The sequence below is a fragment of the Schistocerca piceifrons genome, chromosome 10, assembly GCF_021461385.2.
Source record: "Schistocerca piceifrons isolate TAMUIC-IGC-003096 chromosome 10, iqSchPice1.1, whole genome shotgun sequence".
Lineage (NCBI taxonomy): Eukaryota > Metazoa > Arthropoda > Insecta > Orthoptera > Acrididae > Schistocerca > Schistocerca piceifrons.
In genome coordinates, this window is record NC_060147.1 from 95,965,907 (window position 1) to 96,110,085 (window position 144,179).

At 41.0% G+C, this 144,179-nt stretch overlaps 2 protein-coding genes and 2 long non-coding RNA genes across 8 annotated transcripts; 3 read left to right on the forward strand and 1 right to left on the reverse strand.

Annotated features, from left to right (window-relative positions):
- The first annotated feature begins 13,725 nt into the window (after positions 1-13,725).
- Positions 13,726-65,954, forward strand: LOC124719038 (protein CREG1). Of its 4 annotated transcripts, none has more exons than XM_047244707.1 (6): positions 13,726-13,881; positions 29,736-29,961; positions 53,081-53,235; positions 54,349-54,468; positions 63,312-63,390; positions 65,347-65,954. In XM_047244707.1, the coding sequence occupies exons 2-6, from the start codon at positions 29,739-29,741 to the stop codon at positions 65,478-65,480; spliced, it is 711 nt and encodes a 236-aa protein (XP_047100663.1). In that variant the 5' UTR covers positions 13,726-13,881; positions 29,736-29,738; the 3' UTR covers positions 65,481-65,954. The 4 variants fall into 4 exon arrangements, with proteins under 4 accessions (XP_047100663.1, XP_047100662.1, XP_047100664.1 ...); XM_047244706.1 differs by lacking the exon at positions 13,726-13,881 and adding an exon at positions 14,033-14,074; XM_047244708.1 differs by lacking the exon at positions 13,726-13,881 and adding an exon at positions 14,765-14,909.
- A 15,122-nt stretch (positions 65,955-81,076) lies between these two features.
- LOC124719009 (NEDD8-activating enzyme E1 catalytic subunit) lies at positions 81,077-104,329 on the reverse strand. The gene is made up of 5 exons (XM_047244678.1): positions 103,472-104,329; positions 102,522-102,665; positions 92,445-92,666; positions 85,704-85,904; positions 81,077-81,486 (listed from the first exon to the last, which is right to left on the reverse strand). The coding sequence occupies exons 1-5, from the start codon at positions 104,156-104,158 to the stop codon at positions 81,400-81,402; spliced, it is 1,341 nt and encodes a 446-aa protein (XP_047100634.1). The 5' UTR covers positions 104,159-104,329; the 3' UTR covers positions 81,077-81,399.
- Positions 104,330-104,413: 84 nt separating this feature from the next.
- LOC124719010 lies at positions 104,414-118,110 on the forward strand. 2 transcript variants are annotated; one of them, XR_007005966.1, is made up of 4 exons: positions 104,414-104,801; positions 117,445-117,634; positions 117,732-117,892; positions 117,980-118,110. It is a non-coding gene; the product is annotated as an uncharacterized LOC124719010 (long non-coding RNA). The 2 variants fall into 2 exon arrangements; XR_007005967.1 differs by lacking the exon at positions 117,445-117,634.
- A 17,832-nt stretch (positions 118,111-135,942) lies between these two features.
- LOC124719011 lies at positions 135,943-136,632 on the forward strand. The gene is made up of 3 exons (XR_007005968.1): positions 135,943-136,233; positions 136,331-136,491; positions 136,581-136,632. It is a non-coding gene; the product is annotated as an uncharacterized LOC124719011 (long non-coding RNA).
- The last annotated feature ends 7,547 nt before the right edge of the window (positions 136,633-144,179 follow it).

Below are 144,179 nucleotides of genomic sequence, written 5' to 3' on the forward strand. Positions count from 1 at the left end.
GCAGCCAATTTACCAGACCGTACAACGTGTTAAGCGTTGTCGGCGTTTTTATTTATACATCTTGCATACCAGGTGTCCAGGTTATCTTGACCGCACCAAACAACCATTCGTCCACAGAAAAAAAAAAAAAAAAAACCTCTGAGATGACAAAAGTCATGAGACAGCCATATGGCCGGCCGAGGTAGCCGAGCGGTTCTAGACGCTTCAGTCTGGAACCGCGCGACTGATACGGTCGCAGGTTCGAATCCTGCTTCGGGCATGGATGTGTGTGATGTCCTTAGGTTAGTTAGGTTTACGTAGTTCTAAGTCTAGGGGACTGATGACCTCAGATGTTAAGTCCCATAGTGCTCAGAGCCATTTGAACCATTTTTGAAGACAGCCATATGCACATTTGCAGACGGCGTTAGTATCGCGTACACAATATATAAAAGGGCAGAGCGTTGGCGAAGCTGAAATTTGTTCTCAGACGATTCATGTGAAAAGACTTCCGACGTGATTGTGGCCACGCTACGGGAATTTTCAGACTTCGAGCCTGGATTGGTGGTTGGAGCTGGACGCTTGGGACATTCCATTTCGGAGATCGTAAGGGAATTCAATATTCTGCGATCCACGGTGCCAAAAGTGTGCCGAAAACCAACTTTCAGGCAGTCCTTCTCGCCGGCGACAACGATCCCTTCACTGATGACAGCAATATTACAGTCACCGAGAAAACAAGAGAACTCCTCGTAGAGAAAGCAAATGAAACTCTCGAGGAAGTTACGATTGGTCAATAAGCAACAAAGTGACATTGAACATTAAGAAAAGTAATGCCATGAATTTCAGTTTGAAGACAACGTCAGATTAAATATAGATGGCATCTCTATAGACTGTGTAACAAATGCAAAATTTCTGGGAATGAATATTGATTCTCAGTTGAAGTGGTGTGAAAACACAAGGTACTTACAAACAGAAGGTCATCAGCAAGTTATGACCTTAGAATCCTATCATCAATGTGTAACATGCAGTGTTTTTAGTTACATAGTATTCATATGTACAGTCGTGCTCAAAAGCATCCGAACGATCTGAATTGCATTTCGCCTAATTCGAATGCAACCCACATAGCGCAGCTGTCTAGCATGTCCTCTGGTCGCCCCTCGGTACAGTCGTTTGACTATTGAAAATGGTTCCAACAAGTCATCACTAGAAAACACTGATCTGTATCGCAATAACTCAAGATGTAAAGTAGTACCAAGGTACTACAAATATCAGGGAACATCTTATCACAGATAAGACGGTTCTTTAGGCTTGTAAGCTCACATTTATTACAATAAATGACATGCATGAAATGTTACCACTCTCATTATTACGTCAGATAGGTAATTCACGTAGTAAGTTCGTCGTATTCATGATTTCCTCTTCAAAATAACATACCGTACTTAATATTTAACACAAAATGACATGAAAAATTTAAGTTATTCACGAGCAGCTAGTTGAGGATATGTATGAACTTCAAATGACACGACGAACCGTCTCGTTCTGCATATGGGTTCAAACCCAGGTCATGCAGACTAAGCAAAGACTTCGTGACTGACGGAAACCAACAGTCATTCCTGACTAGGCATACAGAGAGTGATATAACTCGATTTTAGGCATTATCAGTTAGCAAATATCAACTTTAAATTACATAACGCAAACATTGTTAACGGACGCGAATTCGTACCCAGCATCTATTGTCCTTTTTAACGAACTACGTGAGATGTTAAATATTGCTTCTTCACAAGTAACTTACTTGAAATGCCGTGAGGTAAAGCTTTGTGTTGGACAGTTGGATTGTCATCGAAGCACAATCAACTGTGACATATCGGATTTTCTCGGCAGTAACTAGATGTTGTAACTGAAATGACGAGACGAAACATTATTTTTTTCTTTCCCAGGACTCCAACCTGGCACCTGTCGCTGTTATATTCTAGAGAAAACTAACGTTAAAAATGGGTTTGTTACACCAGCAGCGACATGTGAGCATGTTTGAACTAGAAATAACATGACGAAGAGTTCAGTGCTGACTGGGAATCGAGCCCCACACATATCGTTGTTGACTGCCCACAAAGAGACGTCAGCCACCGAATTTTTCTCCACCAGCAGCTCGGCATAACATCCTTGAATTTACAATGATTTCGCAAACAGTTTTGTGTCTCACTGGGAGACTGTGGAGATGTTGAGGAATCTACAGTTTTGAACAAACAACAAATTGCAGTCGAGCTGTATTGTCACGAAGGGATCAAATTCCGCGTTAAGGGCGGTCTGAGTGGCATTCCCAGATCAGAACCAATTTTATCGACATACAGAAGCTCAAATAAAAGATGGAATAAGTGTCCCGTGACCCTACATAGCGTTTGTTTCGTCACTAGAAATAAATAACTAGTATAAGAAAGGTTACCTTTGATAGAGTTTCAACGTGTCGCGACTCTTGACTTTACTGTGTTTCAACCTAACGTCTACTTTGTAGAGAAGGAAAATCATGTGGGGCTCGATTCCCAGTCAGCACTGAACTCTTCGTCATGTTATTTCTAGTTCAAACATGCTCACATGTCGCTGCTGGTGTAACAAACCCATTTTTAACGTTCGTTTTCTATAGAATATAACAGCGACAGGTGCCAGGTTGGAGTCCTGGGAAAGAAAAAATTAATGTTTCGTCTCGTCATTTCAGTTACAACATCTAGTTACTGCCGAGAAAATCCGATATGTCACAGTTGATTGTGCTTCGATGACAATCCAACTGTCCAACACAAAGCTTTACCTCACGGCATTTCAAGTAAGTTACTTGTGAAGAAGCAATATTTAACATCTCACTTAGTTCGTTAACAAAGACAATAGATGCTGGGTACGAATTCGCGTCCGTTAACAATGTTTGCGTTATGTAATTTAAAGTTGATATTTGCTAACTGATAATGCCTAAAATCGAGGTATATCACTCTCTGTATGCCTAGTCAGGAATGACTGTTGGTTTCCGTCAGTCACGAAGTCTTTGCTTAGTCTGCATGACCTGGGTTTGAATCCATATGCAGAACGAGACGGTTCGTCGTGTCATTTGAAGTTCATACATATTCTCAACTAGCTGCTCGTGAATAACTTAAATTTTTCAGGTCATTTTGTGTTAAATATTAAGTACGGTATGTTATTTTGAAGAGGAAATCATGAATACGACGAACTTACTATGTGAATTACCTATCTGACATAATAATGAGAGTGGTAACATTTCATGTATGTCATTTATTGTAATAAATGTGAGCTTACAAGCCTAAAGAACCGTCTTATCTGTGATAAGATGTTCCCTGATATTTGTAGTACCTTGGTACTACTTTACATCTTGAGTTATTGCGATACAGAGCAGTGTTTTCTAGCGGTGACTTGTTGGAACCATTTTCAATAGTCAAACGACTGTACCGAGGGGCGACTAGAGGGCATGCTAGACAGCTGCGCTATGTGGGTTGCATTCGAATTAGGCGAAATGCAATTCAGATCGTTCGGATACTTTTGTGCACGACTGTACACTCAGTTCTTAGCTATGGCATTCTGTTTTGGGGAACAAATGCACAAATTATGAACACAATTTTCAAACTCCAGAAAAGAGTCATAAGAATAATAAGCAAAAATAGTAGTCGAGCTCATTGTAAAGATATGTTCAAAACACTGGGGATTTTAACTGCACGATGTGAATACATTTACCAGTCGGTTGTACACATCAAAAATAACATTGGTAATTACGGCACAAACAGCTCTGTCCTTGACCATGGAACAAGACCTAGACTCAACTTACATTTGCCAAGAAAAAATAAAAATAAAACCCAAAACAGAATTTTCCACCAAGGAATAAAACTGTACAATAAATTACCAAAAGAAATTTAAAAAATTGCAAAAATACACTTATTTAAAAAGGCATCTATAAGTACCTGTTACGCAATACATTTTATACTTTGAAGGATTACTTAGATAAAAAATGTTATACAACTAAATAATAATAATGATTATAAAACATCCAACATTCCACATAACACCTTCACACTTTATTTTTTCCTTCTTTTTTCCTTTACTATAAATACTCACCCCCAAGCTAAGCATTGCACGATACTAACACCGCTTCCCCTTTCTGAGCTCAACATCTCACTCATTGTAGAGGGATGCTGACTCAGTTTTTCAGTATAGCAAATGGGAAGTTGTGGTACAGAAAATGGCCCAGAGATCACCATTGTGCGTGTGTGTGTGTGTGTGTGTGTGTGTGTGTGTGTGTGTGTGTGTGTGTGTGTGTGTGTAGTGTGTGCAGTGACTGATAGTGAGATATGTGACATTACAATATTTAATAAGTTATTTGTAAAAAAAGGTGTTGTATACCAGGAGTAAATCTAATGATTGCCTCCAACTAGAAGCCTGTAAATGTATGAGTATACGAATTAGCTTATTTTAAATTGGTCTAAACTTGTAAATACATTGACATGTCCTATATCCTTGTAAAAAGAGCTCTACGGATGAATAGAGCTACTACGACTAATGATCGAGAGCAGCGGCGTTTTCATAGAGTTGTCAGCACTAACAGGCAAGTAACACTGCATGAAATAACCACAGAAAAATGTGGAACGTACGACGAATGTATCCTTTAGGACAACGCTGCGAAATTTGGTGATAATGGGCTATGGCAACAGACGACCGACGCGAATGCCTTTGCTATCTGCACGACGAAGCCTGCAGCGTCTCTCTTGGGCTCGCAACCACATCGGCTGGATCCTAGACGACTGCAAAACCGTGGATTGGACAGATGATTCTCGATTTCAGTTGGTAACAGATGGTAGAGAACGAGTGTGGCGCAGAACTCACGCAGCCACGGGGCCAAGTTGTCAACAAAGCACTGTGCAAGCTGGTTATGACTCCATTATGATGTGGGATGGGTTTATATGGAACGGATTGCATCCTCTGGTCCAACTGAACCGGTCATTGACTAGAGATCATTTGCAGCCATTCATGAACTTCATGTTCCCCCCCCCCCACCCAAAAAAAAAAAAATAAATAAAAAAAATAAAAATAAAAATAAAAAAAAGATGTCACGTCACTTGGCCACAATTGTTTGCAATTGATCTGAAGGACATTTTGGACAAATCGAGCGAATGATGTGGCCATCCAGATCGCCCAACATGAATCCCGTCGAACATTTATGGGACATAATCGAGAGGACAGTTCCTGCACAAACACTTTCGAAATTGTGGACAGCTATAGAGACAGCATGGCTCAATATGTCTGCAGCAGACTTCCAACGACTCGTTGACACCACGCCACGTCGCTTTACTGACTATGCCGGGCAAAAGGAAGTCCGACACGATATTAGGACGTATCCCATGACTTTTGTCACCTTAGTGTATGAGTGAAATGACCCGCCAGGGTAGCCGAGAGCGCTAAGGCGCTGCTTCCTGAAGTCGGGTAGGCGCGCCGGTCGTGGATCGAATCCGCCCAGCAGATTAACGACGAGGGCCGGTTTGCCGGTCAGCCTGGATGTGGTTTTTAGGCGGTTTTCCACATTCCACTAGGTGAATAGCGGGCTGGTCCCCATCTTCCACCTCAGTTACACTGCTCACAGACACCTGAAGACATTCACACTCTTCTGTGGTTTCTTCTAGACGCAGACACGTGGGGTACACTACTTCCGTCCCAGGGGGTACAGGCTGCTGACAGGTAGGGCATCCGGCCACCCCTTACGTTAACATACCACATCCGATTAACCACGCCCGACCCTGCATAACCGCAGGATAAGGCTCAAGTAAGAGAGTGAGAGACTCTATCAGTGAAATGTTGTTTAGCTACCATGAGGAATTAATCAGCATTGCTGCCTTTTTTGTAACTTTGTTCGTTGCGAAGATATGAACGGCAATAATTTTTTTTATTTATCTACTTCCTCTTCACAAGAACTCTTCAATAATGCTCCATGTTGTGATGTTGTTGTGATCTTCAGTCTGAAAACTGGTGTGATGCACCTCTCCACGATGCTCTATTCTGTGCAAGTGTCTCATCTACATACATCTAAATGCTGACAACCAGCGTGAAGAGCATGGCAGAGGGTACGTCTTATTGTACTAATTGTTATGGTTTTTCCCCGTTCCATTCACGTTTCGAACGCTGGAAGAGTGGTTGTTTAAATACCCCCGTGCTTGCTGTGAGGAATCTGATCTTGTCGTCAGAGGGAACGATACGTAGGGGGTTGCAGAATATTCCTAAAATCATCATTTACAGCCGATTTTTGAAATTTTGTAAGTAAGCTTTCTTGGTATAGTTTACATCTATCTTCAAGAACCTGGCAGTTCGTATTCTTCAGCATCTCTGTAACACTCTCGCATGGAGCAAACAAATATGTGTCCATTCGTGTTGCCCTTCTCTCTACACGTTCAATATCTCCTGTCTGGTTCAGGTCCAACACACTTACGCAATATTCTACAATATGACGCTTGAGTGATTTGTACGCAATCTGCTTTGTAGACTGATAACACTTCCCCAGTATTCTGCCAGTAAACCGAAGCCTACCACGTGCTTTGTCCACGACTGACGCTATGTGATCATTCCATTTCATATCTCTTCAAAAATGGTTCAAGTGGCTCTAAGCACTATAGGATTTAACATATGAGGTCATCAGTCCCCTAGACTTAGAACTGCTTAAACCTAACTATGGACATCACACACATCCATTTCTGAGGCAGGATTCGAACCTGCGACCGTAGCAGCAGCGCGGCGCCGAACCGAAGCGTCTAGAACCGCTCGGCCACTGCGGCCGGCTATTTCATATCTCCACAGTGTTACACCCAGATATTTATATGAGTTGGCCGATTCCAACAGTAACACACTGATATTGTAGGCATAGGGTACTACGTTTTTTCTTTTTCAACTGAATGCGGTTTACTCAGTGAAAAGTGTGGCATTTTTTTTGTATGTCCATTTGTTTACTTTCAACTCCAGCAAGTGGACGATCTACGTTCCCCCGGGTACCTCTACTGTGTGCTGTTACAGGAGAGTCGAAGTCAGTTTTGTGTTTCCTTTTCAGTAGTGTTATATTTACACGAATGGCTCACTGTGATAAACTTCTGAGCAGATCTTGAGAAGAATAAGTGGATTACTGAATTAAAAATGTTGGGTGCTGTTTAAAAAATTCGTAACGCTGTTCGAATGCGTTGCCGCGCGTGTTTAGCCGAGCGGTTTAAGGCGCTGCAGTCATGGACTGTGCGGCTGGTCCCGGCGGAGGTTCGAGTCCTCCCTCGGGCAGGGCGTGTGTGTTTGTCCCTAGGATAATTTAGATTAAGTAGTGCGTAAGCTTAGGGACTGATGACCTTAGCAGTTAAGTCCAATAAAATTTCACACACATCTGAACATTTTCTTCGAATGCGTTGTTTGGTGGAGACGCCAGGTAGATTATGCGCTCGACGTACGATGATGTCAAACAGAGAAACTGGGATACACTGCCGCTGCACAAGATGCTCCCAAGCCCCATACGCGAGAATTTTTTATTATTTAAATTTTAGAAAGAGACCGCCGTTTTGTTAGTTGCCTTTCAGCTGATATGGCAACAATCGACAGTTTCACGCTAGAATTGCGCGAATCGTGGCCAGCAAAGCCGCCCACCAGTCAAATCACGCCCTGCCATCGCCTGACTTGTGAAACTGCTCACGTCTCTTTTTTTCCGTTCCGAATCGCCGCCTGTATAGAGCTGACACTAAGGCTTAGTTCAGAGGTAGTCAAAAAACGTTTTTGCTAAAGAGCCAATAAAGTTATTTACAGTGTCATATTTGCTGTACGCTGTGTTGTAGTGCAACAGTCTTAATATAATGTCATATTCCTTGCTACAAACAAATGTTACATTTGAAAATAGCCGTCTGTGTAATGCGCATTCACGAATCCATGTTACTTCCGTGTCAAAATAAACCATAACAACTGGAGTTGTAAATCTACTATAGGCTATCGTATACTACCACAAGTAAGACTTGACAGGGGTAGTTTTCCTAGTTTGTTGTGGTCTTCAGTCCTGAGACTGGTTTGATGCAGCTCTCCATGCTACTCTATCCTGTGCAAGCTTCTTCATCTCCCAGTACCTACTGCAACCTACATCCTTCTGAATCTGCTTAGTGTATTCATCTCTTGGTCTCCCTCTACGATTTTTACCCTTCACGCTGCCCTCCAATGCTAAAATTTGTGATCCCTTGATGCCTCAGAAAATGTCCTACCAACCGATCCCTTCTTCTTGTCAAGTTGTGCCACAAACTTCTCTTCTCCCCAATCCTATTCAATACCTCCTCATTAGTTACGTGATCCACCCACTTTATCTTCAGCATTCTTCTGTAGCACCACATTTCGAAAGCTTCTATTCTCTTCTTGTCCAAACTGGTTATCGTCCATGTTTCACTTCCATAGTACCGTTGGCCAAATATGGTCATACCTACGTTACCTGTACGTTAGGTGTGTTGCATACCGATCGTACAGGTAAAGTACGGAACATTTTTGTTCTACATAGGTAGCCTTTTGTTTTATTCCAAAATTGTTAATTTGCGACGTAAAATAGACGGATGTTGTAGTAAAAACAAAGAAAACTAGACATATTTATCATACAGCGCTAGGTAACGCAATTTACGAAAGAAGGTAAAATAAAAAAAACCGAAAACAAAAACTTCGATTCTGTTATTCACAAACAACGTCGCTGATAACCGCGCAGTTGAGTGCCCCACAAACCAAACATCATCAAAAACAACGTTCGCATTTGTCAGTAATAACGGGAAACTCTTGTCTTTAATCATCACGATGAACGTTCTACTGAATACGAAATAACAACAGTAGTCATACATATTTTTATGTTTGTGCATGAAAACTGTACTTGCACCAAAAGTAATTGCTTTGAACACAGAAATGCGCAGAAATTACGTCATCAACTAATTTTTATTATTTATAAAATGCAGTGTATGTTCTGTAAGGATATAATATACACAATCGATTAACACTGAATGATATGCTGTTCCAATTATGTGCGGAAGAAACAGCCAAAAGAAAGAAAAAAGGTCGTCGGTCGTCTGCTCCTATTTTCTCTCTTACATAATCATTCATGTTTATTTCCCTCTACCGGTAATATTGCCATTTACTAAGCCATTTATGTAGTGTACCAAAACTACCGAATGGTAGTTTTGGTAGAGCGCAACCGCTGATCCGTACTGACTTCTGTGAGTTGTCAGTTACGGTAGACAATCAGTGAAACATTTCCTCTCTCAAGTTCGTTAACTGCGCATTAGCTGCACTACTACCCCTTTGCCCGTGAGGTAGTCGGCCAGCTTTACTTAGCTCACGGCCAAGTTCACCAACGTCAGTTAAAATTAAGTACATCTTAAAATATTACTGTCTAAGTATTTTTGTTTCTTACTGAGCAGAAAACTACACTCGTATGAAGTTCTTGCCGTTAACTGTCATTTTTGGATTCGGCTGTTAGTTGCTAAAAGCATACCATTATAAAATGTGACGTAGATTCTCAGAGCACACGATACTTGATTTCGCCCGTATGCGTCGACCACTGGCGTGGTATCTTTCCCTTTGCATTTCTCTTCTCCTTCGTAATGGGTCAGCGGATACTGGAGCTCCACTCTTCGTCCCCCCCCCCCCCCCCCCCATTTCGATTGGGCCCCTCACCTAAACCAACCAACCAATCCATGAGCAAACAAATCTATGTGCTTCCCCTTTTCTGAATCTGAGTACGGTATTTTAATTACAATCCCAAACCACTTTCCAATCCTGATTACTCCTCCAGGTGAGCGTATACTGCCCACCCAAGTGGCGTTATAGTAAATTCTCCTATAATCCCCCTTTCCTCACAGGTGTAAAAATCCATATCATGTCACGCCATAACAACAATCCAGGACATGCATGTAGATTCCTTAGCCTGTAAGCTGTGTGAAAACGTATTTGCCATAAACTGGATTATCAAAAGAATGCTTATCATTCATTATTCACATCAAATTTGAACTATGTGGTACAAGTACAGAGCGCAACAAATCAGACCAACTAATATAAGCACATTATTAACACCACAGAAAGAAGGTATAAGGACTATTTGTGGTGCTAAACCTAGAGAATCAAGTCAGAACTTGTTCTCAAAATTAGATGTATATGTATTAAAAGTAATGCCATATATATGGTGTCTGTTCTTTCGTACATGTGGGAAAGAACAGGCACCACATATAAAATTAAGGCCAGGATAACCTATTGATCAGTTCGGATGCACACCATGCTTGAAGTGTTACAGGAATCTGTGAAATTCCATGAGTAATGAGGATAATGGACACGGGGCACTGCATTAGTAGTGTGTGGATAGGTTGAGAACTTGAGTATGATGGGAAGCATGCTAGGGGAGTCTGTTCAATTGCAATGACCACTGTGTCTGGATGGCGCTGATGCAGTGGCCAAAGCAGGAGATGTGGGTTCACTAATACTCAACTCCCCCTATTGATTTAAATCAGTGCCCACTGGCAGGTAATGTCATTAATTGGTTGGTGTCTTACAAGTAAAACTGCTTGTGTAAGCAATAAATCCAAACTTAAACTGTGTCCAACAACAGCCTACTACAAGACAAAAATTTAGACATCATGTACATAGACACAGAACAGCTTTACATGAAAAAAAAAAAAAAAATGCACTTCATGCTGGGCATTGACCACTTACAGTGGAATAAGTTTGAACATTAAATATACACTTAAGAATAATTTTGACAGTGAAGTTTTTACAATTTATTTCCATATCTTTTAGAAATATCCTTAAGTACTTATGTCAATCATGTTTATTTCAAATATTTTGGCTATCTTGTAAAATGGATGTTTGAGTAACCAATCAAACACCCCAACTTTGAAAATACTGTAGGGCAATGTCTGAGCAGGTATTGGAAGTTTACTAAAAAGATTTAAGCATGTTGTTGTAGCCGTGCGGTTAAAGGCGCTGCAGTCTGGAACCGCAAGACCGCTACGGTCGCAGGTTCGAATCCTGCCTCGGGCATGGATGTTTGTGATGTCCTTAGGTTAGTTAGGTTTAACTAGTTCTAAGTTCTAGGGGACTAATGACCTCAGCAGTTGAGTCCCATAGTGCTCAGAGCCATTTGAACCATGTTGTTGTATGTGAGTTTGCAGTCTTTTTGAGTCTGTGTCTTAGTATAACAAGTGTGTGTCTGAAGTCTTTTTGAGTCTGTGTCTTATATATAAAGATTCAGTTTGCCTTTGGTATTGTGAGGGTGTATCATCTCTCTGATGGTGGATTCAAGTTTGTTGCTTTTGACATAAAGTAATGCTGTGTATATACATAGATTAACAATAGTTTATCTGGAGCTTGATAAAGATGGGATGGAAGTGTTCCTTACTTGTAACTTTGCTTATTATTCTGAGTACTTTTTTGAATTTTTAGAATTTTACTGACATGGCTGCAATGTACCCATAGCAGTATGCCGTAGGATATGTGCGATTGAAATAGGCCAAAATATGCAAGCTCCAGATACTCACCAGCGACTACATCCGTCAATTTCCACATGAGATAGCCTACTCTTGCTATTCTGTTGCAGACATGGCTAATATGTTTCTCCCACTTCAATTTCGAGTCGATGAGAAAGCCCAACAGCTTTACTGATTTACTTTCCCCAGTTGTAGCCAGACCCAGAAATAGTTATTGTGTTTTATCAGCATTGCATATGAGTTTACTGGAAAAAAAAAATTCATTGCTAGTTCTAATTTTCCCTGTGTTGCCAGATGGAGCTCTTTCATGCCATGACGCATGCAGAGCAGTGTTGTGTCATCTGCGTAACACACCATGGAATCTACTCCTACATGGTTAGGCAGATCGTTAACTGCAGTGATGAACAGAAAGGGACCTAGAACAGAGTGCTGTGGCACTCCTGTCCAAACTTCCTTCAAAGAAGATCACCTGTTCTTCACTGATACGAACTGCTTTCTGTTGCTTAGATATGACTTGATTACATCTAAAGATGGTTGTGTATGCCATAATATGCCAGTTTTGTAATTAGGGTGTTAAACAGTATACAGTTGAAAGCTTTGCTGTGTTCACAAAGTACAACTGATACTAGATCCTTATGTTCAAATACAGTTAACACCTGGCTTACAACCACAGTGATAGCAGTAGTGGTATTTTTGCCTGTTGGAATCCAGATGGTCAGTTCCAAAATAGCTATTTAGCTGGTTGTACATTAGATTCTCAGCACTTTTGGAGAAAATTGAGCCAACATAAATTAGTGGGTAGTTTTGGTGCAGATGCTTATCTCCGTTTTTTGCAATTTTGAGTGCATCACGGACAACTGCAGATTCTAAACAGATATTGAAGATGATAGAAAGAGGTGGAAAGATGAGATGTGGTATTTTTGTTATCACATAGTTGGAGAACCAATAACAGTCCATACTTCTGGAGTTTGAGAATCCTGACAAGCTTTTATAATATCCTTGGGTGTGACTGCATTCCAGTGGAAGGCATACCCCATAGGTGGCTCAGCACCAAAAAGATCTAAAGCATAAGTGCCATTTTGTTTAATTTTGTCTTTCAGCTTGCTCACAGAAGTTATAAAGTACCATAATCATTTACTTCCTCATGGTCCAGTGCTGCATCTTGTGTGTGGTTTTGGGACTTTTCTTCTCTGATTATATCCCAAGCTCCTTTACATTTGTTGGAAGCACATTCATGTAATGTTCACATGCTAGTTTTTTTCCTGGGGTCATTTTGTCTTTGTAGTTCGTTTTACATTGTAAATAAGCTCTATATGAGGTGTCATCCAGGTCAGACTCTTGTTTACAAGAATTTTTATATGTTCTGTACAGTCTGAGCATATCTTTCCTAATATGAGCCAGCTCATCTGTATACTATTGAGCTGCTGCTTTTTCTGTTTATACTTAGGTCTAATTTTAATTAATGGTGAACAAGAGTACCATACTTCTGTGATCGTTCTCAACAAATGATCAAACTCTGTATCCCCACCAACCTTACCAGGTTGTTGTCCTGTACAAAGTCCTAGCTAACATCAGCTTTCTGGCCTCTTATCCATGAAGCATTAGGCTTGATTCTGGCTGATGCATCTGACTGCAGATCACAGCAGAATGTTAAAATTAAGGGTTCGTGGTCTACTAGTGCATCACTAACAAGTCTGACATCACACATATCTCTAGTAAAATTAGCTATGCTACTGGCCAAGCACGCATAAATCCATGTGGGAGCTTTGAAAGGACTCATTAACCGATCGAGAATTTTGCTGTCTCATACAACCTTGGGATTCAGACTCACGGTTTACATTTGTTTCTGTCGAGTCACTCCGGTGCAGCCCATTTGTCTCAAGGTAACTCAGCAGTTTCTTAATTGTATGATTCTAAGTAATGTCGGTATATACAATGTGGGAGTGTATATACCGAATCTCGATTGATTCATCCGTCCTATCAAGTTATGAAGCAGCTTCTAAACCTATAGCATGTAAACCTTACACAAATAAATTATGTAGCTTAAGGAACAGAAAAAAAGTCTTTCATCAATGAAGAATAAGACACAAATGTTAAAAGAAAAGGAAACCTGGTGCAGTGGAACTACTTATGACAAACAACAATGGCGTTCTCCAAGTACTCGTGTAGGCTTTACAGTTTCTAATTCAGATCGAGCGCGCAAAAATACAGCAGCAATGGCTGCCAAGGCGAGCCTCCTGAATCAGCTGTTGAGTTTTTTTATTTGCGCCGAGAATGCTGAGATCCCCCACTACTGACGCACTTGGCTAGTGAGCGTCTTTGTTCGAGCTGTTTACGCAGTGTGATAGCATTCCTAGCGCGAGTTTCGGAGAGGAAAGTTGACGGTACTGGAACAGCTCAGTAGAAAGTGAGTACATTTCCCAGGGTCAACGATTGTTGCATTGTTCAAGCAGTGAAATGAAAGCATGATTTGTTGACAAAACCGCGCAAGTGGACATAGCCGATGTCCAACGAATGTGTGACTATACATAAATTACAGATTTTTCGCATTAGTCGTCTTTTAAAAAAATTCCATGTATTTGAGTCGAGTACCGAGAGAAGTAAGAAATCTGTCAATTCAATATTACCTTTACGCAAAAAGTTAACAGAATGATGATCTTGCTGAAACATTTATATTTACGTTTACTTGTGGATAAGGCTCACATGGCATATCATGACAGGCTTGAGAAAAGATTTAACAGATAGGCTATTGAAAAGTTTTGATTATGATATAATGTTTTTGCGCTTCTAAATGCAATTTGGCCGATTTTTTCCCCCTTTCGTTGTATCGCCACTCTGAAAATCTATTGCATCTCATCACGAATATCGAAAACTACCATTTTGTTAAGTAGCCCACGAGCTTAAGACTCATTATAGGTATAACAGTTAAACATTTGGTAAGGGCTACTCTCGGGCTGATCCCATTCACAGAAAGTAGTTTCATCGCACGTCTTTACTTCAAATCGTTAATCGTTCTTTAATACTTTTGAACTGAGGTAAGCCAGTTAGCATGTGTGCAGGCTCCATCTCGCTGCAGTCTGTAGCCTCATTAATTTCATCTTCCAATTACACTAAGCTAGTATCCCAAGTTATGTTTTATAGTCCTGTAAATAATCTGCTCTGCATCTTATCCTCAGTTTCTTAGCTTGACATGGGAATTGGGATCCGCTGCTGGATTTACCAGAAATCAAGCTTATACAGCCATATCACCTTGTAACTGTAAATTGGTGCTCTTCCAGATATCTGCAGTAGAATTCCTTCAGCAACTTGCTAAATGCGTCATCCAAGGCCACTGCATTTTTCTGTTCTGTTTGTACTGACATTCAGTTATCTAACAGTGGCATGATTATTGGTGCAGAAGTCTTAAACTAGATGGGAAGTTCTTGCAGCATCTGAGTGAGTAGAATGTTCAGTCAGCACCAGTGACATGCTGAGGTCTGTCTATTTTAAATCCTTAATGTCATATGGGATATCAATTTGGAGAAAACTAATGTAGGGAAAAGGAATATGTAGGGCTGCAGAAGTTGGTTGTCAGGTGATTAAATGGTGCTAATTCAAACGTATTATGGAAATCTGTACTTATCAACAGAAAAATGCAAAAAAAATATTTAAATATGTGTTTTGAAAAAGTAAGTTTAACAGGCTCCACTGGTTCTGTCAGTCCCATCTTCAAATTTCAGTTTCCCTCTTCTTGGTTTCATGCCAGGTATTTGTATTTGTTATTATTGTTATTAATTATTTTACTCTAAATTTACCAGTATTGTATGAGATTAATTCTTGTGTGAGGTATAGGCCTATACTTACCTCTTGAAGAATACCACAGTTGTCTATAAATCAGGTTCCTTGAACAAATTCTACTCCACTTCTGTAGTCAAACTAGCATTCTCATCTTGCCTGCTTATACCTCAGTTTGAACCATCAACTCATTCTCTGTGATTAAAACTTTCATACTGCAGAGCTAGTGAGTGACTGAGACAGTAAAACACTTTAGAACTTTTTTCCGAAGCTTATTCTAGTTTTTCTGTCAAAAAATGTTTCTCCTGTACTGTTACAGAATGTGTATGTGATACTTCGGTAAACAGTTTTGAAGATCAAAACTGTTTTATCACGTTGAGCTGTTTAAAATTTTTAGAATGGAGGTTTCATTTTATTTCAGTATTCACTTGCAGACTAATAGCTTATTTAAGCATTTTATCACGTTGAGCTGTTTAATATTATTGAAATGAAGTGTCCCTTTTATTTCAACATGCACTTGTGGACTGATAGTTTGTTTCAGGCATGTGGTCATTACCAAATGCTTCAAAGATTAGAGCTCTATCTACACTTCACAGTCATGAGACCAATGTAGGTATAAAGTATGCATCACATACACTGCATCACTCAAAATAAGTTATATATCTTATGGCCTTTGTTTGGTACCAATGTTAGCATTATTCTTTTATGAATTCTCTCTGAATACTGTTTTTGCAAGTCACTCCTAATTTTGTGCTAGTCAAGTTTTAATGTTTGCTGCCTTATGTATTAGCTTTTTGTGGAACATTGCAAAGAAGAATTGGTTTTAAAATATCCAACCTATACAGCATGATATTCACAAGGTATAGTTAGTCCATTTGTGTGAAGTATCAGGGTAGCAATTCAAAAGTTTGATCTCAGATATCTAAGAAAGTGTTTTTTTACATTCTAGAATTTTGACTCTCCCAACCCCTGAAGCTTATATTTCGCGTACAAAAATAATAGCTTCTGAAATAAAACTCGTTTGGGTTTATACCTGTGTCAGTGGCATGCACAAAATGAAGAGCTGAGGTTATTGCCCCATCTCTGCTTTGAGCTAATCTTCATCTCTTTCTGCCTGCCACATCTGACATCATTCTGTTTTGCATATTTCAATCATTTTCTTGCACTACATATTCACTCCTTTTCTGCTGCTCTGTCCAGAGCTAGGTTAGCCATTGGTGGCTAGCAGATGGTCAGTTACCTGGATGCTCCCGTCTTCTGGTATGAGTGTTTTGTAGACTTGTTTCTCTACCCATTCTCTCTATGTCTTCATTTTGATTAATATCTCTATACACAAGTTTTAACACCAATTATTCGATATTAATTTGACAACACCAGTCAATAGCACTCGTACCTTCATGAGAACAGAGAGCTACTTGTGTTTCATAAGAACGATTTTTCATGAATCCGTGCTATTAGTCAATAAATCGTTTTCTTCGAGATAATTCAGTATGTTTGAATACATAATATGTTTCAAAACCTTATTGCAAATCAGCATCAGTGATATGGGTATGTAGTTCAGTGAATTACTCCTGTTTCCTTTCTTGGGTATTGGTGTGACTTTTCAACTTTCTAGTCTTTAGGTACAGATCTTTCCATGAGCAAGCAGTTGTATATCATTACTAGATATGGAGCTATTGTATTAGTGTATTCTGAAAGGGACCTGACTGGTATGCAATCTGTATCAGAAGTGTTTTAGGCTGCTTCACTGCACTAAGGATATCTATGTCCAAGATATTCATGTTGCCAGTTGTTCTAGATTCGAATTCTGGAATATTTACTTTGTCCTCTTTGGTGAACGAGTTTCGGAAAACCGTGCTTAGTAAATATGCTTTGGTGGCATGTCATAATCATTGTTATTGCACAGCAAAGGTATTGGTTGCATCTTGCCACTGGTGTACTTTAAATATGACCAGAATCTCTTTGGGTTTTCTGCCAAATTTTGAGACAGAGATTTTTTCTGGAAACTATTAAAAGCATCTCGCATCAAAGTTTCTGCTCAACTTTGAGTTCCTGTAAAATTTCGCCAATCTTGTGGATTTTGGGTTCCTTTAAATTTGGCATTCTTTTTCGTTTCTTGTGCAAGAGTGTTCTGACCCATTTAGTGTATTCAGTCTTGCTACAACTGCCTTGTGGTCACTAATCCCTGAATCTGTCATATTCCCTCTATTTGTTCAGGATTAGTTGTTGCTAATAGGTGAAGTATGTTTATGAAATCAGTTACACTTTGAGTAGGCTTCGGAACTAATTGTTCGAAATAATTTTCTGTGAAAGCATTCAGTACAATATTGGATGACGTTTTGTGCCTACCGCTAGATTTAACTTGGATTTTGAATAAAAATTGTTAGCAATGGTAGCTGAAGACATCCAGCATAAGAAGTCACACCTCATTCAGCCAGCAGCCTTGTCAAAGAGGACGGAGGAATCGACAGAGGTTGAAGGCACTCTCTTACCCTTGGGGTGGGAAACTGCCCCTAAAGGCAAAAGAATCCGCAATGATCAATGGCATGAGGATGAAGAAAGCAATGAAGACCACTGCATTAAAGGCACATAATGTTCATCCACATGACATGTGGTTCGTAATTGAAAAAGAGTCATGATGGTCTCTCCATTGCCAAAAGGTTCCAGATCTCCAGGAGGGGACTGACAAGGAAGAGGGGACCATGAGAAAAAGATTGAATAGCCAAAAAAAGGATAACATTCTATGCATTAGGGCTTGGAATGCCAGAAGTTTGAACATGGTATGGAAAAAGGAAATGCAAAGGCTCAATCTAGATTTAGTGGGGGCAGTGAGGTGTGCAAGGTAACATCAACAGTGACAGAAAATGATATGGGAGTAGGATTCGTTATGAACAGGAAGATAGGGCAGAAAGTGTGTTACTGTGAACAGTTCAGTGATAGTTGTTCTCATCAGAGTCGATGGCAAACCAGCACCACCTATAGCTCAGGTATACATGCCGACGTCGCAAACTGAAGATGAAGATATAGAAAAGTATATGAGGATATTGAACGGGTAATTCAATTTGTAAACGGAGATGAAAATCTAATAGTCATGGGGGATTGAAATGCGCTTGTAGGGGAAGTAGTAGAAGAAAGGTTTACTGGAGGAGATGGGCTTGGTACCAGGAATGAGAGAGGAGAAAGATTGAGTTCTGCAATAAATTTCACGAAGTAATACCAAATACTCTGTTCAAGAATCACAAGAGGAGGAGGTATATGTGAAAAAGACCAGGAGGTAAGGGAGGATTTAAGTTAGATTACATCATGGTGAGGCAGAGACTGCAAAATCAAGTATTGGATTATAAGGCGTACCCAGGAGCAGATATAGACTCGGATCACAATTTAGTCGTAACGAAGAGTAGGTTGAAGATTTAGAGATTAGTCAGAACGAATTAGTGTGCAAGGAAGTTGGATATGTAATTACTAAGGAATGAAGAAGTACGCCTGAAGTTCTCTGAGGCTATAGATACTGTGATAAGGAATACATCTGTAGGCAGTTCAGTTAAAGAGGAATGGGCATCTCTAGGAAGGGCAGTCACAGAAGTTGGGAAGAAAACCGTAGGAACAAAGAAGGTAATGGTGAAGAAACCATGGGTAACAAAAGTACTTCAGTTGATCTATGAAGGAAAAGTACAAAAATATTTAGGGATGAAATAAATAAAATGTGCAGGGAAGCTAAGCTGAAATGGCTGCATGAAAAAGTGAAGAAATAGAGAACGAAATGATTGTTGGGAGGATTGACCCAGCATATAGGAAACTCAAAACAACCTTCCCTGAAACTAAAAGCAATGGTAATAACATTAAGAGTGCAATGGGAATACCACTATTAAGTGCAGAGGAGCAAGCGGATAGGTGGAAAGAATACACTGAAGGCCTCTGTGAGGGGGAGGACTTATCTGAGGACATGAAAGAAGAGGAAACAGGAGTCGATTTAGAAGAGATAGGGGGTCCACAATTAGAATCAGAGTTTAAAAGAACTCTGGGAGACTTGAAATCAAACAAGGCAGAGGGGATAGATAACATTCCATTAGAATTTCTAAAAATATTAGGAGAAGTAGCAACAAAAAGACTGTTCACATTGGTGTGTAGGATGTAAGAGTGTCTGGCAATATACCATCCACACAATTCACAAGATTGCAGGAGCTGACAAATGCAATGAGTATCGCACTATCAGATTAACAGTTCATTCATCCAAGTTGCTGACAAGAATAATATGCAGAAGAACAGAAAAAAGAGTTGAGGATGTGTTAGATGGTGATCGGTTTGGCTGAAGGAAAGTTAAAGGTACCAGTGAGGCAATTCCGATGTTGTGATTGATGATGGAAGCAAGATCAAAGAAAAATAAAGACATTGACATGGAAAAAATGTTTGAGAATGTCAAATGGAGCAAGATGTTAGAAATTCTGAGGAAAAAAAAGAGGTAAACTATAGGGAAAGACGGTTGATATGCAATATGTACCAATAACTAAGGGGGAATAATAAGAGTGAAAGACCAAGTATTAAGTGCTTGGATTAAAACGAGTGTAAGACAGGGATGTAGTCTTTTGCCCCTACTGTGCAGTCTATACATCAAAGAAGCAATGATGGAAATAAAACGTAGATTCAAGAGTGGAATTAAAATTCAATGTGAAAGGATATAAATGATAAGGTTTGCTGATGACATTGTTATCCTCAGTGAAAATGAAGAAAAATTACTTGATTTGCTGAATGGAATGAACAGTCTAATGAGTACAAAGTATGAATTGAGAGTAAATCTAAGAAAGATGAAAGTAATGAGAAGTAGCAGAAATGAGAACAGTGAGAAATTAAACATCGGGATTGGTGGTCATGAAGTAGACAAGTCAGCAAAATAACCCATGATGGACGGAGCAAGGAGGACATAAAAAAGAGACTAGTACTGGCATTGCTGCCCAAGAGAAGTCTACTAGTATCAAATATAGGCCTTAATTTGAGCAAGAAATTTCTGAAAATGTACATTAGGAGCACAGTGTTGTGAGGCAGTGAAACATGGACTGTGGGAAAAATGGAACAATAGAGACTCGAAGTATTTGAGATATGGTGCTACAGAAGAATATTGAAGATTAGGTGCATTGATAAGTTAAGGAATGATGATGTTCTGCACAGAATTGGTGAGGAAAAGAATATATGGAAAACACTGACAAGCAGAAGGGGCAGGATGGTAGGAAGTCTGTTAAGACATCAGAGAATAACTTCCATGGTGCTAGAGCAAGCTATAGAGGGTAAAAACTGCAGAGGAAAACAGAGATTGGAATGCATCCAGAAAATAATGGAGGACATAGGTTGCAAGTGCTACTCTGAAATGAAGAGACTGGCATAGGAGAGGTATTTGTGGCGGGCTGCATCAAATCTGTCAGAGGACTGATAACTCAAAAAATCCTCTGTTAGTCTTATATGGTACGGGTGCGACACACTTGAGCAGTATTCTAGAACTGGTCACACAAATGATTTGTAAGCAAGCTCCTTTGTAGCCTGACTGCACTTCCACTGTGTTCTACTAAGAAACTGAAGTCTACCACCTGCTTTACTCACTACTGAGACTATGTGAAGCAGTGAAGCTCACATAGTACTAGGTACAGAACTCTCTCTGATAGCAGTGAGATTTCTGGGGAAAATTTCTGTGCATATTGAAGGATAGGCAAATGGAAGATGATGATGGAGTATTTTTCGCAGCAGACAAGAAACTCAAATCTATCAAGATAGAAATTGAAGCTGCATGTGAGATTGTTTCGGCAAGATTCAGTAACAGGGATGGATCCTCCTGCCAACCACCAGACTCATCTCCTAGTGTAACCAAAAATTTTAGAGAGAACCTCAGTTTGATTGTACGCAAGTTCCCCAATCATAATGTAATCATCAGTGGAAACTTTAATCATCCAACAAGCAATTGGGAAAATTATAGTTTGTTTACTGGTGGGTGAAGAAGACAGCCTCTGAAACATTACTAAATACCTTCTTTGAAAAACACCTCGGGCAGTTTGGAACCCCAATCATGATGGAAATATATTGGATCTAATTGCAACAAATAGACCTGATACCTCTGAGGAAGTCCATATCAAAACTGGTACCAGTGATCATGACACAGTCGTGGCAACAATGATTACCAAAGTATAAAGCACAACTAAAATAAGTAGAAAGCTGCATGAATTCAGTAAGCTAGATAAATGTCATATGTGATGAGGAATTTGAAACTTTCAGCACAGTATAGGAGTTTGTAGAGGGGGGGAAAAAAAGTGGTTGACCAAGCACTGAATAATGTGTACCCAGTAGAGCAGTTGGTAATGGGAGGGAACCCCCATGGTAAACAGTAACTGTGATGAAACTTCAACAAAAACCGAAACTTTCGCATAATAGGTGTAAAACAAAGTGTTGAGCTATAAATAGAGAGATATTGAATGAAATGCGCTTGGCTGTCAAGAGAGCAATGCATAATGCCTTCAACTACCGTAGCAGAATATTATTAAATGATACTTCACAAAACCCAAAGAAATTCTGGCTTTCTCTATAGTTTACCTCCTTTTTCCTCAGAATTTCTAACATCTTGCACCATTTGACACTGTCAAATGCTTTTTCCAGGTCGGAACATGTCTTGATTTTTCTTTAGTCTTGCTTCAATTATGAACCACAATGTTGCAATTGCCTGTCTGGTGCCTTTATGTTTCCTAAATCCAAACTGATCGTCATCTAACACATCCTCAATTCTGTTTTCCATTCTTCTGCATATTATTTTTGTCAGCAACTTCAATGCATGAGCTGTTAAGCTGGTTGTGCGATAACTCTTGCATTTGCGAGCTCTTCCAATCTTGTGAATTGTGTGGATGATGTTTTTCCGAAAGTTAGGTGGTATACTTCCAGACTCTTTTACATGTTACACACCACAATGAATAGCCTTTTTGTTTCAGTTTCGTGGTAGAATGTTATCTATCCCTTCTATCTTATTTGATATTAAGTCTTCCAAAGCTCTTTTAAATTCTGATTCTAATGCTGGATCCCCTCTCTTATAAATTGATTCCTGTTTCTTCTTCTTTCACGTCATCAGACAAGTTCTCCCCCTCACAGAGGCTCTTTTCACTTATCTGCTACTTCCTCTGCATTTCACAGTTGGAATTCCTGTTGCACTTTTAATATTACCATCCTTGATTTTAATGTCACTGAAGATTGTTTTGACTTTCATGTATGCTGAGTCAGTCCTTCCAACAACAATTTCTTTTTCGATTTCTTCACATTTTTCATGCAGCTATTTTGCCTTAGCTTACCTGCACTTTCTATTTATTTCATTCCTCAGCGACTTGTGTTTCTGTATTCCTGAATTTCCGTGAACATTTTTGTTCCTCCTCCTTTCATCGATCGACTGAAGTGTTTCTTCTGTTACCCGTGGTTTCTTTACAGTTACATTCTTTGTATCCATGTCTTTTGCCAATTTATGTGATTACCCATTTCAGAGATGTCCATTTCTCTTCAACTAAACTGCCCACTGAGATATTCCTTATTACAGTACGTATAGCCATAGAGAACTTAAAGCGTATCTCTTCATTCCTTAGTACTTCTTTGTATAGTGATTCTTCCTGAATAGTTTCTTAAACTTCAGCCTGCTCTTCATCACTATTAAATTGTGATCTGACTCTATATCTGCTCCTGCTCCTGGAATCCTTACCTGACTATGATGTAATCTGAAATCTTCCCGTATCACCCGGCCTTTTCCAATATAACTCCTCCTGTTGTGATTGTTGAACAGGTTTTTCGCTATTAATTGTTGGAACTTACTACAGAACTCAATTAGGCTAGTCTTTCTCCTCTCTCATTTCTAGTATCAAGCTCATATTCTCCTGTAACCCTTTCTTTTATTCCTTCCCCTATACCACATTCCAGTCACCGTGACTATTAGATTTTCATCTCACATTATGTAATGAGGTACCCGTTCAGTATCTTCAAATACTGTCTCTGTCTCTTCATCTTTGGTTTGCAAAGTCAGCATGTATACCTGAACTATCGTTGTCGGTGTTGGTTTGCTGTCAATTCTGATGAGAACAACCCTATCACTGAAATGTTCACAGTAACATAATCTCTGTTCTAACTCCCTATTCAGAACAAAGCTTTCTCCTGTTACACCATTTTCTGCTGCTGTTGATATTACCCAGTACTCATCTCTTCTTTCCATTTCACTTCACCAACCCCACTGTATTTAGATTAGCCTTTGCATTTCCCTCTTCAGATTTTTAAGCTTCCCTACCACATTCAAACTCCTGACATTCCCTGCCCCGATGTTCGTTATTCAGTCTTTTTCTCATGGTCGCCTCCCCCTTGGCAATCCCCTCTTCAAGATCAGATTTGGGGGCTATTGCGGAATCTTTTGTAATGGAGAGAGCATCATGACACTTTTCCAATTACAGGCCAGATGTCCTGTGGATACACATTATGTGTCTTTAATGCAGTGGTCTTCATTGCCTTCTGCATGCTCATGCCATTGACAATTGCTGATTCTTTTGTCTTTAGGGTCAGTTTCCCAACCCCAGGGCAAGAGAGTGCTTTGAATCTCTGTCCACTCCTCCACCCTTTTTGACAAGGCTGTTGGCAGAATATGTATGACCTTATGCTGGCAGTCTTTGGCCACCTATGCTGATCATTATCCAAAATTTAAGTGGTGGGAGCTTTGAACCCAGGACTGAAGACGTTTAGATTACTGATCAAAGATGTTACTCCTAGACTACAGGTGCATATAATTAATTGTTAATATTATGAGGATAACAAAAGAAGAAAAAAATTGTGGCAGGAGCAGGAATTGACCCAGAGACAGCAAATTGCCAGTCAGTGCACTACATGTGACATACACTTTAAAAGAAAAGTAGTGACTTGGCGGTGCGTGAAACAAAACACTCATAATGCCAGAATGGATGACGTTGCATCAGAGCATTCACAATAAAAAACAGACAGCTGCATCCCTTGTATGATAGTGGTGCGGCTGACCAGCATTCCAGCTGTCGACACTGGATTTTAGTTATCGCAGCGAGAGCTCAACAAAACGTTGTCTTCATCTGTTTTATTTGCATACTAGCAAGCGTTCAAAGAGAATGGCATAATATTAGTGTGATTTCTGGCTTGCATCAAAAGAGAGGTGGCACAAGTTTAGTGCAATGTTTACAGTGTGTTGTAGCACTTTAGCTCAGGCTGCCATTATGTAAGCTGATGAAAGGTCAATAAATGTCACTCCAGTGATCTTTCTCCTTTCAGACCTTCTCTCTCCATGTTGCTTTAGATGAGTTATTTGTGCTATACAGTTTCTTTATAGCCAAGTAAATAATAAGCTACTAATAGCAGCTAAACAACAGCTGTGTAGTAAAATTGAGGCGCCAGCTCATTTTTGTCCAGAATAGCAGATTCTTACTAATTTATTTGATTAAATTTAGGTGGCATTAGTATGAACAGCATTAAGCAGCGTAGTGATAGCTTATTGTTAATACAGTAGACATATTAAGTTTTTATGGTGTCTTTGCGATATTGTAATGTCCACCTTGATTCGTTAGACGCCCCTGAAGGTTTCCATTCTGATGGGATCTGTGAAACAGCAATGAACGAATGAGTGAACAAATGAACAAACAAAAGGGGAGAGGAGGCGGAACCACCTTACAGTGTGTTGCTGCAGATAGCAATGAAGTGTGCTAACAAAGCTGTCTGCATAGAAAAGCAGTTGTTACTATCCAGCATTGCTCATGTATCAAGGAGATTCTGAAGGTGAATCAAATATAAATGTGATTTTATAAAAAAAAAAAAAAAATAATAAAAAAATAAAAAATAAAACATTTAGTGAAAAGTAAAAGGCAAATATAATTTATTTTTCTGCTACTTTACTCCTTTAGAAATATGTTTTTCATAACAAAAAGGAAGGTTCTTTATCCCAACATCATAGAATGGAGATGGTTGTGTCAGGAGCCAATTGTACATGAATCCCTCCTGCCCTATTCATCTTCAAATTGTTGGCATCCCAGAGCTTCTTTAAGTGGCCAAAAGAGACAAAAATTGCAGGTTGATAGGTCTGGGCTGCAGGAAGGTTGATTGAGTTGAGTCCAGTTAATTTCCTATACTTTGGAGAGCTTGGCATTGTTATGGAGGATTATGGCCTCTCAATTGGTTAGTTTTGTCTTTTGTGGCGAAATGCAGCCTTAACCAGGTTCAACAGCATTGATTGTGCATAGCTCATGCAAAAAATCAATGAGCAAAATACCTAGCCAGTTGACAGCCAAGTCTTGGCTTTCACTCCGGCTGTCTTCCCTTTCCTCTTCCACTTCATACTGGCTTGTTTTGATTCAGGAGTGAAGTGGTCAACCAACATTTATCCCAGATGATGACCCAACTCAAAAATGCATCACCTTCCTTTGCAGACTTGCTGTAAGCCTCTGACAGATCTCCAAATGTCTCAACTTCAGATCTCTGATTATAATGCAAGGGACACATCTGGCACAAACTTTACGGGACTTTGGCAGTTGTGATCATCACTCAATAGCTCCCGTAACTTTTTCGGACTTGTTCTGCAGTTGCGGACACACTCGCCCGTCAACCTTCTTCAAATATGTCTCAAACCGTGTAAACGTTCCGTCCATTATACTGGCCTGAGGATGGTAATGGTATTCCTGATTTTCTACTCATTTCATTCTTCATTGAATTCTTTATGCCAGGCAAACACATGAGTCCTTGACAATGTTTTGTCTCTGAACTGTGCAGTCAATCTCTGAAAGATTTCCATCACCTGAACACCTTCACGAGCAAGAAATTTCATAATTATGCATTGTGCAATGAAGGGGTGCATCATGAGCTCTGTTGATGAACAGGTTGGAAGTGTGGAGGGGCTAGCTCTCCCCACTTCTAATGCACCCCTTCAAAGCATACCAGAAACGTGGGCCCACTCCTATCAAATTGTAGACAGTGAGAAAGAAAAATCTTGTTTATATTTGAGATACTGTCATACATTTCATTACCTGCAGATGGTTAGTGGAGTGGCATGCACAGAACAGTTCAAAGTTCGTCTGCCTTTTGAGATGATGCACGCTGTACTCTCCATTGTAGTAGTAGTTGTTGTTGTTGTTGTTGTGGTCTTCAGTCCTGAGACTGGTTTGATGCAGCTCTCCATGCTACTCTATCCTGTGCAAGCTTTTTCATCTCCCAGTACCTACTGCAACCTACATCCTTCTGAATCTGCTTAGTGTATTCATCTCTTGGTCTCCCTCTACGATTTTTACCCTCCACGCTGCCCTCCAATACTAAATTGGTGATCCCTTGATGCCTCAGAACATGTCCTACCAACTGATCCCTTCTTCTGGTCATGTTGTGCCACAAACTTCTCTTCTCCCCAATCCTATTCAATACTTCCTCATTAGTTATGTGATCTACCCATCTAATCTTCAGCATTCTTCTGTAGCACCACATTTCGAAAGCTTCTATTCTCTTCTTGTCCAAACTATTTATCGTCCATGTTTCACTTCCATACATGGCTACACTCCATACGAATACTTTCAGAAATGACTTCCTGACACTTAAATCAATACTCGATGTTAACAAATTTCTCTTCTTCAGAAACGCTTTCCTTGCCATTGCCAGCCTACATTTTATATCCTCTCTACTTCGACCATCATCAGTTATTTTGCACTCCAAATAACAAAACTCCTTTACTACTTTAAGTGTCCCATTTCCTAACCCAATTCCCTCAGCATCACCCGACTTTATTAGACTACATCCCATTATCCTTGTTTTGCTTTTGTTGATGTTCATCTTATATCCTCCTTTCAAGACACTGTCCATTCCATTCAACTGCTCTTCCAAGTCCTTTGCTGTCTCTGACAGAATTACAATGTCATCGGCGAACCTCAAAGTTTTTATTTCTTCTCCATGAATTTTAATACCTACTCCGAATTTTTCTTTTGTTTCCTTTACTGCTTGCTCAATATACAGATTGAATAACATCGGGGAGAGGCTACAACCCTGTCTTACTCCCTTCCCAACCACTGCTTCCCTTTCATGTCCCTCGACTCTTATAACTGCCATCTGGTTTCTGTGCAAATTGTAAATAGCCTTTCGCTCCCTGTATTTTACCCCTGCCACCTTTAGAATTTGAAAGAGAGTATTCCAGTCAACATTGTCAAAAGCTTTCTCTAAGTCTACAAATGCTAGAAACGTAGGTTTGCCTTTCCTTAATCTTTCTTCTAAGATAAGTCGTAAGGTCAGTATTGCCTCACGTGTTCCAGTGTTTCTACGGAATCCAATCTGATCTTCCCCGAGGTTGGCTTCTACTAGTTTTTCCACTCGTCTGTAAAGAATTCGTGTTTGTATTTTGCAGCTGTGACTTATTAAGCTGATAGTTCGGTAATTTTCACATCTGTCAACACCTGCTTTCTTTGGGATTGGAATTATTATATTTTTCTTGAAGTCTGAGGGTATTTCGCCTGTTTCATACATCTTGCTCACCAGATGGTAGAGTTTTGTCAGGACTGGCTCTCCCACGGCCGTCAGTAGTTCCAATGGAATACTGTGTACTCCGGGGGCCTTGTTTCGACCCAGGTCTTTCAGTGCTCTGTCAAACTCTTCACGCAGTATCATATCTCCCATTTCATCTTCATCTACATCCTCTTCCATTTCCATAATATTGTCCTCAAGTACATCACCCTTGTATAGACCCTCTATATACTCCTTCCACCTTTCTGAGCTCTTGATATTCATGCAAGTTGTTCTCTTATCTCCAAAGGTCTCTTTAATTTTCCTGTAGGCGGTATCTACCTTACCCCTAGTGAGATAGGCCTCTACATCCTTACATTTGTCCTCTAGCCATCCCTGCTTAGCCATTTTGCACTTCCTGTCGATCTCATTTTTGAGACGTTTGTATTCCTTTTTGCCTGTTTCACTTACTGCATTTTTATATTTTCTCCTTTCATCAATTAAATTCAATATTTCTTCTGTTACCCAAGGATTTCTACTAGCCCTCGTCTTTTTACCTACTTGATCCTCTGCTGCCTTCACTACTTCATCCCTCAAAGCTACCTATTCTTCTTGTACTGTATTTATTTCCCCCATTCCTGTGAATTGTTCCCTTATGCTGTCCCTTATGGTCTCCCTTAAACTCTGTACAACCTCTGGTTCTTTTAGTTTATCCAGGTCCCATCTCCTTAAATTCCCACCTTTTTGCAGTTTCTTCAGTTTTAATCTACAGGTCATAACCAATAGATTGTGGTCAGAGTCCACATCTGCCCCTGGAAATGTCTTACAATTTAAAATCTGGTTCCTAAATCTCTGTCTTACCATTATATAATCTATCTGAAACCTTTTAGTATCTCCAGGGTTCTTCCATGTATACAACCTTCTTTCATGATTCTTAAACCAAGTGTTAGTTATGATTATGTTGTGCTCTGTGCAAAATTCGACCAGGCGGCTTCCTCTTTCATTTCTGTCCCCCAATCCATATTCACCTACTATGTTTCCTTCTCTCCCTTTTCCTACACTCGAATTCCAGTCACCCATGACTATTAAATTTTCGTCTCCCTTCACAATCTGAATAATTTCTTTTATTTCATCATACATTTCTTCAATTTCTTCGTCATCTGCAGAGCTAGTTGGCATATAAACTTGTACTACTGTAGTAGGCGTGGGCTTCGTATCTATCTTGGCCACAATAATGCATTCACTATGCTGTTTGTAGTAGCTTACCCGCATTCCTATTTTCCTATTCATTATTAAACCTACTCCTGCATTACCCCTATTTGATTTTGTGCTTATAACCCTGTAGTCACCTGACCAGAAGTCTTGTTCCTCCTGCCACCGAACGTCACTAATTCCCACTATATCTAACTTCAACCTATCCATTTCCCTTTTTAAATTTTCTAACCTACCTGCCCGATTAAGGGATCTGACATTCCACGCTCCGATCCGTAGAACGCCAGTTTTCTTTCTCCTGATAACAACATCCTCTTGAGTAGTCCCCGCCCGGAGATCCGAATGGGGGCCTATTTTACCTCCGGAATATTTTACCCAAGAGGACGCCATCATCATATAATCATACAGTAAAGCTGCATGCCCCCGGGAAAAATTACGGCTGTAGTTTCCCCTTGCTTTCAGCCGTTCGCAGTACCAGCACAGCAAGGCCGTTTTGGTTATTGTTACAAGGCCAGATCAGTCAATCATCCAGACTCTTGCCCTTGCAACTACTGAAAAGGCTGCTGCCCCTCTTCAGGAACCACACGTTTGTCTGGCCTCTCAACAGATACCCCTCCGTTGTGGTTGCACCTACGGTACGGCTATCTGTATCGCTGAGGCACGCAAGCCTCCCCACCAATGGCAAGGTCCATGGTTCATGGGGGGGGGGGGGGGGGGGGGGAGTCCATTGTAGTATAGGAATCTAAATTTTTAGCTAAGATATCTGTGCCTCGTTTCATAAGGCGGTTGCTTTTCCAGACAATGGCAGCCCACACGGCATGCTGCCTGCTGATGGCCACCCTGGTGGCGGTGGCTTCTGCAGACAAGTACTACGGCTACCCCGGCAAGCCGTGGGACGGGCATGCGTACGCTGCGGAGAAGTACCAGCAGTACGCTACGCTCTACCAGCAGCAGGTGATGGGCACTGGCCCGCCACCTCACACAGAGGTGGTGCGCATGGCGCGCTACATCGTCCACAATGTAGGTATGTCTGATTCCTACTATCTGCTGACTCCAGTCCATTCCCATTTGTACAGTGCACATTGCTATTTGAAGATTCAAACTTTAATATGGGGCAGTTGTTTACACACATAAAAAAAAAGTTTTGCATCACCTCAATTCCTAGGACTGCTGAAAATAATACGTTGACTGTGGATATTTTATCACAGACGCAGTCTCTTTGACTGTTCAGAGATGTCACTAAACCTGCCCAAGGACGTAAACAACCATGCATGAGCAGCGCCTATTAGACGGAGGGGGTCCGACAGCCGAACCGTTCCAGTCATTCCACCAGGAAGGAGGTACACGGCTCCTGTTGTTGTAGATCAACCATGACTAGATGGTCAATACCGCAGTTCGATCGTGTCCGCATTGTTACATTGTGCCAGGAAGGACTCTCGGCAAGAGAAGTATCCAGGCATCTCAGAGTGAACCAAAGAGATGTTGTACGGACATGGAGGAAAGACAGTGAGACAAGAGCTATTGATGACATGCCTCGCTCATGACACCCAAGGCTACTACTGCAGTGGATGACTGCTACCTTTGGATTATCGTATTATGACTCAAACTGTGTGCAATTGGCAGCTTGATGCACAACTTCACTCCCGACGTCCATGGCGAGGTCCATCTTTGCAACCACGACACCATGCAGCGCGGTACAGATGGGCCCAACAACATACCGAATGGACTGCTCAGGATTGGTGTCACATTCTCTTCACGGATGAGTGTTGCATACATATGCTTTCAACCAGACAATTGTTGGAGACGCGTTTGGAGGCAACCGAGTTGGGCTGGGGTGGCATTATGTGGGGCCGACATACACCGCTGGTGGTCGTGGAAGTGCCGTAATGGGTATATGATATATGAATGCCATCCTCCAACTGATAGTGCGTATGCCACGACGAATACAGGCATGCATCAGTGCAAGAGGATGTGCTACTGGGTATTAGAGGTACCGTTGTGTACAGCAATCTGGACCACAACCTCTGAAGGTCGCACTGTATGGTGGTACAACATGCAATGTATGGTTTTCTGACCAGTGAAAAGGGCTGAAATGATATTTATGTTGATCTCTATTCCAATTTTCTGTACAGGTTCCGGAATATTTGGAATCAAGGTGATGCAAAACCTTTTTGATGTGTGTATTTTCAAATGATACAGAATAAAAACATGTTTCAATGTTTTACTGTCCTTCAGAGTAGTCACCAGGTTTGGGTATAACACATCTGAAGCAACGCATATAACAATCTGAAGCAAATGCTTCAAACTGCTTCCTTCCTTAATAGTAGTATCATGTCAGTCAACAAGGGCTTTAGTTTTGGGGGCTTGGTAAATGCAGCACTTCCTAGCCGCATCGACAAAACAAATTGCCCACAATGTGTGCTGTATGTGCACAAGCATTGTCCTGCAAAATTATGGATGGGTTCTGCAGAAAATATCACCACTGTTTTCTCAAAGCTGGTCAGGGATTGTGTTCCAAAAATAAATAGTAATACAGTGCATCTGTGACTGCTGATGACACTGTAATATACAGAAAAGTATCATTGTTGAGTGGGTGTAGAAATATACAGGATGACTTAGAATTTCTATTTGGTATGATGAGTGGCAGCTTGCTCTAAATGTAGAAAAATGTAAGCTAATGCAGATGAGTAGGAAAAACAATCCTGTAATGTTCTAATGCAGTATTAGTGATGTGCAGCTTGACAAGATCATGTTGATTAAATGTGTAGAGAGAACATTGAAGAGCAGTATGAAATGGAACGGGCACATAAGGATGATGGTAGAGAAGATTAATGTTTGACTTTGGTTTATTGGGAGAATTGTAGGAAGGTGTAGCTCATCTATAAAGGAGATGGCATACAGAACTCTTGTGTGGCCCATTCCTGAGTACTGCTCTAATGGTTTGGGTCCCCACCATGTCAGATTAGAGGATGATATGGATGTGGTTCAGAAGGGTGCTGCTAGAATTGTCATATTACCTCTAGATTCGATCAACACGAGTGGTATGGAGATGCTTCACAAACTCAAATAGGAATCCGTGGAGGGAAGATGATGTTTTTGCGAAGCACTGCTGAAGAAATTTGGAGAACATGCATTTGCAGCTGACAGCAGAATGATGCTCCTGCCGCCAATGTACATTTTGCGTAAGGACTATGAAGATAAGGTAAGAGAAACTAGGGCTCCTACGGAGGCATAAAGACAGTTGTTTTGTTCTCGCTCCATTTGTGAGTGTAATAACAAGGAAATAACTTTTAGTGATATAGGATCTCTCTCTCTTTCTCCCCCCCCCCTTTCCCCCTCCCTGCACTAAACCAAATAGTGGCTTGCAGAATATGGATGTAAATGTCGAGTGACAGGGAATGGTACGTGTTAGGATAACACCATCACAGCCACACATGAGAATCACGGTAACTTTCACATTGCTGCAGTTTTGATGATCTTTTACAAGGTGTACAACTTTGCTTCTGCCATTTTTTCCCCAATATTTGAGGCTTTAATGAAACAAATTGGTTACACATGTATCATTCAAAGTATTTTCCATCACTGGCCACTACTTTCACACATATTTTGGGCAGTGTACGAATCCCGCATTGAAAAAGTTGTTCATCTTTTGTAGCGACCCACAAATCGATCCACTTTGTGTCTTCTTCATGAGACTGGAAGTGTTGGTCAGCCAGGCCATGCGCCATTGATCTAAACTGGTGATAGTCAGAGGGAGCAATGTCTGGAGAATATGGTGGGTGGGGTAGTACTTCCCATTTTAACGTTTTCAAGTACATGTTGACCTCTTTTGCAACATGTGGTCGAGCATTGTGCTGCAAAATCACTTTATCGTGCCTCTCGTTGTGTTGCGGCCATTTGTCTTTTAATGCTCTGCTCAAACACATTAATTGTGTTCGATAACGAGCACCTGTGATCGTTTCACTTGGTTTTAACAACTCGTAGTACATGATGCCAAGCTGGTCCCACCAAATGCTGAGCATGATCTTGGAGCCATGGATATTCGGTTTGGCCATTGACGTGGAAGCACAGCTGGGATATCCTCCTGATTTTTTGCATTTAGGGTTATCATAATGAACCCATTTTTCATCCCCGGTCACAATGCGATGCAGAAATCCCTTCCATTTTTGCTCTGAAGCAACTGTTCACAAACACACAAACACCGTTCAACACCTCTTGATTTCAGCTCACATGGGACCGAAGTTCCATCTTTCTGTATCATGTTCATAGCCTTGAGATGTTATGAAATGGTTTGCTGTGTCACTCCCACTAATCGTGCCAGTTCTTCTTGAGTTTGACGTGAGTCTTCACTCAGCAATGTTTCCAATTCTGCATCTTCGAAAACATTCTCCCTTCCACCACTATGCTGGTCTACGATGTTAAAATCACCATTCTTGAAGTGTTGAAACCACTCACGACATGTTCTTTCACTAATAGAGTCCTTACTGTACGTACTTGAGAGCATTCGATGAGGCTCAGCCACTGTTTTCTTCATATTGAAACAAAACAGTAACACCTCCTGCAAATGATGAGAATTAGGCTCATAAACTGACATTTTCAATCAAGCACATATTTATGATGCAGACACAAATCGACTAATGTTTGAATGAGGTTATATTGACCGAGGTCCAGGCTAACTGCCTAACATCTGTGATCTCTTTCTTTCGACCGCTGGTTACCGTTGTCGCCACCTATCGGCAAACGGCGGAAGCAAAGTTGTACACTTTGTAGTTGTCATAGTGACCCGTAATGACACCATTCATTTGATTGCCATTTCAGAAATGTTATATCATTTGGCTCATGTCTGATTCAGCACAATGATACAGCATAAGAAAGCTTCTCCTTCGCATTCATAGTGTTGCAAATGGGTATGACCATCATCATGTCATAGCTTTTTCTGCCTTTCCATCAAATTGAGCAGAACCATTGTGAAACAGTTTTTCTCCTGGCCTGGCATTCCTCCATATATGAAGCACAGTCATGTGCAGTAATCCTGCCACTTGGACCAGCTCAAAACACATTTGGTGTTGATCCCTGTCCAGTAACATGGTGACAGCAGACACTTCTTTATCACTGACACAGGAATGACCTGACTGACAAATGTGTCTCACATTTTGTTGTGTCTTGTGCATATGTACCTTGTCAACATTCCGCAAGACAATGCAGATGGCATGCAAGTCTCTTCTTGATGTTACTGTTGTGCAGTACATCCTCTGGCAAATTCAATTTTTATTCAACTTCATTGTTCTTGTTTTGAGAACATTGTGACAGCACTACATTAGATCGTCTGCTACATGAAGCTCTGTTGCTCACAACTAAGGCTTCCTTGCAACGTTTTAATTAGTTTTTAAAGTAGTGCAAACACTACTGTGTTCTATTTATAACACAAATATTTTTTTACGTAACCAGTTACCTCCAGGTGAAATAAGCCACTTAAAAGGAACATTCTTTAACTACAACTTACGTTTCAACAAAATTTATGATGTATTTGTGAGACACTTGGGTTGCAACATACATGTGGCACTATTTGAAATGTACTTAAAAATAGAGCAAGAAAGAACACTGTAAGCCACTAACCAAATCTTCTGTAATCTCCGTTGCATCCTCGGTAGCACGTCATATTCCGAATTTGATGATTGCTAAAAATATGTACACATCATCACAATGACTGGGTGTTTGTGTTGTCCTCATTTCATCATCATTCCTGAAAGTGGCAAGATTGGACTGAGTAAAGGTTGGAAATTTGTACGGGTGCTGATATCTGTGCAGTTGAGTGCCCCACAATCCAATCATCATCATCATCTCGAAGAGATTGAACAGAAGACATGTTTGCAGATGGGATGGTGATATGAGGAGGATGAAATGGAAGTGCAAAGGCAGTAAGATATATGGAACCAGGAGAGAGAAAATGTGGGATGAGAGTAAGCATAATGATGAACAGGGAACAGAAAGAAAAAGGGGTAAGATAAAACTGACTGAAAAAAATTTGAAAGTGATCAGAAGTTCCAAGGGCGTAGAAGGTGTCGCCATAAATGATGGCAAGATAGCTGAGGAATATGAAAAAGAAAACAGCTTCCACCAGAGTGTAAGGGGTATTCTGTGGAATAAAGACATTACAAAGAAATAGAACAAATTTCTATATTCAACTTATTGTGAAGCCTTATATCAACAAAATCAATCAATTTTTGAGGATATAATGTAATTGGACTGATAAAAAATCTAATCACCAAGTAACAGCAGGAGAAAATAGATATGAAAGTTCTTTAAATATGCAAGCCTTAGGAGCCAGTGACTCCTTCTCGCAAAAGGGTCCAAGGGAAAGGAAGAGGGATGAAGGAAAAGATCTAGTGAGGTTTAGGAAAGGGAGAGTTATGGAAAAGTCACGCAGACCCCTGGATCGAGGGACACACACCAGACATGATGAGAAGGAAAGACTGATTGTTGGGAACTGCAGAGGACGAATCTGAAATTTTCAAACCTTGTCCAGTGCAATCTCCAACAATCAGGGCAACAAAGCTGTTTGGGATCCATGTGTGTTAAGAGTCCTTTGGCATGGGGTACATGCGAGCTCAAATCTGGGGTTATAACTGGCTGCCACCCCGGTTACTTAAGAAGCCCAGAGTGATTTTAGATTTAGTACAGTAGAGGAGAGATTACACTCCAGCTTCTGTTTTTAATACGCTTTTTTTCCAACATTTTAAATGAGTATGTAGCTATATTCACAGCTGGCTCTAAACTGGGGGGCTCGGTTGGTTGGTCTGTTGTTTCCCCGGATCATGTCCTCAAGATTCGGTTGCCTCCAGTGTTCACTATATTTGTTGCTGAACTATTTGCAATCTTGAAGGTGCTGGAGCAGATGCTGTTCCGACTCCCTGAGTGCCCCTCAGCCTCTGCAATGCTTCTACCCAGCTGCTAAAGTAGTCCAGGATCTTCAGGACACACTCCTCTGGCTACAAAGGCTGGGGAAGGAGGTGTTATTTTGCTGGGTGCCAGGGCATCATGGGTACTGCAGGCTACAAAAGGGCAGGTACAGCAGCAAAGGAAGCGTATTGTGTTCCTAAGTTGCTTCAGTGTGCTACCTCCTTGTATGCTATCAGCTCACTGTTGAGGTGCCGAGTCCTGCATCAGTGGGAAGACTGGCTGGAAGTGACAGACAACAAGCTCCGTCCAATGAAGCCCACGATGCGGGCATGGTGTACCTCCCAGCCACGAAGATGGGTCGAGGTGTACCTTACTCGTCTTCACATACGCCACAGCCCCATGACGCATGGCTCCTTGCTCCGGTGAGAGGACCCTCCAATGTGTGGTGCATATGGTGTACAAATCACTGTGTGCCACGTTTACTAGACTGTGTTTTATTTTCTGACCAGCGGGCAGCGGCAGATTTGCCAACAGATGTGCCCCCTATTTTAAGTAACATTCGAACGAATATGATGAGAGTTTCAAGGTTTTGTGATCTGTCCAACTTGTTTCCAAAAAATTCAGGGAGGAAGTTTTTAATGTGTTAATAGTGTGAGATGCTTACGCATGTTGTTTGTAAGTGGTCAGCCAGTCACTTTTCTGTGTGCCTTTCTTTTAGCTCCTCTGTCTTTATATCTTTTTACTTTTGTTTTAATCCCATGTATAGCACCTTTCACCCTTTCTTCCTTGTCTTAATGCATGTGTGATAGAGTTATTGCGCAGGTCAAAGCGAGGGATGTGAGAGTGCTTGAGTGTTATTTTATAGGTTTTTCTCCTCACTGTGTGATAACTATTTTTGTACTTTTACCCATAATTGTTTCTTTTAATGTGTGTAAGGGTGCTGACAACCTTGCTGTTGAACACCTATAAGCTCAAAAAAATAAAAATAAAAACACCCATAGTATTAGTATCAGTAATTTATTCCCCCAAGGATCATTTTACAATGACACGGGATCTGTCAGCTTAAGAGAAGGAAAATGTGAGTCATATATACTGTAGTGTGTTGGCTTTTCTACATATTTGTGAAGTCTGATCTGCTCGTCACCTTCGAACAAGTTTTTCGCTTATTCCTGACTAATGACACTTTTGTGTGAATCTGATCTTTCCGTCTTGCTGGAGGGCTGGGAAACCATTCTTCCGTCATGTTCTTACATCTATACTCTGCTTATGAGTATACACTGTTGAGGTGCATGGCAGAAGGTATGTACCATTGTACTAATTATCAGCATTTCTCTCTGTTCCATTCACATATGAAGTTGTGCAAATCTATGTGTAAAGAAAATATATACAATATAATTAATGAAACAAGTTGATTTTTTCGTACTGTTATCATTTTGATTCCTTATAGATTTTTAAGCAAATGCTATGTCTTTCACTTTTAACTTACATAGATTCCTGTACTTGCTTTGCTGTTGAGATCAACACAAGTTGGTTAAATGGTTCTCCTTCCGCCATGATTAGTTCTCATTCTTGACCGTGTGTACAATATTGATTCTTAATCGGACTTCCTCTTCTGATGCAGGCAGCTACAGGGACATGACATTGGGATAATGCTCGGAAGAAAAGAAACCTTTCATGGTTTTGCATACAAACGAACTCTCAGACTTCATATTTTCATAAAATTATTATTCAGACAACATACATCTTCTCACCATGAGAACTAATGACAGAGTCTCTCTAATAACTGTCAAAAAAAGTTGAAAAAAGTTTCAATCATTTGTCTTTCCCCTTCCGGCATAGCAAAATATCTTTTTGCCGATGCTTACAGTGGCCACGCTAGTGTTTATTGTCATTGGTAATAACTTTTATCGTAGCGTGTCGTGGCTTTTCCTTATGTACCTATACAAATGCAGGAAGAATAATTGAATATGTGTATGCATTCAGTAATTTGTTCTAATCTTATCCTCATGCAAGTGATACATAGGGGGTTGCAGTGTACCTGTAGAGTAATCATTTTAAAGCTGGTTTTTGAAACTTTCTTAATAGACTTTCTCGGGATAGTTTTTGTCTGTCTTCAAAAGTCTGCCAGTTCAGTTTTTTCAGTATCTCTGTGACACTCTTTTTGTGGCGGTGTTCATAGCGACAAACAGTTCGCTGTAGAAACGGCTTACGAAGTCACCGCCACACTTTTAATAGCGGGCCGACCGGTCCGCTGGAACAGTGAACAGAAAGATGAAAACCCAAACACTCTGATTAAATAAAAGTCGGTACTTATCTTTATTAATGAAGATACAGACAGTAGTGAACTCCGTGTCTACAGAAATCTGTCTAGTTCGAGTCGGAGCGGATAGGTCAGCGACGGCCGACTACAAACAACAACTCTGCTGCGATGAACACACAACTGACTAGCAAGTACACAATTCGGTGGCGAGTATACAACTGAGCGGTGAATACAGAACTGTCCTAGCGCTCGCGACTCCAGCGCTTAAGAAGCCAGAAGCCAGCGGTGGCGCGCGCAGACTTGTGGCGATTTCCTGTCTCGCTGGCGCTGCTTATGCGGACGGCGTCCGGACTTTGATGCTGCCAACCTTTTGGCAGCGGGCTCGGGTGGCATTACTGGCTAGGATATAACACTCCTCCCCCCCCCAAATTGCCGCACCGTCGTTGAATAATGACGTGGCGAGCGTCGACGGCGGGGGAGGGGTCTGGCCGCAGGCGTAGCAGAAGAGACCGGGGCGGAGACTTGTCGGTGGCAGTCCCCGGTCCGCACCCCAGCATTGGCTGCGCGGGGCCTCGGGAAACACCGACTGAAAATCGAGGTCAGGGTGCACGCCTGTGACCACGGGCGCAGCTTCTGGTACTGGACGCGACAGGGCGTCGGGACCCACGAAGAGAGGCAGCGTCTCCTGACGCTGCGTCGACGGCTGCTGAGTGGGCGCCGGACAAGGCGCTGCGGTGTCAGACTCCTTGGGGGTGCCCAAGGAAAGCGGCTGCAGGACAGGCTGCACAGCCACCACTTGGGAAGGCGGCCCGGCTGAGGGGTCGACGTCCATCAGCTCCGAAGGCGATGGCGACTGAAGCTGCGTGGGAGGCATCAACAGGACGGGCTGTCGGCGTGGTAGCGGCGACGGCTGCTGCTGCTGCCCTGGGGGCGGCAGCGAAGTCGGAAGGCGCGGCTGGAACCCGCCGCGGACCAAATCTGTGGACAAAGAACGAGCGGCAGAATCCGGGCGGCCAGCGCGGCGCAACTGGTTCTGATGCCACCTGTGCACCCCAGTAGCACCTTGAACAGTATAAAAACCGCGACCCTGGACACTTATCACGGTACCACGTTCCCAACGACGGCGACCGTGATAAACTCTGAAAAAAACGGCGTCGTTGCGCTGAAAACGCGTGCGATGCTCAGAAGCGGCGGGTCGATCCGGGGGGTGCAACAACCGTAGTAGGGTGCGATCACGACGGCCGTGGAGAAGCTCCGCAGGCGAAGGGGCGTCGCGTGGCGTGGTCCGGTACGACGACAGGAACGTGATGAGGGCCTGCTGACGAGAGTGCGTAGCACGAAGGCGGTCCATATGATCCTTGAATGTGCGTACAAAACGTTCTGCTGCACCATTCGATTGAGGGTGGAACGGCGGAGTAAGAACATGGCGAATGCCATGGGCAGAACAAAAACTTTCAAATTCAGCAGAGGTAAATTGTGGACCATTGTCAGACACTAAAACTTCTGGAAGACCCTCAATACAAAAAATGGAAGTCAACGCCTGTATAGTTCGTGCAGACGTTGTAGACTGCATGGGCACAACAAACGGAAAATTACTAAATGCATCTATCACGATGAGCCAACGAGAATTCCAATATGGACCAGCGAAATCAATATGTACTCGCTGCCAGGGACCGGCAGGGCGTGCCCGCTCAAAATAGCGTTGAGGTGGAGCAGCTTGGTGTTCGGCACACGTCGAACAATCTGTAGACATCTGCGTAATCTGCTTATCAATGCCGATCCACGTACAATGACGGCGGGCAAGCTGCTTGGTGCGGACCACTCCCCAATGACCTTGATGCAACAAGTCGAGGACCTTGGATTGGAGCACTTGGGGAACCACTACACGAAGCTGGTCATTCTCGGTGCGTAACAGCAAAACTCCGTGCGAAACAGACAACAGATGACGTTGCGGATAATAGCGACGAACCACAGGATCCGATATGTCCTTTGCCTTGGACAGCCAACCACGTTGAACAAAACGTAATAGTAAACTCAGATGAGGATCCGTAGCTGTCTCACGTGCCACCTGACGATAATCAATCGGAAAATCCCGGAGGGAATGATGCTCATCGGCGTCAATCTGATGGCAAGAGTCGTCAGAGGAATCGAAGACATCATCCGCAGCAATCGGCAATCTAGAAAGCGCGTCAGCGTTTGCATGCTGAGCTGTAGGGCGATACAGTATCTCATACTGGTATTGTGATAACAAAAGAGCCCAACGTTGTAGTCTCTGAGCTGTCAGCTGAGGAACTGGTTTAGACGGATGAAACAGTGACGTCAGGGGCTTGTGATCTGTTACTAAATAGAATGGTCTACTATAGAGGTAGTGATGGAATTTTGTGACACCGAACACAATAGCCAACGCTTCCTTGTCCAATTGGCTATAATGACACTGAGCTTTGTTGAGCAATTTAGATGCAAACGCAATAGGACGTTCGGTGTTACCGACTCGGTGAGACAACACAGCACCGAGGCCGAAAGAAGAGTCATCACAAGCTAACACCAGAGGCTTGTTAGGGTCGTAATGGACCAGACAACGATCATTCAATAAAGCCTCTTTAAGCTGCTGAAAGGCTGATTGGCAATCAGCTGACCACACAAACGGAACATCCTTACGGCGGAGACGATGCAACGGTGCAGCAATCTGTGATGCATTAGGTATAAACCTAATATAATATGTCAATTTGCCAAGAACTGCTTGCAATTCATGCAGATTGCGAGGGGCAGGCAAATCACGAATAGCTGCTAAATGTGACTGGGAGGGATGAATGCCTTTAGCATTAATAACATGTCCCAGATACTCCAGCTCCGTAAGGAAAAATGAACATTTATCGATGTTGCAACGTAGGCCTGCCTGAGACAACACTTTAAACACACACTCCAAATTACGGAAATGTTCAGCAGGCGTCCGACCGGACACAACAATATCGTCTAAATAGTTGCAACACGATGGCATATTAGCCAGAAGTTGTGACAAAAAACGCTCAAAACCAGCTGGAGCTGATGCACAACCAAAAGGCAAATGCAGAAAACGGAACAACCCCAACGACGTGTTTATGACAAAATACTGTTGTGATTGCTCGTCGAGGGGCAATTGCAAATATGCTTCACGGAGATCAATTTTGGAAAAGAAACGAGCTTCCCCAACTTATCCATCAGCTCGTCCGGTCTAGGCAAAGGAAAAGAATGAATGGCAGTCTGAGGATTAACTGTCGACTTAAAATCAGCACACAAACGTAACTTGCCAGACGGTTTCTTTATAATAACTAAGGGAGAAGCCCACTGGCTCGCTGAAACGGGTTGAATAACACCGTTGTTTTGCCAGCGACGAAGTTCATCTGCTACAGGTGCCCGGAGGGCGTGAGGCACTGGACGAGCACGAAAAAATCGAGGCTGAGCATTATCTTTTAACGTAATATGAGCGGCAAAGTTCGCAGCACAACCTAGTTCGTCTTTAAATATGTCACTGTATTGTTTACACAAAGCGGTTATGCTGTCTTGAGGAACAACAACAGAATTAATTTGCAACACATTGTCTTGGATAGACAGGCCAAACAAGTCAAAACAGTCTAATCCGAAAATGTTTACGCTGTCTGTAGCGCGGAGCACTGTGAAGAAAACTGTTTTTGTATTGCCACGGAATGTGGCTGGAACGCTACATACACCTAACACAGGAATTTGTTCTCCACTATAAGTAGCCAAAGAATGTTTTGCCGCTGAAAGTTTAGGGCGGCCGATAGCCGCATACGTAGCACTATTTATGAGAGTCACAGACGCACCAGTGTCTAATTGAAAATTGAAGGTCTTATCCTGTATGAGTAGCTTCACAAATAGTTTATTACACTGTCTCTGGATCGGTGCAGTGGAGGCGGAAGACACAAAATCAGCGCGTTTAGCGCGTGTTCGCTGCTTACGACAACTCGTGGGTTGGGCGGGTGGAACAACAACTCCTGCTTCACTTGCAGTCTGTACATTACTTTTTACAGCGTTTGAATTACGCTTGGGTCGCATAGCAGAGGGCTGGGTGGGTGGCTTATTGCGAACAAGTTTATTACCCACACGAACCGTGGAAGAGTCTTTAAACGCGACCTTCTGGGCGGGCTGGCTTTGAAGAACATGAATATCCATGGGCTGGGCAGCACTAGAATTGTTCATGCGTTTACGCAAACAAACAGTCTGGATGTGTCCTTTCCTTTGACAAAAGTGACAAACCGCGTTTCTTAACGGGCAACGTTCACGAGGATGAGCAAGAACACACTTAGGGCAAGACTTAACTCTATCATTTTGCACACGTGGCTGACGAATGTGTTTAACATGACGCGGCCGGCTAGTGTTTACAGTCTGACTCTGCCGGTGGGGCCGCGGGCGTGACAGAACTTGCTTAGCACAGGCAATTTGAGAAATACATGGCTGATCTAACTCACACTCAGCATAGTCAAAAGTATCTTGGGCTTCAATGATGTTCATCACAGTCTCTAATGACGGGTCAGGCAACTTTAAGATAGCAGCACGAATACGAGAATCTGCAATGTTTTGAGTAATAGCGTCTCGTAACATGACATTACTGTAGGAAGCTCCACACACACAATTAAATCGGCACTGACGGGTGAGGCCCCGTAAATCTGTTAACCACTGTTTATTAGATTGATGTGGCAGTTTCTTTAATCTGAAGAACTTGAATCTGGCTGCTGCCACATGAACTCGCGACTCGAAATACTCAGCAAGCTTGTTAACAACAACGTCATAGTCTAAAGCTTCTGGCTGGGATTCCGGGAACAACTTACAAAGTAGTCGATAGATTTCCACGCCTGCAGTGGAAATTAAATAAAGCTGCCGCTCAGTACCTGTGATTTTGTAGACTGTCATGTGCGCCTGCAACTGCGCGAAATACTCTCGCCATTCTTCTCTTGATGCATCAAAAGCATGGAAATGTGGTGCTGCTTGTTCCTTTTGTGTTGGAGGATTAGCCGCTTGTTTGGCGATTGCTTCCACCAGACTTTGTATTTGCTGACTCTGTAACAAGATCAACTGTTGTAATTCGGCAGACATAGTGAACACAAATTAAACCAGCCCCCAAAATTTTATCGCTATAATTAGTATAACAAGAACAAGTTGAACCAGCCCTGCACACGAGTTCGGAAGACCTCGTCGCCAGTTTTGTGGCGGTGTTCGTGGCGACAAACAATTCGCTGTAGAAACGGCTTACGAAGTCACCGCCACACTTTCAATAGTGGGCCGACCGGTCCGCTGGAACAGTGAACAGAAAGATGAAAACCCAAACACTCTGATTAAATAAAAGTTGGTACTTATCTTTATTAATGAAGATACAGACAGTAGTGAACTCTGTGTCTACAGAAATCTGTCTAGTTCGAGTCGGAGCGGATAGGTCAGTGACGGCTGACTACAAACAACTACTCTGCTGCGATGAACACACAACTGACTAGCAAGTACACAATTCGGTGGCGAGTATACAACTGAGCGGCGAATACAGAACTGTCCTAGCGCTCGCGACTCCAGCGCTTAAGAAGCCAGAAGCCAGCGGTGGCGCGCGCAGACTTGCGGCGATTTCCTGTCTCGCTGGCGCTGCTTATGCGGACGGCGTCCGGACTTTGATGCTGCCAACCTTTTGGCGGCGGGCTCGGGTGGCATTACTGGCTAGGATATAACAACTCTCCATTGGGTTAAACAAACCTGTGACCATTCATGCTGCCCTTCTCTGTATATATTCAATATCCACTGTTAGTCCTATCTGGTACAGGTGCCACACACTTGATCAACATTTTAGAACTGGTTGCTTGAGTGATTTGTAAGCAATTGTGGACTGATTCCACTTCACCATTTTTCTACCGATAAACCAAAACCTACCACCTGCTTTGCCCATGACTGAACCTATGTGATCATTCCATTTCATATTCCTGCAAAATGTTACACCCAAGTATCTGTATGAGTTGGCCGATTCCAGCAGTGCTCATTGATATTTTACTCATAGGCTACAATGTTTTAATTTTGTGAAGTGCAGAATTTTACATTTCTGAACATTTATAGCAAGTTGCCAATCTCTGCACCATGTTGAAATCTTATCAAGATCTGACAGAATATTTATGCAGCTTCTCTCAGATAATAATTCATTATAGATAACTGCATCATCTACAAAAAGCCTGATTTTATTATTAACATTGTCTTCAAGGTTATTAATATACAACATGAACAGCAGTGGTTCCAGCGCACTTCCCTGGGCCATACCTGAAGTTACTTCTACATCTGATGATGACTCTTCATCCAAGATAATGTGCTGTGTCCTCCCTACAAAAAAGTGCTCAATCCTGTCACAGATTTCACTCGATACCCCGTATGATTTTACTTTTGACAATAAGCATAGGTGCGGTACTCAAATGCTTTTCAGAAATCAAGAAACGCTGCACCTTCCTGGTTGCCATGATCCAAAGCCTTCAGTATGTCATGTCAGAAAAGTGCAAGTTGGGTTTCACATGATCGATGTTTTCGAAATCCACGGTGGCTGACACTGAGGAGGTCATTCTGTTCAAGAAACCTCACTTTGTTTGAGCTCAAAATATGTTCTAAGGTTCTGCAGCAATTCTATGTCAAGGATATTGGATGGGAGTCCTGTGGATCACTCCCACTACCCTTCTTGTATATGGGTGTGACCTGTGCCTGTTTCCAAGAACTGGGCTCGGTTTTTCGTATTTTCAGCTGTTTCTCAACATCACTGACACTAACACTTATTTCATTCATCTTTTCAGTGGTACAAGGCTTACACTGGGGCAATTTTCCTGTGTTTTCCTTTGTAAAGGAACTTTTGAAAATGGGGTTAAGCATTTTAGCTTTTGCTTTGGTACACTGTTTCAGTTCCTATCTCATTCAGTAGGGACTGGACACTAACTTTGGTGCCACCAACAGGCTTTACATACAACCAGAATTTCTTTGGGTTCTGTGAAAGATCACTTCACAGTATTCTGCTACAGCTTTCTATACCTAGTATTATGTGAGCTTTTGCTGCTTTTCGCGAGTGCTTTAAACTCTAGCACTTTGTTGTGAGTGTTTTGGCAGTTTACCATTAGGATTTTAATACTCTCACACCTGTGGGAGGCATTTCTTTTGATCTTACACTAATACTTCACGGTTCCCTACAGCTATCATTTTCTTGATTGGACAGAGAGTTGCCTAATCTTTTTAAAACAATAATAATGAAAAAACCCTTGTGTTCACTGCTCACACCTGAGTAACAGCCTGTGATGTGTAGTCCAATGGACACATCATCGGAGGCTAAAGGACTAAGATGGCAGTTCTGAATTGAAACAAGTTCAGCAAACTGAAATGTTTGTACATATTAGTGCACAGGTTGGGCTGGGCTGGGTCAGCTCAGAATCATGCCAATGTGTCTTTCAGAACATGTAGTGAGGAGGAGTTGATGCTGTTTACTTTATTTAGCACTAAGGCCGACAAATTGCAAGGATATGTGTAAACTGTTTGGCTCACTGAGCTTGTTTAAGTTTTAAATTGCTATCTGAGTCTTTGTAGACCATGATGATGTCTCCAGCATCAGCATACAAAAAGTTAAGCACAGAAATGAGTTGTGCCACAGCCTAATGTTCATACAGCTAAATTTACCCAGAATGCTAATTGTGGCTGTGAAAGCTTGAATTGAATGATCGAACTTTCTTCATTTGGTTATGACGGCAAAGCTGCTCCCCATTCAGGTGTTTCATATTTGAAAGACTGTCGTGGAGGCCAGGAACAAGTCAGCAAGGTGCCAACTGTAGCATAGCACTCTTTTATTAACTACAGGTATGCCCACACATACTGCAAGCACAACCTCTGGGTCACATGAAGTGAAACGATGGTGGCATGTCGGTCACGGCAAGCAGCCCAAGGACCTGACCTGTGCGACAACAGCACTCGGCTAGTGGCGTCTGATACGTGATAAAACTCTGTTGGATGCAACTGACGCTGACTCGGCTTCAGCAGCTGTCACAACTTTTCTGCTTGGCTCCTGTATCGACTTGCAGAGTGTGACATAGTACTGGGGCAGCACAAGTGACTCCAGATGTCAGCATACAAGCAGCAGTTGATGAACAAGCAATAGCTGCTGAGCAGATAAATAGGTGGATGTTCTGGTTGCCAAATGGCTCAAGTGAATGATCCCTATGATGGACCCCTGGGCCACACGACTCTGTCCAGTGCTGGATACCCCCGGTGGTTGGGTGGGTGCATATAAATAATGTCTCAGGTCTGCTTATTTTACTGCACTGGAGGTGGAATTATGAAGCGAGGTTGACACACTGCTGACTTGGCGTCCCATATGTTAAGAGTGCTGTGAGGCTGTTGTATTAGTCGACCACAATGTTATTGCTCCTGGACTTTAGGGCACTTCAGTCAGCTCTTGTGTTTACCTGTGTGCTTGAAGCAGGTAAGAATGTGTTCTGCTATTTTAACAACCAGCCAACTTGCTCATGAAGGTGTTAGGAGTTCTATAATGTGTACGATAGTTGAAAAAGTTGATGGAGATTTTGTTTACTGTAATGTCATCAAGTGTTTTCTATAATGGCCGTGGAAGACCAAGTGCAGTATCATCGTAGTTGGGTAGTAAAATGGACAACAGTTCATGTTTCAGTGTTGTTGTCATCTGTGAGGAAACTGCAGCAATAGGCACTGAAAGTACGCCATACTTGTGTACTGCAACATGAAGATTCATGAATCCGCACATGTGTTCAATAAGGAGAAGACAGTAACAGGGTTACCAGTATTTTGAAGAGGAATGGCCAGTCTTAGCTTGGGAAATCTGTCTTCTGTATGCAAGGCTGTGAATCTGCCATGAAATTTCAAGATAAGCCAATGCCAGTTCTGTTAACTCCTCACAGACTCAAAGATGTCAGAGTCCTCTGGAGGTAAAAAGAAAAAGTACATAGTCTCGCAAAAAAGCAATGAGTTAGGACTGCTCCTGATTATTTACAGCTACCGATGGTAGTGAACATTAGAAAGTGATGTAGAGATTGCAGTACATAAAATTGAGAGATAAGATTTAATATCACATGGTCTCTGCAAAGTGCTGGTGTATATCCATACTTGCTTAGAAAAAATTACTGGCTCTTAATTTTATGAATAATTAAATTTGTTGATACAGCAGTAATATTTTTTTCCTCTTTTTGTATAGATCCTATTCCATTTACTCAAAAAATGGAACTTTATATCTGTTCCATCTCGAATCTAGGGACACACATGTCATAACAAACTTAAGGTATTGCTTTGTTGCTGTAGCTATCTGTCTGTCTCTTGCTGTCCACAGCATTTGGTTGTAATTTTTGCAGTTCATTCAGTTGAATGCATTGAGCTATTAGACATGTAAATTACATGAAATTTCCAATAACTCCCCCACCCCACCCCTCCCCTTTTAAATTTCTTTCTTTGGCAAGTGCATGTATAGTTTATCTCCCATATCGAGTGATTTATGCGCATGTTTCCTTGGCAGAGCCTTGGGCATTATTATGTGGTGTTAACTTATTGCAGTCAGTTGATGGAACGATGTAAGATAATGCACTCTATGCCAAGTTAACGTCTTCCAAATGAACAGCTTTGTTTCTGTGCCAAAGCCATAAAATGAAATCTTGCACCTGAAAATAACCTTACATTTTGTTTAGGAGCCAAGTTAATTAAAGCTGTGAGCTTTGTGTGTTTCTAGCACAATGACTCCAAAAATTGCTGCCAACCAGATTCTTGGGCAATTGCATGACAGTATTGGCAAGTTCTCTCTCTCTCTCTCTCTCTCTCTCTCTCTCTCTCTCTCTCTCAAGAGAATTTATGAACAGATTGTGAAACATTAAAGCAGTGCAGGTTATACATTTTCATTTTGTGTACAGTATTCCCTCATCATATAATTTTTTTAACAGAGCTCTTGTATTTCTGTGGCTATGTATGTTTTCTGCCCCTGACTTTTCACATTCACTCACAGAATATATTTATATAAAGTTTAACATAGGCCAGGCATTGCAAGTGTAATGTAATTTAATGGATTGGCCACTGTCAGTAGTGACTATTACTCAGTAGCTGAAAGGTCTTGTAAAGTTTTATTAAGTAGTTTATCTATTGATCTGCCATTTTGACTGAAAAAGGATGCAATTAGCATACATTAATATTATCTTATTGAAACACACACACACACACACACACACACACACACACACACACACACCTTATTTGGCGGCTTTAAGCACCTTGAAGATTTGAAGATACTCCCATCACATTTGTTGAAATTTAATGCAAAACTCATTAGGAACTCACTGTTATTATCTCAGTGACCATACACGATTCTTTTTGCATAAAACCAGAATTAATTTTGTAATCTTTGTACACATTATGTTATAGTTATTCACCTGCCTCAGCCAGATATTTGGCTGTTTTTTCATTGAGTATTGGTTATATGTAATTGTCTTTTTAAAAAAGAAATCATATAAGTTGTTATTCAAAGTGAAAAACATGAGCGTAAAGTATTTATTTCACGAAAGTGAGCAGTGAATACAGTATGTGGTGCCCTCCCCATCATTTTGTAGGAAGCTCTTCAGAGGCTCATGCATTTTAACCCTCTCCTCACAATATGTATATTCACTAATGAAATTCTTTAGAAACTATCCTTCACAATCTTGAGCTACAACACTATAAAGCAAGAAACAACCTTTATTACTCATTACCAAATCTAGAGTGGCTCAGAAAGAGGTTCAATATGCAGCTTCAGAAATATTTGATCATTTGCCCATTAATCAATATGTCTGACAATGTTTAAATCTGGCCTAAAATAATATCTTCAGGACAACTCCTTCTATTCCATAGATGCTAAAAAAACTAAATTTATCTCCAGTTACATGGCTAGTGTTGAAGACTAATAGTTTCGTTGTCATTTTTGTTTCCCCCTTAATCTGCACCAGTCTGGGTTGGGACGTTGTGGTACCTCTGCATAATTTTTTTGCTACAGTCCAGAATTCTTCTTAAACTGATCTTCATAGAGTCAGTCCATATTGATCTAGATCTCCCTCTTGTCCTCAGAATTGGCCTCCATCATTCACTTTGGTATTCCTCCATCTTTCATTCTCTTCACATGTCCAAAGCAATTCAACATACTTTCCTCAATCCTGTCATTCAGTCATCCAACTTCTCGCTGCCAGTTACTTCCTAATGTTCTCTCTCTCTCTCTCTCTCTCTCTCTCTCTCTCTCTCTCTCTCTCTCTCTCTCCCTCCCCCCTCCCCCCCCCCCTCCCCCCCCCCCCCTGTGTGTGTGTGTGTGTGTGTTTTTTTTTTTTCCCATGACGTACTACTGAGGTATTTAATTTCACTGGTTTTGATTCTACTTTTCTATCTTCTTGACATTGTTCAAGTCTCTAATGCGTATGCCAACATGGTTGCAAAGTACACCCCTTATAGGATCTCTCTTCGCTAGACTAAGCCCCTGACACACTAGTAAACTGAATTGCTTTGTTGTAACTTTCTGCTTCCATCCGTGTATTCTAATTAAATTCAGTCCTGCATACTACTTAGTTGCCTATAGCATATGGCTCATAGCCAGACTACAAACGTGTTAACTGTATGTTCCCTTATATGAGGAGCATTCAATAAGTAAGTTTCCATTATTTTAGAATTAAAAAAAATGCACAATTTATCATGCTGAAATAATTTTATTGCCATTGTACAGTGCTTCTGTTACATTTCTTCATAATCACCATGTTTATCCAAGCATTTTTGGTGTGACTCAAATCCTGTGCTCTTAACCAGCTGTTCACTGTTGATGTGACATCATCAGTGTTGAAGTGCTTACCTCGAAGATGACCTTGGAGTTCCCATCTGACATATGTGGATGGTTATTTTACCTTGACGTCAAACATAGGCAGTGGTCACTTTAATGGGGCTATACTGCGAATAATAAACATTACACACCATTTATCCAGTTGAAATAATTGACAATGTACAGTGCTTCTGCCACTTTTCTACATTGTCACCTTGTTTTTCCCAGTATTTTTGGTGATGTGACCAGTTTTTGCAAACCAGTAGCACTTGGGGAAAGGTCTGGTGAATATGGAGGATGTGGAAACACTTCCCAGTTGAATCTTGAGAGCTCCACCTGGGTCATTGGATTTCTATAAGACCGAACATTGTCATGAAGGAAGAGAACTTTGTGAAACAAAAGTTCGGATGTTTTCTTTTGAGAGCAGCTAGCATTTTCCTCAGGACATTACACTACTTTTTTGCATTCATTTTGGTGCTGTGAGGCAGGTTGTGAATGAGTAACACCTGCTGACAGTCCCAAAAGGTGGCTGTCATAACGTTTGCTGTTGAATGAGTGACCTTTGCCTTTTTTTGGGTCACTTTTGCCAGGTTTCTTCAACACAGTGCTCTTGATGTTTTCTCTCAAGGGTTGAATGATTGCCCCAGGTTTCATGCCCAGTGACAACCCAGTTGAAGAGCAGATCTCCCTTTGTCTGATGCATTTCCATAAACATTCTGGCCAAATTCATCCATTACTGCTTGTGGACATCACTCAGCAAACATGGCACCCACCTTGCACAAACACTGCTGTAGTGATAGTATTCCATCAGGGTCTTTGTGATGGGGTCCAATTGCGACTCAAGGAGGGAGCCGTCTTAAGATGATGTCAGTCATAACACTGTGACTGTCTCCAGAACACTGCAGATTGCAAAAAGGGCATCATCACATGTCACTATAGTGGTTCCCTATAGTTAAAGGTTGACTCCCAACAGATATTGACAGCAGATAGTTGTTTTTCTGCAAAACACAAATGAAAGAGTGCAGTTCACAAGCAGACACTGTAGTGGTAACTCCATGTTAACTAACAGAATACTGGCAAGATACTGTAGAATGCTTTGTAAGACAGTGTGAACGTTGTCAGTGCATACCATTCAGACTCTCCAGCCTTAGAAGATAGGTGTGTACCATCTCCAATATGTCATGCCTGGTAAAGAACTACAATGTTCAAACCCTCCTTGGGAATGCGCACAGCTTTTTTCTTTAGTGTGTTTAAACAAGTAAATTATGGAAGTAGTTATTCAAAATGAGAAATGTGAGTGGGATGACTTTGATACTCTGGTACAGGAAACTGGTAGGCATTAGGGAGGGAATTGAAAATGCCCATATGTTAAAAACAGTGAAAGAGCACCTTATCAATTACTGCTTCTACAATTTATCAGAATATTTGGACTCTGATACATAAATTCTGTTTTATCTTTGATTTAGGTCTTGACAGCTGATAGTGATGCTCTTAAAATTACATAAATGCTTAGCTCAAAGCATTAGATAGAAAGACATAAATGCTTAGCTTGAAGCATTAGATAGAAACAGCAGCTGAGTGATTTAAGAGGAGGAGCACTGGCCTTTTTACAAGTAGCTGTTTTTTCATATAAATAAAAATAACAACAATAATAACTGTTCTTCCCTGAGGATAGAACTAAAAGTTCTGAAAGCTAGGGTGGTTTTTGTACTTTTCTGTGTATATGTGTCTGTTGGCACTGCTAAATATTTCACCTCCTGAAGTGGTGAGATAGATAAAAGTGTGTAATATAAGTAGCAACATTCATTTTATTATGTGAAGTGTTCAAGGTATTGAGATGTGATTTTCAGCGAATGATAGTAAGCAGAGGGGTACCTAATTTTGTTGAATGTTTAATCTTCCTAACTGCATACAGCTCGTGGTCTGGTAGCTAGTGCTGCTGCCTCTAGACCACAGGGACCCTTGTTTGGTTCCTGAGTTGGGAATTTAATTAGCTTAGGAGCGCGCGCGCGTGTGTGTGTGTGTGTGTGTGTGTGTGTGTGTGTGTGTGTGTTTTTTCATCACTCCTCTTATCTTCATCACATGCAGAAGTTGCCATAGTGTTGTCTAATAGAAAGACTTGTACTTCTCGGCGAAACCATTCTAGATGGCATCTCCTGGCTAATAAAGCCATACCATCATGTCGTTCTTTCTCTTGACTCTTCAGCTAAGATATTGAAACAAATGAAGTTTTTAAACTGGAACGATATACTTAATTCAAAAGCTCATGTACGAAACAGGTATAGTAATATGATGATTGTTGGTGTTGGTGTTGAAACTTTCCTCAAGTTGAGTTGCCCAGAATTGGTTACTGTGGTGTGAATAATGCCAAGTGTGGTTCTCATCCTTTTCAAGTGTTTACTTTTTTTCCATAAAAGCTGTTTTATTTAAAAATGGTTAGGTTCACACCTTTGAAATAGTTTCCTAAGCCCTTCTTATTTGCTAGAAATTAATATATAGGTCAATTTGCAGCAATTGCAGCTGATCCTCTGTCTATGTCACATAAAGTAGGGCTAGGAAGAAACATGTTTTATTTTAGCAGTGTAGCCTATCTTTTTGCAACATGTAATACCTTGGCTACATGCAACAACAGCCAATTGTGGCCACCTTGTCTTTCTGTTTTAGCACATTTCTCAGATACTTTTGCAATATGTTTCAGTGCCAAATTAACAAGTGTAATGTCACTGTTCTCATCTTTTCACGAGTTGTGGAATGATGTTAAAAAAAGTTCATTATGCCATCTGAAAAACTGTACCTACTTCAATGTACAGTTGATACAGGAGTTAAGAGAATTAAACATGTAACAGTATCATCTGCTGCTCTGGGTATCATCAATTTACAAAAACCTTATTTCGATACGTCAGACCATTCATGAAATAAAATGCGTATTACTTCTTCCTTTACTCACCCTGTATACATAAAGTAATCTAGAAGTTAATTCCTGTACTTGTCAGCTTGAGTTGAGCAATACTAACCAGTGCTGTTCCTGGCTATTAACAACTCTGCACCCATGAAGTCTCTCCTCCATGATGGAATTTACAGAACATAATGTGCAAGTGACTGAGTGATCAGCTGTCCACTAAGATCTTTGTTAACTTTTTTTCCCTTTTCTAGATTGGGCAGCCATGTCAACCATCTCCTCCATGCCCGGTTCGTGGAGCTACCCGTTCAACAACATCGTGTCTGTGAGCGACGGTCCAGTGGACAGCAGTTCGGGGATACCTTACATGTATCTCACCCCACAGGACATGAGCGTCCAGGACCTGATGGTAAGTACACAAGTTGTCTAATCTCCTGTCCTGAAACAGATCAGAAGGGAGCTGTTCAATTCACATTTGTGTGCAAGTCTAACACAGTAATTGTAGATGAGGATTTTGGTGAAAACAGTGCAGGTTTAGCATCCTTATTAGAATATCATGGGATTTATTAAGGTAAAAATGATTAAGAACATACATTTAAAATGTAAAACTCTTACTAAAGTTTTATTCACTCCCTCTTAGTCTTTTTTTACAGCCACACACAACCATAACAGCTGGCAAACCCGGTACTGCCTGGGTATTATTTTGCTAATTTTCTATTAGAATCATGAACAAACAATGAACTGTGTAACTGTGTTTGTAGTGTAACATCCTGGAAAATTTCTGTACACTGGGCACAGCCCGTTCAAGAGTCTCTACATGATGTTGTAAACATTTCTCCGACAAAGCATTTTGAGGTCTTACATATTGTAAATAGCTTCATTATTGTTTAAAATTAGCAGTCCTCATACCATAATACATTAACAAGGGCTGATTATACCTTTTTGTAGATGTAGATTTGTAGCAAACTGAAACTCAAATCTGACAGCTAACTACATCCAGCAAACAAAAAGTAGAGTAATCCTGTGATCCAGCTGAAAATAAGTGTGTAAGCCCTCAAAACGTGTCTTGGGAGAAAATAGAAACTGACTGACACAGACAACTGTTTTAATTTATCTTACACTCTTATAATCTGCATAACTGCCAGCCACTTGCACCTGATTACTTGTAGTGACACCTTCATCTCCCTCTCAACTTGTTACGGCCACACTTCCTTCAACAGCCAAATTAACTATTCCATGCTGCTTCAGAATAAATAATTTCAACCCATCCCTCTTACTCAAATTGTTCCATACGTTTTTCTCCCTGACTCCATTCACTACATTTTCATTTATTATCTGATCTGATATTGAAGTATCTTTAGTTCATATAGCATGTTCAATGTGAGATGTCAATTTCGATACATGAAAAATGTGGCTTCTTCAATTGTTTCTTTCCCCACTTTATCAGTTTTGTGCAAATAACATTACAGATTTTTCCAAATGTGTAGCACTTGTAAGTAACTTTCTGTTGTGTGTTATTTAGAGAGACTACCGAAGCAGTTTGGTGATGAGCTTGGCTCAGTCTGACTACTGCAAGAAGCAAAAGTATGATGCTGAGGATCCCAGATGTGCTAAAGTCATTCTCACTGGCAAGATTAAGAGGGTAAGTATGTATGGTTTTGAGCATAAACATGACGTAATTAAAGCACAAGAAATAACAAGATACCAGACAGAAACAGATGAATTTACACATAGATAAGTTATTAAACACTGTACTGTAATACCCTGGACGTACACGACAGGTGGGACGAAGTGATAGCCGTGCAAGTCAAATTCGCAAAACTCGGGGTTAATCTTGCAGATAGACAAACAAATTACACTGAAGTGCCAAAGAAACTGTTATAGGCATATGTATTCAAATACGGAGATATGTAAACAGGCAGAATACAGTGCTGCGGTCAGCAACGCCAATATAAGACAAAAAGCATCTGGCACAGTTGTTAGATTGGTTACTGCTGCTACAATGGCAGGTTATCAAGATTTAAGTGAGTTTGAATGTTGTGTTATAGTCGGCGCACGAGTAATGGGACATAGCATCTCCAAGGCAGCGATAAAGGGGTGATTTTGCCTTGTGACTATTTCACGAATGTACTGTGAATATCAGGAGTCCGGTAAAACATCAAATCTCCAATATCGCTGTGGCCGGAAAAAGATCCTGCAAGAACAGGACCAATGATGACTGAAGAGAATCATTCAGTGTGACAGAAGTGCAACCCTTCTGCAAATTGCTGCAGATTTCAGTACTGGGCTATCAGTAAGTGTCAGCATGTGAATCATTCAACAAAAAGTCATTAATATGGGTTCACGGAGCCAAAGGCCCACTCGTGTACCCTTGATCATGGCATGACACGAACCTTTACACTTCGCCCATCAACACCGACATTGGACTGTTGATGACTGGAAAATTGTCTCATTTCAAATTGTATTGAGTGGATGGACATGTACAGTTATGGAGACAAGCTCATGAATCCATGGACCTTTCATGTCAGCAGTGGACTGTGTGGAGCGTGTGCAGTTGAAGTGATGTGGGATCCCTGATATGTCTAGATACGACTCTGACAGGTGACACGTACATAAGCATCCTGTCTGATCACGTGCATCCATTCATGTCCATTGTGCATTCTGACGGACTTGGGCAATTCCAACAGGACAATGGGACATCCCACATATCCAGCATTGCTACAAAGTGGCTCCAGAAACACTCTTCTGAGTTTAAACACTTCTGCTGGCCACCAAACTCCCCAGAAATGAACAATATATCCGGGATGCATTGCAACGTGCTGTTCAGAAGACATTTCCACCCCGTCACACTATTATGGATTTATGGGCAGCCCTGCAGGATTCATTGTGTCAGTTCCCTCCAGCACTACTTCAGACATTAGTCGAGCCCATGCCACGTTGTGTTGCAGCACTTCTGCGCGCTTGCAGGGCCCCTACATGATGTTAGGCAGGTGTACCAGTTTCTTTGGCTCTTCAGTGTATGTTCAGTTAGGATCAGAGATTAAGGAAAACAAAGTAATTTTCAATGAAAATGTTTAATAAAATGCTCAACAATACAACATATTACACTATATGATCAAAAGTATCTGAGCACCCGCAAAAACGTTTTTCATATTAGGTGCATTGTGTTGCCACCTACAGTCAGGTACTCCATATCAGTGACCTCAGTAGTCATTGGACATCGTGCGAGAGCAGAATGGGGCACTTCACGGATCTCACGGACTTCAAATGTGGTCAGGTGATTGGGTGTCACTTGTGTCATACGTCTGTATGTGAGATTTCCACATTCCTAAACATCCCTAGGTCCACTGTTTCCGATGTGATAGTGAAGTGGAAACGTGAAGGGGCATGTACAACACAAAAGTGTAAAGGTCGACCTTGTCTGTTGACTGACAGAGACAGCCGACAGTTGAAGAGGGTCGTAATGTGTAATAGGCAGACATCTACCTAGACCATCACACAGGAATTCCAAACTGTATCAGGATCCACTGCAAGTACTATGACAGTTAGGCAGGAGGTGAGAAAACTTGGATTTCATGGTCGAACGGCTGCTCGTAAGCCACACATCACGCCGGTAAATGCCAAACGACGCCTCACTCGGTGTAAGGAGCATAAACATTGGACGCTTGAACAGTGGAAAAACGTTGTGGGGAGTGACGAATCACAGTACACAATATGGTGATCTGTTGGCAGAGTGTGGGTATGGCAAATGCCTGGTGTACATCATCTGCCAGCATGTGTAGTTCCAACAGTAAAATTTGGAGGTGGTGGTGTTATGGTGTGGTCGTGTTTTTCATGGAGAGGGCTTGTGCCCCTTGTTGTTCTGCATGGCACTATCACAGCACAGGCCGACACTGATGTTTAAGCACGTTCTTGCTTCCCACTGTTGAAGAGCAATTCTGGGATGGCAATTGCATCTTTCAACATGATGGAGCACCTGTTCGTAATGCACGGCCTGTGGCAGAGTGGTTACATGACAATAACATCACTGTAATGGACTGGCCTGCACAGAGTCCTGACCTGAGTCCTATAGAAAATATTTGGGATGTTTTGGAACGCCGACTTCGTGCCAGGTCTCACCGACCGTCAGTTCAGCGCTCAGTGACGTATAGGCTGCCATTCCCCAAGAAACCTTGCAGCACCTGATTGAACATATGCCTGCGAGAGTGGAAGCTGTGACAAAGGCTAAGGGTTGGCCAATACCATATTAAATTCCAGCATTACCGATGGAGGGCACCACGAACTTGTAAGTCATTTTCAGCCAGGTGTCCAGATACTTTTTATCACACAGTGTATCTTTACAGTACACTATTACACATTGCAACAATGTAAACTGTAGTTATTGTGATGCAGAAGGCTTCAGAAAATGTTATAATGTCATCTGAAGAGTCAATTTCCTTTCTTATCATGCAGAATCTCCTCGTAGCATGTCAATACTGATATGTCTGCGTAAGCAGAAGAAAACAACGATCAAAGCCTGAAAACAATTTATTGGACTGTTCAATTAACCTAAACAAATTCTTCAAGTATAACACCAACACAAAACAGTGATCCGTCTTCGAATCACAACTACATACAAGAATAATATAGAAAACAACTGAAATAATTTCCTACTAGTCTCTGCCAGAGACTTCTCCGATATACCAAGCCTAATCCAGAGATCAGCGAGAAGATCCAAGCCGGGCTGCCGGGGCGGTAGCTACCCGCGTCTGCTGGTGGTCAATGAACTGCCGATGTGCGGCCGAGCGCTGGCCTTTATAGCGCTTCGGCGGATGAGTACCTCGGAACTATTTTCCATCACGTGGTTTGGCGTGTGAAGATAGTTCCGGGATCTGCAGCGACCTCTTCCTTATGTCTATGTGGGCCGGTAGCCCCTGGTGGCCGCTGGTGTCTTTGCTGTGGTGTTGTTGTTGTTGTGGCCGTTCATCAATATTGCCTGTCGGTAGTGTAGTGCTTCGGTGTGCCTGCGAAGCAGGCAACCCGCGGCTGCAGGCTGTCAGTTTGGTTGCTGATACTCTAGGCGCCGTGATGTCTGGTGGAGAAGGCCACAGCAAATACATTTATTGTTCCCTGTTTTGTAACAGAAATGCACGTTTAGTTGGTGTTCATTTTTTTTCTAAAATTTATAACCCTCTTTAAATTGAACTGAGGTCTTCTGTCAAGTTTGCAACTGTCATTTGATCTCCTGAGTGAAGTGGGTGTAAAGAATCAGGTTATCCAATGTTTTGCTGTTGCTCACGCATTTCTGAAGGTCATAAATTGTCAGCTTCTGATTATGTCAATTCAGCAGTTCTTGAACATGATCAGAAACCACCTCAAAATCGACCAGTTCTTCAGTCACTTTATCAGTTTGATTGGGATCTGGGTGCTGATCCCCTGGGTTTCAGTGGGGCGGGAGTGGGGGGGGGAATGGACTTAGGTTTTTTTTTTTTTTTTTTTTTTTTTTTTTTTTTTTTTTTTTTTTTTTTTTTTTGCCTGGTGCTATTTAAAGCTTTTTGTGAAATTTCATTCCAAGACTGTCCAACAATTCTCACAGCACACAAAACATTGAATTGCTTCCAAAAGCCTTTAATAAAGGGCTTATTGTTGCAGGAGGATGATGTGGTCCATTGTTGATTAATAGCATCACATAAAATGAAATTTTTAGTAAAGGGCAATAACCTCAACTTCGTGTATGAAGTGATGACTAAACTGATTCACAAGAAGGGAAGCTGTCACCCAATCTGTAGCATTTGACTTTCAAATCACAGGCAACCCATATGTAGACGTATTTTTTTTAAACTCGTGGTTTTTCTGAGCTATAAATTAAGAAAGATTTTAATTTACAATCACCAGCTGTATTCCTGCCACCACCACTTTTGTGCATTCGTGCCAGCCATCACTGTCAATCGATCTTCAGCAGCTTTGAAGTTTGGAAAGTTGTTTGCTTCATGCACGAGAAAAGTTCTTTTAGGAATCTTATTCCAGAACAGACCAGTTTCATCTATGTTGAATGTGGTTTGGTTAGGACGGTCATTGCCTGTCATTCCCTCGAATTTCTGTGGATACAGCGACACAGTCTTTATCATCTCTTGCCACCTTCCCACTTTCTGTGATGCTGTGTGCTGATTATAACAACTTTTGAATTGGCTTAACCAACTTGAGTGATAATATCATTATGTTTATGAATGATAATTGAATTCAAAGAATGGGCACTTTCACAGCTTTGAGGTTTTTTTCTGTATCTTTTATAACTGTACTAATTTATGATTCCAGTAGATCAAACTTCTTTGCCAATTAACACATTTTAATTTTTGCATTTAAGTCTTTGATAATATTAACTTTACATTCCAAAGATATAATAATTTTCTTTTCTTGTTTGATGCCAATGAATCAGTTCTGCTTCTTCTCGGTGACATAGCTAGAATGTATCAGTGAGGCCAGCAGTTTTTGTCAATCAAGCCAGCTCGTGGATATATCAAGTCTGCACAAAGCACGTCCGAACCTGTCATAAACCGAACACAATGTGGACAGTGTGTGGGGAATAGAGTTCCACAGTACTGAGACAGACAAATTGTGTAACTTTGGATTTGCATAAAAGTAGCATAAGTTGGGGTATTACTCTAATTGTTATGACCTGGGTTGTTGTCATTTGATAAAAAAAAAGATCAAGAGGTCACATAAAATAGATTTTGGTTACATGGAGAAATCATCCAGGACACTGGGTTAAGGCACATTCAGCAGGAGACAATGTGTGGAAGTTTACAATGTGAAGCCAACCATGGACAATATTTGAAAACTGACAAGTTAGCAATTTCACTGATAACAATCTACAAATCACAAATAAAGGAGGTAGTCTCCAAATTTCAATACAGTTGACACACATAGGCAATAAAGGGAAGAATAAATAAATGAATAGAATGGCAAGAAGAAGATAAACTGATGGATAGGGAAAGATGGTGGGGTAGAAAAAGTATATCAACAGTGCGGGACAAGACACAAAAAAAAAGTTGAAGAGGGTAGGTGGAGGGGGGTGGAAGAGGGGGGGGGGGATTGCAGAAGATAAGAAAGATTGATGAAGGTGTATTGAACAAAAATGCTCAGTGCTTTTAGGCTGCTGTCACATTAGCACTGATGTTTGTGGATTCCGCTGATGAACAAAATTGGCTAAACTTTTCAGATCAGTAAGCGTGTATGTGAGCAGTCTCAGGCAGCCAACCTCATTACCTAACATACAACTTAAGTCAACAACAGGTGAAACTAAAATCAGTTTGTTTTCCTTGGTCATACCACACAATGCTCCCACACACAAAACATGAATTGTGAGAACATTTTAGTACAAGAAAGATCCAAATTTGTGGCATCCTGGTGATGAGAAGAGCAATAACAGGGGTGTGGCTTGAAATCTATGGTGTGAAATCGTTACTTTATTGGAAACAACACATTTTGAACTACTTAAAAAATTAATAATAATTAATTGAACATTTTCTTACATTACAATGCACATATTCTATGGCATTTCATTTTCATGTCTTTGTCTGCAGCTCGTGGTCGCATTCTCGCTTCCCGAGCACGGGGTCCCAGGTTCGATTCCAGGCGGGGTCATGGATTTTCCCCTGCCTTGAAATGACTGGGTGTTTGTGTTGTCCTCATCATTCTTGAAAGTGGCGAGACTGGACTGAGCAAAGGTTGGGAATTTGTACGGGCGCTGATGAATGCGCAGTTCAGCACCCCAAAAACCAGACATCATCATCTTCATTTTTATGTCTATACTTAAAATGTAGCATGTCGTGCAGATAGTCTCCATTCGAAAATTTAGCCCTAGATTATAGCATCAAAATATCATATGTCAAAGTGACAAAAGTGATGTATGTAAATTTTGAAGAATTGTGTTACTGCGGTGGATCTTTTTTTGAGCTGTGTTAGGTTGATGTTAGCTGTCTAAAAATTAGCATCACTACTTACTGTTGTTTGCATTCTAGTAGGATGGTGATTCTGTTATATGAGGCTGTTTGTAAATGTGGTGTATGTGTTTCCACTTTTCAGTGCATTAGGTGTTCAGAGTATCTTATTCTGAAATTTGTGTTTGTCTTTCATACATATGCTGAATGATGATCATTGAAGGTTAGTCGACGTGTCTGTTTTGCTGAAGTTGTGCAGAGTGTTTGTAATCTTGCTTTTCAATGCCACAACGAATCATCTCAGATATGTAATTGAACATTTTCTCTTTATTTCATATATTCATAAAAATTGTCTTGTTATTACAGTAACTAAGGAAAGGGTGTACAGCACTTGCCACATTATTTTTTAGATGTATTTAGATTAGACTGGATTCCTAGGCCACATGGTTCTGACCAGTACTAACAGAGAGGAGAGGATACACTGATGTTACTGAGCGACCTCTAGTGGCAGCATCTGACATAATACTTATTCTGTAGGGCCTAGTGGAAATTGTTTACTTATTCCTAGCACTGACCTGTTATTTGTCAGATGTGTGTCCAAGACGTGATCAAAAAGTAATGGGAATTTTTGTTTCTCTTAAAGAATCGTTATTTGTTTGTCGCCATTAACTTTGTCTCCTCAAACATAACACACTTGTATCAGTGCTATTAACAGTCTGGGGAGCACTTCCGGAACACACTTCTCATTGTGGTGTTCAGCTCCTTGAGCAATTTTTTCTTATATCATCAGTGGTGGCAAAGCAATGCCCTTTCATGGTTCTTTTCAGCCTGAGGAGTAGAGAGAAGTGTCAAGAAGCTGTGTCCGGCAGATACTGTGGCTGAAGAAACTTTATGGTTTTTGGTGGCTCCATAATAGTGTGGTCTGTGTTTACATGAATGAGCACTGATGCACGAGCAGGAACATTATCGTAATTCAATTTCTATGAGTGGTTTTGCCACAATTCTGGTTGTTTCCTTTGGATTCCTTCATGCAAATGGTGCATAGCTTCCAAATAGTATTTGTTATTGACTGTACAACCGTAAGGCAGGAACTAATGATGTGCTATCCCACTGTAATTGAAGAATACAGTGAGAAGAACCTTCACACATGATCGATCTTGTCGAACTTTTTTCGGTTTTGGCTCTACATGCAATTTCCATTGCAAAGAGTGGGCCTTGGTTTTGATCTCGTACACATGTTTTGCCACTTGTTAAAACCTTCTTCAGAAGTTCTGGATTGTTGTTGACTTCTTGATTTAGCAATTCCAGAGCAATGTGTGTGTGATCCCGTTTCTGGTTGAAGTCCAACGATTTTGGAACAAACTTTGCTGCTCCACATTTCATGCCCAAAACATATGAAAAAATTGCTTGGCATGAGCTGAATGATATGCCAATGCCATCAGCAACTTCTCTTATTGATGATTTTACAGAACTGTTTTCTTTACTTCTTCCACATTGTCATGGATAATTGATATTCTAGGGCATCAGGGGTGGTCATCATGTTCAGTATCTTCTCGACCCTCTTTGAAATGTTTGTACCACTCATAAATTCGTGTCTTGCTCGTAGTAGATTTACCGAAAGCTACAGTCAACATTTAGAATGGTGTGCTGCACTTAATTCCTCCATCTTTTTGGAAAGTAAAATTTTGCCGAGCACTTGAAAACACATATAACCTTTTCAGTTATCAGCAATAAAGTAAATATTCCAAACAGATGAAAATGCAAACATACCTCAAAAACGTGTGTACCAACAGACAAAAGAACTTTAAAATTCAGATGTGTAAAGCATGTGAAATCAAAAATTCTCGTTACTTTTTGATCACACCTCGTATCTGTGTAGTCTGGATGACTGAATTCTCTCTTCCTTTTGGTAGAGAAAAGAATAGATTGGGCAAGGTTAAAAACGGCAGACAAGGTACTCGGACAAGTGTTCCTTGTCCTTCCAACATATAGCTTCCTCTAAGCCTAGGATTTGAAGGCCATGCTCTCCCCAGTGTAGGTTATTTGCTTTTATATGTGTCTTATCAGCAGTACCGTCATTCCTTTTCAAGTACTGGCCTGCAATTCTGTCTCTCAATTTCATAGTTTTCTTGGAAGAATTTTCATTTTTGATTCCACTGACTGTTGTTGCTGGTGTGTTATGGAATGAAAGGGACAGGGTGAAACTCAGTTTTGGCACTTGGCCTTATGGAAGAAAGAACCTAAATTTTCTGCCTTCTCAAAGGACTTCTGTAGATTTCAGAATGAATCTTTCACTGTGCAGTGAAGTGTTTGAAACTTCTCAGCAGATTAAAACTATGTAATGTACTGGGGCCTTGCCTTCGACATTCAATAACTTTTGGAGGCAAGATCTGGATTTGGGTTTCAGTCTGGCACACAGTTTTAATCTGTGTTCTGTAGATATCCATTTACCTATAGCCACCTAATAGATTAGTTTGTCTTCATTTGATTTTAGTGTCATCCCTAACCTACCTGTGTACATGTTCACATATAAAGTACTTTCTCAAAAAATATGCTTCTTCCACAGGTGAAGGACCCAGCTGAGTTGGCCTTTGCTCAGAATGCTCTTTTCAGCAGACACCCTGTAATGAAGACTTGGCCTCCAGGTAACACTCAAACTGATATCTATGTAAATAAAAATATAAATATAATAGAGGGAAATATATCTAAAAACAAAGATGATGTGACTTACCAAACGAAAGCGCTGGCACGTCGATAGACACACAAACAAACACAAACATACGCACAAAATTCTAGCTTTCGCAACCAACGGTTGCCTCGTCAGGAAAGAGGGAAGGAGAGGGAAAGACGAAAGGATTTGGGTTTTAAGGGAGAGGGTAAGGAGTCATTCCAATTCCGGGAGCGGAAAGACTTACCTTAGAGGGAAAAAGGGACGGGTATACACTCACACACACACACACACACACATATCCATCCACACATATACAGACACAAGCAGACATATACAGAGGCAAAGAGTTTGGGCCATCTTAGAAACATGTGCTTTGTCTTGTCTTTCTTTTCCATTTTACCAGACTGAGCCACAGCCATGAGTGGCTGGATGCACTAAGTTCAGTACAGTTACACCAGTTACACTAAATAATGTGAAAACATAACATAACAGTATTTCAGGACAGGAAATACTGTAACATGTAGATATTGGGACACATCATAGGATGAATTTGGCTCACCTCAACTTTATTTGCTCTCCAAGAATACTATTAACAATAAGGCATTTTAGCACTTAATCAGAACAGTTTGCTATTGTTTCTTTGGAAGAAGTGCGCAACTTTCAGGTTTTCATGCTTTGTCTCGAAGGCAGCAAACAAAGAAAACCTGTGCGACAGTGTTTTGCTTGCTCACTGAGAACATACTTAACTGGAAAAATATTGCAACATTATTTGTGAGTTTAAAGAGGAAGATTACTGTTCCTCTCAACAACAATGAACGTTACACACAAGGAATATTGTCTGGTAGCAAAGTTAAATTTTTTGCTATAATGTTACCATCCTTGAACTAATCAGTGTTCAGACTCACTGCAACTCTATTCATCATGTGTTCTTCAGTTCTGAGAATATAGTTACTGTCCACTGTTTTGACTATTGTTTCTATCCTGAAGTTTAACAGTGACTCCAGCTCATTATAACAACAAAGTAGCCTGCACAGCTCATTTTTATGATGTGGGGGAGATCAACACATTTTGAAAAAAAGAACTTCTATCTGGAGTGTAATTATGGTAGAATGTTAATACAGGGTGTATAAAAAAGAATCAATCTATTTTTAAAAAATCGTAACTATTATTTTATTTGAGATATGTGCGTGGACAGTGTACTTTTAGAAAGAGCAAACTCTTGAGTTTTACATGGTTCCCACTAGGTAGCAACAGAAAACATTTTGGGTTCTACGTTTTGCGCAGTGCAGGTCAATAATAACTGTTCAGCATGACTTTCGTACTATGTATGGTGCAGATCCTCCTACAGCACATTGTGTTAGACGATGGCTTGAACAATTCCGAGAAACAGGTTGTTTGTATAAAGGCAAATCACCGGGCCGTTCCCGAGAGTCTGACACAGACAGAAAACTGGTGGAGGAAGCACATATCTCAATATGCTTGAGAACTTTATTTTCCCACAGTTGGAGACTGATTCGAACGACTTCATTTACCAACAGGATGGGGGCACTGTCCCACTGGCACCAGCAAGTGTGGAAATTTTTAAATTAAAGGATTACTGAATGACCATATGATTCAGCCTTACATTACTGGCCTCCAAGGTTATCGGACCTGACTGTATGTGATTATTTCTTGTGGAGGTTTATAAAGACTCTACTTATGTGCCTCCGTTACCAACAAAAATCAATAATTATGCAGTCAGTCTAAAGTTTATCTTAGACTGCAGATGATCATAATACTTTGCAAAAATTTCAACTTTGTCACCTCCTGAAGTTTATTTTATCAGATTCATTTGTTTACAGGTATTTCAGTTGTGTTTGAACCAAACAAGCTGCATGTTTTATTGCATATTTTGCCACCAAGGCTTCATGGCTGGACTGTTTTGTTGCAGATCATCACTTCTATGTTGCAAAGATGAAGATTGAGCAAATTGTGGTTCTCGATTACTTTGGTGGACCAAAATTTGTTGATGTGAAGACATACCTGCATACTCCTCCAGCAGCTGGACCCCTGCCGGGAATGTAGAATAGTATACTCCCTAGGACAAAATGAATCTCGTGCAGATTTATATGTGCTGTACCATAACTGTTAGTCCTGTGAGGAACTGATCATTGACATAAAGTGCCATACAATTTTTGCAGTTCTTTAACACACGTAAACTGGAGTTAAGTGTTAAAAATTATGATACATGTACGCTATTTTGAGTATGAGCTGATTCTCTTGAACTTCCTGCAGTTTTATTACAGTTTTCGGGAAAATGTTATATTTTACTGTGGAAGAGTGTAAATGTTTTTGTTTTGATAGTGAATGATTGGAGGCAACAGTAAATATGTGATTTTACTATAAACAATGTGTTCTCCAAACATATTGTGCTGGGCTGTGCAAATACTATGTTGTAATTATTGTGCTTTGATAAACATTTCCATATAAATTACAAATGTAATGTTGGAATTGTAATTAAGTTTATATTTTGTGATTAAAGTCTATTCTTGTTACCAAGTTGTTTTGTTGATTTCAATAAAAAAAATGGCTCTGAGCACTATGGGACTTAACTTCTGAGGTCATCAGTCCCCTAGAACTTAGAACTACTTAAACCTAACTAACCTAAGGACGTCACACACATCCATGCCCGAGGCAGGATTCAAACCTCCGACCGTAGCGGTCACGCGGTTCCAGACTGTAGCGCCTAGAACTGCTCGGCCACCCCGGCTGGCTTGATTTCAATCAGTCTTGTGCTAAACAAATTGAAATAACAGAAATGAGATCTGCTGATGTATCAGAGTCTTAACAGAATTTCAACGTACCTTCCAATGCTCTACACATACTATCTTCAGAAGAAATCTTTTTGTTCGGAAAGTAGCAACCGGTACATGTGATTTGGAATTAATGTATTTTTATAAATCATTCCATCAGATAGTAAGAGCTTTGCTTGTGAAAGGTAAAGATCTGTCATGTGCTTTCAAGGTACTGCAACATCTGGTTCCCATAACCCTCCTGGCCTCTGCATTCTTTAGTCACTGTCCTTCACCCACCTATCCTCTTCTCTGTTTCCACTCCAGCACTACACAGCCCTTAATTCCACCACACTACCGTATTTACTCGAATCTAAGCCGCACTTTGTTTCCGGTTTTTGTAATCCAAAAAACCGCCTGCGGCTTAGAATCGAGTGCAAAGTAAGTGGAAGTTCTGAAAAATGTTGGTAGGTGTCGCCACAACTAACTTCTGCCGTCAAATATATGTCGCGCTACACAGGGATGCTTTGCAGGCACAAAGATAAATAATGGCGCCAAAGCTCTGCGCCGGTAAATAAATTGAAAGGTAGAAGAATGTAAACATTATTCCATGTATTCTTTCGTGTTTGCTGCTATTTCATTTAAATCCTGTCTGCCTAATAAACTACGAAACTAGAACAGCAAACGCGGAAGAATATACATATCATGTCATGTTTGTATTCGTATTATTCTTATACTGAATAGTGATACAGTCAGAAACTAAGCACGGCAACTGACTAGATTTTTAAATCTAAGATGACCCTAATTTCTGTGCAGAATGTAATGTACTAAAGAGTCGTCTGCAAAGATTTTCAAACGGAGATAAATTTTCGCTAATCTCTCGTTCAGAACATCTTTATCATACGCAGTCTATTATTTGGTTCTTGTTGATCATTATCAAAGAAAGCAGCAGTTTAAGTAACAACAAATAGCAGACTCGCGCCATTGTTTCGCTTATTAGACAATTCCTCTCTTTTTTTTTTTTTTTTTTTTTTTTTTTTTTTTTTTTTTTTTTTTTTTTAATTGTAAGCTGCGGTAGCGCGCACAAAAGCAAGCCATGCCGCGAGCGGCAACAGGTTGTAAACACGCATTATCACAATGTAACCAACAATGCATGATACAGTACAATAATGCATTTTCAGCTTAGAGTGACATAAATACCTATAACAAAGAGAACGGCACTTATCAGATCAAAGCAATATAAGCAATCAATTCAAACCAGACGAAGCATGCGAAAAAGGAAGGGTACCCGTATAAATACGGATGAAGCGCCTCACACATAGCAATGGCTACCCGGTAAAGCTTAACTGTTAAGCTTACGACTCGAACCAAACTACTGTAGCTGTATCTTCATCCATTCAAGCTCAATTGTGTTTCACGTCAATTTGGACCAACTGTTTTCCGATTTGGAGGGGCAGTCTAAAACTTTTCTCTCGTCTTGAATTTCGAGTCTCAAATTTCAGGAGCGTCTTAGATTCGGGAAAATTTTTTTTCCTTGATTTCGAGTCTCATTTTTCGGGTGCAGCTTAGATTCGAGTGCGGCGTAGATTCGAGTAAATACGGTATACTCTCACCAGCTCATCCATATATGCTCCCTCAAGCAGCACTCACTGTCCCTCACCTTACCCTGATATCTCTCCCCCTTCCTGCCGCAGCCTCCACCTTACCCCCAACAACCAGACTGCTTCTCCTATCATGCGCTGTTGCTCACAGTCTGGCCTCAGCAGCTAAAGACTGTGTGTGTTGTCTAAGCTTTTGGCCAAAAGCTTACTTGCTTAGCAGTCTTTTTATTGTGCATTTCTGTGACTCAACATCTCCACTATATGGTGAGTAGCAATCTATCCTTTTCATAATATTGTCATTATTTTATTGAAACAGAAAAGTGATTACATTGCAGCACTTGTCTAATACTGTCATGTCGTGACAAAGTTTAGAGGAAGTATACAACATCTAAAGGGGTTCAGGTTAGTATACTGTTTTTGAGTTATGAGGTGTAACTGCAGAAAGACCAACTTCCAGTGACGGAAGTGACTGATCGGTGCCAAACACTGTTGTAGGGCACCTAACGGATGTGCAGATTTTGGGACGTGATAAGGGTACTTGTAGGAGAATCAAGGAACTCTAGAGTCTGAATAACACTTCTTTATTGCATGCAGACTAAACTGCTACACTGAAGGTTATTTCTACATGTGAGATAAAACAAACGGCTCAACTGTTGTTACAACAGAAGTCAGTGTCGAAGTGCCAGGTTGAGAGCTACCAGAAGCAGCAATCACTAAAGTGCACGTCATTTATGACGGCAGCCGTGTTTAGGTTCGTTCTGATGTCACAAAACACAGTCAGCCAATGAACAGAGAACGACGTTGCCAGAGCTCGACTGCAGTGCAGAGCACGGACGAGTGTCTTCAGTTTTAGAAACGCTCAGTCAAAAATAATCGAACAAAAGCAATGTCTTGATAGCAGACTTTCTTTTATAGAAAGTTTGGAAAAAGCATTCTTTATACCAATTGCTTCACATTCTATTAATTAATTAAACCAAACAAGCAATAAGCCTCCTAATTCAGGCGATGGCAAGGAAGGGTGTTTGTATCATTCTCACTAACCGCTTTTTCGCAATAAAGAACAGCGGTAATTGTTTATTTCCTATTGTACTTCGACGAAACGTGAGTAATTCATAGTCATACCAACAGTGTTTGTCAGTATTTTGTGTTTTATTTTAAAGTCCTCTGGGTGATTTTTTGAACAACAAGCAGCGGTAGCGTAGTGGTTATAGTGTTTGGCTGCTAAGCGAAAGGTTCTGAGTTCTAATCTTGCTCGGTGCTTAATATTTTCTTTGTTTAAAAACAATATCGAAGTGTCTTACTTCATGAATTTTATTCGTTTGAATGTAATTTTTTTGAAATTTCTAGTGGCAACTAAAATCGACCATATGGAAAGTATATGCTATGGACTTTCACCTCTGCAAACTCTTCAAAATTTCGTGCAATGGTTTACTACATCTAATGGTGCACAATAACTGCGTTGAACTTCAAACCAAAATTGAGCCATTTATGGGGGGAAGGTATCAGTCAAGAAGATGTGTAAAAATCAAATTTTTGGGCCAATTAGTTTAGGTGAAATCGAATGATAAACTGTGTCAAAACAGTCGAAACACCATGTGTCTGCACAGGCGAGCAGTACAATGATGACAAAATCGCGGAATGCGGGGAGCACGTCTCTGTAGCTGCGAAAGGGTTAATGCGGCCCTGGTGGCTTTACTTCATAAACTGTGCGCTCTCCCCTAAACGTAAGTTTGCGAACTATACTATGGCGCTGCTTCTCTTGGCGCGTACAACTGGCAACGCAGCAATCTCCCGCGTCTGGGCGGGCATGCACAAACAGCCAAGATAAAAGAATTGAACTATAGCAGTGTCTTAAAATGCAAACATTACAAGCCTCACTCCAAGCGAGAAAATGGGCGCAACTCGGATCCTATTTGAGGCTAGTGTTGAACAACACGGAGTTGGAGTTCTGATTGAAGACCACCTTGACAAAAGAAATCTAGGTTTTTAAAGAGCGCTGATGGCACTACGCTTCTCTTCGCCTTCCTTACATCTAGGCCCTGTCGACCTTCCATTCACGGACGTCACTAAATTCTTGGGTCTTATGTTTGACAGAAAACTGTGCTGGTCCTCCCACAATTCCTATCTCTCGGATCGCTGTCTGCGAACCCTCAACACCCTCCGTGTCCTGAATGGTACCTCCTGTGGAGCGGAACGGGTGGTCCTTCTCCGCCTCTATCGCGCCTTAGTGCGCTCGAAATTGGACTATGGAAGCATAGTTTACTCATCTGCTCGGCCATCTATTCTTCGGCATCTCGACTCTGTCCACCACCGTGGATTACGTTTAGTGTCTGGAGCTTTTTACACCAGCCCTGTGGAAAGCCTTTATGCCGAGATTGCTGAACCTCCACTGTCCAATCGGCGAGCTGTCCATCTGAGTCGTTATGCTAGCCATCTGTCTTCTATGCCTGCTAATCTGGCCCATGACATTTTTTTCGATGCCTCCTTGGATTTAGGGTATGCAGGCCGCCCATCCTCCCTACTACCACCGGGAGTCCGCTTCCATCAACTGCTACATTCTCTTTCCTTCCACTTTCCTAAGAATTTCTTGACAACTTGGGGTACAGCATCGCCTTGGCTCCAGCCACGGACCTGCCTGCTCCCTGACCTTTGTCGGTTTCCCAAGGGCGGTACCCCTTCTCTTGTTTATCGTTGGGCATTTTCTGCTCTATGCGCACAAATGAAGGATGCCACATTTATTTACACTGATCGCTCAAAAATTTCGTTTGGTGTTGGGAGTACCTATATTGTTGGTGACACCCCAAATCGATTTTGGCTTCTAGACGAGTGTTCGCACTTGCTACACTTGGGGGGGCGTCTCTGTGACATTCCTCTGGATCCCAGGACACGGTGTCTGTGGAAATGAGGTGGCCGATATAGCGGCCAAGACTGCAGTCTCTTCTCCAGCCTGCCATTTGCATGATTCCCTTCGCCAATCTACGGAGTGTTTTATGTCATCGTGTTGCTCTTTTATGGCAAGCACATTGGTCGACACTTCCCAATAATAAATTGCGGGACGTGAAAGCTCTTCCCTGTGCTTGGACCTCTTCCTCCCAAACTAGTCGTCGGGAGGAGGTAATTTTTACTAGACTCCGGATAGGGCACTGTCTTTTTAGCCATCGACATCTTTAAAGTGGCAATCCTCCCCCACTCTGTCACCACTGCTCACAACTGTGGACGGTGAGACATCTTTTACTTGAGAGCCCCTATTTTACTCTGTTACACGCCCGTCTGCAGCTGTCGCCTGATATATCTTCCATTTTAGCAGATGACATGTCCTCAGCCGATCGTGTTCTCCAGTTTATTAGTGCGAGTGAGATGACGTCAGTCATTTGACGCTCATTTTGGGGACAAACAACCCCTCTTCTGTAGTGGTTTTTTAAGCTTTCCTTCTGTTTTTAGTTTCCCCACTTTTTGAATTTCGCTCCCATTGCTGCCGGTTTCGAGTTTCGTTTTTTTACCTTTTCCTAAGTCACAGTCTGGGCACTAATGACCGTAGCAGTTTTGCGCCCTAAAACAACAACAAAACAAAAACTATGCTTCTCCCAGTCTGCAGTGGGCCTGCCAACTCTGCTGTTACTTTAGTCATCAATTAATTTGACATAAGGTTTGCACCTCCATAGTGCCTCCAGCAAACCACATTGGGGTCCTTCCCATTCCCTAGATGCTACTCTGTAGATGGGTGTTCCTGGCCTTTACACTAACAAACTCCTTGCTTGACAGCAGCAGCATCCAGCTAAAAGCTAAAACATCACTGGCCTTCCTTGTAAGTCTAACAACAACAGTGACTTGTGTCTCTTTGCATTGCCTGGAAGGTGGAGACTTCTCTCTTGCGAGTTGGGGCCACTATAATAGAAATTTTATCTATTTCCCATCTCAGTCTAACTTTTATCAATCCACTGACATTGCAGTTCTCAGGAGCAAGGACCATGGTTGCTGCATACGAGGGTGAGATATGGATTGTTCCTGCTGCATTGGCCACGCTAACAGGTGGCAGCAACAGGTAGGGTATAAGCCAACCCTTAAATTAATGATATTGGATCAGGTCATAAACATAACAACCCTGCACTGATGTGGGACAAAGCCACAAGAAAAAAAAAAGATTTGTAATGTCGTTAAGTAGCAGTAAGTTTCTTATGGTAACTACAAAAACATGTTCAGTTTATTTTTTACTTAACTAGTGAGCATGTTTGATGCCTCTACAGACCGAGCACTGCTGAGTACCCAGCTACTAACTGCAGATGACCCAAAGGCCATCACTCCTCAGAGAAGTGCCCACATCTTGGGATGTTTCATTTGTTGTAAAACTTATGATGGTGATTTTTCTATTAGAGTTGACAGACACTGTAAGGTTTTCTGATGTTCTAAAGTAGTTGTGGAGGAATGATCAGATCTACGTCAGAGTGAATAAAACCCAATGTCAGCTGCCAACTCACAATTTTTATTTCTGTGAAGTTAGAGAAAAACTCAGCTGAAGATTATCATAGATCCATTAATAGTATGAAAGTTAGTTCCACTTACTGCTTAAAAGCTCCCAACCACCATGGAACCACCTGGAAACATCAATCACATGAAACCCAAATTGATTTTTCCCACATCACATACTGAAAGCTTCGGATCAAGGCAGTCAGGTAGGTGCAGTATTCCTCGATTTCTGAAAAGCGTTCAGTTCAGTACCACACCTAGGCTTATTGTTAAAAATATGATCATATGAAGTACCAAGTACAATTTGTGACTGTACTGAAGAGTTTTTGATACGGAGGACACAGCATGTTATCTTGGATAGTGTATCATAAGATGTAGAAGTAACATTGGATGTGCCCCCGGGAAGTGTGTTGGGTCCCTTGCTGTTTGTGTTGTATATTAATGACCTTGCAGACAATATTAATAGCAACCTCATGCATTTTGCAGATGATGCTGTTATCTATAATGAAGTAGTGTCTAAAAGAAGCTTTTGATAAGATTTCAAAATGGTGCAAAGATTGGCAACTTGCTTTAAATGTCAAAAATATAAAACAGTGCAATTCACAAAATGGAAAAAAATGTATCCTAGGACTATAAATCATTGAGTCATTGTTAGAATAGGCCAACCCATACAAATACCTGGTTGTACAACTTTGTGGGATATGAAATGGAATGTTCACATTGGCCGAGTTGTGGGTGAAACAGGTGGTAGACTTCGGTTCATTGGTAGAATACTGGGGAAGTGCAATCAGTACTTACCAAGGAGATTGCTTAAAAATCACTTGTGTAACAGGTTCTAGAATATTGCTCATGTATGTGGGACATGTACCAAACAGGATTAACATAAATATTGAATGTAGAAGGCAGCACAAATGGTCACAGGTCTGTTTGAACCTAGGAAAGTGTCACAGAGATACTGAAGAAACTAAACTGGCAGACTCTCGAAGATAGATGTACGAGGTCAGTTCAAAACATTCTGGAACACACGTGATTTTGCACCAATGGTGTGTTGGACGGAATGCAGTTGGCATCCCTGCACACGCTTGTGTTTAATGTACAACTTCCAGAAGTTTCATTGTTGTATTTCTGTTACCAATTATTCTGTGCTTTATTGAGTAGAACATTGTGTTGCACAGTTTGAGAATTTTGAGACAGGAGAGTTAGAGAAACAATGCGTCTGCATTAAATTTTCCATGAAACTCAAGAAAATCTTTACAGAGACACACACCAAGTGATGCAAGAAGCCTGCGGTGATAAGTGCTTAAGCTGTACTCAGTGCATACCAATCGAAGACAAACCGTCCGAGAGATTGCAGAAGAATGTAACATTTCAGTTGGATCATGTCACGAAATCCTGAAACAGCATCTTGGAATGTATTGTGTTGCCGCCAAGTTCGTCCGATTACTCATGAGTCAAGACCAGAAATACCTTCACCTTGCAATCTGTGAAGAGCCTTGGGATTTCGCAAATAAGAACTAGATGTAGCTTAAGAGAATCGTAAGTGGTGGTGAGACATGGTCTACGGTTATGATGAGACCAAGGTTCATTCTTCACAATGTGTCGGGAAAGGTCCATCAAGACCAAAACAAGCTCATCAGGTCAGGTCAAATGTCAAAGCTATGTTGACAGTTTTCTTTGACTTTGAAGGATTAGTTCATTATGAATTTGTGCCAGGGGGCAAACTATTAATAAATGGTACTATCGGAACGTTGCTAGACAGTTCATGCCTCTTGCATCACGAGAACACACCCGTACATTCATCCCTGTTGGTGCATAACTTTTGCACAAAAAACGAAATCAGTGAGCTGCCTCTTCATCTATACTTTCCAGACCTAGCCCCGGCAGACTGTTTTTTATTTCCAAAGTTGGAAACCCTGTTGAAAGGATGTTCATTTGCAATGATAGACAAGATAAAAGAACATTTGCAGATAGCGCTTCACTCGACTCAGCAACAGAAGTACCAATACTGCTTCCAGAATGGAAACGGCACTGGGAGCAGTGTATCGATTGTTTAGGAGAGCATTTCAAAGGAGACCATGCACAAGTAAAAGAAAAATTTTGTGGACAAACTTCTGGAATTTTTTGAACAGACCTTGTAAACTAACCTGAGGAAGTCTACTAATAAACCTTCAAGAACTGGCTTTAAATGATGACTATGAATACACTACAACCCCCTATGTATCACTCACATAGGGATCGTGATAAGATTGCAGTAATTACTGCATGCAGAGGGGCATTGAAACAATCATTCATCCTGCATTCCATATGGAAATGTAAGAAAAATCAGCCATAATAACTGGTACAATGGGATGTACTCTGCCATACACTTTGTGGTGGTTTGCAGAGTGTAGTTGCAGAGAAGACTTTGGAATATTTTGGCAGGAAGGGGAGAATATTTTGAAGTGAGGAATGTATTATGTTACCATGAATTTATGAAAGATTTTAACATATATACATTCTGTACTGATCTAAACTAGGTATTTGATTTAATTGGCAGTAGAGAAAGTTGAAGCATTTGATTTTTTTCATCATCCTTGCTTTTATTTCTACCATTTATTTTTCCTCTGACATAGATAAATGAAACTGCAACACAATTTTGAAATTAAATTCAACAAGTAGTTCACTGTTACCAGTCACTGTTTATTTATCTCCTCAATGCATTTCAAAGGTTTAAACCACCATCAGGTGGATTTACATTTGCTAGTATCACGTGTGTGTGTGTGTGTGTGTGTGTGTGTGTGTGTGTGTGTGTGGTGTTGTGTTAAAATTTTTTGGAGGAACTTGTGGCACTGTCTAGTGGAGAAACAAAACACTATTTCAGAGCATGGTTTTGGGTTTCTTTTGACAAAAAATTACAAGTGTATCTAATGGTAAAAATAAAATAAGTAAAATAAAGTACCTCCACTGGTCACAGGTTCCTTTCACTGACGTAACAGATCACATGTATACTGTCATGTCTTGTAAACAAATATGGCACTGGAAACCTAAAATGTTTGCATTTAAATTTTGAAATTTATTTCCAAACCAGAGAAGTGAGATTGGACAGAAATAGAAATTACATAGAATTAAATTATTGAGCTTATGCGATGACAAAAACTGTTTTATTGGGTTTATAGTCAGATAAATAATTAAAAATAAAATTTTAACACTGCAATCTACAGGCTGAAGAATGATCGCTGGTATGTGTATGAGCAAGCTCTGTTGTCAGTGAAACTTCATCTTGACAGTCTCTATGTAAGCAATATGCAGGAGGCAGAAGATTTTTAGGTTCTGAAATGGACATTGGTCCTTGGAATTTTCTAAGTAGTTTTTGAAGAAGTTTTACAGATGTGTGCTACTTGAGATATGTCAATACATCAGCTGCACTTTCTTGTGACACAAACAGTCTTGCCACTGTTGTGGTCTTCAGTCCCTAGACTGGTTTTATGCAGCTCTCCATGCTACTCTGTACTGAAATGAAATGTCGTGTGGCTAGGGCCTCCTGTCGGGTAGACCATTCACCTGGTGCAAGTCTTTCGATTTGACGCTACTTCGGCGACTTGCACGTCGATGGGTATGAAATGATGATTAGGACAACACAACACCCAGTCCCTGAGCGGAGAAAATCTCCGACCCAGCCGGGAATCGAACACGGGCCTTTAGGATTGACAGTCCGTCACACTGACCATTCAGCTACCGGGGGCGGACCGTGAAAGCTTCATTATCTCCGAATAAATTCTACAATCTACATCCTCCTGAATCTGCTTACTGCTTTGTCTCTCGGTCTCCCTCTACATTTGCTACTCCCACACTTCCCTCCAATATTAAATTGCTGATCCCGTAATGTCTCAAATGTGTCCCATCAATCAGTTCTTTATTTAGTCAAGTTGTGCTACAAATTTCTTGTCTACCCAGTTCCATTTAGTATATACCCATTAGTCACATGATTTACACATCTAATCTTCAGCATTCTCCTGTAGCACCATATTTCAAAAGCTTCTATTCTCTCCTTATCTAAGCTGTTTATTGTTCATGTTTCACTTCCATACACAGCTACAATCCAAACAAATATCTTCATAAAACACTTAGTCTATATTCGTTGTTAATAAATTACTCTTCTTCAGAAACACTTTCCTTGACATTAACAGTCTACATTTTATATCCTCCCCCTTCAGTCATGATCAGTTATTTAGCTGCCCAAATAGCAAAACCTATGTACTACTTAAGTGTCTCGTTTCCTAATCTAATTCCCTAAGCATTACCTGATTTAATTCATTTGCATTCCATTACTATTGTTTTGCTTTTGTCGATGAACATCTCATGTTGTCCTTTCAAGACACTGTCCATTCCATTCAACTACTCTTTTCTTTTGCTGTCCCTGACAGAATTACACTTTCATTGGCAAACCCCAAGGCTTTTATTTCTCCTCCTTGAGCTTTAATTCCTACTCCAAAATTTCTTTGAGTTTCCTCTATTGCTTGCTCACTGTACAGATTGAAAAACATCGGGGATACACTACAAAAAAATGGCTCTGAGCACTATGGGACTTAACATCTGTGATCATCAGTCCCCTAGAACTTAGAACTACTTAAACCTAACTAACCTAAGGACATCACACACATCCATGGCCGAGGCAGGATTCGAACCTGCGACCGTAGCAGGATACACTACAACTCTGACTCCCTCCCTTCTCAACCACTGCTTCATTTTCATGCCCCTCGTCTCTTTATAACTGCTGTCTGGTTTCTGCACAAGTTGTAAATAGCCTATTGCTCCCTGTACTTTACCCCTGCTACCTTCAGAATTTCAAAGGGAGTTTTCCAGTCAACTTTGTCCAAAAAGTCTACAAATGCTATAAATGTAGGTTTGCCTTTCCTTAACCTATCTTCTGAGAGAAGTTGTTGTGTCAGTATTGCCTTGCATGTTCCTCAGCCAATAAAACATAATCTGTCATTTGTTTAACTAGAACTGAGCCCATGTGATTGTTTTACTTTATTTACTGGTTGGTTAGTCGATTGTTGGAGTTAAAGGGACCAAGCTCCGAGATCATCAGTCCTTTCATCCTTTATGTATCAAACTAGGAACAACCCTGAGAAGAAAGATACAAAAGACAAATCCTGGGAAGCCTGACTGTAAGCAAGACAGTGATAGATATAAAATCAAGGAGAAGTAGGAGGGGAGTGAGAGGGGATAAGGTGGTGAAATATTCTGCCCAAAATGCAGTTGGGTGCCCCAGATCATCTGCATTCCACCAGCACCACCTCACTGACTGTTACACCGAGGAAATGAGCAACACGGTCAAGGCAATAAAAGTTTGGGGAAGATAAAACATTAAAAATGGCAAACATAAAATAACAAGGATAATAAAAGATGGGAAGGCCAGGGGCCAGGCCAGACTGCCGAGCAAGAACCACCATGGGACCAGTGCCCCTCCAATCCTTCAGGCACTCAATGAGGCCGAAGTGCTCCTTCCCACAGAGACAAGTAGAAAGCACCTTCTTGGGTGAAATGTAAAACCAGGTCAGCCACTTTGGCTTTGTCTGCTAGCACCAAAGGGTGTGTCAGGAAGCTGTAAGATATTGCGACAAAGCAGCCAAATTTGGGTTGTCTAGCAGGATGCAGGCACCACATCGGCAGTAAGGTGGGTCCTCACATTGGAGAATGTGGCTGTGGGTCAGCCAAGTGTGGCAAATGTGTATCCAACAAAGGACAGTGGATTCCCTGCGAGAAGCACAAAGGGAAGACTGCCATGTGATCGTAGTCTCCTTGATTGCCCTCAGATTGGCGAGTCCAAGGCAGATCATTCAGAGGTCCAGCCATCCTACAACTGATGGCGTAGAGTCGACCAAATATCATTTCCAAAATCATCTTGGTGGCCAACTTTGCCAAGAGTTGGCATGTTCATTCCCTATGATCCGAACATCTCCAGGGGCAACAATGAACATGGATAAGGGCTTGATTGATGGTCACAAATTCAGCAGTGAAGACACTGCATCCATTCGGAAAGGAGTGTGGTTCACTGCATCTTTAACGTATGTATCCTAAACCAGTACATCTGTAACTGTTGAGCTGTCAGTGTACACCACACTTCCAAACCTGGAAATGCTTTGAGGACAGCCAGGTCTACTCAATCATCCAGTCCAGAGGATAACTCGAGACAGATCCAAGGTTGGGGTACATCCCATGGATGCGTACAATTGCTCTCTGACAAGATCCAACAGCAGGGGAAGTTGGAGTTCGGAGCAGACACACTGTAGTCAAACTGCAATTGTGACCCCAGTCCTTGGTCTCTACTGTTGTAGGTGGTCCTACCACTAAGAAAATGGGCATGGTAGTTTGGATGGTCAGAAGAGCAGCGAACATTGTATGTATAGCATAATTCTGTAGCTGTTGGTGCCTGTTCCATAGTGGAGGGACCCCAGCCTCCATGAGTAGGCTGTCCACACGGCCAGTTCAAAAGGCTCGTGTTGCAAGTTGGACCCAACAGTGGTGTATCAGGTCCAGTGACTGTATGCTGAGGGCGATGCTGAACCATATGCCAGACTCCCATAACCGAGACGGGACAGGATCAGTGCTTTCTAAAGCTGTAGGAGGGTAGTGAGACCTGCACCCCAGTTGGTGTTACTGAGACAGCAAAGTATCAAGTTGTAGACAGCACCTTTGCTTAAGTTGGCGAGGATGGGAAGCCATTTAAACTGGGCATCAAAGACCAGTCCAAAAAAGTGATAATTCTCCACCACACTGAGTAATTGATAGTCGAGGGAAACTTCTGACTGGAGATGAACAGTATTTAGCGGCAGAAGTGCACAATGTGGGTCTTGGCGACGGAAAACTGAAAGCCATGGGTGAAGGACCATGACAGCACCTTTCGAATGGCACCCTGCAGTCAGCGTTCAACAACACCCATATCAGAGAAGCAAAAATTGTAAGCAGACAAGGAGAGTGATACTGAAGATCCCACACTTGCTGCTACACCATTGATGGCCACTAGATAGAGGACACTTAATACACAGGCCTGTGGGGGGCCAATTTCTTGGATATATGGGGAGTACTGTGGGAAGCGCCAACTCTGACACAGAAAGTACAGTGCAATGAGAAGATCTGGACAAAAAAATGGAAGTGGGACCCGGAGACCACACTTATTTAAGGTAGCAAGGATGTGATGTCACCACGTGATGTCATATGTCTTTTGTATGTCAAAGAAGACAAGAATATGGTCTCAACGTTGGTCAAAAGCTGTCCAGATGGCAGACTCCATGCAAACCAAATTATCAGCAGTACAATGGCATTTGTGATAACCATCCTCTGAGGAGCCAGAAGGCCCTGAGACTCAAGTCAACACAGCCACTGGCTCACCAAAAATTTGAGCTCCTTACAACAAACACTGGTGGGATTTACGGGGTGATAGCCACCCATCTCCAGGGGATGCTCACCCAGTTTCAGTACTGGTACTATGAGCTCTCCCACCATTGAGATGGGAACTCTCACTCGCTCCAGATACTATTGAAGATGGTAAGGAGATGATGCTGACAATCTGCTGGCAGCTGTTTGAGCATTTGGCTATGGATGCCTTCTGGTCCCATGGCTGTATCAGGGCAAAGGGTTAGGGCACTGAAGAATTACCACTCACTGTTTGGTGTGTTATAGGGCTCCAGGTGGTGTGTAGTGACGTAAGTCCAACTGCTCAGTTTGCTGTTTGAGGGCATGAAAGGCAGGTTGGTACCTCTCAGACACAGAGACTCTACCATAACACAGAGCAAAATGTTTGGCTACAGTGTCTGGGTCCGTGAAGACAGCCTACTTCAAGGAAATACCAAGTATACATGCAGAAGACTGGTATCCATAGATGCAGTTGATCTTCGCAACGAGCAACAAAATCTGTTCATACACATGCGGCTGAACTTGGAGACTTTTTGAACATTTATTGTGAATGTATTGTGAAACTGTATGAACATTGTACAACTTCCTTAGCAGTGAGCTTTGTTTTTTTTCTGGTTTAATATGAATTCAAGTGCGCTATGGTATTAATCAAAGTAGATTATCTGATACATTCATACAGTTTCAGTTAACGTTATTACCATCATTTTTCCAAAATTAAATTCCCCATAACTTCTGTTGAAAACTTGTGCAATTGTCTGGAATTTAAAAAACAAAGTGGGCCAAGTAGGTAATAAACTAAAAATTTTACGAAATTACATCTTTGCTTCTCTGGATGTTCTGGAAAATTACTGCAGATACACATGTGGGACATGTTTTATTAGATTCACCAGATCAACAACAACAAAAAATGGAAATCGTGCTTTACTTTAACCTTGTACAGTTTTATAATGGCTTTATATTAGCGAAGTTGCTAAATTTTAGGCAAAATCTTACTAGCCGTAACTTCATAACTAAATATTTGCTGACCTATGTTTATATGAACTTTTTCTTTAGTTTTACTTGTAGAACAACATATTAAAAATGGGTATTAAATTTAGGGCATTTTGAGAACACAAGACCTTAGAAAAGCAACTGAGGTGTCAATAAGATCACGCTTTCCAAGCAAAACTTAAAAACTGAAACAAAATCAGTCTGATCGTTATGAAATGATCTGCCTAAAAGAAAGAAATAAAAACAGATTAGAGCAGCGTTTAATGTGCCTTTGAATTATGCAAAAAATAATGCACAGCAAGTCTGCTGTGTCATATGCATGTGTAATCTACTTCATTTCTTACTTTAGACAAATCATTTCATAAAACATTTGACTGATTTTTTAAAATATGCTCCCATCATTTCAACATATTTGCAAAATCATTAATGACCTTAATTTCAATGTTCTCCAGTGTTTTATTATTCATTGGTTATAAAATTTTAGGTGTAACATATATTACAAAATTTCTATTTAGTAAAGAATACAAGACACATTATCAGAAACTCCTTCCAGAAGGGAACAAATAAAAAAAAATTGCACTCTGCTACATACAGCCGACCTGCAGCAACCACAGCTGTTCCCGACTGAATTATACACACAGGCACTGCTGTCATCGTCTTCTTCACGAGAATAATTTAGTTTATACAAAGGCTTCTGCACTATATAACAAAGTTGGTTCACTGATACTTCATAAATAAAACAGATAGGCAGTGAAATGCCTACTTCATCTCCACATCTCCATCTGGTCCATTATATCTCAACCTCAGCACCACAGTAACAGGTGTAGTGGAGTCAGCTACTGCTACCTGCAACAAGGAAATTTTATTTGTAACAATAAAACAGAAACAACAAGGCTTAGCTCTCTTCAACAAACCAGAAATTTGCGATAGGTCAGCATGTCACTAACACAGAACTGAGGACAAAGATACTTTCAATTTTTGTTCAATGTAACTTTAGATTTAGAAACAGCTTTTGACAATATTGACTGAAATATTATCTTTGACATTCTGTAGTTATCGCGGATAAAATACAGAGATCGATAGGTTATCTATGACTTTTACATAAACCAGCCTGTAGTTTCGCAACTCCTCTATATCCCGTGTTATTCAATCTGCATAATGAGCAAACACTAAAGGAAATGAAGGAGAAATTTAGAAAGATAATTCGATTTCAGGAGGAATACATTAAAGCTGAGGTTTGCCCGTGCTATTATAATCCTGTTGGAGACACCAAAGGACATGGAAGAGTAGTTTAATCGAATGGATAGTGTCTAAACGAGTTTTGCTATTTAGGTAGAATATTAACTGAGAATTGTGGAGGTTATAAAATACAGGCTGACAAATGCAGCAAAGCTTTTATGAAAAACAGAAACACAGTTAACATTGACAATAAATGTAATTCTTAAGATGTCTTTCTGTCTAGTATATTGCCTTTCAAGGCAGTATGGAAATGAAGAGAACAGAATCATCTGAAATATGGTTCCACAGAAGAAATCTGGAGATCCAGTTGGTACATTGAATAACTGATAAGAGAGATTTTGAATCTAATCATGGAAAAAAGAAATTAAGGCACAGCTTGACTAAAAGATGGTATAGGTTGATACAGTACACCTTAAGACATTAGGGAATAGCAAATTTAGTAATGTGTGTGTGTGTGTGTGTGTGTGTGTGTGTGTGTGTGTGTGTGTGTGTGAGGGGGGGGGGGGGGGGGTGGAAACTGTAGAGAGACCAAGACTTAGCTACAGCAACCAGGTTCAAATGGAAGTGTATTACAATAGTTAACACACGAGACAAGGCTTGCACACGATAAACTAGTAAGTAGATCTGCATAATGCACTGCCCCCATTATAATGTTGAAGTAACTACATATCAATACTGCAAAAATGTAGTCTCATGGCAGTGACACTGAATAAAATGTTCTTGGGCTTCCAGCAGTGTCAAGTGTTATGATACTTCAGAATTACAACCAAGTACTCATTGGCCATTTGTCATGTGACATTATTGCAGGTGAGATGCACATATGGCCTTATATACTCTATCTGGCAGCTGTGATGTCACCGGTGCTTACGGAATTGCCCTATATGGCGATACATTGATTCTGTTTTCTATGTGCCCCTTCAACCCCACGATCACTGGACCCACGTTGTGATAATGTGCTGAGATGCAGGCCACTATCACTGTTCAGGCTGTTGGTAACCTTTATTATGATGGCTTCTTTAATTACACAATCCCAGAAGCTGCTAGTTTGAGCTGTGGCAGAAGTCATATCTGATCTGGTGACTGTTTTTTTAGAACATTTTCAGCTACAGCAGATTTTCAGGGTAGCATAGGCAATAAAGCCTCTCGTGCTCCTTCCTGTGTTGTTCTTCAATGCGCACCATTCATCCAATAAAAGATTGGTCATATTCACAAGGTATCTTGTAGGCCCCAGGTGCCTCAGAACACCTGGCATCTACAAGACATTGCAAGTGTGGCCAATCTTAAGTCGGAAAAACAATGCAAACTGGAGAACACAGAAATTAGCAAAAGACATACCAGGGCACACTTTACAAAACTGTCACCAGACCAAATTTTACAATACCTCTCCCATGGCTCTCACTTGTGGCTTCTGGGACTGTGTAATTAAACAAGTCATCAAAATAAAGGTCACAAAAACAGCTTTAACAGAGTCAGTGGCCTGTAGCTAAGTACTGCACTGGATCCAGTGAGTTTGCAAGGATGTACCTGCAGCCCACCAGCAATCATTTCACATGACAGTTGCCAAAGAGTACTCATCAGGTTACCTTCCATTAGGAATGTGGGTGCACTCAATGATGATGACACTTTCAAAATGATGGAGCACAGCAGTCATACTTTTCTTTCAGGTTTTATTAAACAAATCTACAATTTCAGCTAGTGCTTAGTCATTATCAATGCACTATTTCATAGTATCAATGCATGTCCTAGTATGCCGGTCCCTTGTTGTTTGGATTTCTGTCACAGTTCATTCAAGACTTGAGTCTTGACGTACTAGGACATGCATTGATACTATGAAATAATGTATTGATAATGGCTAGGCACTAGCCGAACTCTATATTTGCTTAATAAAACCTAGAAGGAAAGGACAACTGATTGCTATGCTCTATGTTTTAACCACTTTATGTGGCTGGAAGCTTGTAAACACTTTATTCACTATTTAGTACAGGCTTGCAAAATACTTCCCAGTAAACAGCACATTGAATTACCAAACATATTTAATAAGTAAAATCTGGTTCTCTCTAAAATGTATGATGGGAAGGTGAACAGATCTTTATGCTAGCACAAAGATGATGCCAAATTAGTTTTCTTTATGTCAGTGCAATAAATGAAGTGCCACTTGAGTCCTAGGAATAATTTTGTTTCTACACTTTTTTTGACGTATCACTCATCCCAAATATCTTTACCAGAACAAAATAATTGCACAGGTTGTCAGTGGGGTGGGGAGTAGAGGAATCACTTGATTCCATTAGTGACAGGTATAGTTTGTGCTGCAGCTATTGTTCATGCACACTGCTGAATGCCTACATAGCTCTAATTTCTGCCTACTTCTGAGCTGGAGGTGAATTTCTGAAAACATTTCAGATTTAAATTTTTTGTCACACGCTACAAAACCCGCTCGCTCGCTCACTCTCCACAATTAATAGAAAGTACAACAACAATCTAGTAATATTAACCCTTCATTTGGCAGTGTTGCTCTCAAGCAACATCAGATTTACATTGGCCTTATGGGACAACAAATACTTCCCAGTGTCTGTTACTGACATTGTTGCCTCCAGGCAACGTTCCTTTACACATTGCAAATGCCAGTTGTTGTAATAGTACAAGGTTTTCCACACGAGATGGCAGTTTGTGCAGTGGTGTTACAGAGATCTCATGTGAGCAACAGGGGTGTCTTATTTTGGTTCTGAAAGAGTGGATTTCAATAAATTGGCAGTAATCTTAGCAGATTTTCTTCAAGAAATACCCAGAGGTGAGTTTACAGCAGAAATATTTCAATCTAATATTGTCTTGAATTACGTAAATAGTATAAAACTTTTATGTTGCCTGTGAGCAACATTGCCCATAGTTGGGACATATGCCATTAGTATATTACATATGCTTGCAGCGGATATTCAAAACAATAAAACCGTGACACTTGCAAGCTCATTTTGTGGTGTCCAATCACTTTCAGCAGTAAAATGATGGGACAGCAATGAAAAAAGAAGAATTGAAGTGTCCTGTCCCAGTATTGTACATCAGTACAAGCAGCATATGGGAGGAGTTTATCTTGCTGGTATGCTGATAGAGCTCTACAGAGTACCAATCTGAGTGTTGTAAATGCCTGGCTGATATTTCGAAAAGAACCTCTGGACAAGAAGACCTCACTGAAGTCATTCAGGGCAGATATTGCCAATGGTTTGATGTTTTCAGGGAAAGGGAAAGTAGGAAGGCCCTCAACAGACATAACACCACCACAAAAGAAGAGGAGGAAGCCAACAGCTCCGACTGTTACACAAGATGTCCGATTTGATAATATGGAGCATTGGCCTGTATACGGTCCCAAGGCCGTTGTCGTTATTGCGCTTCGTTCCAAAGAGAAACTGTTTCCAAAAATTCCATTGCAAGAAGAACTAGAAGGGAAAATGAAACAGTTCTATTACACAGCAGGAATGCATAAATGTGTTTATAAATTAAATTATTCACGTACAGGAAACCTTTTGCTTGAGGTTATTGGCAAACACTTTTTTTCTATAATATGTATAAATGTGGTCTATTGCTGGCAATGTTGCTTATAAGCAACATTTCATAATTTTTGTCAAAAATTTCTAAAACTGACTGAATTGTATTTCTTTAAGCATAACAAATAAATATAAGCACTGAAAAATTTTTTTTGTTTTTATTTTCACCATTTGCCAAATAAAGGGTTAAAGAATACGATATACGAAACTTAAAATAGTTTATTGAGACAGGTTTGCCTTATTACACTGAAAGCAGGATCTGCATTTATGAGAGACAGTGTAACTCACCTCATGACCGTTCTCCAAACCAAGTTCCCCAAGTGTCTTTGTAAGGTTCACTCGTGTCTTCTCCTCGATGCTGGCGACAGTTGGCATGTACAGTGTTCGATTCTTCCCGTCGACCATAGCTGTCAGGCCAGGATTTTTCATCTGTAAGGCTGGGTCGTCGCGGAGTATTGTAATGAGGCCTTCCAGTTTTACGTCTGGACCCTGAAATACAACATATAAAGTAAAATGATACTGTGTTTCACAATGGGTGGCATCAAATGTACTACACTGCAGAAAATCTAAAGCAGCTGTCCAGCACAGTCACCGACAGGTAATGTAGCAATACTGGACTTGACTCATACAGTTGCTGAAGGCACAGTTAAGGTTCACCTCAATCAACTGGATGCCAAAATATGTGGCATGGTAACATTGCCAACAAGCAGACCTAATCACTTGATTCATTTCAAATAATTGAAGTTGCAACTGTTTCTCTAACAAGCAGTCCATACGAGCAAAGCAACCGCAACTTTACCTGCCGTTTCTTGTACTTTAGATAACTGCGCTATGCACAGATCTGTTTAAAAAGATTAGCTCAATAACTTTGTAGGGTTGAGCCACACAGGTCTGCTTTCGTGCACAGCAGCTAACTTTCTCCAAACAATACCCAGTAGCCATAATCCTTCAGTAAAGATGCCTATGTAGTGGCGGGAAATGCGAATTAATGAAATACACAGAAATAATAAATAATATATAATAAATAATTAATAAAAGGGTTGTGTTCTAATGTCTGTAATTGATGTAGAAGACAGAATTGTGATGAATAAGATTTATTGAAGAAAGTTAGTCTCAGGTACACAGAAAGTGGTCCTGTGATATCTCATTAAAATAAAGACAGAAAATAACCTTATTAAAGGGAGTAAAGTTGTGTTGAGGGCGTTAGGGTGTTACAAGAATGGTACCAGAATCCCCAAGCAAAGTGGTCGTCCAAGGCTAACAAAAACTCCATCTAGATCAACATACATAATCCGCAAGCCACTGTACAGTGTGTCATGGTGTGTACTCTGTACCACTACTAATCATTTTCTTTCCCGTTCTACTCACAGATCGAGAGAGGAAAAAATGACTGTCTATATGCCTCCTTATAAGCCCTAATTTCTTTTATCTTCTCTTTGTGGTCCCTATGCAAAATGTATGCTAGTGGCAGTAGGATCGTTCTACAGTCCGTTCCAAATAAATTAAGCCCATTCGTGATCACAACACACATCTTAAAGTAATGTAGCGGACGTTCACCACAAAGAATCTATTGCCAACTCGACTGAAAATCACTATATCAGTGGCAGGTCTGCCTTCTTCAGTAAAAGCTTTTTCATGATAACATTTAAGATTAGGCATAACTAAGACTGTTTTGAATATCAAATAACTGTACCCAGTCACTTCTACAGATTTTTTGACTATGTGTTTCAGATGGTTATCTGCAATTATAAGGGCAATCCAAAATCAAAGATCCATTTTTTTTTAGGTATGCAGAGGAACTGTTAATGCAATTGTTGGCAATGGTGTTGCAATTTGTGCTTCCCCTCTCAGACGAACATGCACACACCTCTCTGCCATGCTCTGTTTCGGCTTGTCATTTGTCGAGAATGGAGTCCCTGTCGAACACTCCTGCCAACTGCAATGTTTGTGCAGTCATTAAATTTTTGAACAAAAAGGCATTAATCCCATTGAAATTCATTGCCAGTTCATGAAAATGTGTAGGGGCAGTCGTGCACGGATTTCAAAAATATTTGCAAGTGGTGTAGAGAGTTCACAGCTGAGCGTACTACGCTTCACAACACAGAAAGGAGCTCTAGGCTCCTAATTTCCAATGAGGCAGTTGCACAGGTTCAGGAAATTTTCATAAGGATTGAAGGATCACTCTAGAAGCTCTCAACCTTTTGGTTCCTGAGGATTCCCGAAACATAATCCACACTATTTTAACGGAAAAGCTGCAATATCTGAAGGTATATGAAAGACTGGTACTGCATACGCTGGCAAAAGACCATGAACAGCAAGAGGTTGATACTTTCTGTGAATTTCTTCATTGTTATGCAGATGAAAAGAACAACTTCTTAGACTACTATTACAAATGACTAAACCTGGGCATTCCATTTAACACCCGAGACAAATCAACAGTCATGCGAGTGGCGATATCCCTCTTAACCTGCGCCTCAAAAATTTGAACAATGCATCTGCTGGTGAAGTGGTGGCAACCGTGTTTTGGGATCAGAAGGGGGCCATCACTGTTTGGCTTTCTGCCTTCTGAGACAATAAACATTGACTAGCACTGTGAAACACTGAAAAAACTCAGGACAATTCAGAGCTAGAGAAGAGAAATGTTGAACAAAGGTGTAAGCATTCTCCGCAACGAATTCCCTTACACCATTCATCAAACTGTTGATCTCTTGCAAAACTTTGGTTGGAATTTCATCACCCGTCCATTGTACAGTCCGGAGATGGCACTGAGTGACTACTGCCTGTTCCCCAAGTTGAACGAACATTTCTTGTTTCAAAATTTCATTGACAGGGAACAGCAGCTTTATTTAAATTCCCTACAGCGTTTATTAATGGTTCTGTCAACAGCTGCAGTTATTTAGTAGGGGACTAGTTTTGAAACCTTATAGGTTCATTTTCAAGCCTGGTCCATTGAGGTTACAGTATGTAGTTATCAGTGAACAGTAAATACAAAATGGTATTACAAAAAAAAGCTCAAATGCGAGTGCTAACATGTGCTCTATAAATGTTAGCAGGATGAATGCCATAATCCAAAATGCCTGTTACCAAGCCAAAATCAAACCAGAGGTCAACATACCCAATAGCACCAGCAAACTTTTGATGGCACAAGTGTCGCACCTCACGTACAAGTGCATCCCCAGCCAATGGGAGTGTCGTGCTTTAAAATGGGGATGGGTCTAAGCACCTTTATTAAAGCCGACATCAATACAGTGAATGACAGCAACAAATGTACAGGCATTACACAAATACAAATACCAGAGTGATGTATACCTGTCACGTAGTTCAACAGAAGACAAGCATTTCATGTTCAAGAGTGCATCAACAGCCAACAGACACATCAAATTAAAATATGGGACATTGCAGCACCTTTATTTACCAGTCACATGTAATATTTGCTCCACTGCAACTTCTGTATTGTACATACAGACAGTTGCCTTCCAAAAGCCTACATACATATAGTTTACATACATAAAACATTTAAAAACATTACAATTGTTTGACTAATAAGTTTTGTAAAACACAGTTAAATAATCCTAATAAAATTGTCTCATAGCGCTGAATAGTTACAGCACCACGTCATGCATGACTACTTTGAAATCGCCTTGTTGTGTACTCACAGTGCCTACCTATTCATGCGAGCTCTGTAGTGAATTACAGAGGACAAGTACTAAAATACAGACACTAAAGCGTTTTACATTATTCCAAACAATTTTGCATCATTGGTCACGCATGTTGCACGAACAATGTTTTCCGTATAGTGCCTCTATGATCATGCCACACTTCAGATACACACATCATAACCTGAGATAATTTACTAACTCGACATGCCAATTCAATTACAGATGCACTTAAATGCTCTCCTATGAAACATTGTTTCACATTTAAACATCCTGATCCAACAAGTTTACTGGCTCAATACGCGTCTAATTACAGATTACAAATGATACAATATCCACTAAAAAGCACTCATGTGAAACACTGTGCTATGCATCACACAGTGTGCAGTACTTTGCTGTTTATTCGCTGTGAGGTAAAAATAAAATGTCCACATGTTGGTACATACACGAGTAGGACGTGAAGTGCTTACATTACAGTGACCTTGTCAATGTGCATGGTATGAAGCAGCTCAAGAAATCACAAAAACAGAAGTCACTAAAAGTAAATTATGTCAGCTCATAGGTGGTGTGATCATAGAGACACTGTATGGAAAAGGCTGTTCATGCAGCATGCATGACCAGCAACGAAAAATTGCGTGGAATTGTGTAAAAGACTGAGTGAGGTGGCGCAGTGGTTAGCACACTGAACTCGCATTTGGGAGGACAACGGCTCAATCCTGCATCCGGCCATCCTGATTTAGGTTTTCCGTGATATCCCTAAATCGCTCCAGGCAAATGCCAGGACGGTTCCCTTGAAAGGGCACAGTCGACTTCCTTCCCCGTCCTTCCCTATTCCAATGAGACCGATGATCTCACTGTTTGGTCTCTTCCCCCAAACAACCCGACCCAATTATGTAAAATACTTGAGTATCCATATTTCAGTACTCATCCTCTGTAATTCGAAACAGGACTTGCATGAACAGATGGACCTGTGTGTACAGTACAACGCAATTTCAAGGTGGTTGCACATGATGTGATGCAGTAATAATTCGGTGCTATGAGACAATGTTTTAGTAGGGCTGCATAACTGTCTTTCACAAAACGTTTTAGTCAAACGATTGTATTGTTTTGAAACTTTTTATGTATGTAAACTATATGTATGTAGGCATTTGGAACACAACCACCTGGAACACAACCACCTATATGTACAATGTAAATTTGTAATTGAGCAACAAGTAAGATTTGTTTCATTGTACTTTATATTACATGTGACTGGTTAATAAAGGCACTGTGATGCCCCCATTTTAATTTGGTGTGTCTATTGGATGTACACTTTAACATGAAATGCTTGCCTTGTGTTCAAAAATGTGACGGGTATGTGTCACTCTAGTAGCTGTGTAGTACCTGTACATTTGTTATTGTTATTCACTATACTAATGTCAGGTTTAATAAAGGTGTTTAGATGCAACCCCATTTTAAAATGCGACACACCCACTGGCTGGGGGAATTCGCTTTTACATGAGGCGTGATGCTAGCACCATTGTAAGTTTCCAGGTGCTGTTTGCTATGTTAACCTATGGTTTAATTTTGACTGTAACAGGCACTGTGGATTGTGGCATTCATTCTGCCAACATTTATAGAGGATGGGTTTCCACGCAATGTTTATGATTAAGATCAGGCACTGTCATTGCAGGTATGTTTGCATTCCAATAATCAATTTGTTACATTTGGACTTTTTATTGTAATAGGCCTACCATTTTTGTATTCACTGTTTTTGTGGCCACATTGAGCCAGGTTTGAAAATGAACCTGTAAGGGTTCGAAATTTTTCACCTTATAGATAACTGCAACTGTTGACAGAATGCTTTAAGGAATTAACATTGTCTGGATGGAGGTTGTGCACCAATAAAAGATGAGGTCTAAAACATCCTGCAGTGTATGACAGCGATCTGGTAATACATGAGAATTGTAAAAGCTGCCACAGTGTTTACAAAAGACGCATCGACTGAAATAGGAATTTTGCAGAAAGATAAAGTGTTCTTCAACCCTTACAGTGCTTTAACTATTATAGAAAATAATCTAAAAATATAGGAGACCTTACTTTTGGGATTGCCCTTGTAACAAAACTTAACCGACCTGTATGTACAATTTTTCCTAGGCAACCTGTGGCACAGGCTAAGTTTCAGTTTAGAAAAAGTGAAGAGCATAATGTAACAGTTTGGGAACCCAGCCTGTGACCACTAAAAGAGTGTCACTCATATAGCCTTGCCACCCATGGACAGCTAATCTATCAGTGACAACAATTCCCCTACCCAGTATGCTGAAGGTCTCACAAAAGGCCTTCCCAGCCAGCCACTACATTCCGAAACTAGGCAACAAGAAGATTTCCCATGCCATATCCTCACATACCCCATATCTCTCCACAACCTCCATAAATCAGCTGGAAAGGAGTACCTCCAGGTCACTCAGTATCACACCAGACTTGGGCAACTGAACCTTCTAGACTATCATTGTGCCCAGAAATGAGGGACATCCTGTTAATGATCCTTCCCACTCTTCCTTAAGTGGTATTCCACTACCCATCAACCTAAATAACATTCTGGTCCACCCCTATGCCATCCTCAACCCCTTACCACAGGGGTCGTATCACTAAGGAAGACCCAGGTGCAAGACCTACCCCAGCCACCCACCTAGCACTTCTTACTCCAGTCCTGCTACAGGATTATCCAATCCCATTAGAGGCCAGGCCACCTGTGAAAGCAGCTACACCATATGCCAACTATGCTGCAACCACTGCACAGTTTTTCATGTCGGTATGACAGACAACTGGCTGTCCATCAGAATGTGTGGTCGCCATCACACTGTGGCCAAGAACAAAGTTGGCCACATGCAGCTCACCACATCATGCTGCTTCACAAACCGGGCCATCAGGATCCTCCCATGCGTCTCCAGCTTTTCTGAATTACACACATGTGAGTTATCCTTGGAATACATCATTCACACCTGTAACCCTTCTGACCTCAATCTTCACTAACCTAGTGTCCCCACAGCCTCCATGACAACTCTTACCCCACCCTAGTCCACCTACGAAAATACAATCTCTGCATTGTGTATTCACCCAGAACAATATAGAGGCACAGGCATGTGTGTATTTTTGTGCTGTAGCTTGACAGATCTATTCTGAAAGTTAGAATAGTTTTCTTTCTTTTTTGTGCGTGCATCTGTTGACGAATCAACAATTCTGCTATTCAGCGAGTGGTCCTTTACTTCTAAATTACATACATCGAAGTTAAATCTGATTTTTTGTTACCTCAAAGACAAAGAAACTAGCAGTAAAGTAGAAAAGGAGTACAATTACTACGCCAATAAAAATACAGCCCCCCCCCCCCACTCACCTCAATATCAATAACTCTGGGCACTTGACTACAAGCGAGGCAATCTTCTTTCTTCTCCGCCTCATACGTATATGTGTAAATGCCATCGGCATCATTAAACACCATGTAGTTGTCCATGGGAACACAACAGCTCGTAGCCAGCTTGAAGGCTTCTGTGGCACATGCCGCAGCCACCACAGCATTCGTAGATGCCACTGCAGGTATTATGTTCTTCACAACACCCTGTAACAAAGTAAAACTTTACCTTAATGCATCATCAAATTCATGTTATACTTTTGACGACCATACTACAAAAGTTATTACAACGAAAATAATCAATTATTGACTATATAATGTAAATGGATGGACAAAAAAATCTACTCACCAAGCGGCGGCAGGGTAACACACACACACACACACACACACACACACACACACACACACACACACACACAAAAGGATTTAACTTTTACACGCTTTCAGAGCCAGTACCGCCTTCTGTCAGAAGAGTTGAAGGAGAAGGAAGAGGGGTGAAGGAAAAGAACTGGAGAGGCTTAGGGAAAGGGATACAGTTCAGAAAAGTCGCCCAGAACACTGATCAGGGAAGGCTTACCAGGTGGGATGAGGAGGGAAAATTGATTGTTGGGGACTGCACCAGATGAAATTTGAAGATCTGGGAGCTTAGATGTGGAAGACAGGGTAATATGCAAGACAGAGATTACTGCTAAAACTTCATGTACGAGTTAATAAGAGTGAGGAACCTAGTGCATTGTATGTAACAAGGGTGGGAGGGGATGGTGAAAAATAGAAATGTAAAAAAATGAAAGACGTAGAAAACTAAAATGGAGTGAAAAAAGTACCGTATTTACTTTTTTCCTGCGGCTTAGAATCGAGTGCAAAGTAAGTGGAAGTTCTGAAAAATGTTGGTAGGTGCCGCCACAACTAACTTCTGTCATCGAATATATGTAGCGCTACGCAGGCATGCTTCGCAGGCACAAAGACAAATACTGGCCCCAAAACCTCTGCGTCAGTAAATAAATAATAAAAAGGTGGAAGACGAGCTTTTTTTTCTCTGCCCCAAGTTTCGACCACTGCATTTTCATACATTATCCAACGAAGTAAATACAAATTCCGTATTGTTCCTCTTCGAACGTAGCAGCATTTCAATGTACTACGAAAATCCGACTGGCAAGACTGTTTGGGAAATTTGTCAATATGGCCAACTCTGCTTTCTGAATTTTTTCCTAACTGTGAGAAGAAATGGTTGCTAATAGGAACTTTTATGAATTGTGAAAAACATGCAGTATTCTCTTCACCATAAGAATAATACGAATATAAACATTTTGCCATGTATTCTTTCGTGTTTTCTGCTACCTCATTTAAATCTTGTCTGCCTAATAAACTACGAAACTAGTGAGACAACAGCAGATGCGGAAGAATATACATACCATGTCATGTTTATATTCGTATTATTCTTATGCCTAATAGTGATACAGTCAGAAATTAAGCGACTAGAATTTTAAATCTAAGATGACTAATTTCTGTGCACAATGTAATGTACTAAAGAGGCGTCTGTAAAGATTTTCAAACGGAAAAAATTTTCACTAAATTCTCGTTCAGAACATCTTCTATCATATGCAGTTTATTATTTGATTCTTGTTGATCATTTTCAAAGAAAGCAGCAGTGTAAGTAGCAACGAATAGCAGTCTCATGCCATTGTTTCGCTAATGAGACGATTCCTCTCTTTGTTTTTTTTTTATTGTAAGCGGCGGTAGCGTGCACAAAAGCAAGCCATGCCGCGAGCAGCGACAGGCCGTAAACCCTCATTTTCAGAATGCGACAAACAATGCATGACACAGTACAGTAATGCATTTTCAGCCTTGCGTGACGGAAACACCTATAACAAAGAGAACTGCACTTGTCAGATCAAAGAAAAATAAGCAATCAATTCAAACCAGATGAAGCACGCGAAAAAGGAGGGGTACCCGTATAAATACGGATGGAGCGCCTGACGCATAACAACGGCTACCTGGTAAAGCTTAACTAAATTGTGTCTCATATTACAATGGACCAAGTTTGTTTCGATTTGGAAGTGCGGCGTAAAACTTTTCTCTCCCCTTGAATTTCGAGTCTCAGATTTCAGGTGCGGCTTAGATTCGGGAAAATTTTTTTTCCTCAATTTCGAGTCATTTTTCAGGTGCGGCTTAGATTCGAGTGCGGCTTAAATTCGAGTAAATACGGTAGTCACTGTGAAGAAATGCTGGGATAGAAGGAATTAATGTAAATTAAGGCCCAGTGGGTGGCGAGAACCATGGACATGTTGCAGTGCTTGTTGCCACCAGTGGAGTTCTGAGAAACTGGTGTCTGGGGGAAGAATCCAAATGGCATACGATCCAAATAAAGGACTGGAAAAAAATAGGGAAAGTCATGAAAGGATTCTTCCCCCAGACACCAGTTTTTCAGAAGACACACATTATTTCGGTAGAGAATGTTGGTCTCAATTCAGTTTGTAGATGTATGTATAGCTAGCTCATTATATATGGATGTCTGAATAAAATGCACAGTGTCAGGCATTGGGGTGTACATTACCCGGTAGCTGCACCAGAGGCTCATCCAAAGGGTGTGGGAACCCACAATAAAGGGAGGGCTGTCAGTAAAGCCAGTACTACACAATACATCTAAAAAAACAAGCTGTGATTTGAGCAGACAGTTTATCTGCCAGGGAGAAATAGAAACTGTTCTATCCTGCCATGGACCTGTGCAAATGTGGTAGAAGAGGGGCATGCACAGAACAAACCATTTCAAGTGGACTTTCTGGTTATTTTTTTCACTTGCGGTATGCAGGAGAGACATACATGAACTCTTGAGAATTTTTTTTTGGCTACTGCTCAAGATATTCGACACATTTATCAGTAACTTTTTATAAATACAGTAAATAATAATAATAATAATAATGTGGGGCTGACAGGCCTTGTGCAAGTCTTTCAATCGGACGCCACTTCAGCAACTTGCGTGTCTCTAGCCTACCCCAGTTACCAAACCAGGGAAAGGAGAGCTAAGGTTAATGTGGAACATAAACCATGTGTCATTTCTGGTAATTACTCGCCCCATACAGTAATAAAATAAATGAAAATTCTCTTTTTTTGAATTGGCGTTGAGAAAAGCTGTATATTTAATGATAGCTTCTTATTGTAGCTGTACCATTATAAGGTATGTCCACAAACGTTTAGCTCCGAGTTTATGTCTTCTATGTATATGTACATATAATTTTGCTTTTGATGTGTGTATGTATCACATTAATTGGTTAAAGTGTGAAATAGCTTCCCTCATTACTGTGCCACTTGTGCAAATCGCACCATATATGATCGACAGCAGTTTTTCAAAACAAGGTATGTCCATTCTGACAAAGTTCCTAAATTCCTGTGGATCTTAGGGCTCAAATGTTTCATTAACAGGGAGCGTAAGTCCCTGCCTTCATGCCTTTTCCCCAGTCAGTGTTTAACACAAGTCCTACTCCTGACATTACATTGTCATTCTGCCATTCTAACAACGAAGGCGGACACCATCATGGCAAATACTGCATAGATAATAGCAGCCTCCGTGTCAATCACTGAAATGTAAACACAGAATCATTTGTTAGAACTAGGATAACAAAATTATCACATTAGTCCATAACTGTGTGTGACTAACATAATTTCATTCTAGCTCCACAAAATAACAATAACTGCTTAATAAATATGACTCTAGACCTCATAGAAGTCTCAATATCAGTAAATACCAGATGTGGCTATGTAGACTTTCCCAGCGTATTAGTATATCAAATTATAGTCAGGTTTCCAGCCGGATCAAACTGTCATCTGAGCACAATGTTTCAGTGAGAAAAGCTACGCTGCTCTCACCAATAACTGAGTCCACTCGCAAATGATTGCACCTTTATATGCATCAGAAGTACAACAGCACATGCGCTAAATACAGTGCACACGCACTCAATCATTCCTGCTGCCCCTGGCGCAAAAAATGTTGCAGTGCCTCCCGTGGTGAATACTATTAAAAATGATATAGTGTTACAAATGATTATTCATAGCCAGCCAATTCAGATGCCGTTGTTTCTTAATACCTGATAAAACAGGATTCCACGTTTTACTTAGCAGATATCCATTATCAAGATTAATGATATTATCTGCTAGTCTGATTTCGACAGATTCTTTTAAAAAACAATCCCAGTACCGTGAAGCATTTGCAACTACTTGCATTTCATTGTATAGCATCCTGTGTCCCTCTGTAAGGCAATGCTCATCCACTGCAGATTTATCTGGTTGTAATAATCGTGTATGGCGATGATGTTCAATACCCCTGTCGTTGACGGTCCGAATAGTTTGGCCAATGTAAATTTTTCTGCACTCACACGGTATTTTGTAAACGCCAGACTACCTCAAACCTAAATCATCTTTGACAGAGCCAAGAAGTGCTCAAATCGTAGCTGGCAGCCGAGAAACACATCTGATCTCATATTTCTTCAAAAGTCTATCTATCTTGGCAGACACATTCCCAGCATAAGGAAGAAAAGCCACAGATCTAAAGGTATCTTCAGAAGGTTCAGGTAGGTGTCCAAACTCAAAAGCACGTCGAATTTGTTGGTCTGTATAGCCGTTATTATCGAACACGTCCTTAAGATGTTGCAGCTCCTGTGGTAAATTCTCAGCATCCAAGACAGCATATGCTTGTTTAAGGGGATACGGAATCGGATTTTGGGTTAAAAAAATCGAATTTTTTTTTTATTGGCGTATTATATTCTGCCATGTTTCCTCTTTAAAATGACGTATCATACATAGCTCTACTACAATTATAACTATTTTATTTTTATATATTTGTGAGATCGGGTATTGCGCTTTAGTTATACACGTCTCTCGTGGCTGACCATGAACTTTTTGGCAGTACCTTTAAAGTGACATGAATTCAAATATCCCGGTTTCCAGCGACTATTTATACACTAGTTGCCCGAAAATGTTTCTCTCTGGTTTCCTCAAGTTACTCTTTGACTTTGTGGCGGGACTGTTTTGTAAACAGTGTGATATAAGGAAGTAGTTGTTGTTGAGTTATTTCGTATTTAGTGCTTCATTTTTCGCAGTGAAAATGCCTAGAGCTAAAGCAAAAGTATTTAAAAAGCGTGTGAACTGGCAAAAGAAAAGAAATAATGATTCATTAGCAAAGCAAAGCAGTTCATCATCATCACTGTTGGAAAATGTGAATCCACTTATTACTGATTTGCCGAACGAACTTACACCAAATGAAAACAGTGCTTCTCATAAAAAACTAAGAGATTTGGAAGAGAAATATAATTTACTTGATAGAGGGAATGAAGTTTTTGAACTCATTGATACGAATATATTGTGTGAAGCTCTTGAAAACAGTTTGTGCTGCAAAAAATGTCATGGAAACGTTTCTCTGAAAGTAGAATCCCATGTTGGCCTGGCTGCCCAGTTTAATTTAATATGCAGTGTTTGTAAATACAGCTGTAAGTTTCCAAGTTCGGTTTCAGTAACTGTAAATAATGGATACAAGAAAACTGAACTTTATAGTGTAAATATTAGGTTAGTTTATGGATTGCGAGCAATTGGTAAGGGCAAAGCAGCTGGTGATATGCTATGTGGTGTTCTAAATCTTCCAAGTGCACCTTCAAAGTTTGAAGCTTACAATTATGTACTAGGATCTGCAGTTGAAGATGTAGCACAGAAGTCAATGCAGGTTGCTGTGGAAGAAGCAGTGGAAGAAAATGACGGCAGTCGTGACCTCACAGTGGCGTTTGATGGCACGTGGCAGAAAAGGGGCCACACCTCCAACAATGGTGTTGTAACAGCAACTAGTGTTGATACTGGCAAGGTTATTGATGTTGCAATAATGTCTAAATACTGTAGGTGCACAGGCAGGCTGAAAAATGAACACAGTGATGACTGTATTGCTAATTATTATGGTAGTAGTGGTGGCATGGAGGTTGCTGGGATGAAGAAAATTTTTCATCGCTCTTCACAGTGGTATAATGTTCGCTATGTCAAATATCTGGGAGATGGTGACTCTAAAGCATTCAAAGAAGTTTTGGAAAGCAAACCATATGGGAACAGTGTAAATATAAGCAAACTTGAATGTATAGGACATGTGCAGAAGAGAATGGGTGCCAGGCTGAGAAGGTTAAAATCAGTTATGAAAGGGAAAAAACTAGATGATGGGAAAACCTTGGATGGCAGAGGAAGATTGACTGATTCCATAATAGACCACATTCAGAACTGCTATGGCCTTGCAATCAGGCAAAATACAGGCAATCTTGAAGAAATGAGGAGAGCTATATGGGCTTTATATTTCCACACCGCATCCACGGATGAGCATCCACAACATGGTTTGTGCCCCAAAGGTGAAAACAGCTGGTGTAAATACAATAGGGGACTAACAACAGGAGAGAAATACATTCACCACCACAGTCTACCATCAGCCATCATGGCAGAAATAAAGCCCATTTTCAGAGATCTGGCTGACAGAAGTCTTCTGATGAAATGTCTTCACGGAAAAACGCAGAACCCCAACGAGTGCTTGAATAGTGTGATATGGCATCGTCTCCCAAAAACAGTGTTTGTCGGAATTAATACACTACATTTTGGTGTGTATGATGCTGTGGCAACCTTCAATCTTGGAAATATAACTAAATGCCAGGTCCTTCAAAAGTTGGGTATGTGTGTTGGTTCCCGTACGGTACGTGCTATGTTCTTTTTAGATCAGCACAGACTAAGGCATGCTGATAATATAATCAAGACATTAGTGAAAAAAGCAAGACAGGTGCAGAGGGGTGCCAAAAGAAGACTTGAAGATGATTATGAAGACTGTGAAGGGGGTATTAGCTACGGATCAGGAATGTTTTAATCTTCTTTCTCCGTTTCCCGTAAGTTTACTTTTTACTTCATCTAGGAACATTATCTCAGGTACTGGTCAACCTAGAAGTCTGAAATTTTTATGACGTAGTGACATAGGTCCCTATTACATACTGAAACAACGATTTTTTAATTACTTGATTTACAAAAGACTTAGGGGTGATAGTCTAGTAAAAAGCGATGGAAAAAATTTACTTAAAAATAAATGTACAATATCTCTGTAAGAAAATACTTTGACAATAAACTGTTGTTTCAGTATTGTTGTAACATATGAATGCACATACAGTAAAATTTTTACCTCTCTGTCTCCAGTAGTTTGTGAGAAAATGTTCCCTATAGTAGGCATATATTAACATTGCGGGGATAGGTGATTCCGTATCCCCTTAACCAAGGTCCGAAGGAATCCTGCACGTTGAGAAGGTGAATGGCAACTGGTAGCATGTAAATACCAGTCGGAATGGGTAGGTTTCATGTTAACACTGCGTCCAAGAGTTCCGTCATCTTTTCTATAAACTAGTACATCCAAAAATGTAATATTCTCTCCTTTTCAATTTCCATCATGAATTTGATGTTCGGATGAAGACAATTAAAATAGTCCAATAGCTGGTGCAAAGAGTCTATTACATGTGACCAAACAAGAAACATATCTCAAAAAACACAAAGGCTTCAAAAATATGTTTTCACGGCCATATCCTCAAAGTTCTCCATAAAAAGATTAGCGACTATGGGGGGATAAAGGACTCCCCATAGCCACACCGTCAGTTTGTTCAAAATATTTGTCATCTTGGAACATGATGGCAGAGCTTTGTCATTTACATATCAGTTTTTCATTAATTAAAATCAAAGACCCGAGTAAAAGGGACACCACACCAAAACTAACAAGTAAATCAGAGGGACCAAGGCGAAGCAATTTTAAACACTGAATAAAATCCATGGAGTTGGATACATGGTATTCGCATTTACCCACATGAGGGCTGAGAGCCGATGCTAAATATTTTGCCAAGTTGTAAATTGGTGCACCCAAATTAGAAACAAAACCTAAATTATACAGTTTGCCAAAAATCCATAAGGATGGGATCCCATTGCGCCCTATTGTTTCAGACTAGCAGATAATATCATCAACCGTGATAATAGATACCCGTTAAGTAAAACGTGGAATCCTGTTTTATCAGGTATTAAGAAACAGTGGCATCTGAATCATTTGTAACTATATACCGTTTTTAACAGTATTCCCCACCAGAAGCGCTACAACTTTTTTTTGCGCCAGGGGCCAGCAGGAAGGATTGAGCGCATGTGCACTGTATCTAGCGCATGTGCTGTTGTACTTCTGATGCATATAAAGGTGCAGTCATTTGTGAGTGGAATCAGTTATCGGTGAGAGCAGTGTAGCTTTTCTCACCTGATGATGGCGACCAGGTGGAACGCTGAAATATTGTGCTCAGATGACAGTTTGATCTGGCTGGAAACCCGTCAAGAATTTGATATCTGTAAATACCTGCTGTACAAACATATCAATTCTCACTCAATGGCATAAATGAGCCTGTGATTCAGAATGTGGATCCTTGGGATTCTAGCGCAGACTTACATGTTAGTTGTATCATGTAGTAGGGCTAACGAAAAAGTTGGCAGTTCCAAGTTAGTATGTTTGGGGCACTGGTGGAAACTTGTAAATGAAGGTGTGTCATGTAATACTGGCTTAACTGTAGGTCTTGCATACACGTTCTTTGTGAGGGGGGTTTAAGTTCTCATAGAAGGTCTTCAAGTTGTACCGTTGCTGACTGTCGTATTTGAAGTGGCTAATTCTATTGGAGATGGTACCGAATCAACTTTGTAAACACTGAAACCAACACACTCAGTCAGTTACAAGGCATAAAATGGGGCTCAACATAACTTTATGGTGAAAGAGAAGGGTAAGAGCTGTTACTTATGTTTTTCCTGGCGAAATGTTGATAGCACTAGCTGCTACATGTGAAGCAAATGCAAGAGGTGGTGCTGACAGCTGTTTTAAGTACACAGTGAGAATACAACAACCACAAAACATTCTCTAGAGATGAACTTGTGTTCAACAAAAATAGTGATCAGTAACCTTTAACAATTAGTGCATCAAGGCTGTGTGGTTGGCAACAAACTAATAGCTTACACTGCAATCAAACCAGAACCTGACAGTGTGCAAATTATCCGAGGGTGCAGCACACAGCAATTTGTAGTGTGATAGTTTGGAACTGTCAAAGAATAAAGAAGGGATAGCAATAAAAGTGCCAAGCTTTGATCTGTGATGCTGTCAACAAGGTAATTATCCACGATACCTCTGAACACTGACTCTTCGGATACCATCTTGATTGGTTTTGACAACATACAACCTAAACTTAGACTTCTAGATGACCAACAGGTCATTTTGTCATCATAAACAGCTTTCCATTGATCTATCACATTCCCCATCCCTTGCCATGAATCTTGAATCCTTGGTAGACAATTTCTTAACATAGTCTGTCAGTTCCAAAATTGCTCTACTTAATCACCTATTCCAGTAAAGCAATATTGTTATGATTTGCTTTATGAAGTTGTGGAAATTGTGCTATTTGTACAAGTTTCTTGAGAATTACATGCCGAGTCAGGCAGAGCACCTTGGACCCGAGCAAGTATGATACAGCTGACTGGCAGTAGAGATGACCCACAGGAAATCCTCTCTAGCCCCCATTCACTTTACATCTATACCAATCTTGTGAGCCAGACAGGCAAGACAAGGACCCTAATCCATGCTACGTTTCAGTGCCACACTTCACTGCATTTGGTCGAGCATGCCAAGTCTATGATTAGGGTGAACTTGTAGTGCTCACTTCCCCCCCCCCTTCCCCCAACCTACCCATGACCATTGGGTGCACCATGCACCACCAAACTCATACTGGGCAAGGCTGCAAGGGTTTTCAAGACGAAACCCAAAGGAACAGTATACTAGCTTAACAAACAATGGGATGCTGTGCGACGAGTGCTTACAAGAGCCTTATTAGAATTGTTGAGCACGACATGATCAGATTCTCTTATGTCTGATATTATACTGCTTTTGAAGTTGCCTAGGCAATCATAAGGCAGAGGAGAATAAAAAATCCTCAATTTAAAAGCCTACATTGGAAAGAGAAATGAACACCATACAGTGTCAAAATGGAATACAATGAATATTACCTGGACAAGGCGATATGTAACACCCATTATGCCAAACTGTGCAGCACGCTCTGATGCTTTCTCACAAATCCATCCAATATGCGCTGGGTCATCCCCATCAATTGGAACATCACACCACGGGGACTCTCGCGGCCACTGGATCACCTGAAAATGAAACTCTGAGCAGAAAATATAATAGCAGAATCGTTTGTTATGAAATAATTAACAGATGTTCAAAATGCTTGTTACAAAATCTCAATTATCTCTAGCAGCAAATCTCTTTGAAGACTCCTGTGGGTTAAACAGGAAAGCAAGGTGAATGCTTACATAGCTGCATAGTCAAAATTGTTACACGCATGTAAGATAAAAATGATAACCGAAGATTAATACTAACTATCATCCAAGTGAACTTTTATGTGAGACTGCATACCAAAAATGTTACATACAATATAAAATACAAACTATGTGAAGAAAACTAACTGTATTTTATAACTTTCGTTTTCTATAGTGAGAATAAAAACTCATTTTCTTCCATCTGTAGCATAGTAAATACACAAATTTTTTTAATCACTCAATATGTGGTCAAAATAAAATTCTGCACTATAGCAGGCTATTGTCATCAGCTTCTACTACTGGCAAATGCTCTTGTAAATTTTATTTATGTCCCCCTTTCCTTGTAACGAAAAGATGCAGTCCACAGTTGCATAATGCAAGTACTGAAAGGGATAAATAGATTACCATATTTGGAAACGACATGGGAGTCGCATGCTCCCTGAAGAACACTTAATTAGGATTAAACAGGAGTCCCACATTTTACTGTATTATGGCCTACACAAAAGACGAGAAAATTTTGCAAGCAAGCAAAAACTGTACAAAATAATACTTTGGGATGAAGTTACACAATAGAACCACGATATTAAAATAAAAATTCCCTTTATTTGCGTTAAATGTCACGTACAATACTCACTTACCTTCACATATTCAATACAATGCTCTGGCAGACGCGGTGTGTTTGCAATTGTACAAAGTGGGTATGTCACTTGTGGGGGAAAGAGATCCAGAGTGCATTCGATGCAAGCAGTGACACCGGGTAGTATCACTCTAGCATTGCCCTTAAAGCCTTCTGTGCCACCGTCAACCATTGGCACAATTGATGTTCGATCTAACTCCCCGTCCTCATACTGAAGCAATGATATCAACATACCATTTATCCACCGACGGGCGACTATTGAATCGAGACCACAGACAACTAAGTGAAAGGATCTATAAAACGATTCGTCGAAATCTTGAATCTTACAGAAATGTGGCGTCACACGGCAACCGGGGATCCGGTTGTTTATGAAGTCTGCTGCAACTTCTGCCTTCGATTTTCCTATATCTTTTCTTCGGAACAGAAACTGTCTGTTAAGGTTAGAAAGTTCAATTGTGTCCATATCTATTACGTGTATGTCTTTAAATCCCATAAGAGCCAAGTCTTTCAGTAATTCACAACCTAATCCGCCGGCACCTATAACCAATATCTTGCATGTACTCATTAAAAAATTTAATGTTTCCGATGACGGTTCGAAATCAGGGTGACAAAAAGGCCCCGACCTCTCCAACACTTTTCTCAAATGACTCCATCTACGCTGCATCCCGTCTCCGTCACCACCACTCATTATTAAATATATGAAGTTGACGGCCCAAACAATTACACCTCCATAACCACACAGCGGGCAGAGATGTGATACACTGTCAATGACGTATATCTTATCTTTGTATTATTTTCGTGTCAGAATCGCACGCTAAATGGCTATGAAGTGGTTTTCAGTAAGGTAACATAAAAGTTTCTGGGAATATTAATTTCCTATTTTAATAATTAATTTGAAATAAATAAAACTTCCGGAGTTTGATGTGACGTAGCAGCAGGAAAAGTAGCGAACTGAATGGTGAAAAGTGTACTGGCAATCAAACAACAGCAAAATAATCTACTCTATGCTGATTACCATAGACCTTACGCTGATAACCACTGATTTAATGGCTTCAGCTAGTTCAGCAGCATGACGTATGAGTTATTTGTGAAGCAAGAATTTGTGCGAAACAATGCTGGTGAATAAACTCTCATCTGTGCACACCCTCTAGCGAAAGGAAGGCATTTTCATTAAATTGCATCTATAAGATGTTTCTCAAGCGAAAGAAGCATGCAAAATAGCATATTCCAGTCCTGCTGTTCGTTAGATTCGTTTTTGAGACATGAATTATTCTAACGCTAATTAACAACTGCACGCTACCTAACCGAGGCATCACTTTTAAAATTTGAAGGTACACGTTTTTGTTTTTATACCGTCCTCTATTTATGTAAGATTACTGTACTTGTAGTGTAGTATTTAGAAGCTAACTCATTTGATACTTTTATGGATGATTTTTGGTTTCTTGATGAACAGTGAAACTTTCAATTAAATTTCGAGTTACTACGTCCTGTCTAAGAGTGTGTGTGAAACGTATCTCAGAACGTTCAAGATTTTCGTATAAAGTACAACGAAAAATTTGCAGAAAATATTTGTGTCAACGTATGTCTTGTGGGATTTCATCGTCCTTCAGCCATACAATAATTTAACGGATGTCTGGTTTGTGCTGATTTACACGAAAGGTTTTTTATAAGGCGATATGAAACGGTGTTTCTCTCACACACACACACACACACACACACACACACACGCACAGAAACACCGGAGTTTGGAACGTCACTTTAAATACGCCATCTTGAAGATGGTGACAAGTGAAGTTATTCATAGCGATAAGCTCAGTAGTATGCTCCAGGCGAAAGTCCTTCTCTCAAATATCTACAGGAGTTAACACGACTGCGCATCTTTTAACCGAAGCACTCATAGTGACGCTGACAAAGAAAAATGGGAACTACATATGTGAGGTACGGAGATGGGTATCTCGTAGACACAGTTTGGAGACGTCCAGTACGCCAGTAAGAGCAAGATAACAGGAGAGACACTGAGAAATAATTAATTTCAAATATGCAGAGTACGAAAGTCATTTTCGAATGTAAAATCAGTTTTAATTATTTTTGAGGCACCTGTCCGGCTCTATACAAAACCGAGGAGACGTACGTGAGATGCCAAGCCAGTTCACGGTATTTTATTAGAAGTATTCATTGAGTATATGGCAACTGGAGGCACAACAAGCACTGCAACATACGTGTTGCATTCTGAAGAGTACAAGTTCAAAATTTTTATGTTATGTGCTTGGATGCTAACACACCAAAGGTACAGCAGAAAGTTTTTTTTTTCATCAGTTCGGCTTTGTTTTTATTTTTAGATTAGAGTTAGCCAAGATTCTGATAGGTGACAAGTTCCGTAAATATAATATTGCCTTTACAGGTATGATATCAATCTTGTAACCAAATATTATAGTATTGTGTAGAGCAGTCATTATTTAGTGATGTGTAAATACAAACACAGCAGTATTTAAGTAGGATTTTAATTAGCTTCAAAAGTAACTTTAATTCCCCAAGAGCGCAAATGAATTTTGTTCAGATGACTGTTTGTTATCTGTAAAGACAACGTGGTACCATGTACAATTTTGTTTATGCTGAGTCTTCATGACTTGGATATAAAATCAAAGATAGCTGCACAGCAGCTGAACCATACATTTTCGACAAATTGCCAGCAACCATTGAAGACCTGGTTTCAGATAAAGCACTGTTTAAACAGAGCTTCAAAGACGTTTTGGTAAGAACTCCTTCTACTCCATACGTGAATATCTTTATCAGGGACTGTTAGGCTATCTTAAGTAAAAATGTTTGTTAGGTTTCAGTTTTGATAGCTCTTGGTCACAATAGTCAAGATAAGGTATTTTGTGTATGATAAATTTATTAAAGGTGCATAACGGTATTTCATTCGGATAATGTATTAATTCTGTAAATATTAGCAGTGCCAGTTTAATGTATTCATATATCTTGACAATCTCCAAACAAATGATCGAGGAAGTGAGTAATATATTCAGATGTTCTGTTTTTTATGTTATACTTCCCGACATGTTCCATTCTCGCGAGAATTATCCTATTTTTGGGTCAATGAACGAAAACTGAATCTAATCTAATCTTAAATCTAAATCAATCTGCATTAAACGGGTTAAAAATGTACGACCGATGCTGCCCTTCTTCCTATTTTGAATAAATTTTCCACACTCATGTTCAGAAAAAACAGAACACCTTGAATGACAAGATATATGACGTTCATATTCACAGTAAATGTATATTAGTATGTTCAGCAGAAATGATTAGCATTTGAACCATGTCGGCCCGCGACTCTCGAAAGTCGATTGTGAGGAGAAATGAGCTGGCAGTGTCTAGAATGCTAATTAGCGAGTTGTAAAATGGGATCGAAGCTTTCTTCGAAAACCATTTTTGAATGATCAGGAGTAGTTTTGAACCTTTATTGAGACTAATAGGCACTTCTCTTCAGAAAAAATATTCGCTAATACGGGATGCTATTGCTGCTTGTCTAAAGTTGCAAGTTACCTTAGGGATCTTGCTTCAGGCAATTCATTTGCCTCACTGCAATATACTTATTATAGGTTGTATGAAAAAAAGTTAAACCCCATGCATAGAAATAGAAACAACTGCATTTAAGGTGTCTTACTTAAAATAAGGATTCTAAATTTGCAACAACCTGCCTCATATGGTATTGCATTACACTGTGCAAATTTGGATGACTGCTGCTGAACATTTCAATGCTTTTTTGGTGCACCAGAACTGTTGATGCATATAAATTCACACATACAGGATACTGTTGTAACAAGCAACACTTAAATTTGCGTAAATAGTACATACCTCTGTAATTCTTTTAACAAGGAAGAGGCCACTTGCCTAGTATATATTAACTTAAAATATCTGCTACTTTCACATATTGAAATTATCAAAGAAAATGGTTAAATGATTTTTGTAACGTTTGCTTGTGTGACCCATACTATACTATACACTTTCATCACTTTGTGGTACATTTTCCCTCGTTTCGTTTACAGTATCTCGTATTGCTTCTGCCTACATATTTCTGTCATTATAAGGTTGGTTGGTTGGTTTGTGGGATTAAAGGGACCAGACTGCTACGGTCATCGGTCCCTGTCTTTATAAGTACCACGAGCATAGTGAACGCATTATTGTGGCCAAGATAAATACGAAGCCCACACCTACTACAGTAGTACAAGTTTATATGCCAACTAGCTCTGCAGATGACGAAGAAATTGAAGAAATGTATGATGAAATAAAAGAAATTATTCAGATAGTGAAGGGAGACGAAAATTTAATAGTCATGGGTGACTGCAATTCGAGTGTAGGAAAAGGGAGAGAAGGAAACGTAGTAAGTGAATATGGATTGGGGCTAAGAAATGAAAGAGGAAGCCGCCTGGTAGAATTTAGCACAGAGCACAACATAATCATAGCTAACACTTGGTTTAAGAATCATGAAAGAAGATTGTATACATGGAAGAACCCTGGAGATACTAAAAGGTATCAGATAGATTATATAATGGTAAGACAGAGATTTAGGAACCAGGTTTTAAATTGTAAGACATTTCCAGGGGCAGATGTGGACTTTGACCACAATCTATTGGTTATGACCTGTAGATTAAAACTGAAGAAACTGCAAAAAGGTGGGAATTTAAGGAGATGGGACCTGGATAAACTGAGAGAACCAGAGATTGTACAGAGTTTCAGGGAGAGCACAAGGGAACAATTGACAGCAATGGGGGAAAGAAATACAGTAGAAGAAGAATGGGTAGCTTTGAGGGATGAAGTAGTGAAGGCAGCAGACGATCAAGTAAGTAAAAAGACGAGGGCTAGTAGAAATCCGTGGGTAACAGAAGAAATATTGAATTTAATTGATGAAAGGAGAAAATATAAAAATGCAGTAAATGAAGCAGGCAAAAAGGAATACAAACGTCTCAAAAATGAGATCGACAGGAAGTGCAAAATGGCTAAGCAGGGATGGCTAGAGGACAAATGTAAGGATGTAGACGCTTATCTCACTAGGGGTAAGATAGATACTGCGTACAGTAAAATTAAAGAGACCTTTGGAGATAAGAGAATGACTTGTATGAATATCAAGAGCTCAGATGGAAACCCAGTTCTAAGCAAAGAAGGGAAAGCAGAAAGGTGGAACCAGTATATAGAGGGTCTATACAAGGGGGATGTACTTGAGGACAATATTATGGAAATGGAAGAGGATGTAGATGAAGATGAAATGGGAGATACGATACTGCGTGAAGAGTTTGACAGAGCACTGAAAGACCTGAGTCAAAACAAGGCCCCGGGAGTAGACAACATTCCATTAGAACTACTGACGGCCTTGGGAGAGCCAGTCATGACAAAACTCTACCATCTGGTGATCAAGATGTATGAGACAGGTGAAATACCCTCAGACTTCAAGAAGACATTCCATTAGAACTACTGACGGCCTTGGGAGAGCCAGTCATGACAAAACTCTACCATCTGGTGATCAAGATGTATGAGACAGGTGAAATACCCTCAGACTTCAAGAAGACATTCCATTAGAACTACTGACGGCCTTGGGAGAGCCAGTCATGACAAAACTCTACCATCTGGTGATCAAGATGTATGAGACAGGTGAAATACCCTCAGACTTCAAGAAGAATATAATAATTCCAATCCCAAAGAAAGCAGGTGTTGACAGATGTGAAAATTACCGAACGATCAGTTTAATAAGCCACAGCTGCAAAATACTAACACGAATTCTTTACAGACGAATGGAAAAACTAGTAGAAGCCGACCTCAGGGAAGATCAGTTTGGATTCTGTAGAAACACTGGAGCACGTGAGGCAATACTGACCTTACGACTTATCTTAGAAGAAAGATTAGGGAAAGGCAAACCTACGTTTCTAGCATTTGTAGACTTAGAGGAAGCTTTTGACAATGTTGACTGGAATACTCTCTTTCAAATTCTAAAGGTGGCAGGGGTAAAATATAGGGAGCGAAAGGCTATTTACAATTTGTACAGAAACCAGAAGGCAGTTATAAGAGTCGAGGGACATGAAAGGGAAGCAGTGGTTGGGAAGGGAGTAGACAGGGTTGTAGCCTCTCCCCGATGTTATTCAATCTGTATATTGAGCAAGCAGTAAAGGAAACAAAAGAAAAATTCGGAGTAGGTATTAAAATCCATGGAGAAGAAATAAAAACCTTAAGGTTCGCCGATGACATTGTAATTCTGTCAGAGACAGCAAAGGACTTGGAAGATCAGTTGAATGGTATAGACAGTGTCTTGAAAGGAGGATATAAGATGAACATCAACAAAAGGAAAACGAGGATAATGGAATGTAGTCGAATTAAGTCGGGTGATGCTGAGGGAATTAGATTAGGAAATGAGACACATAAAGTAGTAAAGGAGTTTTGCTATTTGGGGAGCAAAATAACTGATGATGGTCGAAGTAGAGAGGATATAAAATGTAGACTGGCAATGGCAAGGAAAGCGTTTCTGAAGAAGAGAAATTTGTTAACATCGAGAATAGATTTAAGTGTCAGGAAGTCATTTCTGAAAGTATTTGTATGGAGTGTAGCCATGTATGGAAGTGAAACATGGACGATAAATAGTTTGGACAAGAAGAGAATAGAAGCTTTCGAAATGTGATGCTACAGAAGAATGCCAAAGATTAGATGGGTAGATCACATAATTAATGAGGAAGTATTGAATAGGATTGGGGAGAAGAGAAGTTTGTGGCACAACTTGACCAGAAGAAGGGATCGGTTGGTAGGACGTGACCTGAGGCATCAAGGGATCACCAATTTAGTATTGGAGGGCAGCGTGGAGGGTAAAAATCGTAGAGGGAGACCAAGAGATGAATACACTAAGCAGATTCAGAAGGATGTAGGTTGAGGTAGGTACTGGGAGATGAAGAGGCTTGCACAGGATAGGGTAGCATGGAGAGTTGCATCAAACCAGTCTCAGGACTGAAGACCACAACAACAAGTACCACGATTTATGATCCACGGACACGGTCACACGGATGTTGTTTGTAGAGTTCCAGAAATTGCACAGTATACTGCAACAGCCACTTTTTTTTGTCACTGCCATTGCATTTCAGATCTCAGCAACAAAATAAAATTTGCTTGATGTCAGTCAGAAACAGACTGTATGGCATTTGGCAAGAAGGACCATTTCGCGACGACAATTAAAAAATAGTGGGGGAATCAAAAGTACACAACTAAATAGAACAGTCTTCAATTTTCATTTCTACGTGCGCCAGTTGCGACATTGTGCGATTTTCGATCTTTACACGTGCATCTTTATGAGTGCAAGTCGAAGTGTGCCAACAATACGTACCCGTGTTAGATGAAAATCATTGTTGCTATTTTATTATATTTGCAAAAGTCTTCCTTCTAAAAGTATTCAGCTTATTCACAAAAAAGGAATTAATAACGATTAACTGTGCCAACAGTTATCATTGACCCATAATAACAACAAGGTGAAGCTGCTTTCAACATCAATGTCAATGTATTCCGTATTGATTAGGGAACACTCAAGAGAGACTCTCTTAAAGTGATAAAGTCATTAAATGTTAATTTTGGGAAAAAATATGTTTCGCATTCGTCGCTTATGAATCTCAAAAGTTTCTTTCCTGTCACCAACAGTAATGACATAGCACAGGTATTTGCCGACCGTGACGTCGCAGGGTTGAAGCTAAAAATAAAAATACACTCATCTACTATTTTTCATTTTTTTCATATGGACAATAAGAGCTGTTAATAAAGGCCGACTCGCTTTTCACACAACGGAACACATCACGTCGCGTTAAAAATTTCCACAATTCATTTCAAATGGCGGTGTTCACACAGGCTGTCAGTGGCACGGAATGAGACGAAACGTTACTTATTGTCAAGTTTCTCAGGGAAAAAATTTTAATGTTGACGTTGGTGGAGTGGTGGGGGGGGAATCTTCTTCTAACAACCTAAGTTAATCTAAACTGACGGAAAAAATCACAACACCGAGAAGGAGTTGTGCTAATCAGATTTGCTTTAAGTACACGCTGTAACGGCTGTAAACGTTAGTTACCGTTGAGACTGGACAAGATGAGTTGATGTTAGTCAAGAATGCCTTTAAGGCGACAAAGACGACATTATGAACACCTGACGTAGTTTGAACGAGATCGTGTAATAGGGATAAGAGAAGCTGGTTTCTTCTGCGATACTGCTGAATGCCTGACACTGTACATGATTGTTGGCATGGGAATGTATAGTCTCAAGAAGACCATGCTCCGGATGGGCCACGTGAGGCTACTAACAGGGGAACCTCCCCATCGCACCCCCCTCAGATTTAGTTATAATTTGGCACAGTGGATAGGCCTTGAAAACCTGAACACAGATCAATCGAGAAAACAGGAAGAAGTTGTGTGGAACTACGAAAAAAATAAGAAAAATATACAAACTGAGTAGTCCATGGGCAACATAGGCCACATCAAGGACAGGGTAAGCTCAAGAGTACCGTGGTCCCGTTTTTAGCGTGAGCAGCTGCGGAACGAGACGTCCTTGGTTCAAGTCGTCCCTCGAGTGAAAAGTTTAATTTTTTATTTTCAGACAATTATCAAAGTTCAGGCACTCACACATAATCAACTTCGCTCTCCAAAATTCCAGGACATGTTCAGATTTGATTGGACATACGCAGGATTTGACGGTCTACACACGGAAAAATTTGAAAAAGTTAAAAACATATGTTTTGACAGAGCGCAGGGAAAACTGTGCGACTGTGAAACTGTTGCATTCATTTGTTGCAGTTTACGCGACAAACTCTTATGTTTTCATCACTTTTTTGGGAGTGATTATCACATCCACACGAAAACCTAAATCGGGCAAGGTAGAAGAATCTTTTTACCCATTCGCCAAGTGTACAAGTTAGGTGGGTCGACAACATATTCCTGTCATGTGACGCACGTGCCGTCACCAGTGTCGTATAGAATATATCAGACGTGTTTTCCTGTGGAGGAATCGGTTGACCTATGACCTTGCGATCAAATGTTTTCGGTTCCCATTGGAGAGGCACGTCCTTTCGTCTACTAATCGCACGGTTTTGCGCTGCGGTCGCAAAACACAGACATTAAACTTATTACAGTGATCAGAGACGTCAATGAACGAACGGGCAGATCATAAAATTGCGAAAATAAAGAAAGTAAACTTGTCACTCGAGGAAAGACTTGAACCAAGGACATCTCGCTCCGCAGCTGCTCACGCTAACCACGAGACCACGGCGCTCCTCAGCTCACGGTATTCTTGATGTTGCCTATCTTACGCATGGACTACTCAGTTTGTATATTTTGCTTATTTTTTTTCTTAGTTCCACACAACTTCTTCCTGTTTTCTCGATTGATCTGTGTTCAGTTTTTCAAGGCCTATCCACTGTGCCAACTTATAACTAAATCTGAGGGGGGTGCGATGGGGAGGTTCCCTTGTGAGAGGGAAAACCACCGTTTTCGGTGTATGGCTCTGGCGCATCGTACTGCATCTGCAGCAGCAATTTGAGCAGATGTTGGCACGACTGTCGACACAAGAAACGGCTACAAACTTCAAAGACAGCTTCGAACCAGACCCTTGTAGCATGCATTCCACTGACTTCTAACCGTTGCCGTTAGCGTAGCGACTTCAGTGGTGTCGAGCAAGAACTCATTGGAGGGCAGGGTGGAGGTCTGTTGTGTTTTCTGACAAAAGCTGGTTCTGCCTCGGTGCCAGGCTGTGTGGTGGTAAGAAAGATGCCGGTTGAAGGCCTGCAACCAACCTCTGTGCATACTAAACAAAATAGTTCAAATGGCTCTGAGCACTATGGGACTTAACTTCTGAAGTCATCAGTCCCCTAGAACTTAGAACTACTTAAAACTAACTGACCTAAGGACATCACACACATCCATGCCCGAAGGAGGATTCGAACCTGCGACCGTAGCGGTTGCGCAGTGCCAGACTGTAGCTCCTAGAACCGCTCGGCCACTCCGGCCGGCCATACTAAACACGCTGGAGCTACATCTAAAGTTATGGTATGGCGTGAGATCGTCAGCAGGAGCACTCTCGTGGTTATCTCTCGCACCCTGACTGAAAATTTGTATGTTAGTCTGGTTACTCGACCTGCTGTACTGCCATTCGCGGACAGCTTACAAGGGTGTGATTTCCAAAAGGATAACGCTGGGACACATATCGCTATTGTAACCCAGCATTCTCTACAGAGCGTCGACATGTTGCCTTGGTTTATTGGTCACTAGATCTGTCTCCATTCGATCACATAATTGTACATCATCGGATGACAACTCCAGCATCATCCACAACCAGCATTAATAATCTGTATCGACCGACCAAATGCAGCAAGCATGGAACTCCATCCCACAAACTGATATGCGGCACCGGTACAACACAATGCATGCACGTTTACATCCTTCCATTCAAAATTCTGGTGGTTATATCGGTTATTAATGTAACAGCAATTCACATTTGCTGTAGCTTATCTCGCGCGTACGTTAATCGGTGGTCTTACAATATTAATCACTTGCTACCTAGACAAATGTGTTCCCAGAATTTCATTACTCTGCATTAATTATTTTTTTGTGTAGCGATTTTTTCCGTCAATATATTTTGTCCCCAGTTGCTATAGTTATAGTAGTCAATTTTGTCTTTTGTGTTTTCGTAATTATTCCTGTATTATTTTGCATTGTTCTCTTGACAAATTACAAATGTTCCGTTATGGCTTGAATAGTCTTTCCATTGAGACCAGAATGTCCATTGAGTCCAGAGTCTGCCAGGAAATTTCCATTGAGTGTTCTTCCATCGACGAGGACATATCTGAAAGCTAAATATGATTTAAGGTTTACAATAACAGAACAGAGCTTATGCTTATCCTTGTTAGAAATAAAAACATAAATTGATGAAGCAATTTTATGAAATAACCTTGTGTTATATAAAAAGTCAGCTCCATTGAAGGAAAAAATACAGTTGTTTACGACTTTCTTTCTTACACAGGAAGAAAATAAAGGATAATATAAGCAGGCTCCATATTTCCATTTACAAATATTGATTTGATGTGTTTGTATGAGGTCTGTTCAAAAAATTCCGTAACTTTTTTCACAAAATTTTTCTGCTATTATCTTTTACTTATTGTGCATGGTCTCCTTCGAAATACTCTCTTCCACAACTGATACACCGCTCCCAACGCCGTTTCCATTTGTGGAAGCAGTCTTGATACACCTCCTGCTGGATCGCGTGAAGTGCCGTCTGCAGATTTTCTTTATCTCGTTAATCGTTGCAAATCTTTTTCCTTTCGATGGGATTTTCAACTTTGGAAATAAAAAGATGTTCGCAGGGCTCATGTTTGGAAAGTGTGAAGGATGGGGCGCACACTGATTTCTTTTTTTGTGCAATAGTAACACACCAACAGGAATGAACGTGGGGGTGTATTATCGTAATGCAAGAACCATGAATTGCCTCGCCACATTTCAGGCCGTTTCATTCTCACATTCTCTTGCAGGCGTCGCAACACGTCCCAATAGTACCATCGATTAACAGTTAGTCCATGTTGGACAAATTCATGATGAACTAACGCTTCAAAGTCAAAGAAAACTATCACCATGGCTTTGACATTTGACCTGACCTGGCGAGCGTGTTTTGGTCTTGGTGAACCTTTCCCAACTCATTGTGAAGATTGAACCTTGGTCTCAAATCACAACTGTAGACCTACGTCTCGTCACCACTTATGATTCTCAATGTACCTTAGAAGGACTAAGAAGCGGAGGAGTGATGTATGTGACCATGGACAATTATGATCGTTAAATAATATCGTAGAGTGTGGACTTCGTGGATATGTGAAACAAGGAGAACGGTGCATGTAGAAAAATAAAGGAAAATATTGCTGATATAGTTAACACTTCTCGAAGCACCGGGATTCACTATCAGAATCGCAGCAGTTCAGAAAACTGTCTTAATAGGGGTCGTCGGCCTTCATTTTATCCACTAGACGGGGTTAAAATAGTTTCTACTTCAACAGCAATTATAACAAACTCTCTGGAACAGTGTAACCGTATTCCGAAAGAGGTAACGTTCAAGATTTTCGTTAATGTAAAATCGCGCGCTACCTCTGAAATACAAATGGCACAATTTTGGATGGTAGGAAATAATGGCGACCATTTACAGCCGGTATTATGCTTTATGTTTGCATTTTCGTGCGTTTCTGTCAACACTTCATTTCGATCATCCACATCGTCGGTACCGACGTTTCCTTGAACAGGTCACGATTGCTACCTTTCTGTACGCTTAACACTAATGAAATTTATGTTCATTTCCTCTTCGGTTTAATCTACATTTAGTATACTGCAGAGAAAAGGAAAAAGGTATACTCGTGACACCAATATATTTAGTGCTGCGTATTCGATTACGATATTTTTAAAAATAATACCGGTATGATTATCCTAACTTAACTGCGATGATGTTTTTTGACAAACGGGACAAAGAACAACTCTGTGTTGCCTCAGCGTGAATAACAATGGGACGACTCTCTTACTCATTGGTTCCGTTGCTAGGTTTCTGCACTTAACGTCGCGTCCTTTCAACTGTTTCGCAGCGTGGTGTTGGAAGCGACATTGCTAGCGAGGTCTGGCTTTTAGCGAAGCGGAGAGAACTATGGCAGGAGTCTCGCGAGAGGTTGCACTCAGTAGACGCCTTCGGCTGGAAGGCGGGGCTGATGAGCGGATCATTGACACGATCAGACTCCAGCAGCTGCAGCTGGAAGCTGCGAACAGCCAGTGCAGGCGTGTGGACGCACTGCTGGAGAAACTGGACGTAGCCACAGAGACACTGATGCGCTATTGTGGAGCGGACTGCTCCGGAATACGTCCCCAGCTGGAACATAAGCTGGATCAGGATAAGCAGCCGGAGAAAGAGCAGTGTCAGCTCCTGCAGAGGCGAGGCCAGGGTGATTACTCTGAGGTGGTGGACGAGATATACGAGCAGATGGAGGAGGAGCTGTATCAGAAACTTCTAATGAAGCTAGAAAAGGACGAGAAAGAGGGGAAACAGTTCGAGGACGGGCTGCAGCAGCCTCTGCAGACAGAACAGCAGCAGCAGGCGGCAGAGGAACCTGGCCAGCAGCAGCTGGAGCAGGAGGAGGAGCAGCGACGACAGCTGCATCTCCAGCAGCTGGAGGAAACGCTGGAGAGAGATCAGGAGCTGTGGTGGTATACCGACCCGCCTGCGACCGAGTCGCGGTGGCGCATCGCCGCGGTCTGCCTGTGTGGCGTTTCTCTGGTAGTTTGCGGGCTCCTTCCGTGTCTGTGGTCCGCTGTTGGGGATTTGCAGCTGATTCACCACAGCCCACCGCCGATCTGAGAAAGTGTGCCGACAGTGTGTCTTTGTGTACGGGTCTGGCGTTATCGTGCTTTTGACAGACATTGGCTGGAGTACTCCTCCTGTTATAAGGAGTCTGAGAAACTCGCCACCCAAATCTACAGTGCTCTGCCGTCTTACAGAATACAGTGCTCATCTCAGTAGTTGTTTAGCAAGTAAGATAATCATTTGGACAGAACATGGCTGCAGTACTCCTCCTGTTATAGGAGTCTGAGAAACTCGCCACCCAAATCGACAGTGCTCTGCCGTCTTACAGAATACAGTGCTAATCTCAGTATTTGTTTAGCAAGTAAGAAAGTTATTTGGACAGAATTTGGCTGCAGTACTCCTCCAGCTTCCGGAGTCTGAGTTGTCTGCCCGCAAAATTTACAAGTGTCTGAGGCTCTATGCTCGCATAATCCATAGTGTATTTCACTGATTGTGGTATACCACGTTACTTGTGTAACAAGGAATGTCCTTATTTGGGAAGAATGTCTCTGCTGAGTGCAACCAAACCTACAGTGCATGACATGCTTACAATATACAATGGTTATCTCATTACTTGTTTAACAAGTTATATCTTCATTTGGACAGAAAATGACTGCAGTGTTACTCCTGCTTCAGGAGTCTGGTGTGTCTGCTCACATGAATGGAAGCGTAGGGAAGTGCCACATAATACAGTGTTGATCTCATTTCTTGTGCAACAAGTAATATCCTGTTTTGGACAGAATACTCGTGGAATACTCTTCATTACTAATGTGCCTAAGGATGCCTACAGTGAATGGTACGCATACAATATACAGTTCTTATATCATTACTGGTTTAATATATAATTATCTTAATTTGGACAGAGTATTGTTACAGTACATCTTCTGTTTTAGGTGTCTGAGGCTGATTTCTCGCAAAACCCACAGTGTATTATAATGATTGTGGCATACCTCATTAATTGTATAAAAAGTCATTTATCGATTTGGGAAGAACATCGCTGCAGTTCTACTGCTGTTTCTGGGGCGCAAGGATGGCTTGAGAGTTACAGTGCATGGTACGCTTATAATATAGAATGCATATCTCATTATATCTCATATCTTAATTTGGACAGACTTTTGTTACAGTATCGTTCTTGTTTCAGGAAGCTCATGCTGTCTGCTCGAGTAATTACAATGCATTACATTGACTGTGTTTTCTTATTGCTACGTAACAAATAATTTATAAATTTGGGAAGAATATTGCTGCATTTCTCCACTGTTTTTGGATCCCGAGATTATATTCTGCGAGTAAGTACAGTGCTTTTTTTATTATTTAAATTTGGAATGACAGCGTTGGAGGCTTTCCAATAACTCGATTATGATGAACGAAATTAATTTTATTTCATTAATTGTGGCACAGATGTTATTTTGATTTTGACAAAACAAAAACTTTATACTTCTCCTTCTTTTGCAGGAATCGAAGCAAGACTGCAAGCCAAATCTACAGTGAAGTGTTGGCCGAGAGTATACACTGTTTATGTCAGTGTACGTCAGTACCTGCGGAAATGATTTAGTCGCAGTCTGGACATAAAACTACCGTACTGGTACTCTTGCTTCGTGAGTCAGCGTTAAAAATGAACTGAGTATTTTGATCGTGCTTTGGATGGACAATTATTGCTGAAGTATCATGTTTCCATAAGGCTGAGGAAGTGTATTCTTGTTCTGTTGTCAACAGTCCAGTGCATACAAACTGACAAATAGAAACACATGTGATATTGTCTTTTGTAGTGTTTCATGTTGTGTGCTATTAAAAGTACTTGAATTTTAATGCGTATTTTACTTATATAGAACGTTGTGATGTATTGTACAATGCATTTGGTTAAATAACAAACGTAATATTTTTTCAGGGCTATGAACCATAATATTTTCAAAATAATGCAGCACTTTTTAATGTGTAATTAGTAGCATACATTTTACAATCCAGTTTCCTGATGCCTGACTTTAAAGCTTGTTTTTCATCAGAATTTTGTTTAGCTGCCAAAGGATAGCATGCTTCATCTCGATGCTGTGCAAGTCCAAAATGTATTCTACTGTAAGAATGTTGTTTGGGATCCATCTCATGGTTTCTTGTAGATGTATTAAAGTTATAATACTGAAATTTTGCATTACATTGAAAAATACACTTCTACATATGTCCTGGTTTGTTCTGGTACTCATTTGGAGAGTCCGTGTGGAATGTAGCGCTTCCATGTTTGGATAGACATAAAGAACGGTATTTTCTTTTTGAGAAAATATGAAAATGATGTAATATAGAAGTTAATTTGTGCAACGGGAGTTTGCCAATCGAAATGCACGAATTATGAGGGTTAAGAATACACGTTTAGTTCCCAGCATGATAACATGAAAACACGAGTGTCAGTAAGGTCTTAACATACAAGAGTCCAGACCAAGTGTGGTTCTATAATACTTGCACAGCAATCTGTCAATCATTACAAGAAATTTTTTAGCGCTGAATGAAAATAGGGAACTATAACACTCAAACACGCATGTTAGCAAAAGGGCTAATATCATAAACGTTATATGAGTATAATAGGGCAGTAAATAATACAGAAAATAAATAAGGGAGATTTTACATCTTTCTATGAGAAATGAATGATATGATAGTGACATAACAGGAAACAGTTGAGATACAAACTCATAGGAAGCGTACAAAAAAAAAAAGGAATTTCTGCAAAACTAACAAACAATGCCGTAAAACATACGTCTCCAACTCATATAATAAATTTTCGATGGCGTAACAAAATTTACTTGGACCAAGTTACAGAGTGTTGAGATATTGTCTATTTCACAGCACAGTTTGTTGCTCAAAGGATCAATGATAAATTATAGTTGACAGAGGGGCTAGCTTAGCCACAGTTTGATAAAGAATCTGATAGGAATTCCATTGGGCCCCGGAGCTGAGATCAATTTTAACGATTTGAGCAATTTCTCAACAGAACTGATACTAATATCTATTTCATCCATCTTTATTGTGGTCCGAGAATTAAATTTTGGCAGTACTGCTGGGTTTTCGTCTATAAAAGAACACTTGAGAGCAGAGCTAAGCATTTCCTCTTTTGCTTTGCTATTCTCAGTTTCTGTTCCTGTCTTGTCCATAAGTGACTCGATACTATCTTTATATATGACCAGAATTTCTGTCGATAGTATTCTGCTACAGTAGTAATTGCTCTGTTGACTACCAAGCGAATTTCATTCAGCATATCCCTCTATATCTATAGCTGTATACTTTGTTTTAGTCCTATTATGTAATAGTCTCTATTCCTTTAGAAGTTCCTTTATAGTGTATGTACACCAAGGAGGACCAATCACATTATGAGCTGTTCTACTGCGTACATATCTGTCCAATGTACGATCGACTATTGTTTTAAACTTGAACCATAGTTCTTCGACATGCTCCTTCCCTCAGGCAAAAGCTTCTAGTTCCTCATCGACATATGACACCACTACTGCTTCTCTGTCTAGTTTGCTGAAAATATTAATCTTTCTACTTGTCTTAACTGCCCTTTTTAGTTTGGTATCCATTTTTGCTATAACTGTCTCATGGTCATTGATGCTGGTTTCGATATAGTATTTCTCAAACAGATCAGGCTTCTTGGTGTCATTAGATCTAATATTTGCAACATGAGTGGGGTTCCGAAATATCAGTTCTAGATACGTGTCAAAGGGGGCACCCAGCAATGCTTCACAGGATATCATTCCACGCCCATCATTAACAAGACTATAATTATCACAACTGATTGTTGGTGGTTAAAGTCTCCTCCGATGGTTACAGCATGATTAGGGAACTTATGTACAAGAGAACTCAGATTTTCAAAAAATGGGTCAAATGGCTCTGAGCACTATGGGACTCAACTGCTGAGGTCATTAGTCCCCTAGAACTTAGAACTAGTTAAACCTAACTAACCTAAGGACATCACAAACATCCATGCCGGAGGCAGGATTCGAACCTGCGACCGTAGCGGTCTTGCGGTTCCAGACTGCAGCGCCTTTAACCGCACGGCCACTTCGGCCGGCTCAGATTTTCACTTAAAGTTTTCAGCTTAAGCAAAATAATAAAGTAAAGACTAAAAAGCGTAACATCACGAAATAAAGTATTATAACATGAGTGCGGATGGCAAAATTAGTTTACTTCCGATATTAGCAGAAGCTAACACCGTTCCTTATATGAACGTCAGTGTCGAGAATTTCTTCCCAAGAAACCTTAACCTTGACGTCCCATTCTGTTCTGAGGGCAGTGTGTGTGGATGTCACCATTTGAAATGCGCTGTGGAATGTTTTGACACTCCTTTCCGTCAGTTGTGAATTGACCTTTGTCGTTCAGGCAGACTCTTCCTAAATTCCGCTTTGACAGTGCTTCGGACTGTGAACGTCATAAATGAAGTACAGAACGTTTTCTGAGCCATCCGACAACTTAATGTGACCAGAAAAAAGGCGGTAATTCCCGTTTTAAGCAAAGGACTGCTCTGCTGAATATGACAGTTACTCCACAGCCAACTTTACAGAAGCAGTTATCAATACAGCAATGTCGCGCAGCTGCCAGAGAAATGGCAGGATCTCCAGAGCGCACATCCTGTTGCCGAACAAAAATGTGGAAAGCTGTGTTTCCAAATGCAACAACAGTTACACCACAGCAATTGGCGTGGCGGCAGATTCGGCCATGGCGTCGTTTCCACGCACTCTTGTCAAAACTCTACTTGCTCGGTTTTCACGGTGGCATCAACTCAGATTTTTCGGACATACATTAGTGTTGGCAATCAGGTTATGGCGTTAGAACAGAGCCAAGATTCCAATAAGGAGAAGAGATAGAATAAATGTTGGTGTTTGAAGTGGGTATTGTGCAGTAATAACACAGGGACATGTAAGGCACTTATAAATGAAGTAACACTCGTAGTCGAAAATTCATTCTTGAATCTCTTCCAAACAATAAATGTAAATTTCAGGTTCTAGTTTAGCAGCAGATCTAACTATATTAAAAAAAGTTCGATACTCAGATAGAGATGCATTACTTGTTCGAGTGAAACCAGAAGCTACGCTCTGATATTTGACATCAAGTGATTACCTGTCACCTCTCTAATATAAGGCGCGTTCAAAAAGAAACGAGCCGGAGGCATAATTACAGAAACCAGTACCGGTATGTTAGAAGTATTGACCTTGGCTGTTGCGATACTTGTCCAACTGTGACACAAGGCGGTCATGGATGTCTCATAAAATTCATAGGATTCGATGTTAACCAGTTCTGCATGTACAACTGGACGCCGTCGTCCGAGGTGAATCGGACTTTTCGTCTTTGACCAAGATGGCCCCCTCTGATTCACTTCCTGCAGCACGGGACAACAGTGAATGCCCAGCGTCACTCGCAAACCTTGACCACCCTTCGCCAAGCAATCTGGGCCACCCTCCATGCAGTCTGGACCTCTCCCACTGTGATAACGCCAGTTTTGGTCCCCTTAAAAGGGCTCTGAGGGGCAAACGATTCACCTCGGACGACGACGTCCAGCTGTACGTGAGGAACCGGTTAACATCACAGCCCCGGTGATTTTATGAGACTGCCATTCACTGCCTTGTGTCACAGTGGGACTTGTGTGTCAACAGTCAGGGTCAATACTTGTAACATACAGGTACTGGTTTCTGTAACTATGCCTCCGGCTCGTTTCTTTTTGAACGCCCCTTATATTTATACCACATCTTCAAACCTACAGTTTCACTGTTCTTGTCTGATGTGTTGGATGCTATTTCTTCCTATAATGCTCTGCAGGCTACCTTGAAAGCTAATGTTTTCACTGTTGTATTGCAGATCAGTTAAATATGAAGAAATATTAAAGTTATTCTATACGAAATTTTGAAGTCATGCTTCGTGCAAGTACACTAAAAGACAATGTAACATAGTTGATTTCCTTTATTAAAAGCTAAAATCAATCTGAAATTATACTGCGACCAGAAACCTTTGTATTACTTCCTCAAATGCACCATGCAACGAATTAAGATAGCAGAATTTGCCAGCACTAGAGTCGGAACATACTGCCGACAATCGATTCATTTTCGCCATTTGTAGTTAAGTGATCTTTCACTAATTAATCAAATGGTTCAAATGGCTCTGAGCACTATGCGACTTAACTTCTGAGGTCATCAGTCGCCTAGAGCTTATAACTACTTAAACCTAACTAACCTAAGGACATCACACACATCCATGCCCGAGGCAGGATTCGAACCTGCGACCGTAGCGGTCGCTCGGTTTCAGACCGTAGCGCCTAGAACCGCACGGCCACTCCGGCCGGCTCGCTAATTAATCACTCACGAATTTTATCCATGTATTATATAATAGAAATATCATATAGTTTCACCACATAACCATTATGCGCTCATAGATTTTTTATATACCGAACGCGCACTTTCTGCCATTGTACGGCAATAGATTGTAGTGTCGGGTTGGTGAATAGATCCATAGCGTATTTCCGTAAGTTAAATTAACACAACAGATACAAATAACAGAGACCTTAGTAATAATATATTCCTTTTCACTATTTACATCACTTTGCCAACGCGGGGGTAACTTCTTGATTATGCGACTGTGGTTTTTTGGTGAAGAACGCGTTGAGTCATGTTAGTAGTGGATTTCATCTTGAACGGAAGTTCCGTGAATGCTGTTGAATACAGAGAGGAAAATCCGAAAATCTGAGGGCGCAAGTTCCACCCCCAACACCTGTACAGTGTTTCTTTGCCAGTCTAGCAGAATGCGCGTGGGCGTTATTGTGGAATAGCATCACTTCACGCGATCTTGCTGGTCGTTGTTGTCGGACTGCGTCTGCAAGACGTCTCGGTTGTTGAGAATAAATGTGTCGCAGTGATGGTTACACCTCGGCGAAGCGGTTTGTATTTCACCACACAGTAGGTCCTTTACCACATGCAGAACATTATCTTTTGTGTATTTCTGTGGTCTTTGTACGAGGAGTTGCCGCTTTGTTTGGGCTCAACCGTTCCTTTCTTTTCCTTATGTTAGCGTAGCGACAACACCATTTCCCGTCACCAGTAAAGATGCAATATACGAATGATCGATGTTGTTCAAGAACAACATAGTAACGAGCATGCCTCAGGCATGGATGTGTGAACTGTCCTTAGGTCAGTTACGTTTAAGTAATTCTAAGTCTAGAGGACCGATGACCTCAGATGTTGAGTCCCATAGTGCTCAGAGCCACTTGAACAATTTTTTTTTTTTTTTCGATTCAGATGTTGATCTCATCCACTTCTGCTTGAGGAATTTAATTAGGTTTGACTCAGTACTATTATCTGGTAACGAACTCGAAAGAAAACATAACGAACATCTGAAACTTCCTGGCAGATTAAAACTGTGTGCCCGACCGAGACTCGAACTCGGGACCTTCACCTTTCGCGGGCAATTGCTCTACCAACTGAGCTACCGAAGCACGACTCACGCCTGGTACTCACAGCTCTACTTCTGCCAGTGAGTAGAGCACTTGCCCGCGAAAGGCAAAGGTCCCGAGTTCGAGTCTCGGTCGGGCATACAGTTTTAATCTGCCAGGAAGTTTCATATCAGCGCACACTCCGCTGCAGAGTGAAAATCTCATTCTGATAACGAACAATTATTTATCCCTTAAGCACATTTGTTTCAATTAACACTTAAAAATTACATGTTTACAGTATTACAAAACAAAAAAGAACCCAGCATACTGTAAATACAGACCAGTACTGATGCATTACACCAGCGCCTTTATATGGCGACCACCAACGTGGTTACAGACATTGTACCTACGAAGCATGTTCTGGTACACACTCTACATCCCATCTCGTGCCTCTTCTGTCTAGTACTGCGGCAAGAACTTGTGCCAGAAGATCTTCCTCTGCCTCTAGAGGAGTCTCGTAAATTAAACTTCGCACATGGACCTGGAAGGAGTAGTCCATAGGAGTTAAATCCGACGATCTCAGAGACCACGCTGTTGGATCACCTCGGCCTATCCATCTATCACCATCTCGTGTGTTGACAAGTCACCAAAGTATGTGAGAAGTGAGGTGCTTCCCACAATGCCGAAATCACATTTGCTGACGGACATTCAGTGGCGTAGCTTCCAAGAACGGGTCTAGCGCGTTTTGTAGGAAATCACATTCATCTGCGAACGGTACTCAACGTGAAAAGAGGGGTGTGTCGATGCAGCGGTGCGGGAACCACGTGCTGTAGGCAACGCGTGGTGGAAAATCAGCTGGACCGATAGTGTGTACCCTTCGTAAGTGGTACGGATGTAATTGTTGCTCACGCAGAGTGTCGCAGACGATACTGTCACGAATACCCACTGCAAGCGCAATTGTTCCACTACTCGTTGTCGGGTACTTCTCAGTGCAATGCAGAGTCTTCTTCAGATCAGGCCGTGGAGCACCACAGTCCTGCCTGCTCGCGGTAAAAGTACCTGTTTCTAAGAGCAGCTGCGTAACTTGAACTAAAATATTGTGCGATGGCGTGCCACGCTGCGGAAAAACGGACGTGATACAGCCGACTGACAGCTCTTATGTTACCTCGAGCTTCGCCATACAAAAGGAGCATGTCTGTTTATTTCGAAAATATACCGAACTATTTTTACTGTATCGGGGTGCACTCAGCCTCGTGATGCCAATTGAGGAGCTACTCGACCGAATAGTAGCGGCTCCGGTAAAAAAAAAACCATAATTACGACCGGGAGAGCGGCGTGCTGACCACACGCCCCTCCTATCCGCATCCTCAGCTGAGGATGACACGGCGGTCGGATGGTCCCGATGGGCCATTTGTGGCCTGAAGACGGAGTGCTTTTTTACTGTACCGGAGACCCACAGGAACTGAGTAGGTCACGCAGCAAAGCAGATAGTGAATTACATCAGGTGACTAACTAACGTAGCACACGGCATCCTATCTATCCTATTGCATACCAGGACAAGCAACTCTCAGACTTTTCTCTTTCCCTGAAGCGTATTCAAAATATCGTGTACTCACTCCCATCTACAAGTCCTAGAAGTCTGTAATGGAAGTTTCCGAAACCCTGTGTATACGAGTAGTGTCTGTTGTGTCGCACATGTAATGACGCCATTGGTGTACACATTTCATGTGAAATGGAGGAATGGGAGGAAAAGTGTGGCTGGTGTGTGTGAAATCCTAAGGGATCAAACTGCTGAAGTCATTGGTCCCTAGACTTACACACTATTTAAACTAACATAAAATAACACATTCTAAGAACGACACACTCACCCATACCCGAGGGAGGATTCAAACCTCGCTCATGAGGAGCTGCGCAATCCGTGACATGGTGTCTCAAACCACGGGGCCACTCCGTGTGTGGTGGCTGGAACTAGGGACCTTCAGCTGCACAAGAAGTTGAGGAAATGTAATGGCGAAAGTTGAAAATTTGTGCTGGACCGGGGCGCAAACCCGGTAATACTGCTTCTCATGAGCAGTTGCCTTAACCACTTACGTCATCCGGGCGCCCTCCCTACCAGACCGAAATATCCAACTTCTCGTACCCTGCAATGCGTCGTCCATCGTCCATTAACTCCTTTTTGGAGCAAGTAATTGATTTTCCATAGGAGTTCGGTCCATATTAGTGCATCCGCACTGAAGGAAATGCCACGGAGCCGCTACGCTATCACAGAAATATGTATAAACTGATAGTGTCTGTTCTGCCTGATATGCACTGTGCGACTGGAAGTCACTAGTTTCCCACTCACCCTTTCCCCTTTTCTTCCCATTCCTCAATTTCATGTAGAGTTAAAAGTTCTCATGGTGGAAGGCATATATACTATCATGGGAAGGCAGGTAGACCATCAGATAACACTGAACGAATGTATATTTCAATCTTGATCAAGAAAAGAGGCTTACTAGGCCACAACAGATCTCAGCAACTTGATTACGGCAGACATCACAGCCAGGGAACAGAAGCAATGCACTGCATCATTATAAGATTTCGATGCATATGCGCATGTGGCCCAATAGTTTGGTAGCAGACATTCGCTGCATTCCTGTATTTCACTCAACAGAAGATTTTCGCTTTCGGTTTTTAATTTGTTTATTTTAATTTCTCTCTTCAACTTCGGCCACGCTACAACCTAACAGCGTTTTTGATACATTGTAATTATTCTCGTTATGAAAATAAATTTATGTATCTCAATATGTATTAGCTAAAACTTGCATATATAACTTGCATGAATGTACACTGTCGGTAGCGTCCGGTACTTCAAGGGAGGGCTATTGTTGAAATTTATAGGTACTGGTATGTGAAATGTTTTGAATTTGCATCTGCATTCTGAAAGGTGATTGGCGGATTAGTCGATAGTGTAGGTCCTGAGCCTTTAGGCCCCGGAAATAAAAGTGAAAAGAAGAAAAAAGTGTTCATATTGCAATTACTTGAACAAGCACTTTAGGACGGAGGTTTTCGAGTCCTGTCTAATAGTATATCCTGAAACCATTCACAAAGTTGGTCCTGTATTTCATAATTTCGTATATTGTTCACTAGGTGACAGTCTGGAACCGTATGGGATATGTATCATGTGTATGCCACTGTGGATGAACAGAGCGAGCACTTGCGTCTAGTCCCTGACGTGCAAATATGACTGAAGGCTTAAGAAGAGAGCAGAGAACTGGCGGGACGTATGAATCTGTGATATTTACATGGAGTGCAACAGGTAGGTCAACAGTGTAATATTATTGGAGAAATATAAAAAATATACCGGAATAACGAAAAACATTTGCGAAAGGAATGTCTTTTACTTACATGTTTCCACAGGCAACATAAACTTGCACATGCATCCCTCAAACACTGAACTGACCGGTCATGTGGTCTGTAGAATCATCCTGGCACAACCGACTTAGGATACGTCACTGACTTATTCATATCAGCTGGCATGAGTCATAAAAGTTAATAGCTGTTTAACTTTCTGTCCTCACGCACCATTCCCCACCACCATTGTTGCTAACAGTCCCTGTATGGATAATGCATCCTCGGCAGAAACTCTCTTGAATCTTTTGTATTTGTATGTGATAAGTTGCTATCATATTCAAAAATTGAGCTTTACCTTCAGCTGTGAGCAATGGTGAATATTCGGGGACGTGACAGGAACGATCATTCGAGGCAAAAAGACGTCTAGTAATCATGGATTCTAAAGTGCATACCCTAAGAGCTATAAGCACTTCGTCATCTTGAGTACTATGAAACACATATCTTGTACTGAACAAGTGCGCACAGCTCACGAGGTATGCATTTTAGTTCTATGTTTGCCCGCTCTGAGCACTATGGGACTTAACTCCTGAGGTAATCAGTCCCCTAGAACTTAACACTACTTAAACCTAATCAACGTAAGGACATTACACACATCCATGCCCGAGGCAGGATTCAAACCTGCCACCGTAACGGTATCGCGGTTCCAGACTGTAGCGCCTAGAACCGCTGGGCCACGACTACATTTAAAACAACGCGATATTATTTACTGTAACACAATATATTGAGAGATATCGACTTACTGAAGTTCTCATTATTCTAGAAATTCCAACATTTTGAAGGTATTTTCATGCCAATACAATGATCAAAAATGTTTTCTTTAGTCACTGAACATAAATATTACTAGTAAGTAGATATAGGAAATTTATATGTGTCTTCATACTTCAAACGCTACGCTTTACCTAAAAAAATCTGATTCTTATACAATCATGTTCCTATTAGCGCAGTCACTGTCTGATGATTAGTCCAGCACAATGGCTCACCGTTTGGTTACAAAAATGTTGTACAAGAATATTTATTTATATTTGTAGCGTTAGTGACGCCTCAGAACCGTGACTAAGGAAAAAAAAGAAGCAGAACAGCAGAAATGCGGACCTTACTTTCTGGTGTGCGTTCAGGGTATACAAATAGCAGCCAACATTTCGTATAAAAATTTACAAATTGTGTCTTTAAAGGAATGCAACAAGCATACAACAGTGGTAACAATAGTGTTTCCACTTGCCAGTTGTCTCTTGTGTTATTTGTAACTTAATGCGAGCTGCTATGCCAAACTAGCTGCCGTGTATCTCATTGTTGTATAAGGAAGAAACACAGCTGGATAGGAATTCAAAATTTGTTTTATACGTTCGGAAGCAGTATTCAAACGTTACTTCTTTCCTTACGTATAAACTCTTTATTAACAAATTTGTCGCCCATTTCTGTGATGAAGCGGTTTTCGCGACCGGTATTTCGGAGCTCCGTCTTCACTCCGTAGACGTTTCGACATCCACTTACACACTCTATAGACGACCTTAGTGTATAGCTGTAGGTATATAGCACTGCATGACGTGCCGAGTTACTTTCCGTTACAGTCGCACATGAAACGCAAGAACAGTGCATAGATGGCTCTGTGTATTCTGTGAGTCTAACCTTGCATTGTTCATCCCTATGGGGGCGATAGGTAGGGGCCCTCAAGAATATCTGTAGATTCTTCACTTAATACTGGTTGTGGGAATTTTGCAAGTATGCTTTCGTGAGTCAAATAAACCGATTCGCGCAGCCGTTCCTTCATACGTCCATTACTTTTACATGACATTACTTGTATAACATGTATCCCCCGAATAATGATCTATCCGTTGTGGAAAGACGTCGAGGACATAAATTTAATTTAATAGTTACTGAACAACATGTCCGAAAGTTGATGTTTTTGAATAATGGTCTTGATGGTACACACCAGAGACTTCTTTATCAGAATCTGAAGTCAGCTGTTCTAGTGCTAAAGGAAATACGTGGTCCAAGGTTACAACTTTTACTTCTTCTTCTTGCATAAACACTGAATTTGAATCAGTGAGACATGGTGTACCTCAAGGTCCGATTGGGTATTTTGTTGTTTTTGAAAAATATAAATGATCTGCAGTTTCCAGTCTCAGAATATGAGGAGATGCTGCTTGTTAGTTTTTCCAGATACTAAAAGAATAGGAATACAAGCTCTTATAAGTTTTCATATGGACAATAAGAGCTGTTAATAAAGGCCGACTCGCTTTTCGCACAACGGAACACATCACGTCGCGTTAAAAATTTCCACAATTCATTTCAAATGGCGGTGTTCACACAGGCTGTCAGTGGCACGGAATGAGGCGAAACGTTACTTATTGTCAAGTTTCTCAGGGAAAAAATTTTAATGTTGACGTTGGTGGAGCGGGGGGGGGGGGGGGGAATTTTCTTCTAACAACCTAAGTTAATCTAAAATGACGGAAAAAATCACAACACCGAGAAGGAGTTGTGCTAATCAGATTTGCTTTAAGTACACGCTGTAACGGCTGTAAACGTTAGTCACCGTTGAGACTGGACAAGATGAATTGATGTTAGTCAAGAATGCCTTTAAGGCGACAATGACGCCATTATGAACACCTCACGTAGTTTGAACGAGATCGTGTAATAGGGATAAGAGAAGCTGGTTTCTTCTGCGATACTGCTGAATGCCTGACACTGTACATGATTGCTGGCATGGGAATGTATGGTCTCAAGAAGACCATGCTCCGGATGGGCCACGTGAGGCCACTGACAGGGGAACCTCCCCATCGCACCCCCCTCAGATTTAGTTATAATTTGGCACAGTGGATAGGCCTTGAAAACCTGAACACAGATCAATTGAGAAAACAGGAAGAAGTTGTGTGGAACTACGAAAAAAATAAGCAAAATATACAAACTGAGTAGTCCATGGGCAACATAGGCCACATCACGGACAGGGTAAGCTCAAGAGTGCCGTGGTCCCGTTTTTAGCGTGAGCAGCTGCGGAACGAGACGTCCTTGGTTCAAGTCGTCCGTCGAGTGAAAAGTTTAATTTTTTATTTTCAGACAATTATCAAAGTTCAGGCACTCACACATAATCAACTTCGCTCTCCAAAATTCCAGGACATGTTCATATTTGATTGGACATATGCAGGATTTGACGGTCTACACACGGAAAAATTTGAAAAAGTTAAAAACATATGTTTTGACAGAGCGCAGGGAAAACTGTGCGACTGTGAAACTGTTGCATTCATTTGTTGCAGTTTATGTGACAAACTCTTATGTTTTCATCACTTTTTTGGGAGTGATTATCACATCCACACGAAAACCTAAATCGGGCAAGGTAGAAGAATCTTTTTACCCATTCGCCAAGTGTACAAGTTAGGTGGGTCGACAACATATTCCTGTCATGTGACGCACGTGCCGTCACCAGTGTCGTATAGAATATATCAGACGTGTTTTCCTGTGGAGGAATCGGTTGACCTATGACCTTGCGATCAAATGTTTTCGGTTCCCATTGGAGATGCACGTCCTTTCGTCTACTAATCGCACGGTTTTGCGCTGCGGTCGCAAAACACAGACATTAAACTTATTACAGTGATCAGAGACGTCAATGAACGAACGGACAGATCATAAAATTGCGAAAATAAAGAAAGTAAACTTGTCACTCGAGGAAAGACTTGAACCAAGGACATCTCGCTCCGCAGCTGCTCACGCTAACCACGAGACCACGGCGCTCCTCAGCTCACGGTATTCTTGATGTTGCCTATCTTACGCATGGACTACTCAGTTTGTATATTTTGCTTATTTTTTTTCTTAGTTCCACACAACTTCTTCCTGTTTTCTCGATTGATCTGTGTTCAGTTTTTCAAGGCCTATCCACTGTGCCAACTTATAACTAAATCTGAGGGGGGTGCGATGGGGAGGTTCCCTTGTGAGAGGGAAGACCACCGTTTTCGGTGTATGGTTCCGGCGCATCGTACTGCATCTGCAGCAGCAAATTGAGCAGATGTTCGCACGACTGTCGACACAAGAAACGGCTACAAACTTCAAGGACAGCTTCGAACCAGACCCTTGTAGCATGCATTCCACTGACTTCAAACCGTTGCCGTTTGCGACTTCAGTGGTGTCGAGCAAGAACTCATTGGAGGGCAGGGTGGAGGTCTGTTGTGTTTTCTGATAAAAGCTGGTTCTGCCTCGGTGCCAGGCTGTGTGGTGGTAAGAAAGATGCCGGTTGAAGGTCTGCAACCAACCTCTGTGCATACTAAACAAAATAGTTCAAATGGCTCTGAGCACTATGGGACTTAACTTCTGAAGTCATCAGTCCCCTAAAACTTAGAACTACTTAAACCTAACTGACCTAAGGACATCACACACATCCATGCCCGAGGCAGGATTCGAACCTGCGACCGTAGCGGTTGCGAAGTGCCAGACTGTAGCTCCTAGAACCGCTCGGCCACTCCGGCCGGCCATACTAAACACGCTGGAGCTACATCTAAAGTTATGGTATGGGGTGAGATCGTCAGCAGGAGCACTCTCGTGGTTATCTCTCGCACCCTGACTGAAAATTTGTATGTTAGTCTGGTTACTCGACCTGCTGTATTGCCATTCGCGGACAGCTTACAAGGGTGTGATTTCCAAAAGGATAACGCTGGGACACATATCGCTATTGTAACCCAGCATTCTCTACAGAGCGTCGACATGTTGCCTTGGTTTATTGGTCACTAGATCTGTCTCCATTCGATCACATAATTGTACATCATCGGATGACAACTCCAGCATCATCCACAACCAGCATTAATAATCTGTATCGACCGACCAAATGCAGCAAGCATGGAACTCCATCCCACAAACTGATATGCGGCACCGGTACAACACAATGCATACACGTTTACATGCTTCCATTCAAAATTCTGGTGGTTATATCGGTTATTAATGTAACAGCAATTCACATTTGCTGTAGCTTATCTCGCGCGTACGTTAATCGGTGGTCTTACAATATTAATCACTTGCTACCTAGACAAATGTGTTCCCAGAATTTCATTACTCTGCATTAATTATTTTTTTGTGTAGCGATTTTTTCCGTCAATATATTTTGTCCCCAGTTGCTATAGTTATAGTAGTCAATTTTGTCTTTTGTGTTTTCGTAATTATTCCTGTATTATTTTGCATTGTTCTCGTGACAAATTACAAATGTTCCGTTATGGCTTGAATAGTCTTTCCATTGAGACCAGAATGTCCATTGAGTCCAGAGTCTGCCAGGAAATTTCCATTGAGTGTTCTTCCATCGACGAGGACATATCTGAAAGCTAAATATGATTTAAGGTTTACAATAACAGAACAGAGCTTATGCTTATCCTTGTTAGAAATAAAAACATAAATTGATGAAGCAATTTTATTAAATAACCTAGTGTTATATAAAAAGTCAGCTCCATTGAAGGAAAAAATACAGTTGTTTACGACATTCTTTCTTACACAGGAAGAAAATAAAGGATAGTATAAGCAGGCTCCATATTTCCATTTACAAATATTGATTTGATGTGTTTGTATGAGGTCTGTTCAAAAAATTCCGTAACTTTTTTCACAAAATTTTTCTGCTATTATCTTTTACTTATTGTGCATGGTCTCCTTCGAAATACTCTCTTCCACAACTGATACACCGCTCCCAACGCCGTTTCCATTTGTGGAAGCAGTCTTGATACACCTCCGGCTGGATCGCGTGAAGTGCCGTCTGCAGATTTTCTTTATCTCGTTAATCGTTGCAAATCTTTTTCCTTTCGATGGGATTTTCAACTTTGGAAATAAAAAGATGTTCGCAGGGCTCATGTTTGGAAAGTGTGAAGGATGGGGCGCACACTGATTTCTTTTTTTGTGCAATAGTAACACACCAACAGGAATGAATGTGGGGGTGTATTATCGTAATGCAAGAACCATGAATTGTCTCGCCACATTTCAGGCCGTTTCATTCTCACATTCTCTTGCAGGCGTCGCAACACGTCCCAATAGGATCATCGATTAACAGTTAGTCCATGTTGGACAAATTCATGATGAACTAACGCTTCAAAGTCACAGAAAACTATCACCATGGCTTTGACATTTGATCTGACCTGGCGAGCGTGTTTTGGTCTTGGTGAACCTTTCCCAACTCATTGTGAAGATTGAACCTTGGTCTCAAATCACAACTGTAGACCTACGTCTCGTCACCACTTATGATTCTCAATGTACCTTAGAAGGACTAAGAAGCGGAGGAGTGATGTATGTGACCATGGACAATTATGATCGTTAAATAATATCGTAGAGTGTGGACTTCGTGGATATGTGAAACAAGGAGAACGGTGCATGTAGAAAAATAAAGGAAAATATTGCTGATATAGTTAACACTTCTCGAAGCACCGGGATTCACTATCAGAATCGCAGCAGTTCAGAAAACTGTCTTAATAGGGGTCGTCGGCCTTCATTTTATCCACTAGACGGAGTTAAAATAGTTTCTACTTCAACAGCAATTATAACAAACTCTCTGGAACAGTGTAACCGTATTCCGAAAGAGGTAACGTTCAAGATTTTCGTTAATGTAAAATCGCGCGCTACCTCTGAAATACAAATGGCACAATTTTGGATGGTAGGAAATAATGGCGACCATTTACAGCCGGTATTATGCTTTATGTTTGCATTTTCGTGCGTTTCTGTCAACACTTCATTTCGATCATCCACATCGTCGGTACCGACGTTTCCTTGAACAGGTCACGATTGCTACCTTTCTGTACGCTTAACACTAATGAAATTTATGTTCATTTCCTCTTCGGTTTAATCTACATTTAGTATACTGCAGAGAAAAGGAAAAAGGTATACTCGTGACACCAATATATTTAGTGCTGCGTATTCGATTACGATATTTTTAAAAATAATACCGGTATGATTATCCTAACTTAACTGCGATGATGTTTTTTGACAAACGGGACAAAGAACAACTCTGTGTTGCCTCAGCGTGAATAACAATGGGACGACTCTCTTACTCATTGGTTCCGTTGCTAGGTTTCTGCACTTAACGTCGCGTCCTTTCAACTGTTTCGCAGCGTGGTGTTGGAAGCGACATTGCTAGCGAGGTCTGGCTTTTAGCGAAGCGGAGAGAACTATGGCAGGAGTCTCGCGAGAGGTTGCACTCAGTAGACGCCTTCGGCTGGAAGGCGGGGCTGATGAGCGGATCATTGACACGATCAGACTCCAGCAGCTGCAGCTGGAAGCTGCGAACAGCCAGTGCAGGCGTGTGGACGCACTGCTGGAGAAACTGGACGTAGCCACAGAGACACTGATGCGCTATTGTGGAGCGGACTGCTCCGGAATACGTCCCCAGCTGGAACATAAGCTGGATCAGGATAAGCAGCCGGAGAAAGAGCAGTGTCAGCTCCTGCAGAGGCGAGGCCAGGGTGATTACTCTGAGGTGGTGGACGAGATATACGAGCAGATGGAGGAGGAGCTGTATCAGAAACTTCTAATGAAGCTAGAAAAGGACGAGAAAGAGGGGAAACAGTTCGAGGACGGGCTGCAGCAGCCTCTGCAGACAGAACAGCAGCAGCAGGCGGCAGAGGAACCTGGCCAGCAGCAGCTGGAGCAGGAGGAGGAGCAGCGACGACAGCTGCATCTCCAGCAGCTGGAGGAAACGCTGGAGAGAGATCAGGAGCTGTGGTGGTATACCGACCCGCCTGCGACCGAGTCGCGGTGGCGCATCGCCGCGGTCTGCCTGTGTGGCGTTTCTCTGGTAGTTTGCGGGCTCCTTCCGTGTCTGTGGTCCGCTGTTGGGGATTTGCAGCTGATTCACCACAGCCCACCGCCGATCTGAGAAAGTGTGCCGACAGTGTGTCTTTGTGTACGGGTCTGGCGTTATCGTGCTTTTGACAGACATTGGCTGGAGTACTCCTCCTGTTATAAGGAGTCTGAGAAACTCGCCACCCAAATCTACAGTGCTCTGCCGTCTTACAGAATACAGTGCTCATCTCAGTAGTTGTTTAGCAAGTAAGATAATCATTTGGACAGAACATGGCTGCAGTACTCCTCCTGTTATAGGAGTCTGAGAAACTCGCCACCCAAATCGACAGTGCTCTGCCGTCTTACAGAATACAGTGCTAATCTCAGTATTTGTTTAGCAAGTAAGAAAGTTATTTGGACAGAATTTGGCTGCAGTACTCCTCCAGCTTCCGGAGTCTGAGTTGTCTGCCCGCAAAATTTACAAGTGTCTGAGGCTCTATGCTCGCATAATCCATAGTGTATTTCACTGATTGTGGTATACCACGTTACTTGTGTAACAAGGAATGTCCTTATTTGGGAAGAATGTCTCTGCTGAGTGCAACCAAACCTACAGTGCATGACATGCTTACAATATACAATGGTTATCTCATTACTTGTTTAACAAGTTATATCTTCATTTGGACAGAAAATGACTGCAGTGTTACTCCTGCTTCAGGAGTCTGGTGTGTCTGCTCACATGAATGGAAGCGTAGGGAAGTGCCACATAATACAGTGTTGATCTCATTTCTTGTGCAACAAGTAATATCCTGTTTTGGACAGAATACTCGTGGAATACTCTTCATTACTAATGTGCCTAAGGATGCCTACAGTGAATGGTACGCATACAATATACAGTTCATTTATCATTACTGGTTTAATATATAATTATCTTAAGTTGGACAGAGTATTGTTACAGTACATCTTCTGTTTTAGGTGTCTGAGGCTGATTTCTCGCAAAACCCACAGTGTATTATAATGATTGTGGCATACCTCATTAATTGTACAACAAGTAATTTCTCGATTTGGGAAGAACATCGCTGCAGTTCTACTGCTGTTTCTGGGGCGCAAGGATGGCTGCAGAGCTACAGTGCATGGTACGCTTACAATATACAATGTTTATCTCATTATATCTCTTATATCTTAATTTGGACAGACTTTTGTTACAGTATCAATCTTGTTTCAGGAAGCTCATGCCTTCTGCTCGAGAAATTACAATGCATTACATTGACTGTGCTTTTTCTTATTGCTATGTAACAAATAATTTATAAATTCCGGAAGAATATCGCTGCATTTCTCCACTGTTTTTGGATCCCGATATTATATTCTGCGAGTAAGTACAGTGCTTATTTTATTATTTAAACTTGGAATGACAGCGTTGGAGGCTTTCCAATAACTCGGTTATGATGAACGAAATTAAGTTTATTTCAATAATTGTGACACAGATGTTATTTTGATTTTGACAAAACAAAAACGTTATACTTCTCCTTCTTTACCAGGAATCGAAGCAAGACTGCAAGCCATATCTACAGTGAAGTGTTGGCTGAGAGTATACACTGTTCATGTCATACTTCCGGAACTGGTGTAGTCGCAGCCTGGACATTAAACTACCGCAGTGGTACTCTTGCTTCATGAGTCAGCGTTAAAAATAAACTCAGTACTTTGATCGTGCTTCGGACGGACAATTAGTGCTAGACCATCATGTCTTCCATGAGTTTGAGGAAGTTTATTCTTGTTCTGTTGTCAACAGTCCAGTGCATACAAACTGACAAATTGATACACTTGTGATATTATCTTTTGTGGTGTTTCATGTTGTGTGCTATTAAAACTACTTGAATATTAATGTGTGTCTTACTTATATGGAACGTTGTGATGTATTGTACAATGCATTTGGTTAAATAACAAATGCAATCTTTTTTCAGGGTGATGCACCATAATATTTTCAAAATGATGCAGCACTTGTTAAAGTGTATTTAGTAGCATACATTTTACAATCCAGTTTCCTGATGCCTGACTCTAAAGCTTGTTTAGCTGCCAAAGGTTGGCATGCTTTATCTCTGTGCTGTAGAAGGCCAAAATGTATTCTACTATAAGGATGTTGTTTGGGATCCGTCTCCTTGTTTTTCGTAGATGTATTAAAATTGTAATACTGAAATTGTGCATTACATTGAAAAACACACTTCTGCATATACCCTGGTTTGTTCTGGTACCGATTTGGAGAGTCAATGTGGAACGTAGCGCTTCCACGTTTGGATAGACATAAAGAACGGTATTTTCTGTTTGAGAAAATATGAAAATGGTGTAATATAGAAGTTAATTTGTGCAACGGCAGTTTGCCAGTCGAAATGCAAGAATTATGAGGGTTAAAAAAGTAGAAAGAATTATTAGTTCCCAGCATGATAACATGAAAACACGAGTGTCAGTAAGGTCTTGACATACAAAACGTCAGACCAAATGTGGTACTATAATACTTGCACAGCAATCTCTCAATCACTACAAGAAAATTTTTGGCGATGAATGAAAATAGGGAACTACAACACTCAAACACGCATGATAGCAAAACGGCTAATATCATAAACTTTATATGAGTATAATAGGGGAGTAAATAACACAGAGAATATATAAGGGAGATTTTACATCTTTCTATGAGAAGTGAATGATATGATAGTGACATAGCAGGAAACAGTTGAGATTCAAACTCATAGGAAGCGTACAAAAAAAAGCATTTTTGTAAAACTAACAAACAATGCGGTAAAACATACTTCTCCAACTCACATCATATATTTTCAATGGCGTAGCAGAATTTACTTGAACCAAGTTACAGACAGTTGAGATCTGCTCTCTTCCACAGCACTGTTTTTTGCTCGAGGAATCAATAAATTATAGTTGACAGAGGGGTTAGCTTAGCCACAGTTTGATAAAGAATCTGATAGGAATTGCATTGGGCCCCGGAGCTTAGTTCAATTTTAACGTTTTCAGCAATTTCTCAACACCACTGATACTAATATCTATTTCATCCATCTTTACCGTGGTACGAGAATTAAATTTTGGCAGTACTGCTGGGTTTTCCTCTACATCTACATCTACATCTATACTCCGCGAGCCACCTTACGGTGTGTGGCGGAGGGTACTTATTGTACCACTATATGATCCCCCCTTCCCTGTTCCATTCACGAATTGTGCGTGGGAAGAACGACTGCTTGTAAGTCTCCGTATTTGCTCTAATTTCTCGGATCTTTTCGTTGTGATCATTACGCGAGATATATGTGGGCGGTAGTAATATGTTGCCCATCTCTTCCCGGAATGTGCTCTCTCGTAATTTCGATAGTAAACCTCTCCGTATTGCGTAACGCCTTTCTTGAAGTGTCCGCCACTGGAGCTTGTTCAGCATCTCCGTAACGCTCTCGCGCTGACTAAATGTCCCCATGACGAATCGCGCTGCTTTTCGCTGGATCATGTCTATCTCTTCTATTAATCCAACCTGGTAAGGGTCCCATACTGATGAGCAATACTCAAGAATCGGACGAACAAGCGTTTTGTAAGCTACTTCTTTCGTCGATGAGTCACATTTTCTTAGAATTCTTCCTATGAATCTCAACCTGGCGCCTGCTTTTCCCACTATTTGTTTTATGTGATCATTCCACTTCAGATCGCTCCGGATAGTAACTCCTAAGTATTTTACGGTCGTTACCGCTTCCAATGATTTACCACCTATGGCATAATCGTACTGGAATGGATTTCTGCCCCTATGTATGCGCATTATATTACATTTATCTACGTTTAGGGAAAGCTGCCAGCTGTCGCACCATGCATTAATCCTCTGCAGGTCCTCCTCGAGTACGTACGAGTCTTCTGATGTTGCTACTTTCTTGTAGACAACCGTGTCATCTGCAAATAGCCTCACGGAGCTACCGATGTTGTCAACTAAGTCATTTATGTATATTGTAAACAATAAAGGTCCTATCACGCTTCCCTGCGGTACTCCCGAAATTACCTCTACATCTGCAGATTTTGAACCGTTAAGAATGACATGTTGTGTTCTTTCTTCTAGGAAATCCTGAATCCAATCGCAAACCTGGTCCGATATTCCGTAAGCTCGTATTTTTTTCACTAAACGTAAGTGCGGAACCGTATCAAATGCCTTCCTGAAGTCCAGGAATACGGCATCAATCTGCTCGCCAGTGTCTACGGCACTGTGAATTTCTTGGGCAAATAGGGCGAGCTGAGTTTCACATGATCTCTGTTTGCGGAATCCATGTTGGTTATGATGAAGGAGATTTGTATTATCTAAGAACGTCATAATACGAGAACACAAAACATGTTCCATTATTCTACAACAGATTGACGTAAGCGAAATAGGCCTATAATTATTCGCATCTGATTTATGACCCTTCTTGAAAATGGGAACGACCTGCGCTTTCTTCCAGTCGCTAGGTACTTTACGTTCTTCCAGCGATCTACGATAAATTGCTGATAGAAAGGGGGCTTCCCGCTACTAAGTGATAGCAGTTGTTTTTCAATTCCGATATCGTTTATTTCAATATTTTCCATTTTGGCGTCCGTGCGACGGCTGAAGTCAGGGACCGTGTTACGATTTTCCGCAGTGAAACAGTTTCGGAACACTGAATTCAGTATTTCTGCCTTTCTTCGGTCGTCCTCTGTTTCGGTGCCATCGTGGTCAACGAGTGACTGAATAGGGGATTTAGATCCGCTTACCGATTTTACATATGACCAAAACTTTTTAGGGTTCTTGTTTAGATTGTTTGCCAATGTTTTATGTTCGAATTCGTTGAATGCTTCTCTCATTGCTCTCTTTACGCTCTTTTTCGCTTCGTTCAGCTTTTCCTTATCAGCTATGATTCGACTACTCTTAAACCTATGATGAAGCTTTCTTTGTTTCCGTAGTACCTTTCGTACATGATTGTTATACCACGGTGGATCTTTCCCCTCGCTTTGGACCTTAGTCGGTACGAACTTATCTAAGGCGTACTGGACGATGTTTCTGAATTTTTTCCATTTTTGTTCCACATCCTCTTCCTCAGAAATGAACGTTTGATGGTGGTCACTCAGATATTCTGCGATTTGTGCCCTATCACTCTTGTTAAGCAAATATATTTTCCTTCCTTTCTTGGCATTTCTTATTACACTTGTAGTCATTGATGCAACCACTGACTTATGATCACTGATACCCTCTTCTACATTCACGGAGTCGAAAAGTTCCGGTCTATTTGTTGCTATGAGGTCTAAAACGTTAGCTTCACGAGTTGGTTCTCTAACTATCTGCTCGAAGTAATTCTCGGACAAGGCAGTCAGGATAATGTCACAAGAGTCTCTGTCCCTCGCTCCAGTTCTGATTGTGTGACTATCCCATTCTATACCTGGTAGATTGAAGTCTCCCCCTATTACAATAGTATGATCACGAAACTTCTTCACGACGTTCTGCAGGTTCTCTCTGAGGCGCTCAACTACTACGGTTGCTGATGCAGGTGGTCTATAGAAGCATCCGACTATCATATCTGACCCACCTTTGATACTTAACCCAGATTATTTCACATTCGCATTCGCTAATAACTTCACTGGATATTATTGAATTCTTTACTGCTATAAATACTCCTCCACCATTCGCGTTTATCCTATCCTTGCGGTATATATTCCATTCTGTGTCTAGGATTTCGTTACTGTTCACTTCCGGTTTTAACCAACTTTCCGTTCCTAATACTATATGCGCACTATTTCCTTCAATAAGAGATACTAATTCAGGAACCTTGCCCTGGATACTCCTGCAGTTTACCAATATTACGTTAACTTTTCCTGTTTTTGGTCTCTGAGGACGGACGTTCTTTATCAACGATGATAATGTCCTCTCTGGTAAGCCGTCAAGAGAACACTTGAGAGCAGAGCTAAGCATTTCCTTTTTTGCTTGGCTATTCTAAGTTTCTGTTCCTGTCTTGTTCATAAGTGACTCGATACTATCTTTGATGCCACCAACAGCCTTTATATATTTTCAGAATTTCTGTTTATAATATTCTGCTACAGTAGTCATTGAAAGCTTCAAGCATTGCTCTGTTGACTGCCAAGCGTATTTCATTCAGCATGTCCCTCTCTATATGTGGCTCTATACTTTCTTTTAGACCTATTATGTAATGGTCTCCGTTTCTTTAGAAGTATCTTTATGGTGAGTGTACACCAAGGAGGATCTATCCCATGATGAGCTGTTAAACTGTGTACATATCTGTCCAATGCACGATCGACTATTGTTTTAAACTTGAACCACAGTTCCGCCACATGCTTCTTCCCTCAGTCAAAAGTTTCAACTTGACCATCGAGATATGACACTATTGTTTCTGTATATAGTTTTCTGAAAATGTAAATCTTTCCACTTGTCTTTACTGCTCTTTGCAGTTTGGTATTCATTCTTGCTATAACTGTCTCATGGCCACTGATGCCAGTTTCGATATGGACTTTCTCAAAGAAGTCCGGTCTGCTTGTTGTCACTAGATCTAATGTATTTGCAATCTGATTGGGGTTCCGAACTATCTGTTCCAGGTACTTATCAGAGAAGGCACCCAGCACGTTTCACAGGATATCATGCTACGTCCACCGTTAGCGAAACTATAATCATCCCAGTTGATTGTTGGTGATTAAAGTCTCTTCCAATGGTTACAGCATGATTAGGGAACTTATGTACAAGCGAACTGAGATTTTTTCTCGAGTTTTCAGCTAAAGCAAAACAATAAAGTCTAAAAAGTGCGTAACATCACGAAATATAGTACTATAACATGAGTGAGGATGGCAAAATTAGGTTACTTCCGATATTAACAGAAGCTAACACCGTTCCTTGTATGAACGTCAGTGTCGAAACTTTCTTCCCAAGAAACCGTAAACTTGACGTCCTATTCTGTTCTGTGGACGGTGTGTGTGGATGTCACCATTTGAAATGCATTGTGGAATGTTTCGACTCTCCTTTCCGCCAGGTGTGAATTGACCTTTTTCGTTTAGGCAGACTCTTCCTAACCTCAGCTTTGACAATGCTTCGGATTGTAAATGTCATAAAAGAAGTACAGAACGTTTTCTGAGCCATCCGACAACCTTATGTGACCAGAAAAATGGTGTTAATTCCCGTTTTAAGCGAAGGACTGCCCTGCTGAATACGACAGTTACTCCACAGCCAACTTTTCACAAGCAGTCTTCAGTACGGCAGTGTCGAGCAGCTGCCAGAGAAATGGCAGGATCTCCAGAGGGCAGATCCTGCTGCCGGTCAAAAATGTGGAAAGCTTTGATTCCGCATGCAACAACAGTTACACCACAGCAATTGGCGTGACGGCTGATTCGGCCATGGCGCCGTTTACACACACACTTGTCAAAACTCTCCTTGCTCGGTTTTCACGATGGCATCAACTCAGATTTTTCGGACATACATTAGTGTTGGCATTCAGGTTATGGCGTTTGAACTGAGCCAAGAATCGAATAAGGAGAAGAGATAGGATATATGTTGGTGTTTGAAGTGGGTTTTGCGCAGTAATAACACAGGGACATGTAAGACACTTATAAATGAAGTAACACTCGTAATCGAAAATCCATTCTTGAACCACATCCAGACAACACAAGTAAATTTCAGGTTCTAGTTGAGCAGCAGATCTAACTATATTACAAAAGTTCGATACTGAGATAGAGATGCATTACCTGCTACACTCTGATATTTGACATATCATGATTACCTGTCGTCTCTCTAATATAAGGCGCGTTCAAAAAGAAACGAGCCGGAGGCATAATTACAGAATCCATTACCGGTATGTTAGAAGTATTGACCCTGGCTGTAGAGACACTTGTCCAACTGTGACACAAAGCGGTCAATGGCTGTCTCGTAAAATTCCTGGGACTGCGATGTTAACCTGTTTCGATCATACAGGTGGACGTCTTCGTCCGAGGTGAATCGGACTTTCTTCTTTGACCAAGATGGCGCTTCTGTGATTCACTTCCTGCAGCGCGGGACAACAGAGACTACCCAGCGTTACTAGCAAATCTTGACCACCATTCGCCAAACGATCTCACCTGTGGGGTAATTCTGCTCCACTTCAATGTAAAGCCTCATACGGCCATACAGTCGCGGCTCTAATGCAAAAATTGAAATGAGAGATTCTCGGCCACCCTCCATACAGTCTGCACCTCTCTCCCAGTTTTGGTCCCCGTAAAAGGGCTCTGAGGGGCAAACGATTCACCTCGGACGACGACATGCAGCTGTACGTGTGGAACCGGTTAACATCACAGCCCGGGAATTTTATGAGACAGCCATTCTCCGCCTTGTGTCAGAGTGGGACAAGTGTCTCAACCGCCAGGTTCAATACTTCTAACATACCAGTACTGGTTTCTGTAATTATGCCTCCGGCTCGTTTCTTTTTGAACGCCCTTTTATTTATACCACATCTTCAAAGGTACAGTTTCACTGTTCTTGTCTGATGTGCTGGATTCTATTTCCTCCTACTATGCTCTGAAGGCTACCTTGAAAGCTAATATTTTCAATTTTGTATCAGAGATCAGTTTAATACGATGAAATATTAAATTTAATCTATACGAAATTTTAGTGTCATGCTTTGTGAAAGTGCACTAAAAGACAGTCACATAGTTGATTTCCTTTATTAAAAGCTAAAATCAATATGAAATTATACTGCGACCAGAAACCTTTTCATTTGCTTCCTCAAATGCACCAGACAACGGCTTAAGATAATATAATTTGCCAGTACTAGAGTCGGAACATACTGCCGACAATCGATTCATTTTCGCCATT

Coding starts and splice junctions, on each gene's coding strand:
- LOC124719009 (XM_047244678.1), bottom strand. CDS start 104,158: ATGAGTGGTGGTGACGGAGACGGGATGCAGCGTAGATGGAGTCATTTG. Junction 102,666..103,471: donor ATTGTATTGAATATGTGAAG/GTAAGTGAGTAT, acceptor TTTCATTTTCAG/GTGATCCAGTGGCCGCGAGA. Junction 85,905..92,444: donor CCAGAGTTATTGATATTGAG/GTGAGTGGGGGG, acceptor GTTGTATTTCAG/GGTCCAGACGTAAAACTGGA.
- LOC124719038 (XM_047244706.1), top strand. CDS start 14,048: ATGTATTTGAGTCGAGTACCGAGAGAA. Junction 29,962..53,080: donor CTACATCGTCCACAATGTAG/GTATGTCTGATT, acceptor TCCCTTTTCTAG/ATTGGGCAGCCATGTCAACC. Junction 54,469..63,311: donor TCACTGGCAAGATTAAGAGG/GTAAGTATGTAT, acceptor CTTCTTCCACAG/GTGAAGGACCCAGCTGAGTT.